Here is a 144,179-nt window from a genome sequence, read left to right on the forward strand (position 1 = left end):
TCCCCATCCAATGTAGAAAAAAAATTGTAATGTTATACTTTTCAATGCACCATATGTCTGATTAGGTCAAAAAAAAAAAAAAACCATATGTCTGATTAGGTAAAAAAAAAATGAATCATGAAACAAAGAAAAAAGAATAATTAAAATCAAAAGAGACGCAAGAGACATAAATATATTGAGAAATATTATCTAGAAACTATCATATTAAAGGATGCTGAAATCTTGTATATCAAGGTAAATATTTGATCCCAAATCTCACCAATAATTGCTTTGATACTTTGATAAGTGGAGACCCCACTAATGGCAATGTGGGCTTCGACTAAGCTAACCGCCACTCATATAGAGTACAAACGATATAAAAGCCAAATTATTTTATGACCTACAGATTGCATAAATCTCAGAACTATGAAGTTTGGTAGGGTTTTCTAAACATTCTTTCTTCTCCCGGTACCCATCTAATAAGAACAAAACTGGTTGCGTGTACCAGAAAGGATTTTAAGTACATCGACATGTGAGCCCGCTTCTTTTTGTTCTCACAACCCTAGAATTTGATGTAATTGTTTAGATTTATTTTGCTGAACGGCTTTCATAAAAGAGTTTAATAACTATTTAGTAGTTCTGCTGTTATGGTGTTCCCTTGATCTTCATGCAGGCACTTCTTTAAAGTTTTAATCTACAATGTTCCCTTGATGGCAAGACTTGAAGGGACTTTGAATAGATAAAAGATTGTATTTCTATTATTTAATGACGTGGCTTTCTTGCAACTTTCATTTCAGCTTTCTCATGAGACTCTCAGTCACTTTGGACACAAGGAATATAGTGACCCACAGCAATATTTGTTTAAAGGATTGTGTTGGTATCCATTTCAGTGGCATGTATGGTCAGAATGTTTGTTTGTGACAATACTTGAAAGCATTGGGATTGGAATAAGCAGATGCTTTTGCCAATTATTATTATTTTTTATTGAGACATTTACGTACGTTGCTTTATTGTTCTTTGAGGTAAAAGGTTGATTTAGCTTTAGAAAAGGTGAAATTGAAGTAGAAAGCATTACACCTGTTGTTGGTTTTGAAAAAGAGAAGAGGAGAAGTAACGACACATAAATGTGATGGCCATGTCATTCAACAATGAAAACACGCCAAAGAAAGTTGGGAATGTCTTTTCTTGAGGAATTAAGCCTGCTTTAATTTGATTAGTTGTGACTTGAATGGCTGGTTAGTTAAACAGCATTGGATTTGCATACATCCGGTAGTTATTCTTTTGATACAAGATTTTAAGAAAGCTATCTTATTGATCAAGATCTTTTAGGCTGTATAGAATATGATCTAAAATATAACTAGCACTTGCTTCCGAAGGAGTAAGGAATACGCGGATAGCTTCTATATATATATTTATCAAATATTTAATATGATATGAAAGGTATATAAACAAAGAAAAATAAATTAAACATTGTTAAATTGACATAGTCTATCTTCCAAGTAAGATGATTCATGATCAAATGCCTCAATTAACTTAGTCTATCTTCCAAGTAAATTGTTAGATGATTCACTCCAAAAATTAACAAAACTCCCATAATCTATCTTCCAAGTAAGATGATTTATGATCAAATGCCTCAATTAACTTAGTTATATTTAAGTAGTTGACCTCTACATGAGTTTCTGCACCAAGATGGTGTACAATTTATTGGACACCACATATAAAAAAAAAAAATATATCAATAATCCAATTGGGTTATTTGAAATTTCAAAAAGTGACTAGGCTTTCTTACCTAGCCTAGCCAAAACACATAAGAAACAAAACCCAATCTAGTTTTGAAACCCAATCGGGTTCCAAGGACAAAATTCTCTTTAGAACCCAATCCACTTATGGAGAAGAGAAACCATAATCTTACTTCTTCAAAACTGAATTGTTTTTTAATGAACTTAAAATAGGCTCTACACTTGGAGCCATAACTTTCACTTTTGTAGTATGATTGGCTTAGTTAAAAGTGTGTTTGAAAGCTTATAATGTGAGGCCTCAACCTGGCCCATCATAGCGTAGCATAGAAGTTTATATACATTTCAGATACTTTCTATTTTGAGACCTTGTTATAAGTTGGATTATTTTGGACTAATATTCAGACTATTTGATGCTATGGGGTACTTTTATTTTTTTTACAATGATTATTTATGATGTTATAACTTATTGATGATGCTTCATGATTATCTATATTCATGTACTTGGTTTGGTATTTTATTGAGGAGTATGAAATTATGTTTGAATGTAAAGGTTAGATGGATTATATATTTGAAAACCATTAAATCTTGTCAATGGTCATATCATACTTAGTTTTATTATGTGAGTATTATATATGCACAATGGTTTAGAAATGGAAAAATGTTATTTGAAATTTGATTGAGATATATTTTATGTTTTGATACAATTATGAATATAAAATTTATTTATGAATTATGTATGGATATGGTTTAATTATCTTGGACTATTGATATGTTGTTTGAGGGTGTAGGAAATAACCATGGTAAAATGGAGAACTGAGACTAGACATTTGTATTAATTAAGAATTCCAAGGTTAGGTCTAATGAAGAGATCTTAAAATTGTTGTTAAGTATTTTTCTTTATGAAAATAATGTGAATGAGTGTGTTAGATTAGATTCATTTTGTGAAAATTGATTTGACACTCATAATGTTAAATGTATATTTTATAGTGTCACTGAGCACTTGTATTATTATGTGTATAAGTGGCAAGTCAGATTTAGATATTGGAAAAAGACATCCAACCTTATTTCTAACCAATTAGAAATGTTTAATTTATATCCCCTTGCATAAAATTGTCATATGAAGGCTTTAATTAGATTAAATTTGGATTTCAAGTTTAGGGTGACTTTAGAGGACTTTATTATAGTCCTAGGGTGTTCTTTTAGTGAAATTAAGTTACCTACATGTTAGTACTGTATGTTAGGACTTTAATTTTAACTTTACTTTAGTTTAATTCACTTTTCTAACCATTTTAAAAACCTATTTTCTAAGTATTGTGAAAATGGAAGAAATCTTACCCAACTTCTCACCTTATCTTCAGTGCATTGGAGTTCCAATAAAATAGGAAAACTTAGGTGGAGTTAAAGTGATTTTTCTATTCCATGATGGGAAAAGAGGGGTTGAGTTTCTTATTCAAGGGGAATTTGAAAATAGACATTTCATTCACCCACTCTAGTTTTAGATATTTTATTGGTTCAAAGATTGTATTTCAAAAGGATAGAGGGCTCTTCCCAAATTGTTCATTTTCCATAGCTTGGAGAAAGGTTGGAGCTTTTGTCATGTTTTAGGAATTATGTATTGTACTATTTTCTTGTGTAAGTATTGTGTAAATTTTGTTAGATGCATATATGTATTGTTTATTTTTCATGTTGTGTTGTTGGGTATGGATGAATTTTTATTGCCTTCTTTTTACCTTGATTTTGAGAGTATGATGTTGTTGGTTGTGGAAGGACATCACTCACCCTTGAAAGAGAAGAAGTGGCCTTCAAGTGAAGTGGTAGTTGGGCCTTTCTACTGAGTGTAGAGTCTCTTCCCTATAAGGAAGAGGGATAAGCATGTAGTATACACTGCATGTATCCATACATTGCTATGCAATTTGGGGGTGTTAAGAGGAGAATTTTTGTGAGAGTTGGTATTTATTTATGCCTTGTGAAAGAAATTTGAGTTTCTATATTTGGCTTGTCCTCAGGGTTTTAGGCACACCTTCACCCATTCTATTGGTTGCTATGGTAACCTATTGTGTAAGCTCAAAAAGGTTGTTAAATGTTGCATCCTGTAATTATTGTTTTATGTATTGTTCTTGATTATTATTCATTTCATCTTGGTTATCCAAGCTCATTGGGTGGTCTCATAGAGGCTTGGGTTGGGAGGTGAACTCTCCATGGTTTTTAGTGTTGATTTCTAAACGTTTCATATGGATTTGTGTTGAAGAAAAGCTTGGAAGATTTCACTTTCTTTTGGAGATTTGAAGATGATTTATTATGAATATTTATAAAAGTTATATATTGTAAAAGACCACATGTAGATCTTTATTTATGTAAGTATTGATTTTTATTAAGACTCATATGTGATTGTAATATTAAAAGAAACATTTGAAAGTTGTGAATACATCTCACTTTAAATACTTCCTTGAATATGATTAGATGTATCTGAAATTTGTAGCTATAATTTGTTAATGATTTGATATGATATCTTAAAGTGTTTCAAAAATTAAAATTCAATTGTGTTTGTGTGTGTGTGTGTACACACCTTGTTAAAATGTGCGTGTGCGTACACACACCTTGTTAAAATGTGTGTGTGTGTGTGTGTGCCTTGCTAAAATATTGGACATGACAATTAAACAGATCTACATATAATAGAATTTAAATTATCCTAAAAAATTAAGACTTTCTTTTCCATCCATTAAAATCAATCATGGTATGAAATAGGTAGCCACTATTTTCCAAACATGGAACAAATAGATTAGTACAAGTTCTATCATAGTTTCCCTCTTTCTCTAACCTCTCTCTCTCTCTCTCTCTCTCTCTAAGAGAGAAGCTAAGGGTTACAAGAGAGAGAGAATGAGATAGGTTATGAGTTAGTAGATATCGACATATGATGGTGAGAGAGACAAGGGAGAGATATTAAGGGGAGGGAGAGAGAGAGAGAGAGAGAGAGAGAGAGAGAGAGAGAGAGAGAGAGAGAGAGAGAGAGTATTACATTTGCACCATCCTAGCACAAACACTAATCTTGATTTTCTTATGCTATAGGTGAACATTAAAAATAGTTTTTGGTTTTGTATACTTTGTTAGTTTATAACTGTTTATCACAAATATTGGTTGTGATACTATAAAGTATATTAGAGTAGTTAACTTAAAATGTATATATATGGTTTGATAATACCAAGAACATTACAATTTCATTAGAGATAGTTTATCTAGGACCATGTGAATCCTAAGATTCTTAAGAATATTAATGTTTAGCATTAGAATAGGCTCTTTCATAGAAAACAATAACCAATATGGTAAGTGTTTGTTCTTATTGATACATATCTCCAACCCTATAATTACAAAAATATATTAATATAACATGAGTTAAATCTTTTAGTGATGAAAAATTTGTCATGCTTTGTTACATAGTTCATATAAAATAGTGCCAACAAAATTACACTATTTCCTATATTACATGAACATGAATGGAGTGATGTATAAAGTGGGGCAAAGGAAAAAAAAGACATTGATAACTTAGTAAGAAAACTCTAGGTCTAGCTAAAAAATCACCAAACAAATTAGTGAAAGATAGCCCAAAGTAGGGCACTTCTAAGGATGGTAAATCTTAAATGTATTTACAAAACGAAAAATAATTTACATATAGAGCCACAATGAAGACCAAAGTATAGATCATTTCCTCAAAGACTCTATAGTAGAAAATCAGAATAGGTTACACACAATAGGTTAGTGTTGGACAGACACTCTAACTTTGATGAACCTTTTACATAATTAGGAATGTAGAGTAGCATGTAACTCCATTTTGGGAAAATTTACATAGAGCCAATATATGAGAATACAACCAGACTAGTCTAAGAAGAATAAATGCTGAAATTTACTACTTTCAAAAAAGTTTTATTCTATCCCTTTTATGGATAGTGATGAGAAATTCTTACTATTATAATTACTCCAACACAAAAGTATATCATTAGGTTACTAGAGTGCAAAGCACATAATTCCATGTTTGGAAGATGAAACAATTTATATTTTACTCACCTCCTCAGAACCAATTTCTTGGTTTTCTTAACTTAATTCATTAAGAGGAAAAATATAATCTTATAAACATTCCTATGAGAAAAGCTAAAATTTGAAGAAAACAGCCATAGCATAAACATGCTCGCTATTATATCTTCTTATAATTTTCTCATCATGAAACTTACATTAAGCATACCATATATTATACAATATGCATAAATCATTTTACTCAATTCTAGAATTAGGTGTACATAAAAGATTTATCATTGCACTATAATATTGGTTGTTATAAATGATAATCAAGAATTTCTATTAATTGATCAAAGATCTACCTCAAGAGTATGTAATGGGAAAACTAAATATGATGGAAGAAAAAAAATTTGATCAAACAATTTTCTTTTCAACATCATTATTTATATTATTATTTTGTGCCTACTTCATTGATAGAGGATACATATGTGAACACTAATATTATATTTTGAAAAGTTATCTTAAATAGATGTATAAAGAAGAACGTTTTAGGCCTCTCAAGCTAAGGCATGTCTTCATCTCCATTACTAACCAACCTTGAAATATGATAAAATTGTAATATTATACTTTGTTACAAACCATGTACCTATTGGTGAGAAAAACCTGTAAAGCATAAAGCAAAGATAAAATAACAATTAGAGATACAAGAGAGATGAGAAATAGATACATTTAGGAATGCTATTCAAGCAGTTGTTATTTAAAAGACAAAGTATAAACTATTTCTTTCAAATATATAAATATATTGTAGCAGATTTATGAGTAGGAGGATTTATAACAGATCTTCAGACCTTGTAGATCAAACTAAAATATAAACAAAAGAGATAAAAAAATATAAAGAAAGAAAAGAACTTAAACTAAGAGTAACCTTAGAAAAATATAAATAAAAATACAATGAAAACACATCAATAAATAAAAGCCCCATTAAATTAACACAAATTCAAATCCAAACTACACCAACAAATAATTGTTTATAAAAGTTATTAATACTTTATTGTTCATTCTTTGCTGGAGCACGTCCAACCTGATCTGTTGATGATGCAAAAAAATATTTTGTTAAATATGTGGTTTAAGAAAATCCAAAAGCGTTGGGAATTCTTTCAAACAAAATCTGCTATTGAATAAGTAAATGACAACAACGAGGCGTGCTTGGTGAAGGGGAGACCCCATGAGTGGCAAAGTTGGCTTCCACTATGTCAACTGGCAATCATATAGAGTACAAACAACATAAAGGCCAAACTATTTTATGATCTAAGAGTGTATAAATATGAGAAGTATGAAGTTTGGTACGGTTATCTAAATATTATTTTTCCGGGTTTCCGGGTTTACACATCGACATGTGAGCCTGCTTCTTTTTGTCATTTGATATCACAACCATAGAATTTGATGTAACTGTTTATATATTCTTCAATGGCTTTGATCAAAGAGTTTAATAACTATCTTGTAGTTTAGTTATTATGGGGTCCCTTAATCTTTGTACAGGCGCTTTTAAAAAAGTTTTGGCAGTCATGTTTTATTCTGCAATGTTCCCTTAATGGCAAGACTTGTGGGGGCTTTGAATAGAAGAGAAACCCAGCAGAAAAGATTGCATTTCCGTTATTGAATAATGTGTCTTTCTTGCAACTTTCATTTCAGTTTTATGACCAGACTCTGGTCACTTTGCACACAAGGAATATGATGACCCACAAAAATGTTTGTTTGTGGGAAGACATGAGGGTCTAGTTATCAAAGCTTTTGGGATTGGAATAAGTAAAAGGTGGTGTCTAATTAATGCTTTTGCCAATTATTTTGATTGCTCGATAGTTCTGTACGTTGCCTTTGCCAATTAACTTTAGAACTCGTGGTGAAATTGAAGTGGAAAGCATTATACTTGTTGCTGGCTTCGGGAGAGAAGATAAAGTTAAAAGTAAGAAAATGGGATGGACTTAGGTATTCAATAATCGAAATAAGTGCCAAGGAAAGCTGTGAACGTCACTTCTTGGAGTGAGCATTTTAGTTTAGGTGTGATATGGGTGGCTATTTGCAATTGGTTGTCGTCCTTTTCATAGAAGATTTTAAGCAGAGTTGGGTAGTTGATTATATAGGCAGGTGGGAAGGAATTAGCTTGCATAGAATATGAGTCTAAAATATAGTTTATTTAGAATTTTAATTATTTTTAAAGAGTCTATTGGGGATCAAGTTTTGTGAAGTGTAAGGCTTTACCATTTCAACGATAATCCCAAAATAGGAATTTGATATAGGAAAGAACATCCCCCCAAAACAACAATTTTTATTTAGCTTATATTCATATGAAGATTTAGAATGAACATTTGCAGGTTTATTGACACTGCTATAGCTTCATATGTTGAGATTCTATTAAGTTGAGGTACAAGTCAACCTTGACCTCTATGTGTCAACCTTGACTCTCAATCTCAACCATAACCCTTCAACTTCACCCATACTTGCAACTCGACCTAGTCAATGAGCCTCATATTTTTGGACTTTTAAGATTCATCTTTTTAATTCCAAATGCATCACTATTCTAGACTCTTATGTCGTTTCAAAATCAAATTGCAGATATAAAATGGTTTCCTCTTCAAATCCAAATGGTGAGTTGAATTTGTTCCTTTGTAGGTTCATTGCACTTACTTTAGTGTATTTTATAATATCTTTGTATGTTCTTGATTGTCATATTCTCTCCTATACTACTTAAATTTCAATTGGTTAGTCAATCCTACTATATGTTACCATTTCCTTTATCAATACAAGGTTGATTCCTCAATCTAGGGCTTGGCCAAGGTAAGCCCTCATCCAACAACAATAAAAACCAAGTTTTACTATATGTAGGAACAATCTTAAATTCATGTTGTAATGAAGTGATGAAGACAGGATAATAAAGCTACAAAAAAGCATAAGAAGAGGTTGGTTATAAGAGATATTGTGTAATAGGAAGACATAAATCAAAGAGGAGAAATGCTACAAGGAAGAAGAATAATCAGAGATGAAGGGATTTTTTTTCATGAGACAAGTAAGAGTGAGATAAAGAAGCAAGAGAAAAGAAAGAATCAAATCAAAGAATTGAACTAATGAGGTAAGTATAATAACAGATACCTGAAAGAATGAATTGTTACCTTTGACACTATTTTCAAAGAGGGAGAGATTAGTAATGAGAGAGATTAGTCAAATGGGGAGTAGTGTAGATCAAGTGTCCAGGAGGAGGATCTTCTACAAGAGATATGAGATCAAAGATATAGTATTGACATAGCAAGAATTGATGCAAAGTTTTGCCATCAAAATGCTTAAGTGCTAAAGTCGGTTGCCATTAATAAGGAAGTTATTATAGTGTTTCCATTAATGCGAAAGGAGGATAATTTTTTCATAATGGATTAATGATAATATTATTGGCACAATTGATGAAGAAATTGTTGGAGTGATGTTACATGATGATTTTATGATGAATTAGTACAAATTTGATAATAGGTAAATCATTTATTTAGTTGTCATTGATGTCAATAATTTGACTAATTGTTTTTTAGCTTTTACCTTATATCAATTGAGTAAATGATGAGCTATTGTATGAATTAAGTGTTTCTATCAAGTACACAAAGATTAATCTATGTGTTATGCTATGTTTATGATAGCACCCATTCATGTGATGAATTATTTAAGTTATGATTGATGAACTCAAACTTGGCAATTGTTAATATAGTTAGTGGAAGATGATTAATTCATTTGAATGTTGCTTTAGAACAGTGAAGTATTAGTTGGATTGATTATATGATATGATTAGTGATGGCGTCGAGATGACATGGCTAGGATAGCACCTTATAAAGTACACAGTTAAGGTTAGTTTGGTGATTTGGAAGTAATGCTGACAAAGAGGTAAATGTGAACAAACAGGGTAAAAAAGAACACATAGGTAAACATAGAAAAAAACGTGAACATGTAAACAAACAAATTTATAAAGAGTAGGTGGTAAAGATCTATGAAGTAGTTATGAGATTCCATTTGTTATTGGGATCGATGATGATTTTCGAATAGTGGGAAGGTAGTTCTGTGATTTGTGGAAAGATTTGATAACACATTGATGAAGATAAATCTATGTCTATGCTTTGTGGTTGATTTTCTTATGGTTTCATGTTTCTTAAAGTTTAATTTACCTTTTGTGTTGACTGGATGTTCAAGAGGTTACTATTTAGATCAATGAACTAAGTGAGATTTTGTTTGATTTGGTGTTCAATGATTCACCCTCCCTCTTAGTAAGCATGCATGTATTAATATAGATCATTTTATTCAATTGTAAAACAATGTATGTACAAAGAAGGAAAATGTTTATATGTATTGAAGAATGGATAGACTATTTTATTCAATTGTAAAACTATGTATGCATAAAGAGTAAAAATGTTTATATGCAAGACATTTCTATAGTTGACTTTTCTAGAGGACACATCATTGTACTATAATATTGGTTATTAGAAATGACAATAAAGATTTCATGTTCCCTACCCAAGATCTACGTGAAGAGTATGTAATTGGAAAACTAACGATCATCAAACTGAACACGTTTAATTAAACAATTTTATTAATTATATTTTTATGCATACTTCATTCATAAGGACTACAGATGTGCAAAAAGAGGGGTAAAAATTTATTAAGACAGAAAGGAATACAACAAGGAGAGCTCAACAAGGAGCTTGATCCTGAGCAACAAGATCATCAAATTCTTGGACCATCTCAAAGGACAGTTGCCTCCTATCCCTAATATTCCAACCCGGATCATGACTAGAAGCCCATTTGGCTAAACAATCAGCAGTTCTATTCCATTCACGAGGAATATACGTGAACCTAATGAACATAAAAGAGGAAGAGAAGAAAAGAATTTTCTTAACAATAGTGGCCAACTGCCAACTAACATCCTCAAGCTCTTGCGAAGAAAGCATGTTCACCACCACCTAGGAATCAGACTCACAAATAATCTTACTCCATCCCCGCAAGAAACACTGTTCCACAGCATATAAAATAGCCTGAGCTTCCATGAGATTGTTAGTATAATCACCCTTATGAACTGAGAAGAAAAATTTAACATCCCCAGAACTACAATGAGCCACTCTGCCAATACTAGCCGGACTAGGATTCCCACGGGAAGAATCATCAGTGTTAATTTTCAGAACTCCACAGGGAGGAGGAGTCTAGTGCCCATCCCAATTAACCCGACCCTTCCTCTGATGGTGAAGCTACCTGGACATAGAAGGAAACCTATGAGATGCAACCCCATCCTGTAGATGAAAATTGAGGTGATTACAGATAGCAAGATCAACCGGATCCATACCCCCATCAAGCTCACACTTCACAAGAATAGTTTCCTGAAGAGAATGTGATATTTTTCACCAAAGATGAAAAACACCAAGCCGAACATCTTGGAATATGCGATGATTCCTCTCCAACCAGATATGCCAAAGCATGAAAGATGGGCAAGCAATCCAAGCAGCATGGAGAGAAGAAGACTTGGAGGGAGCACTACCCAAGCAAGCCCAGAACTCAGGCAAAGAGGAAGCATGCCAACAAGAGCAACCCCAAGTGCTCCACCAAAGGTGCCATATCTTAGTAGAATAGGAGCAATGGAAGAACAGAGGGGAGAAAGACTCCTCTCCATTACCACACAAAACACAATAAGAGGGGCCCTAAAATCCACGTTTATAAAGATTATCCCAGGTAAGACAACGGTTGTGAGCCACTAGCCACATGAAAAAATTGCACTTGGACCAAGAAACTTTATTCCAAACTTGCTTCCACCAAGGGACCTCAGCATCCCCAAATAATTTTCTAGTTATCTCTTGATACCCAGCAGAGACATGATATTTACCAGACAAGGTATCGCCCCAAGCCAAAACATCTTGACCAAGCAAAGAAGAACACTCTCTAGAGGCCAAAATTTGAGAAAGCTCCTGACGATCCATGTCTGTACCTCTAGGAGGCCAATCATAAGAATGCTTCCATCTGCAACCAACAACAGGTCCCAATTGATAAGGAGTCTTGTAATGAGCCACTTTATCCCATCCAGCAACAAGAAAAGAGTCACAAAGAGGCTGAAGATGAGGGTATATGGATAAAATAGAAGGGAATCCATCCCAAGCATCAGACCAAAACAAAGCCTAAGAACCTCCTTTACATATCCAGAATAGACCTCTCTTCACCAACATCGCACCTGTCTTCAAGGTATGCCAAACCATTGAGCCACGACCTTCAAGAGGAAGTGCAGAAATAGAGCAAGGATCAACACCATGAAAATATTTATGAGTGATAATACCAGCCCAAAGTTGATGTTGTCCAGAGCACCATCGCCAATAAAGTTTAGCAGCCAAAGCTTGACTACTCAATAGAGCAGATCGAAGACCAAGACCACCCTCCTTTTTAGGCCTACAAACAGTTGCCCAATTAACCAAGCTCCATTTAGTACTACACAACTTACCACTCCAAAGGAATTGTCGAGAAAGAGCATCAAACTCCTTGAGAAAGTAAATAGGTGCAGCGTGAACCATGCTTGTATAAGTAGGAAGAGCTTGGATAACAGCTTGAAGAAGAGTAACCCGGGCAGCAGTAGAAAGCCATCTATGAGTCCAATGATTTACTTTATCCTAAAGCTTGGTAATCAAATTTTTCTAGAAGAGACATGGCTACCTAGAAACATCAATAGGAATTCCAAGATAAGTCAAAGGAAGTGAACCTATCTAAAACCGTAGGATACCAACAATCCTGTGCTGAATAGAATCAGGAGTGTTAAAAAAGTAAATGAAAGATTTGTGCTCATTAACTTTCTGGCCTGAAGTTGCCAAATAAACATCCAAAGCATGTCGAAAGGCTTCAGCTTCCTTGATCCTAGCAAGACCGGCAAGAGCAGAATCATCAACAAATTGAAGATGGGAAAGAGAAGGTAAGCCATTACCCCACCGCCAGCCTTGAATAGAATTCTGGGACAACTTATGCTTAATGAATCTGCCCAAGCCTTCATCCATGATGATGAATAGATATGGGGAGAGAGGGTCACCCTGGTGGAGGCCTCTAGAAGCACCAAATAGTTGAGAAGGTTGACCATTAATAAGAACAAAAAAAGAGGCAGAAGTAACACAACTCATAATCCAACTCACCCAGTTAGAGCTAAATCCAAAAGAAAGAAGAATACTCCTTAGGAAGCTCCATTTAACTCTATCATAGGCCTTAGCCATATCCAGCTTAACAAACATGGCTCTCTCCCTTGAAGTAGCCATAGAGTGAATAGCCTCAGTAGCAATAACCACCCCATCCAAAATTTGTCTGCCAGCAACAAAACCACCTTGTTCTTCTGAGATAATAATGGGAAGCCACCTTTTCATTCTCTCAGCAATCAACTTAGTAATAACTTTGTAAACCACATTACGTAAGGCAATTGTTCTAAAAAACTCCAATTGATTAGCACCCTCTCTCTTAGGAATAAGAGTCAAGAATGTAGAGTTCAAAGCTCGAAGCATCTGCTTGCTAGCATAGGATTCTTTAACCACCTCCAACAAATCATGATTAATGATGTCCCAAAATTCTTGAAAGAATTCAACTGGAAAGCCATCAGGACCAGGAGCCTTCCCCTTAGGCATGCCAAAGACCACCTCCTCCAGCTCTTCCAAAGAGATAGGACGCATGAGATAATCATTCATTTCCTGAGTGATAAGGGAAGGAATACAGAAAAAAATAATATTTTCTTCATTATCAGCAGGAGGAGAGTCCTCAGAGAAGAAGGTAGAGAAGTATGAAATAGCCTCCTGGAACAAAGCTAGCAAGGAATTCAGTTGGATACCTTGAGAATTAACCAAAGAAGAGATAGTGCTCTGGTTCCGGCGAGATTGCATTGTTTTATGGAAAAAGGCAGTGTTTCGATCACCTTCCTAGAGCCAATCAACTCTAGCCTTTTGCTTCCAAAAAATTTTCTCTCGAAGTTTCCATTCTTCTAGAGCTCTAAAAGCAAGGGATTTAGCCTTGCCAAGATCCTTTGAGAAACCTCGATCTCTAATCTCCCTTGTGATGACATCAAGATCTTCTTGAGCAAGCCTCTTCATAAAGTGAAGGCTCCCAAAGCATTCCCTATTCCATATCTTGAGCTGCCTTTTAACATATTGAAGCCTTTTAGAAAATGAGAACATTGCAGTACCATATGCAGGAGCGCCATCTTTCCACCAACAAAAAAAAAAATCATGAAAAGAGGAGTCATGAAGCCACATCAACTGGAACTTAAAAGGAGGATGCTTCGGAAGATAAGCCCCTATAGCAGAAAATTTGATTGGCCAATGATCTGAACTCCTCCAATCAAGTATTTCTGAAGAGATAGTAAGAGTGCCACTAACCCATAAGCAAGAAACAAGAAATCTATCCAGACGTTCTGAGATGGTAGCAACACCAGTCCTGCGATTATTCCAGGTATAGAGACCATTGTAAGGCTTAACATCAAAGAGATGCAAAAGAGATATGTGTTGCCGAAGAAGAGCAAAAGAAGGCCCCAATCTAGCCAAACCACCATTCTTCTCCTCCAGACTTAAAACTGAATTGAAGTCCCCTGCTAACACCCAAGGATGATAAGGATGACAATTTCTAACATATTGAATATGTTCACAAAGTTCCTCCTTTCCCACAAGATCAACAGGTGCATACACATTAGTAACCATGATTACCTCTCCTGAGTCTAGAGCAGAAGCTACCATAGAGAGAGTTGAGCGAGAAGACATCTAGCCAAGAGGAGAAATTTTTTGAGGATCCCAAAATATAGCTAAACCACTAGCACTGCCCGTTGCCCCAACACACTAGCATTGGCCATGCGACCAAATACTAGAGGCATGTTGGACCATAGACTCCATAGAGAGCTTAGTCTCTTGGATACAAAAAACATTAGGACTATGATCAACCACCAAGTTATGAATAGCCTTTTGTCTAGGGATGCTATTCAACCCCCTTACATTCTATGAGAGAATAATCATCATTGGGTAGAATTGGGAAAATGAGAATCCAAAGGTTTCACTGAACCAGAATCAATCAATATATCTCTTGTGAGTTTAATCTTCTCTTGGTCTGTTTTGTGCCCACTCCTTAGAGGGGGAGTAGAAGAAGCCTGCTTAAAGGGTCAAGGCAGCAACTTCAAGGGGAGAGGAGATCCCTTGCCCTTACCTGATGGTAGCACATCCTTAACCAAGTCAGCCAAAACAACATCATTATCTTCCAACACTACAGGAGTCACCAGAGCCTCTGTCACAGGAGCTATAGGAACCTCACAGTTCTGATAGACTACAACTTGAGATGCCCCACAAGCATCATTAGGAACAGATCTCTCATCTGGGCAAATTGGATCAGAAGAGATAGGAGGAGGAATACCCTCCTCTAGAACCATACTATCCAGCACCTCAAAGCGGTTAAAACCTGAATCAGATAATGTTTCTTTCAAAGGTCTCTTTTGACCACATCCCTTAGCTCGAGGGCGAATAGGGATAAATCCATCCTTATCCCGCATTTGAGCCTTACCCTTACCTGTAGCATCTTGTAGATTCATCCCCTTGGTAGTATTAACCATTTGAGATTGTCCTTTCTCTGTAGTATCTGCCAAACCACCAGCATTGCTAGCTGTAGAACCATCCACTCCTTTGAAACTCGAGTTATGGGGGCACTGACGCTGTAAATGACCATACTCATGACAAATATGGCAACAGAAAAGGAGGGATTCATAATCTAACTGCTGCACCCAAGAAGAATCCCCTAGACAAATTTCTAAAGAATTTGGTAATGGGTTATTCAAATTAATTTCAACACAAATTCTAGCATAAGAAATAACCTTTTTATCGAGGGATTGATGTGCGATCGTAGTCGGCTTCCCCAACAAAACAACAATTTGTCGAAGGATGTCTTCATGCCAAAATTCCAAGGGAAGACGAGGCAAGCGAACCCAAACTGGCACTGTTGAAGGGAGATCCTCAACAGAATTAAAACCTGAATGCCAAGGTTTGACAAATAACCCCACATGGTTGTAGAAATAAGGGCCTCCTTCAAAAACATGATCACGATCAGACATGCAAGAGAATATTACAAAAAAATAACTATTCCTTGCCAACATAATCTCCATATCGCCTTCCACCTGCCAAGAGCGGCGGATCCATGCCTCAAGAGTGGATAGGGAAATCCGGATTCCAAGAAATTTGCATATCAAAGCATGCTTGGTCCAATAATCAATGTCCTCCATTACAGTTGTTGGAGGAATAACCAGAACAGGGCGATCATGGCTACGCGGAAAACAACCATTAACTTTTTTCAGCTTGGAGCTCTCCCCTGAATAAAACGATTCAGATCGCATTGCATGCATTGTTGGAGAAGAACCATCTGTTCTCACCAACGGAGAAGAAATCCCAGGCCCTGCCATGCAAACAATAAAACCCCAATCCAAAATTGACTGTAGAAGATTTCCAAAAACATCAAACTACACATGTGATTGCTAACATAGTATGTTGAAAAAATAGCTTAAACATAAGTATAAATTGAGAACTTTTGGAATTAGAAATTCAAGACTTGCCAATCTTCTTTGTCCCCATCCAATGTAGAAAGAAAATTGTAATGTGATACTTTTCAATGCACCATATGTCTGATTAGGTAAAAGAAATACGAAATGAAACAAAGAAAAAAGAATAATTGAAATTAAAAGAGACACAAGAGACATTAATATATTAAGAAATATTATCTAGCAACTATCATATTAAAGGATGCTGAAATCTTGTATATCAAGGTAAATATTTGATCCCAAACCTCACCAATAATTGCTTTGATACTTTGATACGCGGAGACCCCGCGAATGGCAATGTGGGCTTCGACTAAGCTAATTGCCACTCATATATAGTACAAACGATATAAAAGCCAAATTATTTTATGACCTGCAGATTGCATAAATCTCAGAACTATGAAGTTTGGTAGGGTTTTCTAAACATTCTTTCTTCTCCCGGTACCCATCTAATAAGAACAAAACTGGTTGCGTGTACCAGAAAGGATTTTAAGTACATCGACATGTGAGCCCGCTTCTTTTTGTTCTCACAACCCTAGAATTTGATGTAATTGTTTAGATTTATTTTGCTGAACGGCTTTCATAAAAGAGTTTAATAACTATTTAGTAGTTCTGCTGTTATGGTGTTCCCTTGATCTTCATGCAGGCACTTCTTTAAAGTTTTAATCTACAATGTTCCCTTGATGGCAAGACTTGAAGGGACTTTGAATAGATAAAAGATTGTATTTCTATTATTTAATGACGTGGCTTTCTTGCAACTTTCATTTCAGCTTTCTCATGAGACTCTCAGTCACTTTGGACACAAGGAATATAGTGACCCACAGCAATATTTGTTTAAAGGATTGTGTTGGTATCCATTTCAGTGGCATGTATGGTCAGAATGTTTGTTTGTGAGAATACTTGAAAGCATTGGGATTGGAATAAGCAGATACTTTTGCCAATTATTATTATTTTTTATTGAGACATTTACGTACGTTGCTTTATTGTTATTTGAGGTAAAAGGTTGATTTAGCTTTAGAAAAGGTGAAATTGAAGTAGAAAGCATTACACCTGTTGTTGGTTTTGAAAAAGAGAAGAGGAGAAGTAACGACACATAAATGTGATGGCCATGTCATTCAACAATGAAAACACGCCAAAGAAAGTTGGGAATGTCTTTTCTTGAGGAATTAAGCCTGCTTTAATTTGATTAGTTGTGACTTGAATGGCTGGTTAGTTAAACAGCATTGGATTTACATACATCCGGTAGTTATTCTTTTGATACAAGATTTTAAGAAAGCTATCTTATTGATCAAGATCTTTTAGGCTGTATAGAATATGAACTAAAATATAACTAGCACTTGCTTCTGAAGGAGCAAGGAATACGCGGATAGCCTCTATATATATTTTTATCAAATATTTAATATGATATGAAAGGTATATAAACAAAGAAAAATAAATTAAACATTGTTAAATTGACATAGTCAATATATATATATATATATATATATATATATAAAACAAATAATATATAAAATTAATGTAGAATCACAACTATCTTTTATACATTATCCTACATTTAATTCTCAATTCATGTTTTATAATAATATGAATCTATGCAATCTCATAAAATACTTAGCAATTTCTTCAGAAAAGAAACCTACTTTCTATTTCAAGTGAAGTGAATCTAAATCTCTAGCTTGACAACACTCCAATACAAAATAAGATTTCCCCACTCTTTCACAATGGAAATACAAAGCGGGGAAAAGCAGATCATCCAATATTTGCAGCAAAGTTGTAACTTGTTCTTCACCCATCTCACAATACTATTGTCAATCATCCACATCTTAGAGCACACAAGAAAAACCATTCTTGGATATAGACCACTAATCTCAAAACCAAACATTCACATGATTTTGGGGCATATGATCGATACCTTAATGATATTCATCGTGCAACACAAAGATTTGGGTACTCAAAGGAAGGATGTTCACAATTTCCATACAACATGAGAGGAGAAAAAGCTTAAATGTCATATCTACATAGCAAGGTGTAAGAGACTAAATTTATGAATGCCATAGAAAAATACCAATATGATACAATTTCTAGAAAAGATGCCTTGAGATGGAGTTAAAGGCATTCAACCCTCAAAAGATCAAACACAAAAGACATCAGAAAATCGATGTAGAGAAATGAGTCTTTGAAACATTTTCAAGGTTAAGAATTGATAATAGCAATGCAACATACTCTTGGCTTTGAAGTTCTTTCAATTTTAGAGATTTGTAACCATATTTGATACATCTTCTATTAATGTGTATCATAATAGCTTTGCTTTATGGTGGGTAACTTTTAGTAGTCCCTCATTCTTTCTATACTTCTTTGCATTTACTGTTGTGAAGATTTCTATTATTTATGGTTGATTTGGTTTTCTTTTAATATTTAATCAACAAGAACTAGCTTCTAGTGTTTCTCATTATTGAAATCATATGGTATCTACAATATCCCAAATGATCTCCCTCAAATCTGATATTACTTTCCATCATCTTATTCCTTGGCATATACCATATTAAATTATCTTTTAGCAATGAGATTAGTTGTATATAGTTTCACAATATTTTTTTAGGTGTTTCATTAAATCACACTTCTTTCAAAACAACTCTTTATTTAGATTTACTTGGAAAATTATGTTTACATATCCTGAGAAATTAAGCACTTAATTGGCTTTATTGTTACTTTTATTCCTTTAAAGTAATCAATATTTTTTGGGTTGATAATTCATGATATCATTAGTTTGAAAGAGATACAATGAAACAACACTTGATTATTTCCTTATATATTGTTGGCATCAAAATGCTATTTTACCTAACATGTCTATCATTATATCCTAATAAAAAAACTTACTTAAGTTTACTTAAGATACACATAGGTCATATGAATATTTCTAATCAACATTCCAAAGTAAGACACACTTTATACAATCAATAGTAAATATATACTCTATACACTTCATGACATAATATGCAACATCTCCTCAATATCTTAACAATGGCTTAAACTCCATTATTTCCCAAGCCTCTTCTAAATTTCTGTTCATTCTATAATAAATGTATATTAATTTAAGAATAATTAAATTTAACTATTTCAAGTTAACAATGTTTAATTTTTTTTTGTATCTCTTAAGTTTCCTTTTATATATTTAGATTAAATGTCTAATAAAATAATATATGTGAACAACCATATTATATACACTTGCACCTTACAGATCTAACATTAGACAATAAATATATATATGAAGTGAAAGAAATTTCCCTAAATACGAGAAAGAACGAAAAATCTAAAGATCTAACAATTGTATAAGATCAAATCACAAATTATATTTTTTAGTCATTTTAACAACTAATGATATCATCACACTAGAGCTTGCAAGGTTTTCTGGACTTCAAAAAGCAACAATTGTTAGACAAATCCTTAACATAAGCATTTAATGCACTCTAGAAGATAAGAAGCACATACTCCAAAAAACTCATGTAATCCTTTAAAGAATTTAGAGCCCTTAAACAAATGTTTGTATGAAATTTAAGAAAGAAATATTTTCAACAAGGAATTGAAACACGCCTGCTCGAATAATCATTTAATATCTTTCTTCTAAGAATCGAAAGCCCTGATGCAAATATTTATAGAAACATAGAAACATTCTTGAGAAAGTGAATGCCTGATTGAGACATATACCTCATGCAAATAATAAGTTTCATCAATCACACTAAACACAAACACCACATAAAAGTGAATGCCTAACACACACAAAGAGAGAGAGAGAGAGAGAGAGAGAGAGAGAGAGAGAGAGAGAGAGAACACAAAAAAATATACAAGCATATCAAGACAGAGAAAGATCAAAGAAAGTGAACATTAATCCTCCTCCACACAAACAATCATATCAAATTAAAGTGAATGTCGAAGTTCAAATGCATGCCCTTACAACCAATGAGTAAACAAGTCAAATGCATGTTAAAATGAAGAAACTTAAAATATGAAAATAAAGTTAAAATGACTGGTAGTTGGCATTGATTGGAACTTTTCAAATGAGCTTGTTGAATGTTATATTCAAATGTGATGGTAAAAATATTTGAACTTAGGAAAAAAATATTGAAAGCATTAGTTTAATTCAATTCCAGAAAGCTTTGTTGATTCCAGTTACTTGGAATAGCCTGCTTTTATTTAGATGGATTAAGGGTTTAACTAAGTGAACAAGTTAATTACCCTAATCCTTTTATTCACTTGAAAAGTGAATATATATCTAAAAAGGAATTTTTTTCCTCACTTCTCACTTTCCAAAATAGAAAATTGAAAGCAATTTCCAAATCATCTTCAAGAGGAAATACTATTATGTTCGTTGTAGGATCTATGGGCATGAGATGATTGCAAGGTTGGTCTCGTTGCTAGATCTAGCTTAGGGAGACCTTGGATTGCTATGACTTTTGGCAGTTTCTATGGGGTTTTTATTTTACTACTTGTGTTTCTGTATTTTCCCTTTTGGTTGTTAGGTAGGGCTCTCCTATTTTACTGTTTCAACTCCCTCTTTTGAGTGTTTTTCTCTTTATCCATCTTAAGTTGCACTTAAGGAATGGTGTTAATTTGAACAAAGTGCATTATTTAGCTATTATTTTCTATATAGTTCTCCATTTAAGTCATATCCACACCAAGTCAAATTTATTTAGAAACTATTTACACACTATTTGACATTGGCAGTGTTTCAATCTCCTAAGTTATTTATCTGATATACATACTTAGTTGTAATTCATTTGTAATCACTATTTTTTTGTTTTATATTTGTTTTTAAAATTTTAATCTAATATTATTTTCCATTATCATTTGCATTTTGGGTGCCTTTGTAGCCAAATTTTAAATAATCTTACAAATATATTAAAATCTCAAATGAGTATTTATCGCAACAACATGGATGAACTTCTCTACCTAAAAAGCATATTAATAATTAGATCAAAAGTTGTAATAAGCATAATGATTTATTTTCTAATGAAAATGTAAACTTTTTTAGGTGTTTTCTCTTAAGTATTTGATTTATTATAAATTATGTTATTATTACTTTTCAAACCTGTATTACATAAGGTTGCATTGTTTCAAGTTTAAAAGGATTTTGCGTTATATATCAAGATGAACATACATGTTAATTTTTTTGTACATGCATATTGAGATGAACCAATATGATTTTTGTAAAAATGGTTAGATCTTTTTCTTTGGAGACAATGTCCATTTTGATATGATTACATATGCATGCTTTTCATTTTTGCATACCTTTGCAATGAAAATGCATCTATGACTTTCATCAATTTAACATTTTGTGAAGGGTTGTGAAACTGTTGCGAGGATGGTATCCAGAAGGCTATGTTTCCAATATTAATTGTTTCTTTAGTGATTTTTAGTCTCTATGCTTTTATAGGTTATTATTGGCCACTACAACTCATAGTAACGATTGAGATTAACTATGACACTTAAATGTCCAATTTACATCAACAAACATAGACCAATAGGTGAGGTAGTTTCCTCTTACTTATGTAGAATGTTGTAACATTATGACAATAAACGGAGGTAGATTATACTTTGTAATTTCATTTTCATAGGCAATTGCAAATACTTTAGGTTAGAATGAGATCTTTAACGAGATACTCAAAATCTCCCTTTCTTGTGATCTCATCTTCCTAAAAGCTTAATTATGTTCTTAAAAAAAACTATATAAATACTAGAACCCAATTTAGTAGCTTGATTTGTCTTATCTACTCATGTTATCTTTCAAAATTATTTTTACATGGACCAAGAAGACATTGAATTTGATGGGAATCATTGTTCTTTACAAATTACTTTTTTAATTTATAATAGTTCAAAATTGTTTGTTGTCTTACTCTGATTTTAGTATGCCTTTAATCCTATTAAGCTTAAAGAGAACATAGAGTTCATCAATATTATAGGTTAGATTTGTAGATTACATAATAATCCCAATGTTCTTAAACTTAATTTTCACTACTAAAATATGAATTTATAATTTAAAGAAGAAAAATATATATTAAGTAAAAGTATAAAATATGATATAGAACTGATGTATAAGAAGAATGTACAAATAAAAGTTTTGATGTGAATATCTACTCAATTTTTAAAAAATATATCTATTATTATTTCTATATAAATGATAATGTTTTTGATTAGGTAAAATAGGTTTTACAGGGATCCTGAAACCCAAAGTTTTACAGCAAAAAGAGCGAGATGAAACAGACTAAACAAACAAAAAATTGCCACAAAAGGCCAGAGACAAAAGAAGGCACGAAGCCAAAGTACAAAGGCCAAAGATAGAAAATAAAAGCCAGGAAAATAGGCTAGTGGCCATCCGTGTCCATGGCCTACAGGGTTTCTGCAGCATCATTGTCCTTCTGACTGGCCACACCCTCCTGAATCCTGGTAGGAATGTTCATCTGGTTCCCCTGATTCACCTGGTCACTAGCCTCTTTCTAAAATTCATCTCGGTTGAATCCTTGCTTTGTGTTCTGCTCTGCATCCCTTTCAAGGCCAATTGTAGTCAGATAGTCCCCCAGATTGACAATATTCTCATTCACGGTGTGAAGGGTGTCCACTATCTATTTGGTGATTAACTGGTGAACAGAATCCAGCCTTTGGATCTTCTACTCAAGCTGGGTGAGTCTGTCATCCTGATGGTCTCTGGAGACCTAGCCTCTATCTTTCTCCTGGCTACTCACTTGGTCCTTGCTTCCTTTGGCTTCTTGGTCCTTGTCAGAATCCTAGTTGTTGGGCTGGTTGCTCTTGTCCTTCAGAGCCTCAATTTCCTGAAAAAGCCACTTGATGGAATGAAAGTTGTCAATCAAGCTATTCTTTGCATTGTTTAGGAAGTTGAAGCCAGTTTCTCGCACATTATTAAAGATAACCAAAAGAGCCAGGTCAATGAGCTCGTCATAGTGGGTACTTTTGTCAAGGTCCTCCAGCACCTAGATTTTAGTAGGTTCTCTAACAATACCCAAACTAACCTTGTCCCCATATAAATGATAATGTTGACATCCAATAACTAAAAATATTATTGTTTGAGGTGGAAAAGTATCTATTGAATATAACTTTTGTAACGTTATAATTGTCCAAGTGTGACCTTCATGATGAATCATAGAGTATGACACATTCATAAACTACTCTGCTTATCATTACACATTACAAACATCTAATATAGTCGAATATTATACTTAAATATCCTTTACAATATAAATTCAAAGACTACTTTTCCAATCATTACAAACAACAAAAATCTAATATTGTCTAACATTATACTTTATCTATCCTTTACAATAAAAATATCTCAAAATATATTATAAGCTTCACAACCATAACCATCTCGAACCGTTGGACTATTTACAAAGAGGTGCATCGCTCTAAATGTACAAATTATATTAATAATTGAACCAAACATGCATCTTCTTAAAAAGAGCATAAGCTTTGTTAGGCTATAGCATTAGGAGCCTGCCTATCAAAGAACCATGTTGCCTTTCACCAAACTTTTAGAGAGAATATCATTGGTGAGTAGGAACAAGGAAAGAGAGACAGATTTTAATGACATTTCTCAGATGGGGAGAATCATTCTTGATAATTCTCCATGCTTTCTTCTATACTAGAGTTCCTACTATTAACTTTAGTAGGAAAATTTATTGTTTGATTGATCTTTTCATGCTCCTGGAGCTCTATGTAAGATTATACTCCAACAAGTCTGCCTAGTCCTCCTCTCAAAATCCTCACTCCCATGTATCTACATGAATTGCAGAAAAATATGGATCATATTCAGATATTTTTTACAAGCATCATCAGAATCAAGGGTGATCGTACAAATGTAAGAGAATTCAAATAAAAAGAACACATCATATAAGAGAATTCAAATAAAATAAAACACATCTTCCAAGCATCAACATGGTACCTTAAGGATTAGTTCTAGGGGAGAAGAGAAAAGTGGATCCATCAATGACTCTAATACCATCTGCTCTAGTGAGTTTATAATCCCTATCAACAACACTATCCACCTGACGTCCTCCATGATAATGCCAAATTGTAGTCACTCTATCCTTACAAAACTGCTCTAATGACTCCCAATCCCCTATTTTCTTAGGAATCAAGTTTATAGAATGTTGAAATGTTGAACTCATTATCTAACTCAGGTTTACATTGTGGGGAATAAATTGTTTCAAAGGATGAGACATTATGACCTTTTCAATAGTCCTTATTCCTTTCATGCATCTCTGTAGATCCACTGGATGCTCAAAATAATTGAATCTCACAATTGGGTTTTCTCCAGCATTCATACCGTTCAATCTTACATAACCCGTCGAATGTGAAATGACAACAACACAAGATAGAATCAAAAGTGGGTCTTATGCCCTCTCTCCACATTCCCTTAATTCAGTTCTACAAGATGTTTGCAAGACTATAAGAGAAAGTAGGCAAAGCATCATATTCCATGCCAATGTTCTCTCTCAACACAAAAATAGATCATAGAAATCTAATAGATATGATTGAATGATGCTTTTGTACATACCTCGGCAAACAAGCCATATCCACTAGATGCCTCAGTGAAGGTTCCATATTTGGTGATACCCACAACTTGAATGAGTGAGAGCTCGATAGGAACTATAGAGGGAATGAAAATAGGATTCATGGGGTTATCAACCATATTATTTCCCACTTCAGGCTTGCTCATTATTACTCTTATTAACATGGACATCAATTCCTCTAAAGGCCCAATTATGCTCAGCATAAGCAGCTGTGGGTTTCCCAATGCCCCTACAAAGATTATAACACTTGAAAATAAAAAATTTAGAAGAATATTTTCCATTCATGTATTCACATAAAACTATCTAGATACATATAGTGTGTTCCAAATACATAAAGCTATAGAAAAGGAAACAACTATAGGAAAGCTACAATAAAGGAAAGAATAAAAGAATAATTTAGGAAAGAATAGTTTAGGAAAGAAAGCTCTTTCAATATTAGAAAAAATCTAATATTCAATATTAGAAATAATCTAATATTGCAACACTCCCCCTCAAGTTGGTGCATAGATATCCCACATTCCCAACTTGCCCAAACACTTCAAGAACACTCGACTTGAAACCACTTTGGTAAGAATATCGGCCAGCTGATATTTTGATTGAATCTTAGGCAACTCCACAATCTTCCCATCCAACTTCTCCTTAATAAAGAATTTTTCTACCTCCACATGCTTTGTATGATCGTGTTGAACTAGATTATGAGCAATATCATAGGCTACTTTATTGTCACAATATAGTTGAATTGGCCGCCTAGATGGATAGCTCAAATCTCTCAAGAGAAGTCTTGGCCACAATGCTTCACATACTCCAAGTGCCATACCTCAAAATTCTACCTATGCACTTGATCATGCAACAAAATTTTGTTTTTTGCTTCTCCATGTAACAAGATTACCTCCTACAAAGGTGAAATAGCCTGAAGTAGAATGCCTATCATCTACTGCTCCAGCCTAGTTAGGATCAGTATATGCATGCACACTTTGATAATCCTCATTTATAGTGAATAAAATTCCTTTTCCAAGAGCAGACTTTAGATACCTCAAAATGCACATAACTGCATTCATATGTTGCTCTCCAGGATTATGCATTAACTGGCTAACAATACTTAATGCATAGGCAAGGTCTGGCCTTGTGTGTGCTAATTACATCAATCTTCCTATGAGTCTTTGGTATCTTCCTTTATCAACTAGTACCTAATTAGACTCAATAAATAACTCCAATCCTTCTGCCATGAGTTTTTTAGTGGGTTGACATGCTGATATACCAGTTTCATGTAACAAGTCTAAGGCATACTTTCTTTGAGACAAAAAGATCCCTTTATCAGATCGAGACACTTTGATCCCAAGAAAATATTTCAAGGGACCAAGATCTTTCATTTCAAATTCTCTGAATAGGTAATCCTTGAGAGCCCTCCTTTCTTCAAGATCATTTCCTGTAACTATCATGTCATCCGTATACACAATAAGTGTAGTGATCTTACCCTATTGATTCTTTATGAATAAAGTATGGTTTGAATTGCTTTGATGGTAACCAAAGGTTTTCATTGACTTTGTGAATCTTCTAAACCATGCCCTTGGAGATTGTTTCAACCCATATAGTGACTTCTTTAATCTGCACACCTTCAGACTATGTATTTCTGGTATCATGTAGTTGGGTGGGAGTTTCATGTAGACTTCTTTAGACAACTCTTTATGTAGAAAGGCGTTCTTCACATCAAACTGTTGTAATGGTCAACCCAAGTTCATAGCTAGAGACAACAAGACTCGTACTATATTAATTTTAGCTATAGGTGCAAATGTCTTTGTATAATCAATCCCATAGGTTTGGGTGTACCCTTTTTCTGCCAGTCTTGCCTTAAAGAATTCAATTGTACCATCTACTTTGTACTTGATAGTATAAACCCATTGACATCTAACTGGTTTCTTTCTTGGTGGATGGTCAACAAGTTCCTAGGTATTATTTTCCTGTAATGATTTCATCTCCTCATTCATAGCGGCTTTCTACCTTGGATCTACACATTGTTAGAATAGATACAGTAGATAATTGATTTAAAAATGACTAATTTAATTCTGAAAAACAATGGTTAGACACATAATGACTCATAGGATATTTAACTTTACTAGAAAGTTCAGGTTCATTTGTGGATTTACAAATACCTCTCGTGAGACATTGCAGTAGTAGTTTTCTAGATGGTTTAGGAACATCCTTGGTAAGCGATTGGTGTGGTGTGAGGGACTTGGATGGAAGTGGACCCATAGCTTCAATTTTTGGGTGTTCATCACTACTTTGATCCAAAGTTTCACCTACTTCTTGATTAACAATTTCAGAGAGTTCCCCTTCTTTAGAGATGTCCAAGCTACCCACATCTATAGGAATGTGAACATCCACATCTTCTAAGGTGTTATCCACATCTTCAAAGATGTTCAAGCTACCTATATCTTCATAGATGTGACCATCATAGTCTAAAGTTTGAATTTCCTTTTGGTACTCCCCCTGAAGTTTAGACTTGGAGTAAAAATACATCGATTCTTCATGAAAAACTACATCCAATGTAATAAAAATTCATTGAGTTGGAGGATGATAGCATCAGTACCCCTTTTGAGAAGAAACATATCCTAGAAAGAAACATTGTAGTGCTCGAGGAGATAACTTGTTGTGTTGATGCTTATGGAGGTGTATGAAATATACACTACCAAAGATGTGAGGAGGTAAATTAGGGACAAAAAGAGCAACAACCACCTCAGAGAGAGCCTGGGATGGTGTTTGGAAATCAATAGTGCTGGAGGTTACCTGGTTGATCAAATATGCTACAGAGGTAAGTGCCTCACCCCAATAGGACAATGGAAAATGGGCTTCTATCAGAGAAGCATAGACAACCTCTAGTAAGTGACAATTTTTCCTCTTGGCTAACCCATTCTACTGAGGTGTATTTGAACAAGTAGTTTGATGAATAGTTTCGTGTGCTTCCAGATACTGCTGAAATTCAAAACTCAAATATTCGCCTCCATTGTCACTATGAAGAACTTGAACTTGTGCATTGTACTGAGTACTAATCATGTTATAAATGTTTTGAAATAACAAGTTCACATCACTTTTAGACTTCATTAAGGATACCCAAGTCATCCTAGTACAATCATTAATAAAAGTAACAAACCAACTTCATCTACCCAAGGTATTGACTTTGGATGGACCCCAAACAACAGAATGTATGATCATAAATGGAACTGGACTTTTATTCAAAGTTAATGGAAAAGAAGCATGATGGCTTTTTGCAAGTTCACAAACTTCACACTGGAAGCTAGAAACATCAAATTTTGCAAATAAACTAGGAAATAATTTCTTCAGGTAACCAGAGGAAGCATGTCCCAGACGTTGATACCATAACAAGATTTTAGATTTCTGATTGTCCCCCTCAAAACCATCCATCGCTAGAGCTTGACATAGCTTGTCTGAACTCTTTGACACCAAGTCCAAGTAATACACCTTTCCTTGCCTAACACCACAACCAATTGTTTGCATTGTTTGGATGTCCTTAAACACACATAAATTAGGAAAAAAAATTACAACACAAAGTAAAGTAGTGGTTATTTGGGAAACTGACAACAAATTGTAATCCAAAGACAGAACCACTAAAACAGAATCTAGATTCAAAGTATCAGTGAGAGGTAAGGATCCTTCTCCAATAACTAGGATTAGAGAGCCATTGGTAGTGGAAACAAATTTTTGTGAGGACAGTTTAAGGGATGAGACCTATCTAGAATCAAACATCATATGATCCATAGAACTAGAATCAATTACCAATGCATTATTAGAAACAAGTGTAGACATGTTTAAAGATTGACCACCATTACCTGCCGTTGCTGCTAATGCCGAGATCTTTCCAGAAACATTATCCTCTATCTTTGTTTCAATAAATGCTACCTTAGAGGTCTTCTTGAAATTCTTCTTTCGTGAATTGTGGCTACAATCCCACCATTCTGGATACCCAACAAGTTCAAAGCAGTGACTTTTGGAATGACTAGTTTGATTGCAATGGGTGCATTTGTAGGTGGATTTATCAACACCATTAGTGATCTTTGGTAGATTTTGAGAAGGCACATTTTGATTAGATCAGTTTTGAGTCACCATGGCTAAAGCTTCAGTCTTTCATGGTTCTCCAATCATTTTTGTGTGTCGAACAGATTTAAGGCAGACCAATGCATAACATGCTTCTAACTTGGGAATAGGATCCTTTCTCAAAATTTTGCCACGAACTTGTTTGAAGTCACCATCTAATCCAATAAGAAAAATATGCACCCTTTATCGCTGAACTGATTTTTGGTAAGATTTAACATCGTTCTCACTTTCCATGATTACTTTATCACGATGATCCAACACACCAAAAATCCTAGTTAATTCTTCACAATAGACAGAGGGTGTTCTACCATTTTGTTTGGTAGAGAAAGCCCTTTGATTCAAGACAAACACCTAAAATTCATCTGCTCCATCATAAAAAGCCTTAGAAAGATCTTTCCAAATATCTTGAGCGATGGGTAAGCGAATGTATCGCTTCATAGTTTCTGGGGACATAGATATCAACAGCCATCTTTTGACCTTTTGATTGTCTACATACCACTTCTCATATCCATCATCATTCTTGGTAGGTGGCTATAAGTTACCATGAATAAAAGAGAGTTTCTCCTTCTTAGCAATATGCACCTCCATGATTTGAGACCACAAATCATAGTTTGATTCATCGAGTGTGATCCCTGCCTTGAATGATGAACCTTCAGATTGAATAATAATGGGAGCAAATTTGCTCTCAAATACTTATGAATCTAAATTGACCATAGTTCGATGAAGGGATACAAATTATTCAAGCTTCAAAGCTCTGATACCAACTTGAAAATCAGAAATATAGAAGAAATGTATTCACATAAAACTATCTAGATACATATAGTTGTGTGCCAAATACAAAAAGCTACAGCAAAGGAAACAACTACAGGAAAGCTACAGGAAAGGAAAGAATAAAAGAATAATTTAGGAAGGAATAGTTTAGGAAGGAAAGCTCTTTTAATATTAGAAACAATATAATATTCAATATTAGAAATAATCTAATATTGCAACAATAACCTCACTCTTTCCTTTCTTCAAACAGACTCGATGCTCAACTTCGTCTTTATCTTTGAAAACAACCACATACACTTTTGGTCTTGTTTTTCCTATAAACATACATAGTAAGCTTCAAAATTGGATTGTAAAAAAACTCAAATTTTGGAAGGGAGGTCTAGACACTTCTTATTAGAAGCACTATGCTACAAGAAACTGCATATACAATATAGATTGAGCTTTAAATGACTATAAAATAGTTTCATTTAAAGAAACTCAGATTCTATTGAGATAAAGTATCTAAACCTCCTATTAGAAACATAGGTGGATGCCTCCTATAAATATTTGGATTATAGAAACATCCAAAATGAATTAGTTTTTAGATCTTATAGATCTGTTCAAGATCTTTTGATATATATAAAGATATGCATATCTAAAATCTTGAAATAAATATGCTCGATGAACAAGATTGAAATAGATATGCATAATAAATATGGCTGGCAATCATGATTGAAATAAAATATCCATTGATCCAGTAGTTTTCAATAGAGAAAACTACAAATGGTATCTAGCTTACTTGAACAGATAGGTTTGGATGAAATGTCCACCTATAATAGCCTATCAGTTAATTAATTTATTGTTTAAAAGATTCTAAAAGAATATATTAGGGATTAAGTTTTGTAAGTGTAAAATCGTAATATGATAGGAGATGAGGTTGGATCATGTCTTAAGTGAATTTGATAGAATTAATGTTCCTCTTTTATCTTAGTCAAAGAGGTTCAGCCTAAGACTCTTGCTATCATATCAGATAGAAAAAATGACTTTATGAATTGAAAATCTTCCATAAAAATATGCCATAGCTAATAAAATATTAGAAATAAATTTTAGGGAACAATTTTTTAAAGTTTGAATGTATTATAATAGTTGATAATATATTTTTTGTGATGTGATTTATCAATAGAAAATATACATATGCGCACACATACACATGTATCTATATGTATGTTGTTGTATGTTATTGTTGGTAGATAATTTCTACCATGTGCCAGACTTCTCCACCAACTGACCATGTAGGATTGCCAACAAATTTCTACCTACAATATTTAATATGGAAGTTTCCAGCACCATCAAAATAAACTATTAGCTTCCATATTATTCACATGTTATTTGATTGTAATAGTTCTCTATCTAGATTGTTCTAAGTCAGCATTATGTAAGGATTTGATTGTAATAGTTTTCTATCTAGATTTTTCTAAGTCCTTTATAAATAGAGGCATTATGTAAGGATTTAGGCACCAAATCTTTATCTGATCATTGTCAATCATGAGTGGATAGAATGTTGTGGCATTCTAAGGGTTAATAATAGATTTTAGTTATGTTAATTATCAGGAAGTGTTGTAGCATAGTTTGATGAGTCTTTGTGTTTTGCTTATTAATTTGAATGTTTATCACTACATTCATGTTTTTCTTTTATCCACTCCATCTGCCTCCTACAAGTGGTATAAAAGCAGATTTAAGATCTTGGGTGCTATTGTATAAATTAGAGTTTTGAAGATTAATTGGAGATCCTATCACCATTTGTGATAGATGAAGTTAATCAAGATTTCTAGTGGATCATGTCACCATTTTTGACAGATGAAGCAAGTTTGTTAATGAATCTTGTCACCATTTGTGACAGGTGAAAAAAGATTGTGACTCAAGTCAAGAAAGGGGAGTCATGTCCCCATTTGTGACAAATGAAAGTTGTTCAAGATTGTATTGCTGAAAGAAGACAATTATTTTCAATTGTAGCAAATAAATCTGTGGGAGACATCATTGATTTTGTCAAGGAATGTTGGCATCACAATTGAAGACCCATGATTGTGTTTTGAAGTTGTTGGAGCAAGCATTGATGAATGTTGCTAAGGTTTTTCTAGATAGTAGATTGTAGAAGGCCACAACCTAGAATGCCCACAAAAAATCGCATGTTATAATAGTAAGAATACTAAAAGCTTTGCAAGCATCATATGAAGAAACATGTAGAACTACCAACAAATTTCTAGCTACCATATTTAATATGGAAGTTTCCAGCACCATCCAAATAAATTGTTAGTTGTCATATTATTCACATATTATTTGAATGTAATAGTTTTCTATCTAGATTGTTCTAAATCCTCTATAAATAGAGGTATTATGTAAGGATTTAGGCATTAGATGTTTATCTGATCATTGTAGATCATGAGTGGATAGAATGTTGTGGCATTCTAAGGATTAATAATAGATTTTAGTTATGTTAATGATCATGAAGTGTTGTAGCATAGTTTGATGAGTCTTTGTGTTTTACGTATTAATTTGAACGTTTATCGTTGCATTTGTGCTTGTCTTTTATCCACTCCATCCAACTCCTACAATTGTATCTATATGTATGCATACATATGGACATTTATATAATGTAACTTATAAATATTTAATTAATTATTTTATTTTAAGCTATATTAAATGTGAGTGTAAAATACAATCATTTCATAGTTTGAAAGATTATTAAAGATTTCACTAGAGATCAAGTCTTGTTGAGTGCAAAACTTCAATATAATAAGAGATGAGGTCCAATCATAATCTAAAGAACTTTGATACAATATATATCTTCAATCTTTACTCTTAAACAAAAAGTTTTACTATATCAAATAGTAAAACCTATTTTATGAATGAAAAATTCCCCCCAAAATTATGTGGTGTCTAATATATTAGAAACAAGAGCTCTAACCTAGTTGGAGTCCCTGCCTTGTGAAGGGCGGGAAGTAATGAAAGAAGGTAATATAAAATGTATAAGTATTGTAGGAGTGCACGAGTGCATTGTATTGCCGATCCTGCTTTGACAAGAGTTGATCAGCACTTGTAATATACAGTCGAAAGATACTGAGTTTTATGTTGAACAAACTTTATATGAATAGATCAAACATATTCTTAAATAGATTCTCATTCCGCAAGACGCACTTGTAGATACAAAAAGCTATTGATGCTAATAAATAAAAATAAATCTGCAAATGTAATCATCAATCTCAACCGAATGCTTATGTTATTTAACATGATTTTTGGTTATTAGTAGAAATTACACTGGTTGATTTGCTGAATCATTCTTCTTCCTACCTTAATACATTTTGAGCATAATGGCTGCCCACTATCATACCGTCACTGAATAATTATTATTGCACGGTTTAATGGTTGTTTCCTAACACTAGCCATCTTTTATTTGTTACAATAGTATCCATAGTTTTACCACTTCTTATTCTATTTTATTCACATCATCTTTGTTAATTTACTGTATATTAAAATATCACATATATATTGCAAGTCAAAATCAAACAGAAATTAAAAACATTCTACAATAATAAATTCAATCTCTTTCATACCTTTATTTCTCTTAAAATAAAGTTGTTATTTTCTTTATCATCTGATTTAAAAAAGCTCAATCAAAGTTACTAAATTTCTTTAATTAAATTAAAAAATTAAAAAATTACTTTTTAACTATTAAGTTTGAAATGAATTTTTGGACTTTCAGTTCAAAGATTTTGTTGCCTCTATGTGCTTTTAAAAGGATTCTTGCATTTTGGGTTCCTCAAGCATCCAGAGGTATGCAATCTTCTATTTAGCATCATGTAAAAATAATTTAATTAATTTGTATGAGAGGGAGACCTCTACACACGATCTCAGCTTTATTTTGGAAGGGTTACAAACGGTAATCATATTCTGGATAAATTTGTGTTTCTGAATAACATTGTTTATGCATTATTCTGGATAGCTTTGCCAGAAAACCCTAGGTTGTCTACCCACCACAATAGGGACCCCCAAGTAAGTCAAAGGGAGGGATACAATATGAAATATCGGGATATTAACAATACTCCATTAGATCAGCTCAGGAGTGTTGAAGAAAAAAATAGGGGACTTATGGTCATTAATTTTCTACCTAGAGATAGCCAAATAAGTATCTAAGGTGAGCCAAAAGGCTTTAGCTTCCCAAATCCAAACTCTCCCAGCAAGGGTTGTATCATCAACAAACTGGAGGTGTGAAAGAGTGGGAAAACCATTTCCCCATTGCCATCCTTGAATCAAATTTTGGGAAACATGAAACTTGATAAGTCTACCAAGTCCCTTAGCCATAATGATAAACAAATAAGGAGAGAGGGGATCTCCCTGGCGAAGACCTCTAGGTAGGCCAAAAAGCTCCATCGATTCACCATTAAGAAGAACTAAGAAGGAAGGAGTAGTAACACAGCTAACAACCCATCTAACCCATTCCTGACTGAAGCCAAAAGCTAGAAGAACTTTCTGCAGGAAATCCCATTTAACTTTGTCATAAGCCTTAGCCATATCAAGCTTAATGAACATAGCACATTCCCTAGAAGTACACATAGAGTGAATAGCTTTGAAAGCAATAACCACCCCATCCAAAATTTGTTTTCCTACCACAAAACCCCCTCATTTCTCAGAGATAACCATGGCAAGCCAAACTTTAAGCCTCTCTGCTAGGAGCTTAGCAATGATTTTATAGACCACATTACATAGAGCAATGGGCCTAAAAGGGTCCAGCTAATTAACCTCTTCCTTCTTCTGAATAAGGACTAAGAAAGTAACATTCAAGGCTCGAAGCATTTCTTTATTGGAATAGGACTCCTAAACCACATCCAAAAGGTCATGATTGATAATATCCCAAAATTCCTAAAAGAATTCAATAGGGAAGCTATTAGGCCCCGAAGCTTTGCCCTTTCGCAAGCTGAAGACCACCCCCTCCAAGTCAAACATACTAATTGGCCTCATAGGAGAATCATTCATCTCCTTGGTCACAATTGAGGGATATACGATAGGATAGTATTCTCCTCAATCTCTGTTGGAGGTAAATTATTTGAAAAGAGAGCAGAGTAAAACTGAATAGCTTCCTTGGAAACAACTTGAGAGGAGGTCAGACGCATCTCATCAGAAGTAATAAGAGAAGAAATGTAACTCTTGTTATGTCGAGCCTACACATATTTATGGAAAAATGTAGTGTTCTTGTCCCCTTCTTGAAGCCAGTCAATTTGAGCCTTCCATTTGCAATAAAATTCTTCTCTAAGATCCCACTCAGCTAAATTAGTAGAAGCTAAGGATTTTTCTATGCCAAGAGCTTTAGAAAAACCTAGATCCTAAATCTACCTAGTAATAACTTCAAGATGATCCTAAGCTCTGCCCTTCATAATATGGAGATTACCAAAACAATTCTTGTTCCAATGTTTCAACTTCCTTTTAACATATTGAAGTTTTTTAGAGAAGGAGAACATAGCAGTGCCATAGGCAGGGCCTCCCTATCTCCACCAACGAGCCATTAATTCATGAAGAGAAGAGTCTCAAAGCCACATCAACTAGAACTTAAAGGGAGGCTTCTTGGGGATAGAAACATAACTAGCTGTGAGCTTAATAGGCTAGTGGTCAGAACCTCTCCAATCAAGAATTTTAAAAGAGAGCAAAAGAGAGCCACAATTCCAAAAGTAAGAAACAAGAAACCTATCCAAGCATTCTGAGATGGCATCATTTCCAACCCTTCAATTGTTCCAAGTAAACAACCGTTTGAGATATTTGACATCAAAGAGATGTAAAAGATCAATATTTTATCAAAGAAGCTTAAAATAAGGACACAAGTGAGCCAATCCTCCCCTCTTCGCGTCTAAACTAAGAATAGAGTTGAAGTCTCCAGCCACAATCCAAGACAAGAAAGGATGACAGCTTCTGACATGCCTAATATGATCCCATAGCTTAAGCTTGCCAAGGAGATCAATAGGAGCATACACATTAGTATGAAGAATTAGTTATCCTATTTCTAGAGAGGATGTAACCATTGAGAGAGCTGAGAGGCAAGAGACCTAGTAAAGTGGTGTAACTTTCCTAGGATCCCAACAAATGGCAAGACCACCAGAGCTCCCCAAAGCACCAACACACTGACATTGGCCTAGAAACCAAATGCTAGGAGCACATCTAAATATAGAGTCCACAAAAAGCTTGGTCTCTTGGATATAAAGGATATCCAGAGAATGCTCGAACACTAGCTCATGAATAGCTTTTTTTCTGGGGATGCTATTCAACCCCCTCACATTCCATGAGAGAATAATCATTGAGTGGAGTGGGGAAAATGCTCATCCAAGGTCTTGACAACCCCGAACTCTACCAGTAAATCTCTTATAAGTTTAGTTTTTTCCTAATCTTGATTTCGACCAACTCTTGAGGGAGTAGCAAAAGAGACTTTCTTAAATGGTCTTTGCATCAAGCCCAAAGCAAGAGAAGATCCCTTTCCTTTACCAAAGGCAAACACATCTTTAACCAAATCTACCAAAAGAACATCCTTTTCCTATGGAACCTTCTTCTATAACCATGTTGTCAAGAACCTCAAAACTATTGAACCCTAAGTCCACTTGTTGGTCTAGATGAGATCACCTATGATCCCACCCCTTAGCATAGTTTTGAGTCAGGATAAAACCATCCTTATTAGGACCAGTACTAGATGGCCCTTGCCCCTAACTTGAAGTTTTCATATGAGCTTTCCCTTTACCTATACTATTAGTCTGAATATTTCCTTTTCTAGTACTAACATTTTGACCATTCCCCTTACCATCATTAGCCATCCTTGGGCCAGAAAATCCAACAAGGGTACCATTGGCTTTGGAGGCTTGAGGGCATTGACACTGTAAATGACCATATGCATGAAAAATGCGGCAACAAAAGGGAATAGATTCATAGTCTAGCTATTGGATCCAAGAAGAAGAGCCTAGACAAATTTCTAAAGAATCTAGCAAAGGATTATTTAAACCAATTTCAACACAAATACAGGCATAAGAAATAACCTTTTTGTCCAAAGATTGATGTGCTATAGTAGTTGACTTTTCAAACACAAAACTAATCTATTGCAAGATATCCTCACACCAAAACTCCAAAGGAAGCGATGACAGGAAGACCCAAACAGGAACTCTTGAAGGAAGATCCTCAACGGAATTGAACCTCATATGCTAGGGTTTAACAAAAAGACCCACACTGTCATAAAAATATGGGCCTCCCTCAAAGATCTAGTTCCGATATGACATGCAAGAGAAATTCACCAAAAAGCAGTTGTTACCAGCCAACTTAATATCCATATCACCTTCCACTTGCCATGAATGACGAATCCAGGCTTCTAGAGTCGACAGGGAAATCTGGATACCAAGAAACTTGCATATCAATGCATGTGTGGCCAAATAGTCCACATCCTCCATTACTGCTTCTAGAGGAATAACCAGCACATGTCGATCCTAAGTACACAGAAAGTAACCATTAACTTTATTTAACTTCTAGCGCTCACTAACATAAAATGGCTCCTTCTCCTATGACCTCGCCCCGAAAGAAGATCCATCACAACCAGAGGCTCTAGCAAGAATGAGACTCCTAGAGACCCCATTCGTGGCCATAAGAGTCAGGAAAAGAAACTTAGAAATATAGATGTTGAATAAAAATCTCTAAAAATCTATTTTCCACAGTGCACTCAAACCCTGCTCAACAATAACTTTGATGGGTAGAAGAAAATCTATTACAAATTTCATCTAGAATATCGAGTCTATGGAAGGTCACACCAAATTGCAAAAAAATAGGATGATCTCCCCACATTTGTATAGCCCAATGGCAGCAAGAAAATCTCTTGAAACCCTCAAACATAGCCACTTCCAACTTCTACCTTCCCTTCATCGCAGCGATATTTACGGTCCTAAAATCCATCCGACCCCACATAGTTTGTAGCAAAAAATAATTAAAAAATTGGAAAAAAATCACTAATTTTTGGTGAATCTGAAAAAAATTGACTTTTTTAATTTTGGAGATTTACCTGTCCCTAAAAATAATGACAATTAATTATTCATTTTGAATGCTCAGGACACTAGGATTTTGTGGAGGAACAATAGTAGATTTTTGCACAAAGGCAAAAGTAATAAATGGGTAATAAAAACACACACAAAGGAAGAATAAATTAAACTTGATCAAAGCCCTAATGTGACATCCACTCAAAGTAAATCCTATTGATGTTATTTGGATATGAAACAATAAAACTAATAGGAAAAATGACATACACACCTAGTTTCGAAACTGTTTCACTACAAAAACCTTGTAATCTTTTTGGTGAACTATTATCTCTCGCTTCTCACAATGCCCTAGCCTAACAATTAATTCACTCACAATATCTTTTAACTTTCATCTTCTAAATTTTCGAACATGTTTGCATAGCTTGCGAAAGTTTCAGACACACATTTAAGACAACCTAAGAAACATTCAGTACATTCTTATTGCAAATATATCAAATTTTAGTGAACAATATTTTTAAGTTTGAATATATTACACTAATTGTTAATATAATTATTGCGATATGACTTATTAAGAGAATGTATATATATATAAAATAATAAAATGTTATTTACAAATATTCAAAAGCTAGATCATTGAAGGTCTTTGCCTCAATTTGGAAAGCATAGTATCAGGTCAAACCCCTATTATTAGTAGAATAATAGGTGAGACACGTAAGCGACTATCACAATAGAATTATTAGACTCTATGGACTCATTTTTCTTTAGGGCATGCTTAATTTTTTTCTTATGAAATTCTAATAGACCTACAGGCACCATAGGTTTCAATGTGATTGACAAGTGAACCATGAAAACCTCTATTTTGCTTTTTCTTTTTCTTTTTTAAAGTGACCTAGTGAATTTGGTGCAAGTTTTTTGAGTAAAATCTATGAGAGGAAGACTCATTTTTATCCCTTTTCCTACTGGTTCTAACTGGAGAGGGACTAGCTTGATGGGTAGAGCTGGGGGGTGTATCATGTTGCATAATTGTCATAAGCACATGGACAAACAACATGGTGGAAATTGTACAAACTAAACTTGAGACTCTAGTGTAGAATGACATTTTCCTTGCCCCTACTAATAATCTTAATATTACTCTCAATTGAGAGAAAAAGAAATAATAGAATGGAAATGATTTCTTTATGGTGCAAATGATTGAGGAAAGGGAGATGATAGAAGTAAAAGACAATAAAATTACCTTCTAGAGTGAAATACTTCATGATAATGTTGCAAATCAAGTAGCCAAATACTAGGAAGGTCATCCTTGCTAAAACCTTATTGCCTCTTAATAGGTTCTTCAACACAAAACTTGAAGAATTAGTTGAGGGCATCATAGTATGACATTTCTCTCATTTATTTTCATTTCTTCCCTTTCATGGAGAGACTAGTAGCCTTTTCAATTACCTCCTCATTTATTTCAAAGCTTATTCCATGCATCATAACTCTTCTCTCAAACCAAGTTGAGAGAGATTATTTGGAAACAATTTCATCCTACGCACTAGTCATGCATTTCATGAATGGAAATTCCCATCCTTATTTTCATGCAAACATCATATTCAAACTATTTTTGAAGGTTTCATCGATTTTTTTAGGCTCAATACAAGGCTTGGCTCCACACATGATTGCATAATGAAAATGCACCTAAAATTGTCAGTAGATGGAAGTGACAATTTTTAAGGTAATAAATCCTAAAATGTCTTTTTGATGGTTTCCATAATCACCACTATCACTACAATAATGACCTCTAGGAAGTATCATCTAATTATTTGTCCCATCCAATTGTACAATTGTATGTGTTATATTTCAAAATGTGTGTTGGTTTTTTGTATGAGCCCCAATTTTCTTATAAATATTAGCCTTGGGAATGATGATATAATAAATATTTTTGCAATGCCAACAGTTAGCATACCTTTTAATAATTAAATATTGGTGATATAAAATTGACATAAGATCCTTGTCATAAATAGTCGATGTCATCATTCAATCATCCCTAATGTCACCATAATGAATAATCATCACTACAATGACATGGAAAATATAATCATAGCTATTAGTACCCTTATTTGCACTCCATTCAAAAATTTTATTAGTATTCAGCATGGTTAAAATATTTGGCCTTGTGTTCTTCCTTCCTTAAAAGGATCTTAGTATCTTATGGTAGTTGATTGTCTACTCGCCAACATCTTAAGCCTTCTAGGTGTAACCCAAATGTAGTCATTGAGTCAAAAACAACATTAACCTTCCAATATATGTGTTTGATAGTGTATCTTTGAAAGGGTTTTAAAAAGTTGATATAGTCATTAAGGATTGCATTAACTTTCTAGCCCTCAGTCCCCTCACCTTTGACAATGTTCACAATAATTTTGGAGTCTCCTTCCACCTCAATCATGATAACTCCTATCAATTTGGTAAAGTTCAATCCCCATACAAGTGCCATGCCTTTTTCCTAGTTGATCATATGATACTTTAGAGGTCCAACATAAGAAGCCATGAATTTTCATGATGGTCTCTAAGAAAACATTTTAGAAGTCCTACATATCACTTTTGGTGGCTCCATCAAAGTTGAGTTTGCACCACCCTAGAGGTGGCAGAGACCATCTAATAGAGGCTCTTTCCAATTTTTTGGTGTTTTCAAACTTGTCAAATTCTTGTAGAAAGTTTCATTCTTTAGAAATTCCTTGGTCTAGAATTGAGGGGGTGAATTTGGCCCCAATTACAATTCATAATTTTTTTTGTCAGCATGTAAAGCCCTAGGTGGAGAATGGTTTGTGTGATGGTTTCCTCAATATTTGAATATCCTATTATTTCTTTCCTTCTAGATGGTTTAGAACAGTGGGGGGTATTGGTTTCTTCAAAATTTTGATGAGGGGATATCTAGAGGTGCATTGACAACTAACAAATTGCTTAATGTCTTCATCCATAGCACAAGATAGATTTAGTTTTTTGAGGATCCACTACTAGATGAAAGAAGAAAATTTGTAGTTAACAAAGAGGTGATTAATGTCCTCAGCTACATTTTTATATAGGATACATATGTTGATGAGATTAAAACCACACTTACTTAGGTTATCCCGAGTCTATATTTTCTCATAGAGGAGGGTCCACCAAAAAAAATTGAGAATTAGAGGATGATCCAAAATCTTTACCCAAGATGTTTGTTATTGGTAGATTTCATAGTTAGGTCATAGGCCAACTTAGTAGTGAATAGGCTAGAATTCATGGGGGACCATATGATCCTATCATCTTAGTGAGATCAAAGGATTATAATGTGTTGTAAAATCCAAGAGATTCTACATAAGAATTTTAATACCTAGATTATCACCCACCAATTAGAATAGGTTAGACCACCTCCCTTGGCTTATGTACCTTTCCACCCTCTCTAGCAACACCAAAGTACAAAGGTTCTACAAGTTGAGGAATCTATTGTAATCTAGACCCATGCCACCAGTCTAGTTATCAAGCCAAAATGTGATATCTACCCCATTACCAATTTTCCATTCAATGTCCTTTTGAAGCTTCATTTTGCACTTGTTTTGAGCATGTTCCATATTTTTGACCCTTGAAATAAGTTCCCTACCATGAAATGCTTACTGAAAGAGCCCTAATTGAGGTACTTGGACTACATAATGTGACAGTAAATCTCTTTCCCTTGGATAAATTTCCAAGCCACCTTATAATTTAGTGCTTTGTTAAGATTATTAATTTGTTGTAGTCCAATATCCTAGGTGACTAAGGACATCTTATTTGCCTCTATTCCCACCTAGAGAAAGTTGTGTTGAATATTGTCAATTTTCTCCACCATGACTCTAGTAATTTTGAAAAGAGAGAGGTAGTACATAGGTATTCCTTGAAGTTAGGACTTTAGTAGCTATAGTTTCTTGACATGGATTATAATTTTTCCCTTCCACCTTGTGAGCTTGTTTTGAGTGTGTTCTAGGATTCTAGATTAGAAGCCATCTTTAACCTCTTTGAAAATTAGAGGGAGCCCTAGGTAAAAGGAGGAGAGATTAGTTGACTAACATCCTTAGATACCAATGACCTCAGTTCAAATATCCATACTAGTGTTGAAGAAGAGAACTATTCTCTTTCAAAATTTAATACTATGCCCTAACACTTCAGCACATGTATCCAAAAAGAGTTTCCACTGCCTTGCCTCAACCACAAAGGGTTCACCAAAGAAAAATGTATGATCCATGGACTATTGAATAATAGGGGAGGGGATTTAGGTTAGTTTGATGCCTTTGATGTTTCTTTATTGACCAGATTCTGCATATTCCTACCAAGCACCTTCATGATCAAAACAGAGAGAAATGGGGAGAGGGGATGCCCTTGGTGAAGGTTTTTGTTTTTGGAGAATAGTAGACCAATGGTGTCATTGACAATGAAAACATAACTAACATTAATGACACATTCTTTAATTATAGTAATGAACTTATCATTGGATCCCAAATGTTTAAGAACTTTGTAGAAATGACCAATTAACATTATCATAAGATTTTGAATAATCAAGTTTGAGGTCCATGCCAACATTCTTTTTGTTGTGCATAGAGATGATTATTTTATGTGTGGAGATGGAAACATCTAAAAGTTGTCGGCAAAGAAAAAACCACTTCTAATTTTGGCTAATGTTTTTATCCAACATTGGCTTAATCCCATTCACCATGATTTTAGATATTATTTTATAAAAGATGGAGCATAAACTTATGGGCTTAAAGTAGGTTACAAATTTTGGATTATTGTGTTTGGAAAAAAAAAAAGAATTTTTTTTTATTGTGCCGCCAAAGAATTTTACCCATCCTAAAGAAGTCTCTTGTAACTATAGTGATAATCAATCCAATAATGTCCCATAATTCCTAAAAAAAAGTTAGAGGAAAGCCATATTGACCTAGGGCATTGTAGGAAATCATAGAAAGAACACCATTTTGACCTCCTCATTAGTAACACAATAAAAGAGAGTTTCATTGTCCTCAGCAATGACCACATTGGGGAAGTGACATAAGAGAGGTTCTTAAAGGTTATTATCCCCATGCAATGTAGATAGTATTCATTTATCACTTCCCCCTATCATTTTGTAGAGTGTCAATAATACTCCTTCCTCTATGGTTGGTCATAGATCATTGGAGGAATGATATGTTATGAGCTTGCTCCTTTATTAATTACACCAAAGATCTATTCTTCTAGTAAATTTCCTCCTTAGCTAGTAGTTGTTTCCAAACTTGTCAGTGTTTTCTTCATTGTTTCTTACATCCAAATGTGTATTTTTCATAGCTACTTGGGATTTTAGTTGTTCCAATGTGTTGAAGAGGTATTTTTAATAAAAAAATATGTCCCCAAACTTGTTTTTACTCCACCCCTTAGCTGTATATAGCTTCTTGTGCTAGTCCTTCTAGTTGCCAGAGACAAGCTTTCTAATGATATTAAGCAATATGAATAATGACTAAGGTTGATGTTGTTATCATAGTAGAATTTAGTAATTTTTGATAAGGAAAAATATGTAGCCTTGTCCATAACCAACTTCAATGGGACACCAAATCTTATAAGAATGTTTTCTTTAATAAACTCACAAACAAGTTGAGAGGTGGTTCTTTTGGTTGGCTTAGCTTCCGCACACTTAGTAAAGTAGTATGTAGTAGTAATGATGTATAAGTGTCTTCAAAATTAAGGGGTTTTGATTAGGCCAATAAAATCAATTCCCCATTGTTGAAACAAGCCCTCTATGACTACTAGTCTTACAGGCAAGGTAGCCAACATAGGTCTACCAACAAACAATTTGCATTTTTCACATTGAGCTACCCATCTGTAAGCATCCTTAAACATACCTAGCTCATAATAGCATTGCCTCAATATTTTATGTGTTGTGATTTTAGAAGAATAATTCCCACCACAAGCTTCATCATGGAATGCTTTGAAAAATCTCTCATGTTGAGGCTTATCTACACATATTATGAATGTACCATCAATTTCCCTTTTGCACAATTGATCATCATGGATGACATACTTAGTGGACTTGGTCCTAAGATCTCTTATTTTCTTATAGGTCAGTCTATTGGGGCATTCTCCATAAGTGAGGAGATAAGAAATATTTGAAAACCACATGTCCTGGAGGCTTACCATCATGACTCTTGAGACTTGTTCTTCTTTACTTAACTCCTAATTTTCTACAATTGTTTTGCACAAACCATTGCCACAGACCAAATGAGTGGGTTTTATCTCAATGTCATACTCTTAGAATTTGGCTACCTAGGATCCTCTTGAATTGCATCCTATTTCTTTCTAAGTTAAGATAATTTTGATTGTTGAATCAGGAACATAAGTGATTGAATGTGAGTGAAAAACATAGAATCTAAAAATTTTGAGAGCTTTGACTACAAAATAGGCATGTTTCTCCATTTGGGAATACATCAATTCATGTTCCTTAAGAGGGGTGCTCATAAAAGAGATAGGTTCTTGGATGCCTTCCTTGTTTTCTTACATGTGTATGATAGAAAAGGTATGGCTTGATGCATAGAAATATAAAATAAATTCTTAGTTGTAATCTAGATTAACTAGGATAGGAGCATGAGCTATAGCAATTTTGATTTCAACAAAGGCCTTTCTTCCAAAATCACCCCACTTAAAATTTTGACTGCCCTTTGTCATGTCTATTGCGCATTTTGTAATTTTAGAAAAGTTAGGAACAAAAAACCTTGAGAACTTTACCTGACCAAAGAATGATTTAACTCTAATTTTTCTTGCTCGTAGATTGAGTTGTTGTATAGCTTTGACATGGTCATGGTCAATTCTGATGCCTTCTTGAAACACTATGTGACCCAACATCTTTTACTTTGTCACATAGAAGACTTATTTATTAGAGTTGAGGGAGATTCCATTTTCCCTACATCTTTTCAACACTTTCTCCAAATCTATCAAATGATGTTCTCTTCTTTTAGAGAACATTGTCTAGTCATCTAGGCAAACAAAAATGATTTTGTCCTTCAAGTCTACAAAGGATGAATTCATATCTCTTTGGAAGGTGTCTCTAGCATTGATTAGTCCAAAGGGCATTCTATTGTAAGCAAAATTTCTCCAAGGAGTGGTGAATATTGCTTTGAACTAATCATCTAGGTGTACTTCAATCTTATTGAAGGTTGAGAAACCACCTAGCATAGACATCATTTTATAACTTGCCACTGTTTGTAGCTAGTGATCCATCTTGGGGAGAGTGTAGTTGTCTTTAAGAGATGATTGATTTAGATTTCTAAAATCAACATAGATTCTAATTTGCTTATTTTTCTTCCTGATAGGGACAACATTAGCTATCCATGTTGAATGGTGTATAGGGTAAAGATTCTTAGCTTTTGACATTTTATAAATGTCCTTGAAGATAGCATCTAAAATTACTAGATTGTAGTTGCATTTATTTTGTCTAAAAGGAAATGCATATGGCTTAAGGTGAATTTTATGCTTGAACTTGCCATTCTTAAAAGTTTTCAAATCTTGATAAGCCCATGCAAAAACATCTTGATATTTAGAAAGTAGTGCTTTAGCTTTGGTTCTTTCTTCAATTGAACAACAACTACCAATGTTGACCATTTTTGGTTTGAGATCAGTTCCTACATTTAGTCCCTCATACTCATCTGAGGTTTCACCTTTCCTACCTCTTTCTCTCCTAATATATGCATCGTGTCTATTGAATAGACTTTCAAAAGAGATTAGGTGTCTAGGTATTTTGTTACCTTTTAGTTGTTGAGGGCCTATCTCCAAATCTTTCTTACTGTCCAGATAAAGTTCTTGATAGGGGCTAGCACTCCCTTCAAAGTATAGGTCAGTGAAGGGTTTAGTTCCTTTTAGAAAGCATTGGATTTTTCTATAATCACTAAAAACTTTCCATGATTCAACATTATCAGGCACATTAGGTCTGAAGAGGACTTCAACTTTGTATTCTTTATCTTTGAATTATGGATAAGATAAAAAAAGGGATGAAGAGGCAACTAACATATCAACTCTCACATTTTGTTCTCTTGCAACAAATTGTATAGAAAAGGCATCAAGATCTTCTATCTCATCTTAGACTCTATTCCTATAGTTCCTTAATCTTGATTTTTTCATAGTGTATTGGCTTCAGACCTTCTTCACTATCAATTTTGCATCACCTTGGGCTTTTAGAATTTCACTCCCCTCTTTTTTGCAACAATAATACCTAAGAGAAAATCTTCATATTCTACAGTGTTTTTTGTATTTTTGAATTGTAGCTTGTATACTAGTTGTGTCAATTCTCCCTTAGAGTATATGAGTACCACACCCACTCCTTATCTGACAGTTGCACAACTACCATTAAATTCTAAGATTACATTTCCTTGATCATAAGGAGGATCTAATTCCTCTTGAAGGGTATTGAAACTAGTGAACAACATATAATTTCCATATTCCATTTCTTTATACAAGATTTGAGCCTTGGGATCATCAAATTTTATTACAGTGAATTTGGCTTTTTCCTTAGGCTCAAGCTTAACCTTTTTTATTTCCTATGGAAATGATAGCATGAGACCAATCTAATTTTATTTTTCCTCCCATGTCCCTACAAAATATCCTACTCAGTAGCATGTCATAACTAGCAAGGATGTCAACCATAAGGATATACAATTTCATTATTTTTGCTGGATGTGCGGCTAAGGCTACTTGGGCATCTTTTACTTGACCTATTAGAGGAACATTTTTTTCATCCATGGAATAACAATGCCCAAAGGTCTTGGTTAAGGGTAAGCCCAAGGCATGCTCGAAACAATAGAAGGCATGACTTTTTTCTAATGCACCCAAATCAATTATGTAATTACTTAGCTTGTGACCATTGACATATAGAGACACCTAAAAAGGATCAGGTTTCTAACTAGGTGACGTAGCTAGGACTAAATATTTTTCTTCCTTGAATAGCATAGGTAAGATTAGTTCTTCATTGTAGGGGGGGATACGTACTAGTCCTAGGCTTATTATTAGTGGCAACATTGATATTCAGGTGAGCTTTATTACTTGTCTCACCTGTACAATAGTCAACTAGATTTTGTGATTTATAAGGATTATACATAAAGTATTATTAGGGGAAAAAATGAATACAAGCATATTTACAATACAAAATAATATCAAATGAAGGATCAAGCTTACCACTTGTCTTTGATCTTGATAGTTCATTCTTTGAAGTAGATGGGAAAGAAGTGTTAGCCATGACTGGTGAAGTAGAGGAGGCAATGTTCCGAACACGAACTAAGCTCATTGAAGTTTTTTTCTTTTGGCTTCTTTTGGTCATAGTTATTTGTACCCCATCTAGAGTGGCAAAAGATTCACCTCCTCTATCTGAATCTGATTTGTACTCCAAAAAAAATGTTCTAGAGTCGCTAGGAGTAGAATCATCTTCACTTTTTGGATATTCCACTTTTAACTCATTACTTGCATTCATTTTCTTGTATCTATTCATTTTAGGGCAAGAATCACCATCATGATCTTCTCTTAAGTGGAATATGCACATGCTCTATTTATTAGGAACTACCTCAATAGCAAGCCTATTTTGAATAGGCAATAAATGTAATGCTTTTTCTTCAAGATTCTTTCTAGCTAAATGATGATAAGGTTGTTGAAACAAAGAATTTGTCTTACCCATCTACCCATTCATGACAATCATCTCATTTGAAAACTTCTACAACATTGTTTTCATGTTGTTGGCAGTGCTAGTAGTAGAGCTTGTGGAATCTCCACTCTAAATCTCTCTCTTCCATTTCCTAGCTTCTATCAAATCGTCTTCTAGTTCTATGGCTAGATTATGCACAACCTAGAGATTTTCTAGATGCACTCTTTTGATTTGGAAACTAATATATAGGGGCATGGAACTAATGAAAAACATTTTCTAATTTTTTGAAGTGGGCCTACTTGTAGTAGGAATCTAGTTTTTAAAGAAATTTAATTGAACCTTGCAATGAAACCCCTAATGGGAACATTCAGTTCCTTCTTGACTTGAGTGAGATGAGACATGAAGGCATGCTCATCTTCTATGATTTTATAATCAGCCTCAAATTGATTTCTCATGTCACCCCAGGATGTGATGTATCCCACAAGAAGATGTTGGAACCAATCATCCACATTTTCAACTAGTGTTTCAACAAACAACCTTATGGTTGTCTTTATGTTGAGGTGAGACAACACTATAGGCTACAAAGAAAGAACCAATATGCTTTTCTATAGAAACCTTCCCATCACCATTGAATTTGAGAAAATTCTTCTAGGAGGCTCTTGGTAAATCATTCTTAGCATCTAGGTGTAAAGCACCAATAGCATTACCCCATGGTATAACCATCAAGATGTAGGAAGAATAACTTGTAGTGGTTGGAAGGTAGCCACAGTTAAGGCTACAACTCCATAGGGTGAGAGAATTACACAATGATAGAGTTTGTGTTCAAGAAATAGATGGAGAAGAGGAATGTCTATATCTTTGTGAAATAGGATGGGGTGGCAGAAATAGGGCTACACAAATACCTTGGAATATTGGGTCTCTTGAGCGAGCTCTTCCTCTTCTCAGGAGGTCTTATAATACAAGAAAAATAGATTTCTTGAGCTCTTCAAATACTTGATCAATTTGACCTTGATTAGGAACACTCCTAGTATAATTGGGATCCAGAGTGAACTAACTTGCTTATAGATAGGCACCTTTAGGCTTACCTCAATCTTCTTTTTTGAAACACACCTTTCTAGTTGTCAACATTGGCTTCTTATGTTCAAGTACAAAACTGGCACTTCTATACTCATTATATATTTTTTGCTTCTCCAAGTGAGTGTATTCAACTTGTTAATTATGTTTTCTTGTTCATCATGGAAGCCAAGGTTGGGGTGCTGATTACTAGTATTTGACCTTCATGAGATAGTACCATTTTTCCTCATAGGTCAAAGACACAACTCAACAAATGAGAATAGATAGACAGAATGGTTGAGACCACTTTATAAAATGAGAAACAGGCACCATAGTTTATCTTTCATGTAACTTTATGAATAGGGAAAGATGAAATTTAGAGGTTCCAAATGTTCCCCAGTAGATCTGCCAAAAACTATTGGTTGACAATTTTTCTTCCTTAATTTGGTTTATGCCCTAAATCTTAGTATGTGCAATATGGTGAAAGACAAAGTTGTCAACAACGAAATGGGTCAGTGTAGGTATTCTATCAAGGACCACTAAATTGAAAGGTACAACTCCATTGTATTGAAATATTTTTAATGAATGTTGTTTTTAGAACATCAACAGGATTTAAGTGTATGCTCTTAACCTAAGAGAGGAAGAAGTATGACTAGATTGTCTAAAACTCTCAAACAATCTAGGAGAATATCACATGATGGCTCACAAAGCTCCACATCTATGAATCTATTGAGTCACCTTAAGTTCCTTTAATACCTAAATGCAACTTTTTTAATCTACAAAATGAAATATGTAACAATGAAATACTAACTAATAATGCATATTGCATAAGAAACAAAAGATAATCAACTTAACAATGCCCTAATTGCCTAAGTTACTAGGGTTTCACAATAATAGTTTGCTTCTTACTTAGTAGCCTGCATTAACAAATCTGGACCTTCCCTTATGGCCATGAAGATGCACATAAACCAACTTGTATAGAGCAGAAGGAGTTATATAACACTACAACTAATGTAGATAAAGTTTCCATCCATCGGTAAGGAAGAAACAAAACCCAATTCATTTACAATCCCATAGTTTTAATAATGACACATTTCATTCCAACCACCATACAAGAACTAAAACTAGACTAATACAAATGATACAATTAAAATATGGACATAGAGTCATACAAAATAGTCCCAGCTATAGGAATTTTCCCAAATCCTAATTTTTAAGTTCTTATTTACTTCTCAAAAAGTTAAATATATAGGCCTCTTTAGAACTAGCTAGTTACATTTCATGATTACTCAATAGAACATCATTGAATGATCCTAATAATAGAATTAAATCATTAGTCATTAGTTACACAACTTTATCTATTAGGAGAATGCCAAGTATGGAAACAATATCAAAAAGTGAGGAAGGGAGAAGCAATGACACTTTTTATATTTTGTAGTAAGAATGCAATTTTTTGTCAGAGGATCCTTTTTTTTAAAGTTTTTTTTTTTAGGAGGGTTGGGGGTTGTTATAGCCTTGGCTTTGTATGCTTTCATTGCATGAGTTATACTTTTCATCTCATGGACACCTAGCATGAGAATGATGTCAGCTCAAATAATCTAGTAATCATATGTTTATATCAATTCTTCAACTTTGGAGATCTTTGATTAGAGCTTCTCCACTACACACTTAGAATAGAAACCACTATTGAAAGTTTTGGAATATTTTCAAACTAGAAGTTTGATGGATGAGTAGCCTCATCAACAAATGCCAAAAATTTAGTATTCATTCATTTGATATCTCCTAGTTGACCACTACTAGTGACATATGATTGTGTGTAGGACCTTTAACTATTCAAATATCTTGTCCATTACATTCTTTACTAAATCATATAGTCCTTTAGCTTAGGCTCAGTTTTGACTCAGCTCTCAATTTTGAATTCCAATAATTGCTTCCAATGGAGAAACATTAGTAGCTCAAGTAGCTTAAGTAGATTTCATTTCATCAATCCAAGCACAACCATTTTGACAAAAATGCCTCTCCTATTGTATGTTAAGTAGAAAATTCTTATTCTCCTTTGCACTTGGGTCGAATGTGCTTGTAGAAGTGCTTCCAAGTGAAGCTTTGATGTAGTTCATCAATTTTGTATTTGGGGCTTTGAGTACCTCCTTTTTTTTATCTCAATTCTTCTATTTTGTTCTCAATATTCTCATTAGCTAATTTCTAGATGTTGACCATAGAATCGTGCACTAGAATGCCTATGTCAACCATCCTAAACTAAAAATCATTTGTAGATAGCTCATGAAACTTTTCCTCATTCTGAGGTTCTGCACTTTCCACTAGAATATGACCAGTAGAGGAATCTATGCCCAATGGTGCTATAGTATTTTTCTTATTTTCCTTCTTTGATGATGGTCGAGTTGAAGTTGCTTGCATGATGAGGTCCTTTGATGGATCATTGTCCTCACATATTATCTTTTTCTGATCAATATTCTCTTCAAAAAAGACTCAGTTGGAAGGAAATTGAGTCTCAACTACAAAGCTATAGGAACAAATAGCTTCCTTGCAACTAGAGGGGTTAACTTGCTTTGGCTACCAACATGAAAAGAAGTAGTCTTCATAATAGAGAGGGCTAAAGTATCACCTTGCTCAGATGCCTCTTGTTCTTGACCATCTAAAGGATTATTGTCAGCATCAAGGTTGATAACTAATACAAGGAAAGAGGGTTTAGATACTAATTTATCCTTCCCCTTTTCTTTTTCCTTTTCTTTCTCTTTGTCCCTTACCTTTTCTCATGTATGGCAGAGATCCTTCTCCATAGGTTGGAGTGATTTGGACATTCTTTTTAGGAAGTTGGTCTCCTCCTCCACCAATAGATCATGCTAGTCTAACAGATGTTGATGTAGCAACAATTGTGGACTTAGCACTAGTTGATTGGATTTTTCCAGAAGCTACTCCACTAGTATAACTAAAAGTTCTAGTTCTTTTCTGTCTTTCTCTAATCTACTTTAGCCACTTATCTATCCTTTTAATGATTACATCCATCAAGACTTCCATTGTGTCTATAACAAGACCTTCAGGAAGAGTTAACACTATGGGAGTGTTCTTGATTTACTCATAGGTCAAGGGATGCATGTAGGATCCACAATCTACAAGATCACTGACATAAACAATTTTATCATACAATTTAATTTCATCTATTGTTAACCTAGACTAGTACCTCTCTCTAGTTTGGAATTCATCATTATGCCTAGCACAATAGTTGTCAATATCTAGAACATGCCTTTGAGCATACCCTAGCTTCAGATGATCTTTTTTGAAGTTCATTGTGTCATACTAGGGTCTTATTACCTCATAATCAATAAATTTAATTCTTCTCTCAAAGACTTTGACTAGACTCTAGGCATCAGAGCTAGAGGCACAAGAGTAAGGTCCTACCATTATTGCAAAGGGAATCCTAACTATCTTCTGGACATTGGAACACAAGGTGTTCACCTCTAGTATTTTCCAACATAGCTCAGTGAGAACAACCTTGTATTTAGGATAGCTAGGGAGCCACTTTGGGAAACCATCAAATGCACCAATCCTTAGGTAGAAGAAATATGGAAATTGGATGAAGCATCATCTAAATTGGCCTACTACTGATATAGCCTCTGGTGAAAATCTTTACTCAAGGAATCCTTGTTATTCTCCACATAGTCTCATTATGAAGGCATCATTGAATTTTTCATAGTCATTGAAGCTCTTCTATAGTTGTAGATGAGGGTAGAATTCATACACCTCAGTATTCTCATCATAGTCTTGAATACTAGAAAGGTCAGGCCAGACATGATGTGTAGCTAAAGCATATATCAAATAGGATGACATATAGAACTTTCCCAATGCCTTAGCCAAATTTAGCCAAGAGGGAGTCTCTTTACATATAATCTAAGCCTAGTCAATTTGGAATTCCTTTAACACAAATTGATTGGACTAAGTAGAAGTGGTGCTCAATGAAATATAAGATCTCCTCACTTCCTTTTAATCTTAGCAACAATACCAAGATGTTGATGATTTCTCTCTTTAGGTTGGTTCCAAAAAGTGTCCTTGGCATCTTACTCTTTTGGGAGTGAGGTGTCTAAAACCAATTTCTTTTTATGTCCTATCTCCTCAAAGTCTTTTCTCATTAAACATTGATGCAAGGGAAGAAAATTTGATGTCGCAATACTCTTATGTCACTAGGATGCCAAATGTAGATTGCATGAATTCTTTATTTATAGAAAGCATAATGAACTAATTAGGTAGCAATATCTTATTTGTTTCTAGATTGAATCTTTCAATACATTCCTTTACTAGTTCTAGTGCTTGCACGAACATGGAGAACTACAAATTTTCTTACTAGATTTCAATGTGAGGCTAACTAATGCACAACTTTGATTGCAAGTTTGAACATTGATGATTATGAATTTGATTTATTCTAGATTTTTTATATGTTAGTGTAGAAATAATAAATATAAAAAATATGTTAATTTATTTTGATGCCTTGTTATGTTAGAAAGATTGAATATACATATAACGTAGAGAGGTGTAAGGGTGAATGGGCATGTCTCTAAATGGAGACATGACCATTCACCATTAAACCAATTAAATGTTTGTTTATCATACCCATAGAATTAACACAAGTCTTAAACATGTATAACTGATCATAATGAACTCAATTCATATGTAACCCAATATATAGATCAATAATCATCTTAAATCAAAGGAACAACTTTCAATCATGTCTGAGATGTGATCTCTCTCTCTCTCTCTCTCTCTCTCTCTCTCTCTCTCTCTCTCTCTCTCTCTCTCTATCTATCTATCTATCTATATATATATATATATATATATATATATATATATATATGTTCATCAGTTTCAACTATATCAATAATATAAAAAACTACATAGACTGCCATTATATGTGTGTGTGTAATAGTGTGTACATCATACTAGTGTGTGTGTGTGTGTGTGTGTGTGTGTCTAGATCTAGATCACAGTTAATGTAAAATCAAAGCTACATGATTTAACACTCCCTCTTAGTTAGGGAAGACAAAGTGCATATATATAAGTTTTCCTTCTTTGAAAAGTGATATCATCTAGATAGTGATATAGTTAAGAAAATTAAGTCTCGTGATATTCTTTCTAGTCATGGTGTGTACACACATATCAAGTCTTGTAATATCTACCATAAGAGATCATGGTTTATCCATAAATATTATGTAAAATAATAGTCACCATTATAAAATGGAACATACTGATCTTCTACAAATATCATGTCACATGATATATATCAACATGTTCTTTTAGCTACCGTGACTTGTCCATGAATATCAAGTCATGTGATATTCATCATGATAGTAATATAATATTTATAAAGTTGTCACCTTATAATATTAGAGTCAACATTTTATTATAAAATATTTTCACCTTTTAATAATGTACATAGGGTAGGCCCATAAGTCATAGAGTCACACATATGACAAAAGAGTTTACACTTTAAACATCTTTATTAAAAATAATACAAATTTACAAAGTTGAGACTCAATCTCATAAACTTACATTTCAACCATACCAAGTTTCTTTATGAAATGATCAACCTTCACTTTAGGAAGAACCTTGGTGATAATTTCAGCTCTTTGATCACCTATATTAAAATGTTCCAACTAAATATCTCTTCTCTCCGCCATGTCTCTTAGATAGTGGTAAGAAATTTCTATATGCTTGGATTTATTATGAAATATCAGATTCATGGATAACTTGATACAACTTTGGTTATCACAATGAACAGTGGTAGGTTTCATAAGCTTATAGAATAAGCTAGAAAGAAATTTTTGAAGCCACATTGATTCTCTAGCTCTCATCATTGTTGCAATATACTATGCCTTAGTAGAACTCCAAGCAACTGAATCTTGCTTCTTGTAATTCCATGAGATCATAGTTGATCCTAAGCTAAAACAACATCCTAATGTGCTCTTAAAACCTTTGACACTTCCAATCCAATTAGAATTAGCACATCCATGTAACTACAAGTTGGTATTCTCATATTTAAGTTCATACCCAATAGTGCCTTGAAGGTACCTTAATATATGCTTCAACAAAACAAGATGTATTTCATGAGGTTCACACATGAAATAACTTAATGCATTCACATCATAGTAGATATTAGTTCTAATATTCACAAGATATATCAAAGACCTAATTATATATTTGTATTAAGTGGGATCAACTAGTATGGATTCAACACTTGCTTCCTTTAGCTTGTGTAAGTCGGTTTCCATAGGTGTTGACATAGGTTGACAGTTTGACATTTGAAATCTTTTCAAAATATCAATACTATACTTCTTTTGATGTAGGAAGATATTCCCAAAATTCTAACAAACTTTGAATCCAAGGAAGTAATGAAGAATCCCTAAGTCCTTCATGTAAAATTTAGAAGTCAAATATTTGTTACACATATAATTGAGATGGTCTTCTCCTGTAATCAAAAGCCAACAATATAGAGAATTAGAATCAACATATCACCTTTAGTTACTTTAAAGTAAAGATTTGGATCAACATCATTCTTGGTGAATTCAAGACTTAGAAGATATTTATCAATCCTTTTGTACTTGGCTTGGGGAGCTTGTTTGAGTCCATACAGAGCCCTTTTTTCAATTTACTTACATAGGAGGAAGCATCATGCTTCACAAATCCTTTTGGTTGTTCCAAGTATGCTTCTTCCTTGATTGTTCCATCTATAAAAGCCATTTTAGATTCATTTGATGAATTTTCCAACCTTTAGATGCTACAATGGCTATTATAGTTCTAAATGAGGTATACTTGGCAACTAATGCAAAAGTTTCTTCAAAGTCAATTCCTTCCTTTTTAGAAAATCCTCTAGCCACAAAATGAGCTTTATGTTTTTGCTACTATCTGATCATATTTGAAGAGCCATTTGGATGAAACAACATATTTTCCTTTTGGTCTAGGAACTATATTCCAAACATCATTTTTTAGTATGGAATGATACTCTTCCACCATTGCATATTTCCAAGATTTATGTTTAAGTGATTCTAAAACATTAAAAGGTTCAGAGTTTTGAATCTTACACATGAATGCATTGTGTGTTAATTTTTTAGGTCTTTTTTTTTCTCTGAATGTCCCTAAAGGTGTTGCAAATTCATCTCCTTCCTCTATAATTTACCTTTCCCAAAGCAGCCTTTTAGAATTATTATACGAACTCTCTTCTTGAGCCTCAAGAAGGATCTCATTTTTACTTGAAGTCTCTTCAAGGTACTCCCTCTAAATCTTAGGAGCAAGAGCCTCTTCTACAGACTAGGATAAGTCATATGTATCTAGTTCATCTAACATTTTGGCTCTTTTAAAAGCAATATCTTCTTCAAAAATGAAATCTTTACTAAGTTCTATTTGTTTCTATCCATGTATATAGATTTTTTACCCTTTTATAGTTTCACTAAAACCAATAAGAATCCATTTTCTTCCAATAGGTTCTAAATTTTTCCTTTTCTCCTTAGGTACATGAATATACATAGGACATACAAATATCGTTAAATGGATAATGTCAGGTTTCATTCTTGAAAATGCTTCCTCATTAGTTTTTTTGTCCAAATATGAATGAGGAAATCTATTCTAAATATAGACTATTGTATTAGATGCTTCAACCTAAAATGATGTGCTCAATTTTTTATCATATATCATAGCCCTAGTAGCTTTGACAATGGTTCTATGTTTTCTTTCAGCAGCTCCATTTTATTAAGGATTGTAGGGAATTGTAAACTCTTTCTTAATCCTAGCTTGTTTGCAAAATTGTTTAAATATTTGAGAAGTGTATTATTTCCCATTATCTATTTGAAGAATTTTAATTTTCTTTCCTGAGGTGTTTTCAGTGATAGTTTTGAATTCTTTAAATTTAGAAAGATTCTCTTTAGATTCTTTCCACTTAAAGAAGTATATCCATGTCTTCCTTGAGAAATAATCAAAAAATATCACATAGTACAAGAACCCTCCTATGGATGGTGTGGATATGGGTCCACATAGGTTAGAGTGCATTGGGTCTAATACATCTTTATTTTTGCTCAAACTATGAGGAAATGAACTTTTAGTGTTATTCCCTAAGGAACAACCTTTGCAACATTCATTATGAATATGAATTAATTTGGGCATTCCAATTACTAACTTCTCCATAGATGTTAGAGCATGAAAGTTGCTATGACGTAATCTTCTATGCCATATTTTATTTGAATCTAAAGTCTCTTGAACAAGTGCAAGATTTGTCTTAGTGCAAACCATATATAATAGTCCTTGTCATACTCCTATTGTTACAATCTTTTTTATAGTTGAATTCTTAGCCCATGGTAGTACTTTACCTTCCATAAATATAATTCTATAACCATCATCTTCAAGTGATTACATAGATATTAAATTTCTTTTAGTGGCTAGCACATATAGAACTCCAAAAAGCTGAATAGATTTTCTAGATTTCAATTTGATGGTTTAGGTCACAATTCCTTTTATGGAATGTGTATAATAATCCCCAATTATAATTTCTTCATCTATTTCTATTTTCATGCTTTATAGGTTATACTGATATCTAGTGATGTGTCTTGAAGATCCATTGTCAATTATCTAAGTGTTGAACTTGGTTGATATTTGACTATATAATTCTAAGTAGAAGAAATATTTCTTAGAATCTTGACCTTTGATTGATTTATTAGTTTGACAAATGATGCTTGATGTTTTGATTGATTAGGAAAATTTAGAGCATAATGTCCATATTGATCATATCCGAAACATTAAAGTTTGGATAGGTCTTTCTTCTATTTTTACTATCCTTTTCCATGGAAGTTTTATTTCCTTTTTGTGTTCTTCTTCTTACTCTTCTTATGAGAGTTGTTGTTAATAATGTGAATGTCTTCGTCTAAAGTTTTATGTTTTTCTTTGGTCATTAATCTCGATTCTTCTTGAAGACAACCAAATCTTAATCAATCTAGTTTTGGGATTTTAGATCTTGCACTTATACCTTGTACAAAGGACTCCCAAGAATTTGGTAGTCCTCCTAATGCTATTAGGGATAACTCTTGGTTGTCAATCTCATAACTAAGTGAAGATAATTGTTCTCTCAATTTTGTGATTCTGATGAAGAAGGCATTCATTATTTCTCCTTTATTCATGCTAATATTATTCATTTGTCTTTTAAGAGAAAGTTTTCTACTATTGTTATTTACTATGAATGCATTTTCTCGAGCTTTAAACATGTGATATACTATTGCATGTTTTTCCCCAATAGGCATTGTGTGATCTTGAATGGCATCCACAATTATCTTTATGGCCTTCTCATTATTTTTAATCTATAGATTTTTCTCTAGATCATTTTTAGGTTCTTCCTTTTCATCTCTTACAAAGGATTCTAATTTGTTTTCTTTTAATAGCATCATTATGCAAAAAATTTAGAATTCAAAGTTATGCTCACTTGTAAGGCGGTGTTCTAATCTTAACATGATTTTCATCTTGAAGAGTAATGAGAGACTGCAATTTAATGTGAAATATGATTTTTAAACTTAATGAGATCTCTCCTTAATAAGGCTTTGATACCATGTAAATTTTCTTACTAGATTTCAATGTGAGGCTAATTGATGCACGACTTTGATTACAAGTTTGAACACTAATGTTGCTGAATTTGATTTGTTCTAGAATCTTTATATGTTAGTGTAGAAATAATAGCGATAACAAAAATGTTTTTGATATTGAGATGCTATCAATCCTTTGATATACTTGCATTAATTGATTTTGATGCCTTGTTTTTTCAAGCAGATTGAATATACATACAACACGAAGAGGTGTAAGGGTGAATGGGCATGTCTTTGAATGGAGAGATAACCATTCACCATTAAACTGATTCAATGTTTGTTTATTATACCTAATTTTAATTAGGTTTAACACAAGTGTTAAATATGTATAACTGGTCATAATGAACTTGATTCATATGCAACTTGTTATACAGATTGATGATGATATTAAATCAGAGGAATAAATTTCAATCATGTTTGAGATGTGATCTCAGGAAAAAAATAATATGTTCATCAGTTTCAACTATATCGATCATATGCATAATTACATATAATGCCATTATATATATGTATATTTAACAATATGTACATCATACTAGTGTACATATATATGTATATGGGTATGTGCAAGATCATGGTGTACCAGACTATGGCTTTAAGTGGCAGTGGAAAATCAGCAAATCAAGTTTATGTCAACTTGACACATAATTTTGAAGTGGTTATGGACTTTATATCAAAAAGTTGTAAGAAAATAATTTGTAGAAAAATGAATTTAGTTTCTAAACTACTAGGCCTTATCAGGAGAAAAAAATAATTGATTGGTCAAAAGTTTGAATTTTAATGCAGTACTAAGAAAATTTCAGGGCGAAAATAAAAAATAGGTGTATGTCTGACCACCTTAATCAAAATCAAATCATAATATTTTTTTAATATAATTATAGATATAAAAACTAGACTCATGCCCGGATGTGACACATATTTTTTGATATGTTTATTCCAAATAAATAATTAAATATGAATTTTCTACCAAAACTTTTTCGGATTAAAAAAAGTCCCGTGTCTGACCACCCTAACTAATAGAAAATTTGATCAAATTTTTCTTTTTTTGTTTTTTTCTTATACTAGAAGTATAGAATGTGACGCAACTTTTAGATTTAAAAAATGTTATACTGTTTGAAAGTTATAGCTATTTTTCATTCAGTATGTCAATCAACACTTTACAATAATCTTCATTGATAATTAACTAATAAATACTTATCGAACTCAAAATTTGACAGAAATTATATTGATGGAATCTAGAGAGCGATATTAAAAAATTCATTTCGTTTCATTCAATTTCGATCAAAATAACATTGTCAGACGGCTATCCGAAGTTTGAGTATCACTAAAACTCTCTATAAACACGTATTTGGGGTTGACCGAGCAGGCTTGGTAAATATCAAGCCTGATCGGATATCCGATTCAAAATTGGATATCCGATATGGCTCGGTAGTCAAATTCCAAAAATTTTCAAATTTTGGAGGGAAATTCGATTTAAACGTTCTAATTTTTTATTTTTAAATTATTTCACTTATATTAATATGTAAAGGCATATTTTAATATATTATATATATATAATAACGTAATGTAAACGTACAAGATATAATCTAGTAATATATAATAATATCTTATGTTAATCTTATTACAATCTATAAATATAATATATATTATTATTATGGGTCAAAGGGGGTCATAGGTCCTTTGACTCATTAAATGACGACATATGTCCTTAGGGGTCCTAGGACCCCCAAGGACATAGTCAAATCATTCATATGGGTCAAAGGGGGTCATAGGGTGACCTATGACCCCTTTTGACCCATTAAATGACGACATATGTCCCTAGGGGTCCTAGGACCTCTAGGGACATATTCGAATGGGTAATATGGGTCAAAAGGGTTCATAAGGTGACTTAGGACCCTCTTTGACCCATTAAACGATGACATATGTCCCTAGGGGTCCTAGGACCCCTAGGGACATATTCCAATCGTTCATATGAGTCAAAGGGGGTCATAGGGTGACCTATGACCCTCTTTGACCTATTAAACAATGATATATGTCTCTAGGGGTCCTAGGACCCCTAGGGACATATTCAAATCGGTAATATAGGTCAAACGGGGTCATAGGGTGACCTATGACCCTCTCTGACTCATTAAACGATGACATATTTCTCTAGATGTCCTTGGACCCCTAGGGACATATTCGAATTGTTCATATGGGTCAAAGGGGGTCATAGGGTGACCTATGACCCCCTTTGACCCATTAGACGATGAAATATGTCCCTAGGGGTCCTAGGACCCCTAAGGACATATTCGAATGGGTAATATGGGTCTCTTTGGCCCATTTAACGATGACATATGTCCCTAGGGGTCCTTAGACCCCTAAGAACATATTCGAATCGTTCATATGGGTCAAAGAGGGTCATAGGGTGACCTATGACCCTCTTTGACCCATTAAACGATGACATATGTTCATATGGGTCAAAGGGGGTCATAGGGTGACCTATGACCCTCTTTGACCCATTAAACAACGACATATGTCCCTAGGGGTCCTAGGACCCCTAGGGACATATTCGAATCATACATATGGGTCAAAGGGGGTCATAGGGTGACCTATGACCCCCTTTGACCCATTAAACGATGACATATGTCTCTAGGGGTCCTAGGACCCCTAGGGACATATTCCAATGGCTATTATGGGTCAAAATGGGTCATAGGGTGACCTATGACCCTCTTTGACACATTAAACGATGACATATGTCCCTAGGGGTCCTTGGACCCCAAGAGACATATTCGAATGGGTAATATGGGTCAAAGGGGGTCATAGGGTGACCTATGACCCTCTTTGGCCTATTAAACGATGACATATGTCCTTAGGGGTCTTAGGACCCTAAGGACATATTCGAATTGTTCATATGGGTCAAAGGGGGTCATAGGGTGACCTATGACCCCCTTTGACCCATTAAACGACGACATATGTCCCTAGGGGTCCTAAGACCCCTAGGGACATATTCGAATGGGTAATATGGGTCAAATGGGGTCATAGGGTAACCTATGACCCTCTTTGACCCATTAAACGATGACATCTGTCTCTAGAGGTCCTAGGACCCCTAGGGACATATTCGAATCGTTCATATGGGTCAAAGGGGGTCATAGGGTGACCTATGACCCTCTTGACCCATTAAATGACGATATATGTCTCTAGGGTTCCTAGGACCCCTAGGGACATATTCGAATGGGTAATATGGGTCAAAGGGGGTCATAGGGTGACCTATGACCCTCTTTGACCCATTAAACGACGACATATGTCCCTAGGGGTCCTCGGACCCCAAGGGACATATTTGAATGGGTAATATGGGTCAAAGGGGGTCATAGGTCACTTTGACCCATTAAACGATGACATATGTCCCTAGGGGTCCTAAGACCCTAGAGACATATTTGAATTGTTCATATGGGTGAAAGGGGGTCATAGGGTGACCTATGAGCCCCTTTGACTCATTAAACGACGACATATGTCCCTAGGGGTCCTAGGACCCCTAGGGACATATTTGAATCGTTCATATGAGTCAAAGGGGGTCATAGGGTGACCTATGACCCCCATTGACCCATTAAACGACGACATATGTCCCTAGGGGTCCTAGGACCCCTAGGGACATATTCAAATGGGTAATACGGGTCAAATGGGTTCATAGGGTAACCTATGACACTCTTTGACCCATTAAATGACGACATATGTCTCTAGGGGTCCTAGGACCCCTAGGGACATATTCGAATCGTTCATATGGGTCAAAGGGGGTCATAGGGTGAACTATGACCATCTTGACCCATTAAACGATGATATATGTCTCTAACGGTCCTAAGACCCCTAGGGACATATTCGAATAGGTAATATGGGTCAAAGGGGGTCATAGGGTGACCTATGACCCTCTTTGAATCATTAAACGGCGACATATGTCCCTAGGGGTCATAGGACCCCTAGGGACATATTCGAATGGGTAATATGGGTCAAAGGGGGTCATACGGTGACTTATGACCCTCTTTGACCCATTAAATGAGGACATATGTCCCTAAGCGTCCTAAGACCCGAGGGATATATTCGAATGGTTCATATAGGTCAAAGGGGGTCATAGGGTGACCTATGACCCCCTTTGACCCATTAAACGATGACATATGTCCCTAAGGGCCCTAGGACCCCTAAGGACATATTTGAATCGTTCATATGAGTCAAAGGGGGTCATAGGGTGACCTATGACTCCCTTTGACCCATTAAACGACGACATATGTCCCAAGGGGTCATAGGACCCTAAGGACATATTCGAATGGTTCATATGGGTCAGAGGGGGTCATAGGTCACTTTGACCCTTTAAACGATGATATATGTCCCTAGGGGTCCTAGGGCCCCTAGGGACATATTTGAATCGTTCATATGAGTCAAAGGGGGTCGTAGGGTGACCTATGACCCCCATTGACCCATTAAACGATAACATATGTCCCTAGGGGTCCTAGGACGCCTAGGGACATATTCAAATGGGTAATACGGGTCAAATGAGTTCATAGGGTAACCTATGACACTCTTTGACCCATTAAATGATGACATATGTCTCTAGGGGTCCTAGGACCCCTAGGGACATATTCGAATCGTTCATATGGGTCAAAGGGGGTCATAGGGTGAACTATGACCATCTTGACCCATTAAACGATGATATATGTCTCTAGCAGTTCTAGGACCCCTAGGGACATATTCGAATGGGTAATATGGGTCAAAGGGGGTCATAGGGTGACCTATGACCCTCTTTGAAGCATTAAACGATGACATATGTCTCTAGGGGTCATAGGACCTCTAGGGACATATTCGAATGGGTAATATGGGTCAAAGGGGGTCATACGGTGACCTATGACCGTCTTTGACCCATTAAACGAGGACATATGTCCCTAAGCGTCCTAAGACCCGAGGGATATATTCGAATGGTTCATATAGGTCAAAGGGGGTCATAGGGTGACCTATGACCCCCTTTGACCCATTAAATGACGACATATGTCCCTAAGGGTCTTAGGACCCCTAGGGACATATTTGAATCGTTCATATGAGTCAAAGGGGGTCATAGGGTGACCTATGACTCCCTTTGACCCATTAAACGACGACATATGTCCCAAGGGGTCATAGGACCCTAACGACATATTCGAATGGTTCATATGGGTCAGAGGGGGTCATAGGGTGACCTATGACCCTCTTTGACCCTTTAAACGACGACATATGTCCCTAGGGGTCCTAGGACCCCTAGGGACATATTTGAATCCTTCATATGAGTCAAAGGGGGTCATAGGGTGACCTATGACCCCCTTTGACCCATTAAATTACGACATATGTCCCTAGGGGTCCTAAAACCCCTAGGGACATATTCGAATGGGTAATATGGGTCAAATGGGGTCATAGGGTAATCTATGGCCCTGTTTGACCCATTAAACGATGACATATGTCTCTAAGGGTCCTAGGACTCCTAGGGACATCTTCGAATCGTTCATATGCGTCAAAGGGGCCATTAAACAATGATATATGTCTCTAGGGGTCTTCGGACCCCTAGGGACATATTCGAATGGGTAATATGGGTCGAAGGGGGTCATAGGTCTTTGACCCATTAAACGATGACATATGTCCCTAAGGGTCCTAGGACCCCTATGGACATATTCGAATGGGTAATATGGGTCAAATGGGGTCATAGGGTAACCTATGACCCTCTTTGACCCATTAAATGATGACATATGTCTCTAGGGGTCCTAAGACCCCTAGGGACATATTTGAATCGTTCACATGGGTCAAAGGTGGTCATAGGGTGACTTGTGACCCTCTTGATGCATTAAACGATAATATATGTCTCTAGGGGTCCTAAGACCCCTAGGGACATATTCGAATGGGTAATATGGGTCAAAGGGGGTCATAGGGTGACCTATGACCCTCTTTGACCCATTAAACGATGACATATGTCCCTAGGGGTCCTTGGACCCCAAGGGACATATTCGAATGGGTAGTATGGGTCAAATGGGATCATAGGGTGATCTATGACCCTCTTTGACCCATTAAATGGTGACATATGTCCCTAGGGGTCCTAGGACCTTAGGGACATATTCCAATCGTTCATATGGGTCAAAGGGGGTCATAGGGTGACCTATGACCCCCTTTGACCCATTAAACGACAACATATGTCCCTAGGGGTCCTAGGACCCCTAGGGACATATTTGAATCATTCATATGAGTCAAAGGGTGTCATAGGGTGACCTATGACCCCCTTTGATGCATTAAACGACGACATATGTCCCTAGGGGTCCTAGGACCCCTAGGGACATATTCGAATGGGTAATATGGGTCAAATGGGGTCATAGGGTAACCTATGACCCTCTTTGACCCTTTAAATGATGACATATGTCTCTAGGGGTCTTAGGACCCCTAGGGACATATTTGAATTGTACATATGGGTCAAAGGGGGTCATAGGGTGACCTATGACCCTCTTTGACCCATTAAACGATGATATATGTCTCTAGGGGTCCTAAGACCCATAGGGACATATTCAAATGGGTAATATGGGTCAAAGGGGGTCATAGGTCTGACCCATTAAACGACGAGATATGTCCCTAGGGGTCCTAGGACCCCTAGGGACATATTAGAATGGGTAATATGGGTCAAAGGGGGTCATAGGGTGACCTATGACCCCCTTTCACCCATTAAATGACGACATATGTCTCTAGGGGTCCTAGGACTCCTAGAGGCATATTCGAATGGGTATTATGGGTCAAAGGGGGTCATAGGGTGACCTATGACCCTCTTTAACCCATTAAACGACGACATATGTTCCTAGGGGTCATCGGACGCCAAGGGACATATTCGAATGGGTAATATGGGTCAAATGGGGTCATAGGGTGACCTATGACCCTCTTTGACCCATTAAACAACAACATATGTCCCTAGAGGTCCTAGGACCCCTAGGGACATATTCAAATATGTAATATGGGTCAAAGGGGGTCATAGGGTGACCTATGACCCTCTTTGACTCATTAAAAGACGACATATGTCCCTAGGGGTCCTAGGACCCCTAGGGACATATTTTAATCGTTCATATGGGTCAAAGGTGGTCATAGGGTGACCTATGACCCTCTTTGACCCATTAAATTACGATATATGTCTCTAGGGGTCCTAGGACCCCTAGGGACATATTCGAATGGGTAATATAGGTCAAAGGGGGTCATAGGGTGACCTATGACCCTCTTTGACCCTTTAAATGATGACATATGTCTCTAGGGTTCCTAGGACCCTTAGGGACATATTCGAATCGTACATATGGGTCAAAGGGGGTCATAGGGTGACCTTTGACTCTCTTGACCAATTAAACGACAATATATGTCTCTGGGGGTTCTAGGACCCCTAGGGACATATTCGAATGGGTAATATGGGACAAAGGGGATCATAGGGTGACCTATGACCCTCTTTGACCCATTAAACGACAATATATGTCTCTAGGGGTCCTAGGACCCCTAGGGACATATTTGAATGGGTAATATGGGTTAAAGGGGGTCATAGGTCACCCTATGACCCTCTTTGACCCATTAAACGACGAGATATGTCGCTAGGGGTCCTAGGACCCCTATGGACATATTCGAATAAGCAATATGGGTCAAAGGGGGTCATAGGGTGACCTATGACCCCCTTTGACCCATTAAACGACAACATATGTCTCTAGGGGTCCTAGGACCCCTAAGGACATATTCGAATGGGTATTATGGGTCAAAGGGGGTCATAGGGTGACTTATGACCCTCTTTGACCCATTAAACGACGAGATATGTCCCTAGGGGTCCGTGGACCCCAAGGGACATATTCGAATGGGTAATATGGGTCAAAGGGGGTCATAGGTCACCCTATGACTCTCTTTCACCCATTAAATGATGACATATGTCCCTAGGGGTCCTAGGACCCCTAGGGACATATTTGAATCGTTCATATGAGTCAAAGGGGGTCATAGCGTGACCTATGACCCCCTTTGATCCATTAAACGACGACGTATGTCCCTAGGGGTCCTAGGACCCCTAGGGACATAGTCGAGTCGTTCATATGGGTCAAAGGGGGTCATAGGGTGACCTATGACCCCCTTTGACATATTAAATGACGACCCTCTTTGTATTATATATTATTATATTAATATGTATAATAATATAATATATATATAACAACGTAATATTTTTATTAAATATAATATATATTATAAATATTATTATATTAATATATCTATATAATAACATAATATTTTAGTATATATAACGTAATATTTTAGGATATACTATTTATACTATTTTAGGATAATAATTATAATATAAATAAACACTAAATATTAATATTATTATATGTATAGTAATAATAGTAATACTATTATAGCTATAATAATAATATATATTAATACTATATATTGTAGCTTAATATAAATAAACACTATATATTTACACTATTATATCTATATTAATAATATTAATACTATTATAGGTATAATAATAATATTGATACTATAGGTATATTAATACTATTTTATATTAATATTATTGATATTTTATACTAATACTAATATACTTTTAACTTAGTTATAAATTAAAGTCGTTTGCCTCCAAATATTTTCATAATATTAATATTATTGTGGCAAAGGAGGGAAACCTTAGCAAGTTTTCCCCCCAAAAGTCCTTTTCCTATATCGGATATCCGATCCTGGATCGGATATCCAATCTATTATCGGATATCCAATTATACTGGCATCAATTTCAAATATTTGTCTGTCCCTATAGACCCAACAACATTACTTTTTTACCTCTTTTTTTTACGAGAGTTGTAAAAAGTCATGTTTTGGGGGCCAACCAATCGAAAAGAATTCAAAAATATAACCTTAGGTGTTTGAATTTGTCATCTGAATGGGGAGCAACAGTCGTCAAAAGAATAAATGTAAAAGGAAGATATCCAATGAAGACATTGCAGCATATAGGGAAAAGGACAAAATGAAATATCGAAAAAAAAAGACAAGGTATGCTAAATATCAATCAAGTTGACGATGAATTAATAGAAGGTGAAATCATAGAGTCAAATAATGAAAATGTATAGTTGGGGAATGAAAATGTACCTATTGAAAATAATAATGCAGAAATTGAAAATGTAGAGATTGAAAATTTTGAAGAAGAAATGCCACCAAGTCATAATCCAAATTGCATAATTGACCATGTCGAAGATGACAATGCACAGGAACTTAATGCACAAGAACCTTACATATCTCCTAATTATAATCGACATGAAGGTTCTAAAACACCAAAATGGATAATTGAAATTGATGAAATGATTATGACTAGTTTGGAAGGAAAAAAATCAGAAAGAACCATTCGATTATGGGCTTCAAGACTATATCAGATGTTTTTCGGCAACAAGACAGTGGTAGAGCAATGTCAGCTTTTCATGAACTTATTAAAGATGCAAAAGATGAGACCTATGCTTTCCAAATTGAAAATTCGTGTCAATAAAAATTTGGAAAGAAATGCCATTATTGTGAAGAATCTTTTCAGTGCTCTCAATAGCGTTGGGAAAAATAGCAGAGAGAAGGATAATAGAGCTACTCGAAGGGTTATTACAACCTCTTTGGTAAGTCATCATTTGAGAAAGGGTAGATATATAAGACAAACTTGTATTGATTTGAATCTAAATCGTACTACTTTGAGAAGAGCACTTAGTCGACGAGAGAAAATTGATGATTCTCTTCAAAATGAAATATGGGCATTTGGTGGGAGACTTCCATGTTTTGATAAGAAGCTATCCGACGATGTGAAGGAAGAAATTATACAATTTTGGCACTCTAACTCACGAGTATCACCCAATGCTAAAGATTTCTTAAAGTTGAGAATTGGCATTAGAGACCGCACGCCACATCCTAAACACTATTTGGAGGTAAGTCAAACTATGTTGTTCAAACAATTTAGAGAGAGTCATCCAAGTGTTCATATATCACAAAGGGCTTTTGAATCTTTGAAGCCATTTTATTGTGTGCCACTCAAAATTCGAAATACATGTTGTTGCAAATATCATGTTGATTTTTCTATGCACCATGAACTATTATGCTCCATCCATTCTACTTTGCATAGTAAAGAAATGTTAGAGGATTGTGGGGCTAGTGGGCTTCCAAAATCATCAAGAGACTTGTTAGATCAACTCTTATGTCATAGAGTTGATGGTTGTTCCTTTTATAAAAATGCTTGCTTAAATGAGAAGTGTTCAGAATGTGGTGGCTTATCCAAGTTTGACACATGTTTCCATGAGGGGTGTGAACAAGATCTTGGAAAGACAATAGTAAAAAAAAGGGTCTATGAAATGGTGAAATACACATTGAAGAGTGGGAGTGAGAGCTCTAGATGTGAATTGGTTGGAAAAGATATCAATGTGGCTAATTTTATTTCAGATTTCAAGACAAATCTTTTTTACAAGTATGCAAGACATAGTCACAGGTCTCAGTGGTTGGATCAACAAGTTAGAACGTGTAAGGAGACTTTTCCCATTGGCACTATTATATCAGTTGTTGATTTTACTAAGAACTACACATTGCAACCTCAAAATGAGACACAATCTCAGTATTACAACTCTATTCAGATTGCAATTTTTGTTCACATAACATATAGACATGCCCCTGATAGTGCGGAAGATAATCGAAAGATTATTAGAGAGTATCATTTTTATATGAGTGATGATAGATCTCACTCTCACGAGTTTGTGCAACATTTTTTCAAGAATTTTTTTAATTTCTTACACGAGCATGCAATTGCTATGGATAGACATATCATTTGGTTAGATAACTGTACAGGTCAATTCAAGAATGCTCGCATGTTTTATTGGTTGTGTAGGATGCACGTAGAGAGAGGGGTGCCTCATATTTGGAGTTTTTTTGAGTTCGGCCATGGAAAAGGGGAACATGATGGAGCAGGGGCATGTGTGAAGAGAGCTCTAGTTAAGGAGCAACTGAAGATTTCAACAACAGAGCTTCTTGATGCTCATAGCATTGTTGATTGGTGTAGTTTAGCATTATCACAGGGGGGGACTCTTAATTCAGTGGTACACAGGTTCTTTTGGTTGGTTGAGGAAGGGTCCATAGGTGATAGATCAGATTGTGCTACAGTGAAAGACTCATCAAAAATGCATTCATTTCGGAGCTCTAATTCTAGTACATGGACCATTTGGACACGACAACTAGCTTGTTTTTGTCGTACTTGTTTTCAGTGTGATTGGGATCACTGTGAGTCAAGTGAGTGGGTGGACACATGGGCTCCACATTATCTTACTCCATTGTCTATCATACCCTCTATCAAAAATGATGACATGGAAAGTTCACTTGAGCATAATCATCTATCAGATCTACTTCAGCCAGGACATGTCTTTGCATTGGTTTCACCACAGGGGAATGATGAGAAATCCGATTATTGGTTAGCATGTTCTGTAAGAGGAAAACAAAAACTTGCACAACCGATCACAGATTATGATGGATTCATGTATCCTACTAGTTCAGTGGTTGTTGCTGGAACATGGCTGCAAACATACATGCTTAGAAGGAATGGAATTCCTGCATTCAAAGACTATCAAAAGCACAAAGTAATTCTCATATATTCACATCTTATTATAGCAAAAAATGTAAAGTTATTGAAGCATCAAGGAAGACCAAAAGTAAAAGAACTTTTTACTATTGCTAATGCTGATCATTAAGCCTTGTTGGAGACCCTAAAACAGAAAGAGGACCCTATTGGAATACTTGACTAGGTATATATACTTCTTATGTTATTTTCTTCATAATGATTTAATGAATTGATGATTATCTTGTTTAATACAATAAGTTACTAATTTTTGTATGATATTGGAATGTAGGTACATCATGAAGAGTTGGAGGGGGGTGGTATTGGTGAGAATTTCTAAAATTTATGATGTATTATGATGTAAAATGTGTAGTTTTTTGTATATGGTTTTTGTATTTTGGTAGGTTCTTTGTAAGGAATTATAAGAGGAAGATATTGAACAAGTTCTTCCAAATCATATTTGCATGTGATACAAGGCTATAACAACAATTTTAAGAGCATTTATAACTATATGAAAGATAATTGCATGCGGATATCTTATTACAAATTTGGTGTTTTCCTTATTTGACATAAAGCTGACATTATGATTATTAAAACTATTTTTATCAAACTAATCAAATAAGAAAAATTCATAAAGTACGGATGAACAATTAGAATACTTGATTTCTTCCATTTTACAACCAATCATAGCATTTGAAAGCATAAAGAGTCATAATATTGTATAATGTTTTGAAAGACTTTCATATTGAAAAGTTGTATGAAGCACATTTGGGATAAGCCATAAAATCCATGAAAGAAGATAGCATTTAGGATAAGCAATTAAAGCCAATAAGCAAGATAGCACATGCATACTGACATGATATGAAGTTGGATATGAAGGCTATGAGTGGATGAGTCATTAGAGGTATCAACAATCCCATCATAAATGAGATCTTGGATTTTATGTTTCAACACTATGGAATCTTTAGTTTTATGAAATTTTCTTCCATGGAGATTAATTTAAGAATGCCCCGTGTGTATGTAAAGGTCTTAAGGGAGATTAATTTAAGAATGCAATATTCTCCTCTAACCTTTTCTCAAGTTTAGAATTGATTTCTATCATGTGCTTAGAGAGATGAAGGTAAGAAAGATTATTTGTCTCTTCTAGCTCTTTGTATTGAACTAATAGAAAGAGAGATGACAAGTGAGCAAATTTAAGTGTAGTCAATAGATCAAGGAAACCATTTAGTGAAAGAAATTCTTAGTATGCATATCATAGAACATGAAGTTAGAAAATACCAATAGCTCTAAGACCAAAGAGCCATTTTAAGTATGTTCAAGCACTAGAGACATAGAAAATCAAAGTCAATTTATGAAACTCCCCTTAGCAAAAAATGCAAACAAATATTTGCATTTGACATTTTGACTTGGTTGAAAAAGTTTGACAATAATTGATACTATTGCAAGCTTGATGTTCAAAAGCAAATTTTTTTCCAAGAAAGATAGTGACACATGGAGTAGTCTTCAAACAATCATCCATCATTTGCGGCCACCTCGTACCGAGGAGTCTCCAAGGTGCTCTAAGTGCATTTGGAGGTCGATCTTTCGAGGGTCATAACTCAGAGCTCGTGAGGGCTATTGATGAACTATAAAATGCTACAGGATGATGGTCCTGAGGCCTAAAATAACCTATCTCATTTTCAAGAGATCATATTCTATTTGGATTCAGCACAACGATCTCGCTCGATGCCAAAACTCGCAGTGTGCCTCAGTTCATAGGTGCACCACAGCATAACTTTGAAACCGCTGATCTTGGCATTGAATCGTCAATGCCATTAGCTCCAGATGGGCGGGTGAACCCTAGTCACACCCTTGTTCTGGCCACGAAGACCATCCATCATTTGCGGCCACCCCGTACCGACGAGTCTCCAAGGTGCTCTAAGTGCATTTTGAGGTTGATCTTTCGAGGGTCATAAATTAGAGCTCGTGAGGGCTATCGATAAACTGTCAAATGCTACAAGACGGTGATCCTGAGGCCTAAAATAACCTATCTCATTTTTGAGAGATCACATTCCGTTTGGATTCAGCACAACGATCTCGCTCGATGCCAAAACTCGTAGTGTGCCTCAGTTCATAGGTGCACCATAGCGTAACTTTGAAACCGGTGATCTTGGCATCGAATCGTCAGTGCCATTAGCTCCGGATGGGCGGTTGAACCCTAGTTACACCCTTGTTCTGGCCACGAAGACCATCCATCATTTTCGGTCACCCCGTACCGAGGAGTCTTCAAGGTGCTCTAAGTGCATTTTGAGGTCGATCCTTCGAGGGTCATAACTCAGAGCTCGTGAGGGCTATCGACGAACTGTCAAATGCTACAGGACGATGATCCTGAGGCCTAAAATAACCTATCTCATTTTTGAGAGATCACATTCCGTTTGGATTCAGCACAACGATCTCGCTCGATGTCAAAACTCGCAGTGTGCCTCAGTTCATAGGTGCACCACACCGTAACTTTGAAACCGCTGATCTTGGCATCGAATCGTCAGTCCCATTAGCTCCAAATGAGCTGGTGAACCCTAGTCACACCTTTGTTATGGCCACGAAGACCATCCATCATTTGCGGCCACCCCGTACCGAGGAGTCTTCAAGGTGCTCTAAGTGCATTTTGAAGTCGATCCTTTGAGGGTCATAACTCAAATCTCGTGAGGGCTATTGATGAACCGTTAGAGGAGACAAGTTCCTAAGGATGGAGTGGCTTAGTTTTTTTGCTAAAATAAGTTAGTGGGAAGGCTTTATTAGAGGGTCTTGGCCAAACTAGTGGGGTGTTTGCCAAAATTTCTTGTTTTATTTCTACTTGGTTTTCTTTTCTTGTTTTGTGCTTGAGTATTGTTATGGGATTGGGACTTACACTCACCCTTGTGGGAAGGGAAGAGAAGTCCAGGGTGAAGGGCTTAAGTTGGGTTTGAAAAATGTATTGAGAACCTTGGAGTATGGGCTCCATTGTATGCCATAACATTTCATATCTTGCTAGGGGTGATAAGGAAAGTATGGTGTAGAAAGGAAGTTTGAGGAGTTACAGCTGATGGTAGTGGGTTTGGAGGAGGAAATGTGGAGGCCCCAAGAGGGCATTAAATGGTTCATTTATGATAGCTCCGAGAGGGCATGAAATTTGGTGAATTATGATAGCCCCGAGAGGGCATGAAAATTGTTTATTACAAATATGGTTTGGCATGGCAAGTCTCCATTTTAGAACACACCTTCACCTTATGTTTATGGTTCCATCTGTGAAACCATTGTGAAATAGTCTTGGGGGGAAATTGTTCAAGTTTTGAAATGTAATGTTTATGCATTGAAAGATTGTATGTGTATCCCAGTTTGAGCCTTGTTCCCTAGCGCGGGGGTGGTCTCTTTGAGGCCTATGGTTGGGTGGAAAGCACCCATGGTCCTTGTTATTTTTTTGTGTTGCATATGCAGATTTGTGTCCAAGGGAGCAATGGAAATGGCTTGGAATGATCATCTTGCAGATTGATGTTGGATGAGAAAACTTGACATTGTGCCCTCATTTGTGAAGGAGGATTCACCAGCTTGTTCATGTTCTCAACGATCATGTTGGACAATGTTCATGCTACTCATTGTCCATATCTTTCAATGTCCATGTTCCTTATGATTTTGAAAAGTCTCTTATGTTGCCCCATTGTGATGGAAGGAGATTGTATCATTGTTACCTAATGTACGTGTAGAAGAAAATATTGATAAGGTTGTATATGCATGTTTCATTTGGAGTTTATATTGTTATGAAAGCATTGGTATGAGTCACAGATTTTCTTTGACATCATTTTTATCATTTGAAAATGTGAAAGAAAGTTTTCTCCTTGTGGTATTGTAAATGACTAGTTGATAATAACAATCCATAGATGTTATGTGATACCATTGATTGTATAAATTTAAAACTTAGTAGATTGCTTACAATCTTGTTGTGCACTCAATAATTTGGTGAGGAAGAAATGTTGATAGATAATGAGGATATAGTAATATACTAATTGTCACATTAATATATATTGTAATGATTAATGAATGTGTGTACATTGGTAATGAGGATAATAAGTAATTCTGATCCCCTTCCCTTACATGCTAGAATCACGACCTAGTCCATATGATACAACTGAAAGACCCTAATAGAATATTAGTATTAGAGGCTTGTTAGGATATGAATTACCTCACTAATTTATGAGTGTTGTATCTTGAACTTGCTCGTTTGACTCGTGACGCTAACTTGAACTAGACTGTCATCCAATCTATTTGAAAACCACCTATGACTAAAATGTTAACACCTTCACACTATTCACATGAGTCTTGAACTCCTATTCAATGATAACCTTGTTTTACAATATGTAATTTCTTATGTGACTTCATAAGTTAAAAAAAAAAAAAAAATTGTTGTGTTTTTACTAGTAAAATTTAGGGCATGACACATGATCCACGATAAATTGAACAATACTAGATACTAAATTAATATGTATATCATTGTGCACGTAAATGATAAAAATATATATCAAAATACATGTATCCATAGACAAAATTTTACACAAATATATATCAAAGATCATGTATCCATAGACAAAGTACTCAAATATATATATATCAAAATACATAGATCCATATACAAAATGTGGCTAATCCTGCCATCAGAATGTGTATAATATAAATGTTTCTATATACAATGTGGCATATGCCATCTCAAAATGTCTCATGATGCATCTTACGAAAACTATACTATCCTAGGATGCTGGTGGATGATCAAAATGTAGCCTCTTCGTTGCACTAGGTGGATCGGATGCCTCCTACATAAACAAAAAAGGAAAACCCAAAGTTAGACTACTAAATTTATATGATTCTACGTATCTAGCATTGAATTAATCAAATTCATAATGATATTCTCCGTATTGGAGATTAATACTATCAAATTTTCATAATAAATACCTCTCTCATCGACCTCCTGCGCCGATCAGGAGTCCTCTCGTATGCCCTCGGCAATGCTGGTACCTCTGTGATTGTGGGCTGTATATGTTCAAATACCTTTGTCAGATGAATCTACAATTTAAACTATAACATTATAATTCATAGCATGCTAAATTTATAACATATTTAATCATGAATTCAAACTACAACTTACTATTGTAGGCTCCTCCTCAGGAGTGAGTGGCCGCGTCATCAAATCTACATAACTGTCCCGTCAAACCTCATGTGCACTAGGAGTCTCCTATGAGATACAAAATAGTAGTTGTTAATATCATGAAAATTAGTTTTGAATTTATTTATGAAGATAAGTGATGCAAGAGCATCCCATGCTCATTAGGGGAACATTGAAGATCCAATGCATTACAGAGGCCATGGAACATCTCTTGAAGTCAATTGGGAAATCCTTGCACCAATTATGGCTCATGGAAGCATACAAAGTTATAATGTTGGACTCATATGTGGAAGAAAGTTGTAATTGGGTATGAGATAGGATTTTAGGATTTCATATGGTAGATGTGTCATTTGATAGGTTCATGTAGGTTGTCATGATCATATCTTGTCATTAGACAAGTCAAAACGTTTTAGAATTGAGTTTTGGGGTTTGAACAAGCAGGCCCTGGTTTTTAAGCCATTTTAAGGAGGGTTTTGAAGTTTGGGTGTTTAGGAGTGTGACCAAGACCTATAATCTTGAAAATCCTTAGTGTGTTGGTCCCTTTTTTGAAGCCTTGGTGTGTCTAATTCCTCGTTGTGTGTCCCAAAGTTGAAAGGTACATAAGTGGTGTCCAAAGATTTCTTGGTCAGGAAAGAAAGAGAATCAGTGAGTTGGCCCTTGGGAAGGAAGAAAACTTCTTGTGAAAATGCCTCCTAAAAAGCAAATGGCTAGAGAACTTGAAGAATTGAGAGAAGAGTTGGCAAAAGAGAAAAGAGAGAGGAGAGAACTTGAAGCATCTAGAGTGAGGGAAGAAAGACAGATGAGAAGAGAGAGGCTAAAGCTTATTGCAAGGATAGAATCCTTAGAAAAGGAAAGGCAAGAACCTAGAGGAGAAGAGGTTAGAGGAAGAAATCATGGAGAGAACCATGAAGAAGAAGAGGTTGGTAATGCAAGACAAGAGCATGACACAATAGATGATCCTGAAGAAAGGAGATTTATGAGAATCATTAAGGCAGTACAAGGTAATGGTGGGAAGAACCATATTGATTTTCCAATATACTAGGGTAAAATGGATAGTGAAGAAGTGCTAGGGTGGATAGAGGCCCTTGAGAACTACTTTTATCTTGAAGACATAGAGGCAGATAAGAAGGTAAAAGTAGCAACAACAAGACTGAGAGGAACATCATTCACTTGGTGGACTAGTGTTCAGAATGAGAGAGAGGAAAGGTGGTGTAGGGCACCTAACCTATGTGGCAGGGGGGAACAAGTATCTCTGTTTCTGGACACCTTGCCACTCCATGAAAGCGAGGATTCAAGTAGATTAGGAAGTTGGAATAAAGGTTTGGTCCATATTTTACAAGTTGGTCTATGTTTTGTAATAAAGGCACATGTAAGGCCCACAAGAATTTTGGTGTGGTTATAAACCAAGTGACTCCATGGGACCAAAAGGCCTTAGAATAGGGTGTTTAGAGTCTAAAAAGTATTAGCAAAAAGTGGTTGTTTGTTTGTTTTATGGTTGGGAACGCCTATATGGTTGTTCCAATGGTCATGTAGACCTTTATATATGTCATATGTGATCTCAGTTGAAAGGGGGAGATCATAGTGTACGGTGGTTTGGAGAAAAAATAATAAAAACTTCAATTTTCTAGAAATTTACTTAGTTGCATTTAATAAATCCATATGACCAATTTTGAGTCAATGGAATAGTTTAGAAAGTTAGGGAATGCATAAAAACTATAGTTTGAAATTTGATTTTCAAATTCAAACGGTCATATTAGTTTTGGAGGGAAAGTAGTAATTTGGTATTTGTTTGATTAAATAAACCTTTGTAACCAACTTGGTCGGTTGGACAGGTCTATATAAGCCTATTTAAGTTGTAATGAACATATGCAAGACATGAATCATTATTGGTATGGAAAAAATCATAGAAATTGTATAGAACAACAATCATACTTTCCTCTGGATCAATTAAAATAAAATAAAATAAATGATACTTATACATACAATGGGGCTCTCTGTGCGAATGAAAATCCCTGATGATCTAGGATGCCGAATCTGTATAGGCTCATCGCCAGTAGCCACACCCTATATACAATAAATAATGTAATTAAATGAGATTACCACAAACATTTTACAAGAATGCATCAATATTTAATCAATTAGAAAACATCTAATTACCTTTCCTTTATCAATGCATGCTGGCTCACCCCCCGCACTTTGTCCCCCTGGGGCAGTTGGTATCTGCAAGATAAAAGAAAGATTAGAAACCATATATGCTACAATATCAAATAGAAAAAAGAAATGTGAACACAACATAATGTACCGTAGATGTCTCAAGGCCAAATGAAATGGCCGAGAGTGTAGCATCATCTATCTGTCTGAGCTCCTCCTCGGTCATCAACTAAACATGAATGAAGATCACATACATGTAAAAGTTAGTATGGCTTAAAAATTAAAATTACTCTATTATAAAAATTAACTTTAAATCACATATGTCATAACAAAAAAATGTATACACATACCGACACCGAAGGAGTCCATGCCTCTACATTCCCCTCCTCTCTCGCATCAGGGTCTGTAGCCTCTGCACGTGTGTCTGGTGTATCCTCATCTAATACAAAATGATACTCAGGAAGATCACCTATGGGACCCAGGGAAATATTCTTGCATGTAATGCAAGTGTGAGGCACACAAACATGTGATGAGCTAGCCGATGATGAACTGGCACCAACATCATCAACACGAGGAGGCAAGATTGACCTAGCCTGAGATATCATTAGGCTACTCAGCCTATGAATGGCTCTGATGGTCTGAGAGCTAGCCTCTGCCATAATCTCTAGATGCTACACTCGAGGAGGGGGGGAGATATCAGGGGGGGGGGACAAAAGTGCCAAGTTTCTTCCGCTGGGAAGAGGGTCTATCCTGAGGAGCTCCTAGTCCTAAGCCCATGTTGGGCTTCATGCTCCAATAGTTCACTTTAAGTTTCAACACAAATTCTGCATATAATTTTTTAACGAAATAAAATGGTATGTCTAAATTGCCATGTGGGGGGATATCAAAGACCATCCACCAACGGTCCCTAAAATTTGCACGTATGGCGTCATTTGTGCACCATTTAATCGATAGTTTGGTTTTTTTTGGGTCAACTGGTATACCCGTTTTTGGGTTAGCAAAAAGGCTTGCCAAATCGTCTTTGGTTATGTTGAGGGCCGCGACCTCATCATAATCCAAACCATCATCAAACATCTAGTGCATTTCATCACGCCAACGAAGAGCGGCATTTTGTTGGTTTGTAAGAGTTTCAATGTTATCCACTATGGTGTTTAACGTGGATAACATAGGAGCCAGTGTAGGTACATTATTGTATGTTCTATGCAAACCTCTCAACTCAGTGAGATTTTCATTTATCAAATCCTCGATTCGAGGAGGGTTTTGAGGAGGTAGAGGATCATTTGGTGGACGGTTTTGTGGGGATACTGGATCGTTTGGTGGTGGGTTGCGAGGAATATTATTCCCTGCCTCAGTGTCATCATTTTGATCAGCCATTCCTATTGAATTGCAAAACATAATATATATTAAAAAAGAATCTAAATTTTAACCATTTTTGTCAAAAAAACCTTAGATTCAACTAAAACAAAAAAAATCTTTTTAAAATCTATTAAATTTAGGTTAAAAATGAGTCAGGGGGGGGGGAAACATACCTGATATCTGATATCCGATTTGCTATCTAATATCCGATTTATTATCTGATATCCGATCTGACTGGCCCAAATTCGCGTGAAAATAAGGGCCGCGGGTCTGTGATTTTGTGTTTAATCCATGCATAGGTATTGGATATCCGATATTATAAAATATATAATATAACATATATATTACATTTTATATATTTTTATATTATATTTTATATTTATTATATTAATTTACTATATATTATAATATAAAATATTATTATTATACTATATTATTATAATTTATAATATATTATACTTTTTTATTATATATTATATTATAAGATATTACTTTTTATTATTATATTATATTATATATATATTATATTACATTACTATATATTATAATATATGAAATATTATATTATATTATTATAATATAATATGTTATTATAATATTAATATTATAGTATAATATTATACGATTATAATATAATAATAATAATATTATTATATTATAGTATAATAATTATTATAATAATAATATTATTATAATATAATAGTATGATGTATTATTTAATATTATTATTATTATTTTATATCAATAATAATAATATTAAATAATATATCATACTATTATATGATTTTAATTATTAGTCGGATATTGGATTTAAAATTGGATATCCGATATGATATCGGATATCTGATAAGGCTCGGCTTAACCTTCCAAGTTTGGTTCCTGAATAGGTAAAAAAAAGTCAGAGCGGATTTTGAAGCGCTTTAGGGCGTCTTCAAACTCTTTTTTTTTCACATCGCCACTTTTTGGCACACCATGATCCTACACATAGCCATATATGTAAATATAAATCTAGATCACAATTAATATGAAACCAAAGCTACATACTTTAATAAGAACCTAACAGCCTCAATGAACCCACTATCTTTCAATTTCTAGGTAATTGGATGGAGAGGATGGGTATTGAGTCTTCTGTTCATGTCACCCACATCATAAGATTTGAAGCAAGTGACAAAAAAGTTCTTTAACTCACTCTGCAATGTGTTCAAATGATCATACCTTGCTACTTTGAATTCCATTAGTTTATATTTTCACAAAGAGAAAATTCACTTTGATAAAATATCCATTACAACATGAAGAACTTCATTTGGGGAAAATCTGATCATATACACTAGGAAATCCAAATGTTGGCACCACACGAACAAAATAACTCACAACTAACAGTTGTAATAGTTGGATTTTTATTAAATTAGATAGGTTAACAAAGCTTTAAAAAAAAATTCTTTCACCCACCTTATAATTCATATATCTAATGAACATATCATTCACTAAAATCTCCTATAGTAGTGAGATTAATCACTTACCAGATTAGTTGATTTTGGCTTAATGGAAACTACACTCTTTACTTCAGAATCCAAAACAAGGGTTTGTGCTAAAATTCTTATGTGTAGGGAAGCAAGCATAAACCTAAATTTCCATAAGGTTTTCTTTTTTTTTTTTTTTTTTGATTTGGGATCTAGCATGAGAAATATTCCTTTGGATATCATATCAATTTCTTTTCTGGACAAATTTTTCCTTTGTATTTTAGTTCATTCCTTAGAGAAGCTACAAAATAAAATTTCTGCCTTGAGGGCTTGGACTCATGTCTTATTTTATTGGTTTCACACTTTGTGAACTAATCTATCAGAAACAACATTGTGGCATTTCAAAGGAATGCCTTTGCATATAAATTTAATATTTGAATATTTTATATCTTCTAGAACAGAAGCTACATACTTTCTTTTGAGATGGAAAGTACTAGTGAGGTGTATATTTTATGAAGATAGAAATATTTTATTGATTTGTTTGGCTATTCTTTCTTCTTCCCAGTGTTGCTTCATAAATGAATTTTAAGACTTCACTACAAAAGGGGGAGCAATTAGACTTGTAAAACTTCATTTCTTTGTACAAAAATAGATTAAGACTTTGGATTAGTACTATTAGAGTTCCATTATTGTGGATCCTTTTTCTTCTTCTCCTCTAATCATGAATCAATCTTTAAATGCACCTAGACATGTCAACACACCTTGTCCTTTGGAATGTTCCTTGAGGGAGTTTTCTAGCAATCAGGATTTGACAACATGGGCTACAATCTAAATGGAACATTATGCTATCTGTAAGAGCTAATTTGTATAGTCAAAATAGGCTTCTTTCTCATTAGGAGGATTCTCAGAAAGAAACCCACCCCAAACCTAGATCACCTAAGACATTGATGCAAGGAGAATAAAATAATTCCATATAGAGGTGTTAGGGGAAGTAGAGCATGGAAAACCTAAAAAGACCCAAAAGGCAAGCCCTGGGGATGCTTGATGAGAAGGGAGCCACTAGGAAACTTAGACAAGGAGTCAAACATATATGCAATGAAAGACTAACCAAATTAGAAGATTTAAAAGGGCACAACTAAAATTTGGAAATAGTTTTGTTAATGGCTACATTAACACAAAACCTTGTTAAAAATAGACTACTCTTGGAGAGGGTCACTAGGTCTACAACTATATAGTTACCAAATAAATCCCCAACCCATCGATAGATCTTCTCATCATGAAATTCAAGGAGGATCCCCTATAGGGTTCCATGTGTATTAGGTCATTAACAAGGTCAAATTTAGGTTTATATTTTTCCAATATGCAGTTGTATTTTCCATACAACCAAGAGCTTGAAAGAGATATAGAGTAGTATTTAGCTGCCATAAAGTTGAACTCATGCAGGAGTATCCTAAGTTGCTTTTCAATCCTACTCATCATCTTTCATTATGCTAATTAATGTCAAGCATTTATGTATGTTCCAAGATGTTGATTATTGGTCAAGAATTTATGTATGTGTCGAGCTATCTAGTGTTTCTTGAGCATTCCTTCATGTACTGAGTGAACATGATGTCTTATGATGTTTTGTTCCTTCTTTGAAAAAGTTTGTCTCTAATTGGTTCTTAGTTTAAGTTGACTTGTGTATTTAAGTTGGATAATAAATTTAATGTAAAGATCTTGTCTTGGAATTTGTGTAGACCATTTTAAGGTTAGCCTTCTATTTTACAATGATCTAGAATCTTCTATAAGAAATTTGGGAAAGTATGAATAAGGGTGTTTGGGTTTAAGGTAGATATTACTTAGAGGGTCAAGATGGGAGAGCAGAGTAGAAGAGCCAGAAGTCTAAATTAAGGACCTATAAAAGTTCTATGTCTAGGATGTAGTGCCTCTTGTGTTTGTAGTATGTACCTTTTCTATTTTGATTCGAGAGATACTTGATACTCTTTTTATATGTACTTTGAGATGACTTAAGGGTTGAGTGTTATACTTTGATTTAGTACCATAGATGCTTGACTACTATGTTGTTCAATTTATCATATTTGCATGTTGATGCCATTTTGAGATGATAGTAGATCTATGATGATATCTGATTATTTGGTATTTGGACATACTTTATGATAATGTTATGTGATGGATTTTATGCTATGATGATTTACGTCATTCTTGTATCTTTATGCTTTATGTGAACATGAGTGATGTAAATGGATAAATTAGGTATTTAATGAATTATTACTTCATCTATGATATTATATGCAATTAGACTTGATTGTGTGTTTTAGTGTGCAAGAATTATATCCCTAGTAGTAGCACATGGAGTTAGTGATTTTACCAATGTCATCCCTATATGGTGGATGTATCCTTATTTTAATTATTTAAATTAAAACCTTTTGGTGATTATTAAATCTGAATGCATCTTCATTCTGTGATTAGATTAGTGAGTTTGTTTGTGTATTTAGAGGTTTGCATTGTCACAAAAGTTGTTTAGTGATTTCTTTGATTTTGGGTTTCTGGGCTTTAAATCTTCTTGAATTAAATTTTTGGCAGCTTTGCCTTAGGACAATTCCCATTATGTGGAATAAAAATTCTAATTATGAGGAATAACCTATTTTTTTTTTGGTTGATTTGAAGTCTAGCAAGTTTAACTGGCTATTTTCCTTAATCGACTATTCACTCAAAAAGTGAATAAGTATTGAAAAAGGGGTTTTATTATTCACTTGTCACTTTTTGAAAATACAAAATTGAGATCTTTTCTAAAATCCTCTTCTTGAAGGATTGGATTTTTGTTCATTCTAAGAGCTATGAGAGTAGGTTTTTGTAAGATCAATCTCATTGGATCTAGCTTAGGGAGACCTTGCTTTTCCATCACTTTCAATAGTATCAGTAGGTTATTTACTTTATCAGGCTAATTTCAATTTTTGCCCCTTTTGCTATTAGGTAGGGCCTTTCTATTTTATTGTTTCTGCTTCATTTCAACTTTTATTTTTGGTAGTAGTTTGTTAGGAGGTAAAGGACTAGTGTTCTCCTCCATTTCTATTTGTTGGTTCTGCCCGGTTGGTTGGATATGAATATTTTCCCTATTTTTGGGATGGGGATTTGGGGTTTTGCACCATTATGCTAGTTGTTTTTGCATACGATGTCTAAACCCAAATATTATTTGATTTTTAGGATTTTTGTACCCAAAGGTAAAATGGGCTTTAATTTTGATGTTTTTCAAATTTTGGGGTTTTCACCTCATTTTGAATGCTGCCCTATTTTCTTGAGTTTTCTTGGCATGAGTTGGGTCATGGACCTAGATTATCCATTTGGATGTTGGTCAGACCTTTATTGCACTTTTGTATTGCATTGGAATGTATGCCACATCTATCACCCAATTCTATTTTTGGTTGACTGACTTTCTACTTTGTGTTCTCATCCAATCCTTGTATTATGATCTTTTTCATGGTGGTGCACCACACACGAGTATGTGTGTGTACATCTACCAAGTGACTTGCAAGGCACGATCTTCTGTGGTAGTTTTAGAAGTTATGATCATTAGGGTTGGGTTGGGAATTTGCATGCCTATGGACACTCATCATTGGATGAGCATGGGTAGGGTAGGGGAGCATATGGAGGGGGCTTCTATCTCACAACATGATGATCATGGCACCATGGGTTGGAAAAGGGAGCTTTATATAAGTGATAACTAAATAAAACACTAGGTGATAATAAAACTTAATATAATGAAAAAATTTATGTGCTTGAGCCTTCCATTGGGGGAGTTGAATCCATGCAATCCAAGCTTGGGATTATTGATGCTTTGCAACTCTCCATGATGTCAACCCCTACTTAGTAGCCCATTGAGTGTTTGACTAGAACCTATAGTTATTGTTTATGTCTTGGTTTTAGTCATCATACTACCTGGCATGTGTGTTAGCCATGGATGTTTTCTTGTGTGTTTTTTTGGTTGGATCATTATCTCCATCAATACAATGGGAGTGGGCCTATGGGTTCCACATGTTTGGGAGGTAAAGCTACCTATACCAATGCTAGAGACTAGTGTATAGAGATGGTCTACTATTCTAGCATGACTATTGGTAGATGTTTTCACTTGGTACTTCGAGTTTTGGAGTATGCTTTCTTGTGATTTGTGCTTTCATTAAGATTATTGTATATCATGTTTAGATGATGTTAGTAATTTCCATATTTCCTTATTATGATGATTAGCATATGAAATATTTTTTTTTTTGTATTTGTAGGATTATCTTATGCTTTACTCCTAGCATGTTAGATTTCCTTATGCTTATGTTGTAGCATGTTTTAGTAGTGACGTCTATATATGATAACACTAATGATACGATTGATAGCTTGGGATGTTATGCATAGGGGATGGCTAGGGCCCATGATGGGTTTTATGATGCTATTATGGTTGGGTAGCCAAAACACTTCCCTAAGAGCACCTAAGAGGGTAGCCAAAACACTTCCCTAATTGTGTCACATACCTCTTAGAGAGATGTCGTGCAATACTTTCTAGTATCACACCCCAATTGAAGAAGTGTCATACAATACTTGTAAAGTATTACATAGCCATAGGAGAAGTGATGCTCAAACCCTAAAAGTGCTGCACCGCTTCTTGAGAAATTTTGCATGATATTGGATAGTATAACCCAGTGTTGATTTAAAGTATTACCCAGTGCTGATTTAAAGTATCATTGGTATTTGCAAAAATCTATTTGGGAAAATAGTGGACACTTTTTGATAAGACCTAAACTTTTTGGGTATTTTTTTGGCTACCGTCTTAGGTGCTCTTCAATCCTTTGGTGTCACATTTTGGATTTGGAATGTTTTGATTCAGATTTAGTTTTGCATCTTCTATTGACAATCATTTTGGTCAGTAGTGGCTTTTGGAGATTCATTGGCATCAAGATCTTTGGTTAGTCTTTTGTTTTGGTTTCTTTGATGCTCGTATGTTGTTTTCCATGTGCATTCATACTTTTATTAAAAAAATTATATTGGCTTATATTTATCCTTGTTTCCAAGGGTCTCTAGACAAGGCATTACATCTGGCATCAAAGCCCATGTTGAAACATTGGGATCTCTTTGTTATGCTCCCACTATGGTTTTTTTGATTATTTGATATCTCATTGGTTCATGGTTTTTTGACTCTTATGCTCATGAGCCAGTTGTTCTAACATTATCTTGTTATTCCCATAGTGATGCCTCCTACATATAGACCTAGTGGTTGAGGTGGTACCCATAGCAGTAACTATGAAGAAGAACACCAAGAAGAGGGATGTCAGGAAGGATAGGAAGAATAGGGTAATAACACTAATCCAAATGGAATGGGGGCATTGATTGCAATGCTTTAGAAGATTCTTTTTCGATTGGGCCCTCATGTAGAGGAATGCTAAATGGACAAGATGAGGGGTCCCATCATGGGGATTCCAATCACTCAGAGCATGGAGAGGAGGAATGTCAACATGAGCATTCTCTTACTTTATTAGGTGGTAGAGGGCATCCTTAGGGTGGTAGGGACTATAATAGTGAAGATTCCATCAGGTTGGATATCATAAAGTCTCTTCATTAATCCAAATCACCATTGTATGATGGTAAGGGTGGTGGCCTCAAGGCAAAAACTTATTTATTGGACAAGGATTGCTACTTCACCATGTACCCATATGGAACTAACTTGAAGGCATGTTATGCTATTATGCATATGAGGGACCACACATCCATATGGTGGAATATTGAGTGTCAAAAACTCCAAATCAGCATAGCAAATCTCACTTGGGAGATCTTTGATGAGAGGTTCCAAGAGAGATTCTTATCTTGTCAGTTCAGAGAAGCCCATGCTAATGAGTTCCATGCGATCCGAAAAGGGAACATGATAGTGAATTAGTACAAAATCTGATTCTTTGAGCTTATGTAGTATTCTTGTTACAACAATGATGACTTAGTCATGGCTCATTATTTAATTTGAGGCCTTAAGGATGCCCTTATTAGAGAATTTTGTATGCATTAGCCTAGGACTCTTTTTCTCACTATTGAGAAGGAACATATTGTATAGGAGAATCAAGCTAGATGTTTTAGTAGTAGATCTATTTCTTAGAACCAAGGTGTAAGGAATTTAGGACAAGACACATAGTTCACTCAGTCTTCTAGAAAGGATCAAGCCCAATTAGAACCCTCTCGGGATGGTTATCACAGTAAGGGCAAGAAGAGGTTTTGGGAAAGAGTGGACATGCTTTTGGTACCTCTGGAAAGAAAGGAGACAACTAGAACTAAGGATAGAAATCTCAATAGGATTGTCCTCCTCAAAGTTTTCAATAGAATTCTAGTAGGGGTAGTGCACCCAATCCTAGTGCTACCTAGGGTGGTCGTAGAATAAGTTACAACTTTCTAGGAAATAGTTATTATTATTGTCAACCTGGCCATACATCATTTGAGTGCTCCATCAATCCATCTTCAAGACCTGGTAAGGGTGTAATGAGATCTAAGCCTACTATAGGAGATGTTGGTAGGAATCACTAAGCCTTTGTAGTGGTTGATAACCATTAAGCTAGGTGTCAAGGTACAATAGTCGAGGCTATAGGTACATTGCTTAGTATTTTAGCTTCTATTTTATTTGACTCTAGTGTTTTAGATTCTTTCATTTCACCATCTCTTGTTCAATGATGTGGGCTAGTGGTAGTGTGTCAGGTTGATAGGTGGTAGATTGAGTTAGCCATAGGTTCCAAATGGTTGTAAATTCTTTGGTTGGCTATTGTAGTGTGAATTTGGGAACCTTCACCAGCATAGTGGATCTATATATTCTACCTCTGGGATCATATAACATTGTGTTGGGCATGGATTTTTTAGCCACCCATCAAGTGAATATCAATTGTAGTCATAAGACAATATAGTGTGTTGATGACACTAGTGGGTGGGTGGAACTTTTGGGAGTCCCAAGACTAGTCTTACTTTCATTGATCTCAGCTAATTAGCTAAAGCAGAGTGGGTAGAAGGGTTGTTAGTTATTTCTTATTTTTGTTAGTGATCTCAAGGAAGCCAAGAGCCATACAGTGACACTTGATGATCACCAAATAATTCATGAGTATGAAGATGTATTTTGTCATGAGATTCTAGGTATGCCACCATAGCATGACATTGATTTTTGAATTGATCTTATACCAGAAGTGGAGCTGATTTCCCAAGCTCCTTACTACATGACTACTTAGGAGTTGAGTGAGCTCAGATTGTAGTTGGAGGAATTGTTGGCCAAGGGCCACATTTGTCCTAGTGTATCCCCATGGGGTGCACTAGTCATCTTCATGAAGAAGTGAAAATGGTTCTTTGTGTTTGTGCATTGACTACCAATAGTTGAATAAGGTGATAGTGAAGAACTGTTATCCTTTATCGAGGATAGACGACTTGTTTGATCAGATGAAGGGAGCACAAGTTTTCTCAAAGATTGATCATAAGTTGGGAGACCATCAACTTTGTATCTAGGAGGCTGATATTTATTGTACAACTTTTCATACAAGGTATGGGCATTATGAGTTCATGGTTGTACCCTTTGGGTTAACCAAAGCACCATTAGTTTTTATAAGTTTGATGAATGGTGTAATCCACATTTACCTTGATTAGTGTGTCATATATTCTTGGATGACATAGTGATCTATTTGGAGACTATTGAGAAGCATGATGTCCATTTAAGTTAGGTATTGCAGTGCTTAAGAGACCAACAGTTGTATGGAAACTTGAGTAAATATGGGTTTTTCTAGTCCAAGGGGAAGTATTTGGGACACATCATCACTGGTGATAGAATTTTAGCGGATTTGAAGAAAATTTGTGCTATCATGGATTGGTTGGTACCCACTAATGTCTCAGAAGTTCATAGTTTCATGGGATTGGTGGGTTACTACTATCGCTTCGTGAAGGATTTCTCATGAGTAGCTTATCCCATTACTTCTCTTCTATGGAAAGCGAAGAATTTTTGTTTGGTCAAACTAGTGTGAGGTAGCATTTAATGCTCTTAAGGAGTGTTTGACTAGTGCACTAGTCCTTGCAGTGCCTAATCCTGTAGGTGATTTCATGGTTTGCATAGATGCTTGATTGGAAGGTGTGGGTGCGATGTTGATGCAAGATTGTCAAGTGATTGCATATGAGTCCAAGAAACTCAAGGAACATGAGCTTAACTACCCCACTCATGATTTGGAACTCGTAGCCATGGTGCATGTCATTGTCCATTGGAAGCATTTTCTTTTGGGACATAGGGTTGAGTTTCATAGCGATCATAGGAGCTTTTTGTATATCTTTACTCAGCCAAAACTAAATGTGTGACAACATTGTTGGATAGATTTCTTGTGCAAGTATGACTTTGATGTTCATTACATTAAAGGGAAGGAGAATGTTGTTGCAGATTCCTTGAGTAGGAGGTGATATGAGGTATCAATGATGTCATTGGGAGTGGATTTGTGGGGTCATATCTTGGAAGCCTTATCTAGCAACACTCAATATCAGGAGGTGAAGGCAGAGATCAAATCTAGGTGTACCCTTGAGGGGAGATTTTCAAGTTATATGCTTGAGTCTGATGAACTATTGTAACACTTGGGGCATATTTATATACCTGTGTTGGGTGATCTTCATACCCTAGTTTTGTCAGAAGAACATCATGCACCATATTCTATACATCCCAATGTCAAGAAGATGCATGTTGATCTCAAACAAATATACTTTTGGGTAGGGATGAGGCACGATGTTGCTAATTTTTTTGCTAGATTTTTTGAGTGCTAGAGAGTGAAGGTAGAGCAGTAGCATCCAACAAGTATTTTCCAGCCACATACCATTCCAAAGTGGAAGTGAGATACAATATCCATAGATTTTATCATAAGGTTGCCTATGTCATCACAAAGACATGAGTGTATCATAGTGATGGTGGACAAGTTGTCCAAGGTAACACATTTTTCACCCATGAGAGTGTCCTACATAGCTTCTTCTATAGTGCATGTTTTCTTGGAGGATATTGTTCATTTGCATGGGATCCCTTGTTGGATCATTTTAGATAGAGATCTAGTGTTCACTTCTACACTGTGGACATCTCTATAGCATGCTTTGGGTGTGAAACTCAATTTCAATTAGGCCTATCACCCAAAGACCAATGGTTAGATTGAGAGAGTGAAATAGGTTTTGGAGGACATGCTTCACATGTATGTTATGGATAGACAGGTGAAGTGGGAGGACTATTTTTACCTTGTTGAGTTTTCATACAACAACATGTATCATACTTCTTTTGACATGTCATCTTTTCATGCCTTATATAGTAGACCATGTCATACCCCTTTGAGTTGGGATCATTTAGAGGACTAAGTTCTTTTGGGTCCAGAGATGCTTTAAGATATGGAGCAGCAGGTTGTTCACATTAGGGTGCATTTGGTTACTGCTCAAGATAGACAAAAGAAGTATGTAGCTGCCCATAGATTGGATTGTCAATTTTCTATTGGTGACAGGGTGTTTTTGCGAGTGTGTCTAAGGAAGAACACCATCCACTATGGGAAAGGCTCTAAGTTGGTGCCACATTTTTTTAGACCATTTGAGATCCTTGAGAGGATTGGTCCTATCACTTATTGACTAGCATTTCCACCTAGCCCATCACACATCCACAATGTTTTTCATGTTTCTATTTTGAGGAAGTATATTCTAGATGTGATTGATGTTCTTGATTGGGATGCTTTGTAGGTAGTAGACGGGCAACCTACTTTGGAGCCCATTCATATCCTACAACACTGGAGGCTAACCTTGTGAGGTTGGGACATCGAGCAAGCAAGGGTCCAATGGGACCTAAGTGATGAGACCTCTACAACTTAGAGGATGCTACATGACTGAGGGGATTGTACCCCAATTTTTTTCTAGCTTCTAGGAATAAGCCTATGCTAGTGGGGAGGATGTAGTGCCTCTCATGTTTGCAGTTTGTACCTTGTTAATTTTGATTCAAGAGATACTTGATACTCTTTCTATATGTACTTTGAGATGACCTTAGGGTTGAATATTATACTTTGATTTAGTACTATAGATGATTGACTACTATGTTGTTCTGTTTATCATATTTGCATGTTGATGCCATTTTGAGATGATAGTAGATCTATGATGATATCCGATTATTTGGTATCTGGACATACTTTCTGATTATGTTATGTGATAGATTTTATGTTATGGTGATTTATGTCATTCTTGTCTCTTTATGCTTTATGCAAACATGTGTGATGTAAATGGATTAATTAGCTATTTAATGCATTATTTCTTTGGCTACAATATTATATGAAAATGTACTTGATTGTGTGTTTTAGTGTGCAGGAATTATATCCCTAGTAGTGGCACATGGAATTAATGATTCACTTATTCATATTTTATCAATTTCATCCCTATATGGTCAATGTATGCTTATTTTAATTATTTGAATTAAAACCTTTCAGTGATTATTAAATCCAAACTCATCTGCATTCTGTGATTATGCTAGTGAGCATGTTTATGCATTCAGAGGTTCACATTATCCCAAAAGTTGTTTAGTGATTTCTATGATTTTGGGTTTTCAGGCTTTAAATCTTCTTGAATTAAATTTTTGGCAGCTTTGGCTTTGGTGAATTCCCATTATGAGGAATAACCTATGTTTGTTTGGGTTGATTTGGAGTCTAGCTAGTCTAACTTCCTATTTCACCTATTTGACTATTTGCTTGAAAAGTGAATAAGTATTGATAAGTAAGTTTTATTATTCACTTCTCACTTTTTGAAAATAAAAAATTGAGAGCCTTTCTAAAATCTTCTTATTGAAGGATTGAATTTTTATTTATTCTAAGAGATGTGAGCATGGGTTTTTCATGAGATCAATCTCGTTGGATCTGGCTCGGGGAGACCTTGCTTTGTCATCACTTTTGACAATATCAATAGTTATTTATTTTATCAGGCTGATTTTAGTTTCTACCCTTTTTGCTATTGGGTAGGGCCTTTCTATTTTATTGTTTCTATTTCATTTCAATGTTCTTTTCTAGTAGCAATTTGTTAGGAGGCTGAGAACCAGTGTTCTCCTCCATTTCTATTTGTTGGTCCAACCCAGTTGGTCAGGTATGAACATTTTCCCTATTTTTTGGATGAGGGTTTGGGGTTTCACACTATTATGCTGGTCATTTTTGCATATGGTGTCTTGGATTTTTGGAGTTTTTGTACCTAAAGGAAAAATGGGTTTTAATTTCAAAGTTTTCCAAATTTTGGGGATTTTACCTCATTTTGCATTCCACCCTATCTTCTCAAGTTTTCTTGGCATGAGTTAGATCGTGGACCTAGATTACCCATTTGGATGTTAGTTAGACCTTTACTACATTTTTATATTGCATTGGGATGTGTGCCACATCTGTCACTCAATTCTATTTTTAGTTGAATGAATTTCTTCTTTGTGTTCTCATTTAGTCCTTATGTTATGATCTCCACAATGGTGGTGTCCCACACACGAGTACGTGCACATACATCTTTCAGCTAACTTGCGAGGCATGATCTTTTATGGTACTCCCAGAAGCGATCATCATTGGGGTTGGATTGGAAATTTTTATGCCTATAGGCACTCATAATTAGATGAATATGGGTAGAGCAGGGTAGCATATGGAAGGGGCTTCTATCTCAGAATCTAGCAATCATGGAGCCATGGGTTGGTAGAGGAAGCTTTATATAAGTGATAACTAAATAAAACATTGGGTGGTAATAAAACTTAAGATAATGAAAAATGTTTTGTGCTTTAGCCTTCCATTGAGGAGTTGAATCTAGACAATCCAAGCTTGGGCTTACAGATGCCAAGTGACTCTTCATGATTTCAACCCCTACTTAGTAGACCATTGAGTGTCTGATCAGGACCTAAAGTTTATGCATTGTTTATGTCTTGGTTTCAGTCATCATACTATCTAGCATGTGTGTTAGTCATGGATGTTTGCTTGTATGTGTTTTTGGTTGGATCATTATCTCCATCAGTATAGTAGGAGTGGGCCTATAGGTTCCATGTGGTTGGGAAGCATAGCTACCTATACCACTACTAGGAACCGATGAACAAAGATGGCCTATTTTTCTAGTGTGACCATTGTTGGATGCTTTCACTTGGTACTTCAAGTTTTAGAGTATGCTTTCTTGTGATTTATGTTTTCATTAGGATGATTTTATATCATGTTTAGATGATGTTAGTAATTTCCTTATTATGATTATTAGCATATGATAGATGATGTTATTCATATTTGTAGGATTATCTTATGCTTTACTTGTAGCATGTTAGATTTTCTTATGCTTATGTTGTAACATGTTTTAGTAGTGATGTCTATATATGATAGTACTGATGATCCGATTGATAGCTTGGGATATTACGCGCAAGGGATGGCTAGAGGCCATGATGGTCTTATGATGCTATTATGGTTGGGAGGAACCACATACTTAGTTTGGTCGTCCTATTCATTGTGATGTTATTTCTATTATTATGATGTTGCTTTAGTACATTGCAATGTTTCCTTCCATGCTTTCCCTTCACTACTTGTTTAGATAGTTAGATGTAGTTTACATCTTTTAGTAGTGTGTTCAAGTGTTCACACCTTGAATTGTGGATCTGGTACTCCCCAATGTAGACGTACTAAACTTTATTTGTCTCTTTATTTGTCCTTAGGATTTTCCTTACATTTCCTGGATGACCATGTGTTAACATGGGGTGATACAATATTATGTTGCATGTCCATTAGAATTTTTTCGTGCATTCCTTGATTGTGTCACATGCTTTTTAGAGAGATGTCATGTGATACTTCTAGTATTGCACCCTGATTGAAGAAGTGTCATACGATACTTGTAAAGTATCAAACGTCCTTAGAAGAAGTGTCACCCAAACCTTGTAAGTGTCACACCCCTTCTTGAGAAATGTCACACGATACTGGAAAGTATCACCCAATGTTGATTTAAAGTATTGCCTAGTATTTGCAAAAACCTATCAGGGAAAATGATGGGCACTTTTTGGTAAGACCTAAACTTTTTGCAAAGTGTTTTGGCTACCCTCTTAGGTGCACTTCAATCCTTTGGTGTCACCTTTTGGATTTGGAATGTTTTGATTTGGATTTAGTTTTGTATCTTTTGTTGTCAATCATTTTGGTTAGTAGTTGCATTTGGAGATCCATTAGTGTTAGGATGTTTGGTTAGTCTTCCATTGTGATCTTTTTGATCCTTGTATGTTGTTTTTCATGTGCATTCATACTTGTTATTAAAATTTTTTTATCTTGGCCTATATTTATCCTTATCTCTAAGGATCTTCAAGTAGGGCATTACATGCTATTTCATAAACTCTTGTTGGTCATAACCTTGAAGGCCTCACAACCATGCATGTATATTGATATTTTGTTAAAAAAATAAGATTTTGTGTTCTTTCTCTCCTTGGTATTGTTATCTTTAATGTTTTCTTCCATTGTGTTTACTTAGCGAGGTGGTTGAATAGTTAGGTGAGCCTCTGGCCCTAGCTATCCATTTTTCTCCTTGCATTAGGTGGTATCAGACCTTTAGGTTCATCCTTGTGGATATTGGATCATGTAAAATCATAGGTTGAATTTGTTTGTGAGATGGAAAATATACATATTTTATTTATCACTTGTAGAGGGTTACAATCTACCACGAACTTGTTTGTAAAGATGGTTCAGAACAGAGGAACTAGTGATACTTTTATTATGCACATGTTGAGACAAATTGAAGCCATATTTGATATTGTGGAGACATCCTAGAAGAAAGAAGCACATATTTATGATGTGAGTGATGATGATGCAATGAAATCAAACCCTAATCCAAAAGCTAAGGAAGATTAGGATGAGGAAATATTGTTGAGAGTGTTGTCTACAACACATTCAAAGCCTATTGTTGAAATTATTTTTTATGATGAAAAATTGGACACCAATGTTGTTTTGGATTGGATATCTAGTATGTATAAATTCTTTCAATTCGAAAATACTCCTAATAATAGGAAGGTAAAGATTATAGTCACTAGGTTGAAAGGTCATGCCTCACTATGGTGGGAGCATTTACAAACTGATAGACAAAAAAGAGAAAAAGAGAAGACTAGAACTTGGATAAAAATGGTGAAAAAAGTAGAGAAGAAGTTTCTTCCTACTAATTATCAAGTTATCTTGTTGATAAAGATGCAAAAAGGAAATCTATAGATTGGCCATCAGATCTAGACATGTGGATGATGAGGTTGGGAAAGTTGCAAGGTATGTAAATGGACTAATGTCTAGAATTCAAGATGAGATAAGCTTTATGAAATTGGAAAGTGTGGAAGAAGCATATAAATATACCTTGAAGGATGAGGTGATCCCGACAAAGAAACCTGAACAAAAGTAGAGAGCTAGACATGGTAGATTCTAGAGAGATAGAGGTAGATCTTATGGAGAATATAGAAGCTCTAAGAATTTTGTGCAAGATAAGGGAAAATATGAATGGAAAAGTGATGAAAAAGGAAAGAACACATGGAAAGGTGGTAATTCTTACTGAGGAGGTACTATTTCTTACTATGGAAGAGGTAATTCTTATCCTAGAGATGGTTTTCATGGTAATTGTTTTAGATGTAGAAAAGAAGGGCATATATCCTTTGAATGTTGACACTCTAGTGAAAATGAAAGTGGTAGTAGGAACGTTGTGAAACAAGGTGAATTTGTGCACCCTTAGAGTGATCCCAAGGTTGGAGAAAATTTGATGGTGAGAGTAAATCTATGCAATAAGGAAACTGAGGATAAATAACCTATTCATAGGGGAAGTCTTTTCAAGATTGAATGTAAGATAGCTAGGAAATGTTCTAAAGTGATCATTGATAGTGGAAGCTTGATAAATTTTGCATTAGAGGAGATAGTTACAAAGTTGTGGTTATAGAGGATGAAGCATCCTAAACCCTATCATGTTTCATGGATCAGAGACGAGCATAAGATATTGGTATATGGACAATGTGTTGTAAAATTAAAGATTGGATATTACTCTAATGAAGTTCTATGTGATATTATGCCTATGTATTGTTGTTATATTTTGTTGGGTTTAGATATTGGAAATCTGATAAGCATGTTGTGTATGATGGAAGATTGAATCAATATACTATTTGGATGAATGGAGTTATGGATACATTAATGCCTTTGGTTGAGTCTCCCAATGATATTGATTTTACTACAATAAGACTTTTCATGGCCAATGGAAATAAATTTAAGGAAATAAAAAAAAATCAATTTTTTTTTCTATAATTCCTAGAGGGATGGCTTATGGTAGTAATGGAGGAGAAAAAAAATATAGTAATGAACAAGAAACAGATAGGGGCTAAGTAGCAGAAGACAGTAGAGGTCAAGTGACAACAAAAACTAATACTGTAAGTGAAGAGCCAACATAAACTGAAAACTTGTTGAATGTATAAAAGGAGATTGTTGTTGAAGATATTCTTGATGGTTTACCTCAAGTAAGAAGTATAAGTCATTGTATGGACCTAATTTATGGAGATACTTTTTTGAATAAAGCACCATGAAGATTGACACCTATAGATAATGAAGAACTTAATAGACAAGTGCAAGAACTATTGCAAAAAGGTTTAACTAGAGAAAGCTTAAGTCCATGTGCTATACCTTCTATATTGGTACTTAAGAAGAATGGAGAATGGAAAATGTCTACTAATTCTAGAGCTATTAACAAGATCATAGTGAAATATAGATTTCCTATGTCAAGGATGGATGACATAATGGATTGTTTGAGTAAAGAAAAGTATTTTACCAAGATTGATTTGAAGAGTGGTTATCATCAGATTAGAATCAGAGAAGGTGATGAATGAAAGACTACATTCAAGACAAAATATGGTTGGTTATGCCTTTTGATTTGACTAATGCACCTAGTACTTTCATAAGGTTGATGAATGAAGTTATCAAGAGATTCTTAGGTAATTTTGCGATTGTTTACTTGGATGATATTACAATATTCAATAAGGATAAGGAAGAACATCTTGAGCATGTTAGACAAGTATTGGAGATATTGAAAGAGGAGAAGTTGCTAATTAATTTGACAAAGTGCTCCTTTATGCAAGAAGAGATTGTGTATATGGGATTTGTGATTCCAATTGAAGGTTTGAGAATGAATTCTAAGAAGGTTAAATCAATTTTGGAATGGCCTACACATGAGAATATGTGTGAGGTAAGACCATTTCATGGTTTGGCTAATTTTTACAAAAAAATTATAAAGAACTTTAGTTTTGTTTGTAATGCTATGAATATGACAATGAGAGGAGATAAAAATGATTTCAAATGGACCCATCAAGCATATAAGAATTTTGAGACTTTGAAACAAAAGGTTGTTAAGTTAGCTATATTGGCTTTGCCTGATTTTAATAAGGTATTTCAAGTTGAATGTGTTGCAAGTGGTAGTGCTATAGGAGTTGTGTTGAGTCAAGAAGGTAAACATGTTGCTTATTTTAGTGAGTTCAAGTTGAATGATTCTAAAAGAAAGTATTATATGCATGATCAAGAGTTTTATGCTATTGTTGAAGGCTTGAACAAATGGAGACATTATTTGATTCTTAAGGAGTTTGTGTTGTAAACTGATCATAAATCTTTATAGTATTTGGGAAGTTGACATAAGTTAAATCAAAGACATATGAAGTGGGTTAAATGCTTGTAGAGTTTCAAACATAAGAGTGGGGTTACTAATCAAGTTGTTGATGCATTAAGAAGAAGATGTTCTTTTTTGACTGAGATGAAGGTTGAAGTTGTTGGTTTTGATGAGATGAAGGAGTTGTATGATACTAACCCTGATTTCTTTGAGGTGTGGAGAGAGTGTAGAGGAATAAATCTATTAGATCAAATGAGTAAGTATGATGAGTATTTCATTCAAGAAGATATGTTTTTTCAAAGAATTTAGTTGTGTATACCAAGAAGTTCTATAAGAGTTAATTTGATTAAGTAAAATAATTTTGGTTGATTGGATGGACATTTTAGAATTGATAAGACACTAAGTTTTCTTAAGGATAAGTATAATTGGCCAAAAATATAAAAGGATGTTCATAAGTTTGTAAGGAGTTGTGGAATTCAAGTTGTAAAAGGAGTAAGTTAGAATTCTGAACTGTATACACCTTTTTTTGTTCTTGAGAAACCTTGAGGTGACATCGGTATGGATTTTGTTCTTAGATTACCCAAGCCAACAATAGGGTATGATTCCACATTTTTAATTGTGGATAAATTTTCTAAAATGGTACATTTCATTCCATTTAAGAAGAAATCAGATGTTGTGCATGTTGTGAGATTTTATTCAAAGAGATTGTTAGGTTGAATGGATTACCAAGAATTATTATTCCTAACAGAGATAGTAAGTTTGCTAGTTATTTTTGGAGGACTTTGTAGAAGATGATGGATACTAAATTGAAGTTTACTTCTATATTCCATCCAAAGATAAATGAGTAGATAGAGGTTATGAATAGAAGCTTGGGTAATTTGTTGAGATATTTAATTGGAGATAAGCTGAGTAATTGTGATATGGTATAGGCACAAGATGAGTTTTCATATAATAATTCTGTGAATAGGAGTACACCAAAATCAGTGCCTTTTGAGATTGTTTCTAGAAGTCAACCTAGAGGAATATCATATTTGAGGGATGTTGTTGGTGAAGAGAAGAGAACTGTTGTAGGGGAAGAATTTAGTGGTTTTATGAAGTCTTTGCATGAGGAAGTGAAGTTGAAGTTGCAAAAACATAATCAAAATATAAGGAGAATGCTGATAATATACAAGAAATCATGTTTTTGAAGTTGGTGATAAGGTGATGATTTCCTATTGGAACATATAGTAAGCTGAAAATGAAGAAGTTTGGATCTTGTAAAATCTTGAGGAAGTTTGGTAGTGGTATTACTTATGAAATTGAGTTACTTGATGACATAGATATATCTCTTATATTCAATTTTTCTGATTTGCATAAGTGTCATGAGTTACATGATGAAGTTTTTGTACCCAAAAAATTATCCTAAGAAGAAAATTGAAGAGGTTGAATAGATATTAGATCAAAGAGTTCTAAAAACACAAGACAAAAAGATTACTATGAATATTTGGTGATATGAAAGAACAAGCCAATTGAAGATGCTATATGGATTTCTCAATCTAAATTGGATTCACCTCAGGTTGTGACATCTCAATGATTTAGGATAATCATTTCTTTCAACCGCAGTTGTCTGATGTAGGAGCATCTTGTGTTTATTTTCTATGTTTCCCATCTTTGTTCATTCTATCATTTAATGTCAAGTTCTTATATTTGAAAAGTTGTCTAGTGTTAGTTGAGCATTTCTATATGTGCCAAGCTTTCCAATATTAGCTAAGCATTCCTTCATGTTCCAAGTGAAATTGATGTCTGTTAGTGTTTGATTCCTTATTTGACCAATTTTGTTTATGATTGGCTCTTAGTTTGATCTAGCTTATGAAGTTAATTTAAACATCTTTTCTTGAGATGTGTGCAAACCATTTTAAGGTTGACCAAGTTATATTTTGTAATGATCTAGAATATTTTGTAAGTCATTTTGGAAAGTATAAATAGGGATTTTTAGGTTTAAGGTAGATATCACTTAGAGAGTCTGGATGGGAGAGAAAAGAAGAAGAGTTGGAAGTTCAAATTAAGGACCTGTAAAAAAATTTAAGTCTAGGATTTCCTAAAATCTTGCTAGTCGTAACCCAAAAGGCCTCACAACTAGGCATGTATAATGACAATTTGATGAAAACATAAATATTTTTCCATTCCTTCTCTCCTTGGTGTTGTTATTTGTGTTTTCTACCTCCATTGTGTTCACCTAATGAGGTGGTTGAATAGTTAGGTGAGCCTTTGGCCCTAGCTATTCATTTTCCTCCTTGCATCAAGAATAGGAAGAGCCCACCTAGCATTGCCACTATAGAGAGACCACCCTTCAACTTCCATTGGCTAGAGGCCCATTTTCTCACCATATCCATAGAGGGTCTAAAGTTCAAAAATCTTCCAACAAGGGCAAGATTGAGGTCTTCCATAATTCTATCAACTATGGAGTCTAGGAGGCCAATATTAATTCCTTCTTCCATTGTGGTAATGTCTACCGGGAAGGATACAAGAATAGTCTTAGAGGCCCCCACAATTAGTGATTTATAGCCATTAATTTCACTATCCTTTGATAGATTCCAATCCTCCCTTTAAGACAAATAATTCCTTTTTGGTTTATCCTTTTCCACATAATTAATAATTTCCATTTCTCCCTCTTTGTAGATTTGAATATTCTCTTACGATTATTTCTTCCTGTATCTTAAGGCCTTCCTCTATTACCAAAATCAAGGCATCACCTAATAAGGATTCTTGATTTTCCTTCATACTTTCACTAGGAGTTTTAAGAACATCAATTTTGATTTCTCCTACATTGGATACCAAATTATTGAGCACCATCACTATACCTTCCCAAATATTTAGTAAAGAACACAATAACAAGATAGCTTTGAAATCGTCATCCAAATTTATGCTTACCAAAATCAATTGACTAGCTAAGGTATTGAATCCATTAAAGTGATTTGAGATGACTTTTCCTCCCTTTATCTTTAGATTGTGTGAATCCTTGATGACAAATACTTTTTTTTAAGTCAAAATCATCTCATGCATAGTAGGGAGTTCATCCCATAATTCTTTCGAAGTCTTCTCTACTAAAATATTGATAAGATTATTGTTGGATAAAGAAAGAATGTTATTGCTCTCACTTTCATATACAATATATCTTACTCCTTACCAACCATTGTAGTTCAATTATAGGCTTTTCCTACTAGCACAAGTTAGAGATCTCCTTTGATCAAGTGATTCCATTTGCATCTTCAACAAGTTGAAATGATATCTTGAGAATTTCTCGTATATCCATTTATCTACTTTTAATTTTTGTAAACTTTATCACATTTTTTCAATCATTGAGTTCTGGTAACATTTTTATTTTATATTATACTAGTTTTCAACTATATACATCATCATCAAGCTTTCTTCATAGTACTAGCATCTAAAAGCTATACTTTAGACAACTCTACATATTACAACTACATACTCATATCTATCAATATACAAAAAATGTGCCCATTAAATGATATACATGGAAAGTTTTATACAAATATTCAAAAAAGATGGAAATTATGGTAGATTATTTCTTCATTAATCCCATTGTCCAATGAAGTTGTTGTATTTTCCTTTATAACATTCAAAGGCACCAACAAGAGGATTCACTAGTATAGGGGGGTTGTTTGCAACATCATCATCAGTCCATAATTTCTCCACTTTTCCTTAATTTGAGATTTTCCTTTGTTTATGTTAATATTTCTACATTTTGTGAATTATTCTAGGTTATCCAGTTCCTCATGATTCAAAATATCAAAAGTAGTATCAAAATAGTATGCTGACTAAATAGCTTCTTTGTATAGGATCGTGATGCTTTCACATAGAAGTGCCATGAATCTGTCTTTAAGGGCCTCCAAAACAACACAAACCTAAAACATGATGTAGAAATGAGTGAGTTTGTAGTTAAACTCAATGAGATCTCTCTTCTTATTTTGAGAAACCTCATCATTCTAAATTGTGATAACAATTGTTAAATAATTAAAAGCAAATAACAAAAAATCAAAATTAAAATTCAAGATTTGTAAAAAACCAAGACACCAAATACCAAATTTGTAGTAGTTCACCTATGAATGCCAAGATCTACTTTGGTAAAAATATCTTTTTATTAATCACTATTTTCTATGCTTGCATTCAACACTAAATTGCTCTCCAGTTTATATAAATAAACACAGGAACCTTATCCATACAAGGATTGTCTTTGGATTAAGTTTCCAAAGGAATCTACATTGTTTATTAGGATTCATGTCCAATGAAAAAGGGATGTCTGATTAAGAAAGTAAGTGCTTCTTGGCTAGACAATTGGCACATCTTTGCCGAATGCAATTGACACATTTTTTTGAGTAGGAATAGAAATGAATATCATTATGAATACAAATGATTTAAAATCATATGAAATAATCCAATATTTCATGAAGAGCTGTACTGAAAGATGACATTTATATCCTACTTTTTGTGGAAGAAATTGTTCTTGGCTCCCCGCAGTACCTTTAATAGGTAGAAGAGGCCTTTCCACGTTCATCGAACTGCTTCTTAGGGACCATAACATTCTCACAACTGTTACGCTACTGCCAACTTATATACAGTGATGTTTTCATTTTAAGTATGTCCTTTGAGAATCACATGTTCCCCTACGCAAGAATCCACACAACTGGTTTGTGAATGCTCTTCGATGGGCCACACACGTCTGTCCCAAGTGCAATTGTTTCATAATTGTCTGATAACCCATGTCGACTACCTATGTTTTACCTTCATTCTATGCTTTTTTTCTATCAAACAAGGTAGATTTTAGTAATATATTCTAATTTTGTTTACTCGGTTTATCTAAAATCACATCAATTGTTTTTTAGTATGATTCTTCTATTGCTCAGATTTTGATTTTATACATTCATCTGATCAAGTTAAAGTGTACAGTGGGTTGTTTATTCCAATCAATTAGTACTACTAATTCTTATAATCAATTACTTTTGGTTTATTAAAGATAGTCTATTAATTATTTCAATCTTTGATATTGTTGTTGATGTTGTGTTGTGTGTTATAGCTTTTACTTTGAACATATTTTTACGTTTTTTATATGTTTTAATATTTTAATGTGTACATTTATTTATATGAAGTTGACAACAACATCAAATAAATATATATGATTTTTTGAAATTATTTTCTTACGATTTAAGTATTTTTGTAGCCATTTAAGAGTACTTATTTGAAAAGGAACTAAATTATATAACTTGACTAAGGAAGATCAAAGTTGACATGAAATTTATGTACATGTTGAGTTTTAGTTTCTATCTTTTCATTTTTGTACCATGTAGAGGGTGGTGTAAATGAACTTAGTTGATAAGGTATGGTTGATCCATACTTGTTTGGTAGCTCATAACCTTCTTTTTGTTAATATGCAATTCTTATGGCATAATATAGGCCTAGAAAAATAAGGAGATGGAAGGCTTTTTGAGTTGTGAAGACTTCATGCAAGTAAGTTTTAAAAGTGAATATTTTTTTTTACATCTCAAGATTTGACATTTGGGATATTATTATAGTGTTCTTTAAGTGTTGGATTTATCATTCTCTAGTGTAAGGTCATTTTCTCACCATCCTTAATAAACACTTTCTTTGACAACTTGAATAAGAAACCAAATTCACTTTCTTAACTTATTTTGCTCTCTCTAATTATGTGTTAGAAGGGATAATGGTTGCTTGATCAAGCTTTCATGCTTGAGTGGTTATAAGATATTCACTATTCACATAGCTTCTTTAGTTAAGAGAATTTAGATTGTTTGTTATTTAGTCTATGTGATGTATCAAATATTGTTTGCTATGGGAAAATAGGTTTTAGAGTAACATGAAACCACTTACATCATCATACATTAAGGCAAAGAATTATTTCTAAAATATATAAAAATGTAGGAGCAAACAAATAACCAACACCATCCACAAGGGGAATAGGCCAACAACATAGTAGCACACATTAAAGCCTAAAAAGAGACACCAGAAATAATAGAAAGATCAACTCCTTGATTGTCATAGCCACCATCTCCCTAAGCATGGTCACCCTTTGCACCACTTGTTGGAGGTCCTTGAATTCATTCATTGTGCCTATAACAACCATCTTTCTCTTGTTGGCTCTAGTTCTCTTAGCTAGTCCCAATAACTGTTCCCAATTTTTTTATCAACATCAATGATGACTTTCTTCTTTTCATCATTTCCCTCCATAGATTGCTAAATAAGGTATTCATATTCTCCATAAAGGATCCTATAATTTTGAGGCTATGGTCAAGAATATTTTTTAGAGTAGCCTCCATCTTTTCAAATCTAGAAACAAGATCATCCATCTTCTTCTCTAGCATTCTATAAGACATGACATCTAGACTAAAACCAAATATAACATGTAGCTATACACATAAAGTAGAAATTGCTATGGATAAATAAGTCTATTCTCTATCAGTCCATTTTCATAAGTTTTGAATCTATAGATGAATAGTTATTATGAAATTCATTAAAGTATAATCCAAGAAATGGTAAGTTCATGAAAGGAAGTGTTGAGATTTCATGTGTTTTATTCTTTTTGAGAGAAAGATATTTTTATATGGTTTAGTGGAACTAAGTAATTGGTTTTGAATTCACTACTAAGAATTCAAAATATATTAGGAACTAATTTGTTGAGCTTGATAGAAGAAATAATGAAATTCAAATTCTCTCAACCTATAGTTTTTGAAGTGTAGAGAGTATAAAAAATTTTGGATTCAAAATGAGGGGAAAAAAAATATTTTTGAATGAGCACTATTATAACAATTTTTTTATTCTTTTTTATTATTAAATTATAAAAAAATTCAGCGAAACATTATATGTATATTAAAAATAACTAGTTCAAAAAAGGCTCTCAGATAAAAGAACAAGAAAAGAAAAACTCTTGTCATTGCTTGATACAAAGAGGATGCAAAAGAAGAAAGATTGCATCTAGAGAGAGTATCTATCAATACTAATTAATCATGTCCTTGTAAATCTCAAATCTAGAACATTGTGATTACAAAGAGTCCAAAACTCATATTACTACAATTCATTATTTGGTGTTGGAGACAACTCCAAGATCCAAGCCACAAAACTCTCATAAAAAATTCCATCATTGATCTTCACCCAAAACTCCAATTGAGACCATGATATTAGAAAAAAATCATCTAGTGAAAGTCCAATCCACAACTCTGAACTACATACAATATCTCAAAAGAACAAGTGCAATCCAAAAAGTAAAACATGAGAAACTACAAACAAGCCCTAATTTACAATCAAATAATAATTGAGAAGGGCTCAACATTATTCTAAACATGTTATTTTTTCATAATATTAACCAAATTGGAAAAATAAAGGAGATTAAGTGGGGAAAGTAAAGAGTTAATATAAACCCCATCAGTACCCAAATTAGCTAGACAATCAGCTTATATATGGCCTTCTCTATAAGTATGCATGATGTAACAATCAAAGATTGAATCAAGAAGAGATCATACTTGATGCAACATATAATGTATGGATCAATTATATACATGGAATTTAATACACATATTAATAATAATGGTTGAATCCCCTTCAACGTGTAACTTAGATATAGATAGTGATTTTGCAAGTTCCAAACCAAAAGGAAAGGCCAAGGCCTTAGCTTCATTATTAGTACTTAGAGGGAGAGGGGATGGTTTTGCTACAATCACATGATCTTTAGAGTCTCTAATGACAATGCCATAGCAAGATTACTAGGATTTCCCCTAGAGGTCCCATAAAAATTGAGTTTGTAATAACCCTAACTTGGGGAATCCATGTGGTTTGTGCTTGGATAATAGGAATCTTAGATGGACACAATGAAGTAGGAAGGTAATAAAAAAGTAAAACCTTCCATTGATGAATAACATAGCCATCCCAAGGAGACAAAACATGTTTACTCTTATATTTACTTACTATAGTATTAACAAGATCAACAATAGTTCTCTCCAAACCTTCAAGAAATTGAGGGATTGAAGATGATGTCTATCTAAAAATTCTTTTTTTTCTCTCCCAAAATTTTTTCCATACTACAAATGAAGGTATGCACTTCCAAAGACAAGAAAACATTGATTCAGAATATAAGATTGGCCATGCTTGGAATAAATCCCACAGAGATTTAGATAATGACATATAGAACTTAAGCTTATTAAGAAAAGAATGCCAACAATCTTGGGCAAAAGGGAAGTTTCAAAGGAGGTGATCTATTGTTTTTATAGTTTGTAGATAGAGAACACACTTGAAGGGATCATAAATGTTCAATCTATGGAGATGATCACTAGTTAAAATTTGGTTCTTTAATGAAAGTCATGTGAAACATCCTACTTTTAGCAGAACTTAATTGTTCCAATAGAATTTAAAAGTACAATATATCATCTAATTAAATTGATTGTTATGGAGAGCTATGTATCCTTTTTTAATGGATTATTTACCATCTTTAGCAAGAACCCTTAGTAATATATATATTTTTTGATAATATGGAATAAAAGAGTTAATATGAAATAAAATATTACATAACATTCAAAATATTCCACTACTCAGATTACTTATTCTTCTATTAAAGACCTACTAAAATTTTGTATCAACCCCCTATGTATTCATATTACTACCCCTAAGAACATGCTTAAGTCATGCTACCATTCAAGAAAAATAGGTTGTACCTATATTTAAGAACATGCATTCTGTAAAACTCAAATTAGCCCTTACTAATACCAAAAATGGGCTTATTACAATTATGCTTTACAAGTTTAATAACAAGATTTAAAAAAAAAAAAATATTACCAAACTAATCTATACACTTTAGCATGGCATCCTTTCTCTCAACTAGGATAAACATGTTTTACTCACATCAAAAGGTTTCTTCATCTCTTTCTTTCCTTAGTAGCTTGTCTTTCCCTTCCTTTATCTTCCTACATCTCTTCTTTTCCTTTAGTTTCTCCTTTCCTTTAAGAGTATTCTCTGCCTCCATCAACCTTAACAAGACTAATAATTTCACCCACCCTCCACATGTTGAGTAAGAAGAAATGAAAAAAAGAAAAATATAAATCAAAATATGCACGATAAAAGGCTTAGAGAAGAAAGTCAATATTTATATAGTGGCCCATCTAGAAAATTGGACTATATCACCTCTTTAGGCAAGAAAATTCTTTATTAGTCACATAAATTTTTGAGTTTACAATACTGAAAAACATCTCTAATGATTCAAAATAATTTATTCCTACATCTTATTTTCACACTACACCAAATAAGAAGATGAAGTGACAAATTCTTCCTAACCAACCATTACAAGAATCTTCATGATTGGGCTTCAATCAAAACCATTTCAATCTCCTAGTTGAAATACAATCAATACTATGAGAATAGTTGATTAGAGATATTCCCCACTTGGTCTTTATGGCTATGTTATTGCAAGGCCAAGAGAAGCTCTACAAAATTCAAACTTCTCCCGAGATATAACCTTAGTTAATACTTATGTCAGATTGACTTTAGTATCAATTTTCTCTATTTGTAACTTGCCTTCTTCAAGAGCATGACAGATACAATTTTGGTTCACTGTATTCTTTGTGTGACTAAGAAAACTTTAATTTTCTTCCAAATGAATTGCACTCATACTATCAAAAAATAGAGTGAAAGTGGATTAAGTGTAATCACCTAAAACTTGTCTTCTAAAATAGTTGTCCCTAATCCTATTTCTCGATAAAAATTTATTCAAGTGTAACAAAAAGGTACATCTCTTTATATCATTTACTATGATCAGAGTATCAAATTGCATAACATCTTTAACTTTTAATAATCATAAGAATTTTGAGTTGATTTATAAATACCAACATTAACTTGGAAATTAAAGCATCCTAAATCAATTAATTCAATTCAATATCCTAGCACATTAAATTGAAATCATTTCCAATTGCACATGAACATGGAATTAAAATGATTAAAGTAAATTAAAACTATAAAAATATTAGTTATTGAAATAAATATTTATAAATTGAGAAAATTCTGTTAAAGGTGATAAATATTCAATTATCTTCAGTTGTATTCTCCAAAATTCTAAAATTGATCAAAAAATAATTCAAAAATAGAGTTTGAAGGAAAAGTTGAGTTCAAATCTAAATATGAAATCAAAAAGTAAATAAAATATTTGACCACGCATAATTTTTTAAAAAGAAGTTAAGTGAACCTTTACATTGTTTCTACAAAAAGAGAACTAGTTAGCTAAGCTATATAAGTCATGTGGACTAGTTAACTCTCCTATCACTCTAAATCAAGAAAGTGAACAATTCTTTCATCTCCTAACATATTTGATCAGCAAGAAGTGCATGAATAAAAATAAACTTGAACTCATCCTTGAGACCTATTAAAGAAGGCCTCTTACTTCTTATTTCTTATATATAATTGAGGAGATGATAATTTTTCTCTAGCAATGTTTTGCACCACATTTGAGATCAATTGAGTTTTGTTTATTGTTTATTACATCTTGTTTATATTATTTTTCATATTAGATCATGATTAATCTATATTAATTTATCATCTTATTTGCATAGAAAATCCAAAGAAAATAATTTGCATTCATTTAAAATCCTTCATTCTAGTGCCATCTATAGTCATTGTAAAAAAATCTAAGAGAATTCATTCTCACATTAGATAGGAGGCAATCTCTAGTAGGTCGATAAGGCGACCAAGCTTTCTGTCGGTCTTTTTTGGTTAGTTTTTCACCACATACATTTCACGTCAAAATTTTGACTACACAAAGATCGACTTACCGACATGAATTTTGTCACTTTCCTTGGTCCAAGTTGAAGTGATATTACCTCATTTACCAGCGGTGCTCGTCGAAATTTCGATGTAAACCTTCATATTGGTGTGTCAAAATTGTGACGAATCCAATTCACATTTCTCCTCCAGTGGCATACACGCGATGCCAAAGTGGACCATTTTTGCGTTGAAATTTTGACCAAAATATTGCATTTTCATCAAAATTGCGACGAAAGCACTTTACATTTTTCCGTCGGTGCCATACTCATGATGCCAAAGCGAACTAGTTTTACATCAAAAATTTGACCGAAATATTGCATTTGTGTCAAAATTGAGACAAATACATGTAGAAATTTTGACTTGCTATCCCATTTATTGTAAAAGCTTTTCTCTCATAGGAGCCTTCTAAACTGCATAAAACTTGATTCTAAAGCATAATTGATCAGTGGATGAGAGTCAGGGTATCATGCACATTTCTACCTCCACACCATTGTTTCATTTGTCACATGATTTATTTCATGCAAAGCAATGAGAAGGAGGAAGAAATGTGCACGATATCCTGAGTCTCCACCGACCAGTTATGCTTTACAACTCAAATTTTGTGCAGTTTAAAAGGCTCCTATGAGAGAAAAGCCTTTGCAATAATTGACACAACACCTCTAAATTTTGGTTCCTGGAGGGAAGAATAAAATTAGGAAAGAATTATTTATTAGGAATGAAAGCCAATAATTTCATCTATTTTTCAAACAAATAAATGTGACAAAAAAAATGTACAGTCCCAATCACATCATCATAAGAGCGCATATATAACTATAATTATGTCTAAAACCAACATAATTTACAAATATCCACAATTCAAATATTATCATTTGATTTTTTATTTAATGCAAAGTTTTAAGTCAACTATGTTATCGCCTTGGATGAAATACCAAACTATCATTAGGCTAAAGACCACAACAAGATTTATGATTTACAAATGCAAGGAGAACTACCCAACCAAAGTAGAAAATGACATGAAAATTTAACAATCTATCAACTAACAATCTAGATGAAATATTTCTAGCAATTGAACTGTACATTATAGAAACAAAAAATTGCCTTAAAATGGACACCTCACCAGTTGTTCATTTGCATCCATAATGGCTTCACAAAAGTTGAAATCTTACGATTTGTCAACAACACAAAAGGCACTCATAGTTCAACTGCATCAATAAAACTAAAGTAATTCAATTGCACGGTGAGGGCAAGAGATTGTCAATATCGATTGTGGAGTTGTAGATAGGTAAGCGATAAACATAAAAAGGTAGTACAAGATTTTAATAGCAATTGTGTTTATTTTATTGTTTTACTGGATGAAAAATTTAGTGCTAATGTGTGTCATTTGTCTTGTTAGGTGTGTTGATATTTGATTCAGTTTAATTTGGATCACTTTTCAATTCATTATTCTTGCATATAGTTATTGCATTTTTTTGTAACTAGAAAGAAAGATTTAGTAAACTAACTGAACCTTTCATAAAATGATGAATTACATGGATCCTTTAGAAACTCAATAATTGCAATTAAATAGCTGAAACTTGGACATCATGTATCATTCAGGGATTTCAAATGGATTTAGAAATTATTCTAAAATATAATTGTGTTTGTAGAAAAACACAAGAAAAGATGTGCAGTCAATAACTTAATAAAACTGATTTAAGTGCAAGTACTATGCAACCATTGAGAAATCCAAGTATGCTTAAGGGTTGAGGGTAGTAGGGAGGAATTATGTACGTAGTTAATAGTAGTGCAACATAGACTTGTTATGAGGGGCACTATGTTATACAAAGTTCTACGTTACAGGCACTTTGTGAAATAAGCAACGACAAAGAATTAGGGCATCATTTAAGTATTCTAGGTGGTACTGTAAAATTGCTAAAATTGTTACCACATGGTTTGGAGAGAGAAAGAAGTTCCACATCCTTCAATCTAACCTTAGTTCTCTTTTGAAACTCTGAGTGGATTTGTGTGTTAAAGCTTTGCTAGTATTGATTGTAATAGCAAGAATGGATATTCAAAGACTATTGCAATGAAGGAAGTATGCTAGTAGAGATACAAATGGTTTTGGGGAATATCAATGAAGATGGAATACAAGCCTTACAATCCTCTCAAGGTGATGGGATTGGGCCTTAAACTCATCTTATACAATGCTTTAGCATATCCTAGTCTAGCTCCAACAAACCAACCAATTGATCCATACTGCATCTGAAACTCATACCTACAAAATCAACATTAGAATGAATCATTCAACATTGACACAAGCCTTAAGAAAAATAATGTCACAAATTACTGATTCTTCAAACTAAACCTGATAACCAATTCCAAATAGGGGCATGAATAATTGAAATAAATTGTAGGAACTATTTCAGCGCAAATTTGTGACTTACAGGTAACAAGCTAGTCAGTTAGACAAATCATGTACTATAATTTTATGAACTTTGTTGTTCAAAATTTTGTTGTTCAATAGTTTCTTGGTTAGATCAACATTTTAAATCATACACTATGGTCCATCATCAAAATAAATGAGTTAGAAATTTAATTATATAAAATTTTGCAAGAGATTTTGCATTACCTGCATTTCTCTGGGAGTTTAAGCTTCTGGAAGTTGAACCAAGAGTCACTAGTTTCTGCAATGAAAACTATCTCATTTGATAGCATGGCCTACAAATAAGAAGTGTTTACTCATTAATCTATAGGAACAACAACAAAACCAAGGATTGAAATACCAACTGAACCATAAGTCATTTTATGATATGTAGTGATTCTCAATAATTTTACCTAGATGTGCTTGAAAAACAATTTGACTCTAAGAGCCTCATTTGAAGCACCTTTCAAGGGAACACTGTGAGGCACAAATATATACTAATAATTATTGAAGGCCATTGTATTGTGCTTCAACTTCTTTGTGATGGCTTCTAAGAAGTCTTTCATTAATATACACCCAAAAGTAGGTCCATTTGTGATAGTTACCAGATTAGGCTACACAATTATAGTCTCCTTCTTCAAGAGTAATGAATATCCCATTGAGCTATATTCATTAAAAATGGGCCCTACAAATAAGTAAGCATCTACAGACTCAACTATTTCAACATAGAATGCAATATCAACTACACCCCAGTATGTTCTTATGAAATGTGGAAGAGTCTCTGAAACTTTACCCTTAGTCGATGGCATTGTTGCCACAACATAACCTAAAGCATTTTTCAATTTCATAAATGCATCTTTTGCCTTAACAACCCTCAGCTTTGGACCCCTAACCAACACTTGCTTAACTGTTGCATTTAGGAACTCTATAGTTCTTTCCATAGCTACTTCCAAACTTCTTGGATTGCTTAGCCTATAGTTCATGCTAGCTAAAAAAACTATTAAAAAACAAGTTACAAGTGGCTTCAAATGCAATGAGCAATGCAAGAGTTTCATGACATATAAACCTTGCTTTTAATTTAATTAATTGATTTTGTGACCCACCAAGACCTTTCAAACATTGGAAAACTATAAGAACATGTCATGGTGAAACAAAACAAAAAGCACACTTCTAAATTCATTTTGCAAAGGGTACACACACATTAAGAAACAATGAAAAGGGAATAAAGTTTACACATCGACCTAATGTCTTGAATTTAAACCTTGCTACTGTCAAACAAAGTATTGGAAATAGTGTGTGTGGTGAACCTTGCATGCTAAAGATATACACTAGATCAACTAAGGAAGAGTTGAATATAGTATAATGAGAAAACTAATTTGACAACATTTAAAATAATATGAATGAAAAAACCCTCAAATGTGTTTCATTGATTCTACAAATGAAAATTCTGATCAACCAAACCAAAGTAAACCTACAGACATTAACATCTTGAAAATACAAAAAAGACAGGAGGCCAAAGACTAAAAAATCTTGATCACGCCTCAAAAGAAAATTTTCAGTCAAAAACAAGAGGCCGAGATCCACCATATGAACAACTTGCACATTTAATACTTAGACATGTAGGACATTGTACAAGTACAAAAATTAAAACTAATTCCAAACTAATCAAATTTCCACAGTCTATTTGAATATTATGTATGGCTTTATGATTTTGATTGTGTATGTATTTTGTATTTTTTAATATCAATGGTTTAGATCATACTATGATCCATTGTCTGAGCATACAAAATATGTAATATGAGAAAAAACTTGCAATCTGCAACTACAAAAATACATTTTACATATTACATTTTGATGATGGATCAAAGAGTGAGATTCTAAATAATGATGCTAAAAAAAGTAGAATCAAAACAAAAAGTCCATGTAGAAGAAACTAATTTACCTAAAAGGAAGAAAAAAGCCCACTTGGGAGTGAGCCATAATGGAATAGGCTCATCACAAAACGTATGGTGTGGAATGCCAGGGAGATTATAGCTAATGCTGATATAAACTGGCTTACTCGGAATAAGCACTACAGAAATGGCATGATCATTACCTTCACAATTTTTCTCAGTAGTTTTGGGTCATTAAGTTGGATAGAAAATTTATAGTAAAATGTGAAAGAGAACACACATAATGTCACATCAAAATAAGTTTGCATCCTACATATGAGTATGCATCAAAACTGAATTTGTACCTCCTTAATCTATCTGTATCAATAAAGAAATAGGACGTTTTCGTAATACAAAATTCTTGAACCCTATTCGACTGTAATCTTTCAAACTTGAAAAATAAAACAAAAGCCATAAGAACTAAAATAAAAGGATTTATTTCTAACAAACAATCACATATGCTTTGTATATACCTTAGGACATGATACAAGCTGTTTCACAAGAAACACTAAAAATTCCAATTTTTTTCTTGTTTACTAGAGTGATGATAAACTATATGCAAAGTAGAAATAGTGTAGCATAATAGATGATTAGTATCTAGAATTTTTAATACTAAAAATTATAAAGAATGTAATACTCACAAGTGTTGCCGCCTAAGAGAATGCAACCCAAGTTTATCATGATCTTTGCAGCATTCATTGCATTGGGAATATCCTACTTATTTGATACTCCATTCCAATATCTTTCATGATGGAAAATAATTCTCGGTATGAGTGAGGTAGAATGTTTGATGGTGGTAACAAACACTCACCTATCAACCTACGACCAAAAATATAATTTCTTAATTTAAAGAATATTAATTGCTACACGAACCCAATGTTAATTGTAAGGGAACTACGAGTAAAATAATGAAAGAAGATGGTATACCTTAACATACGTGTCATTTCTACATTGGATAAACCATTCATAACCTTCAAGTTCACCAATAGCAATACAGCGGCAAGAAGAGTTGTTTTGGAGCCTTCATATAGGGACTGGTGTGCCTTCTCAAGTAAAAGTACATCAAACTCTGCATCATCATCACCATCATCATCATCATCATTATCATCTTGATCATTGTGATCATTTTGATCATCGTGATCTTCATCATCCTAATCTTCTTCCATGGTATCATTACCTTCTACTTCAATATTCACACCTCCATGTTCCCTTGTTTGGAAATCCGTATTCTCTGAATTTTCATGGTCCATAACATAAAACTCAGGGATGTTGACCTATATGAAAATGATGACCTTATATTAACCATGACCATGATGTCATCATCAAATCATGTCTTATGTAATTTATAAACTATTAAAATACATACCAATGGGCGATACTCGTTTCCCTCTTCAATGTGACCATGTTGCCTACAATGTTGCTCAGCTGTTGTGATTAATTATCTTTGAGTCTTTAAGCCCTTACACATTTTGCAAGGACAATAATATTTTCCATCACCTTTTCTTTTTAAGTTAGACCATAGTCTAGCAATTGTCTCACTATTTTTTTGTGTATTGATATCGTCAGACATGGTCTTTATTGAATGGGATGACTTGTTGGTGGAAGAAGGATGATTTGTTTGCAACCTACAGATGGAGTAGTAAGAGGAAGACACATATAAAAAGGAGTTAGGTCTCTAAACCAAGTAGGAGCTAGGACATGCTAGAGTGGGGTCAGCCCAAGATATTTTGGAATCTTGAAGAACCTGGTAAAGGGTATCTGGAAAGGTGAAAATAAACAAGTATTTTTATAGCTACAAAGGAGGAATCAAGAGCATTATAAATAATGAAGAAGAAACTTAAATCCATACAACTTCACCTCTATTTACAATTTGACCTTTCTACAAGTGAAATATGACAATATATAAAATTTCCAATCACATTTTCACTTAAAAAAGAACACCAAATATACCTTTGCTACAATATCTTCCTCAAATTCTTTGCTATCAGATTCTTCAGAACTACAAGCTCCTGTGCAGAAAAAAAGATGAGATGTACTAAGTAATTTTTGATGGGCAATATTTAAAAAAATCAACTATCAAAAAAAAAAATTATGAAATTTAGTTTCTTTATTATGTATTGAAGACTTGGCAAGATGTTCCCAAGTCTATCTATAGAATGCCTATTTGCATGGTTGTTTGCAAATAGTCTAGTATGGTGCCGCTTTTGAACAACAAAAAATGTCACTGGGGCTGGTAATTTGGCTCAAGAGATGCACAAGCCTATTGACACCACAAAAATTTTAGTTCATCATATAGCATTCAGCTGTCTTCTTTAACAAAATCCAAATAGAAAACAAACAAACTAATGAGCCATGTCTATCTCAATTGAATAGCAAGTACTATAGTGAGTATTAGGAAACTGACCTTGCAAATAGCATCCAGTTCATAAAGTATTAGGAAAGTGACCTTGCTAATTAGTTTAACATAGATTGGTGAACAAAAAATTCATAATAAAAATCTGATTTTTTTCCACACTTGTTCAAACCGTATAATGAAATGACAGAAAATGAATTGTATACAAAGACCATATTGTAGGCTATCCAAGTTGAAAGTGAATAGATGACATTTATGGGGTGTTATACCAAGTAGAGCAAGTATGTGAGAGCTTGAAGATGGGGTTAAATGAAATTGGGAGATATTAAGAGTTCTCTCTCAAATTTTGAAAAGGTTTTAGAGGTTCACCCTGAGAACTGTGAGAGCTTGAAAGCTATAGGCCATATATATGCTCAAAAAGGGCAGCGAGAGAAGGCTTTGGAAATTCTAAGAAAGGCAACTCGCATAGATCCACGTGATGCTCATTCCTTTATTAAGATGGGTGAGTTATTGATATCATCAGACCCCAGTGCAACATTAGATTCTCTTAACACAGCAAAGTCTCTTCTGAAGAAGAGTAGAGAAGATGTACCCATTGAACTATTAAACAACATTAGGGTTCTTCATTTTGAGCATGATGAACTAGAGTTGGCTTAGCAAACTTTCATGGAGGCATTAGGAAATGGCGTTTGGGTTGAATTCATCAATAAAAGCCCCAGTATCAATTCTGAAGTTTTTCCTGTGTGTTTAAAGGATATGGAATTCTTCCATCGACTAGAAGAAGAAGGTGTTTCACTTGAGTTTCTGTGGGATAAAGTAACAACACTATTTAAATTGAGTTTCTTTTTAAATACTATTTAAATATAATTTAAAATATGAATTTGTCCATGAGAAATCCAATGAATAGGTGCTCTTGCATCATAGACGAAGATGTTGATGCAAGGTATGATGTTGCTGACTTCCCTCTTAGTGCCCTAGTCCACCAACTCATACATGAAACCATGGGACAAAAAAGAAAAAATGTTGGATTTTAAAGCTTTTCAGGTCGGTTATTAGGAGTATGAACGAGGTCTACATGTTATATTCGAATGAAGCCCTAAGATTCATTCGAAGCCCCCACACCAATATCGGCATGGAGGCTTCAAGTGAAGCCCCTTGGGACCTTCATTCAAAGATTTTGCTTCATTTGAAGCCCCTAAAATTTAGCTTCCCCACTTTCCATCTGATTTCTTCATTATGGAAAGTGGGAACCATTATTGTGGACCTACCCAGGAACAAAATTTTATCACCTAATTTTCCTTTTGTTGACTTCATGATCTTTCTATGAAGCAAATAAAATAATAACTAACATTTTCTATGTTTCAAACTTCTATGTTGACTAAAAAAAATCTGCTGAAATAATTTTATTTGACAAATTCCATTAAAAAATTATAACCTTTTTCAACCTAGACTTATATTAGACATTTTATAAGTTACACTAGATTAACATGTTTAAAAGTAACTACACATATCTAAATGTGTGCACTACATAAGTGTGCGATAAAAATATATATGTATATTTCAATCTATCTTGACATATGTTCATAATCACTCATATGAAAAGGAATGTATTCAAATATTTCAAGCTCATCTTTGTCATTTGCCTCCCCAAAAATGTGCATACAAGTAACAAAATATTATAGAAAGTCAAGTATTCAAACTATTTGCTAAATGTTACAAGAGAATGATAGATCGTTCATTGTTGAATATATAAAATATTTCATATACCATAGAATAACTATTTTATAAATGAAAAATTTCATACATGGGATGAAGCATTCTGGTTGTTTGAAAGTCTATTGGACATTGTGAGCTTGCATAAAAAATATCACAATAGTCTTTGAATGCTTGAATGTTCTTTTTTCACCTATAAGTAGTGGTGAATATAGAAATAATGAGACATTTTATTTAATCTACTATATGGATTTGAAGCAAACAAAATTATTATAGCAACTCAATGCAAAGGAAAATCAATATATTTAATTTAAAATAGTCTAAATGTTTTCATACAAAAACTATAAATGATTATCCCTATTTAATTGATCTTTATATATTCCTAGTTTTTCAGCTAATGACCAGCCAAATGAAGCCCATAAAGATAACAAGACACAATTTATACCCAAATTAGCATTTTATAATATTATGAGTGAACCATTTTTCTTTCTTTGTAGCCTATTTTATCTTGGAAATAAGATACCAAATCATGTTGTTATCCTTGATTTATAATCTTATCCTAGTTGATATTTTTTGACAAAAAATTCAATAATCTATTTAGATAACTTGTCTTTTATAGTGTTAACCATTCTCCAAAAATACTTTTTTTTTTCTAAAAATATCTTCAAACTCAATGGAAAGCTCATGATTCAACTACCTCTTGTCTCCTATTGAGGTATTTTGGGGATGATATAATAAATAATTCATTCCATCCTACATTGGTAATACTTCTTATTTGGTGAATACATCATTTCATCAAAAAGACTCTTTGTGTGGTGAACCTTTAGTATTTTACCTATACATTAGATAGATCAGAAGCAACAACATATTTAAATAAACTAAATATCTCTAGAAACATATATGTATATATGTAATAATGTAAATCAAATCAGTCTGGAATATTTTCAAGATATAAGTTAAATTCTCATGGATCATTTAGAAGTCATATGTCACAAAAATCTTCAAGTGGGTTACAATTTCTTATTTTTGAAAAAAAATCAAATATTGAATAAATTTGAACCTAAGATTTATTTAAAATAATTTTAATATATATATTCAATAAAAATAAAATAAAATAAAAAGATAATAGAACTATATCATTGAACATAAGAGGAACAAAATTTCATCACTTGATTTTCCTTTTGTTGACTTCAAAATCTTTTTGTGAAACAAATAAAAAACAAATAACATTTTCTATGTTTCAAACTTCTATATTGACTATGAAACATCTTCTCAAATAACTTTATTTGGTGAATTCAATTTCAAAGATTAGAACCATTTTCAACATAAACTTATACTAAAATTTCAACAATTTTCAAACTTCTATTTTGACTACAAAAGATCTCTTGGAATATAGATCATACATCATTGAATATGTAAAATATTTCATATACCGTACTATTTAATCTTGCCAGGCTATTTAAACAACTACATGACACTGAAAAAGAAAATCTTTTGTACAGGCTAATATTGTTCAAGTTTCTTGATTATGTGGATGCATATCTATGACTTGCAGCCATGGTCCAGGCTTGAAATGAGATCCAACTAAGCCTAGAATTGATTGGGGAGGCACTTAAGGTGGATAAAACCTTAGTAAATGTGATTACCATGCTTGGCAACCTGGAACTAAAAATAGATGACTGGCTTAAAGCAAAAGAAACAATTAAAACTCCACAAAATGTATCAGATGGTAAGGATGCTTATGCTGACATTTCTCTTGGAAACTGGAATTATTTTGTAGCTTCATGCAATGAGAAGAAGGATCTAGATGTGGAGGGAATACATCTTGATAAGGCTAGGGAACTATATTGTAAAGTGTTGGCTCAGAGACCTGGAAATGTCTATGCTGCAAATGGGGTAGGCATTGTGCTAGCCAAAAGGGGTCATTTTGATATTGCAAAGGAAATTTTCACATGGGGTCAAGAAGCTGTAGCAAGAAACATCTTTGCTTAGATTCCTAATGTGTGGGTAAATCTAGCACATGTTTACTTTGCACAAGGACAGTTTGGACTTGCAGTGAAAATGTATCAAAATTGTTTGAGGAAATTCTATTTTGGCACTGACACCCAAATTTTATTATATTTAGCTCGATCACATTATGAAGCAGAATAGTGGCAAGATTGTGAAAGAATAAAATCATCAATATCAAAATGCACCTCATCCTATTATGTAAAATGATGTGGGTGGCTCTCCTAGAATTTCATATTTTGCATGTGATCTATTGGGTAGTTGACTGTACCAATTTCTTCTTTATAAAATATATAAATATCCTTATTAGGAAATCATATTTCCAATATTAAATAAAAATGACATAATACTTCTACTATTAAATCAAAATGACATACAAATAGCTACAAATAATAACTATTATTTTTCCCATTATCCTTGAGCAGTAATAAAAAATTACTTCAAATTATATGAGAACTCTATAAGGGTGGAATGTACGATCTCTACAGCAGCTAAGAACTTTGGACAGTTTGGTCTACACTAAGTCATATTCATAGTGGAACAAGAATGTCTATGACATATGAAAGAAATCCAATTTTGGAAAGTATACTTTATGTGGCTCCATATGGGATGCATTGCGTGCAATTACTCAAGGATGTCATAGAAAACAAGAAAGGAACATAATGTTCGAAGATAACTCGAGAATTATATCATTTGAGTTAAAATGATAGTGAATCATCTGATTATAAGGGAAGAGCAATTAATATTACAAAGGCACTGAATTAATTAACAAACATTTGCAATTTTATCTTATTAAAGAGTCAGCATTTGGTAGTATGAATAAGGCAAAAGACGAATAGGGAAAATGGGGTATATATATATATATATGGGGTAATGTACTCACTATCATGGTCAAATGTTAGTTATGCCACAATATGGTAAATCATCAGATCTAATATGGTCACCTTAATAAAAATCTTAGAAACATAATATTTGTGCAAGGTAAACTCTGAATTGATGGTTATTATATCCAATACTAAAGAACATGCATGATTATGCATGATTATTACATCAAATAGTTCTATCTACGAATAATGATAGGGATATTTTAAATGCCATTACATGAACACTTGAATATTCCTGTTAAACCTAAATCAATATTAAATGACAACAATTTTATCTTTGTCGAATCTATATAAGACTTTGATGATAGAAATATAATCTCTATCAGCAAGGTATATAATATTCCCATTGTTGGAGAATTTTCTAGAAAAAATAGTAGGATGTTTACTACATGGAGGGACTACAAAATCCTTGAATTGGCTTTGATGAACCAAATATTATAAGGGTCTTTCCCCTTAGATGAAATAGATAAATTGACCAGTAAGAGGCAAGCATAAAGACAAGTTCAAAGTTATTGAAGATTCCATAATCCCCATTTGGTGCTACAAATTTAGGACCCATCTAAAAAAATAGATTGATAATTAAAGGTGTTGTAGAGACTCGTACAATAATCAAGCATTTTAAAGCTAAGTGCAAATATCTCTCAAGTGGAAGAGAGAAATCACATCCTCTATGTCGAGGAATGAACTAGACCCCATCAATTTTATAATAGGGGTTGAAAAAAAGTACTTTCTTAGCATCTTGAGTGTAACCACAAAAATAACAATCCATGAGTGTTTCTTTTCCCACATGATTTTGATTAACTCACAATGTCATCTACATCCCATCTCATAAGACTGTGCAAAGAGGGTCGCTTGAAAGATACATTATACATTTTGTTTACTCTAAATAACACTTGTGTAGACTCTTCTTCATATATTCATCTATTATAGGCTTGCATTGACAAGAAAGCCCTTGTAGAGGGTAAGAAAATCCATTCTCATATCAATGACAAGGGACCTTTATTTTCTAGAAACACATTTTTACAAAATTTGATTATCAACATGTATGAAAAGTGTGGAAGTTTAGTGAATGCTTGAAACATTTTTGAATTCATGGGTGAACCTGATGTCTTCTCTTAGAATGTTATAATTTCAACTTATAGAAAACATGAGTTTCCTAAAGAGGCATTCACCCCGTTTTACCAAATCCAGAGAACAATTGTCCAGCATGATCACTTCACCTTCTCACAACTCTCCCTGTACGTTCCTGTATGGGTTCTCTAAAACATGGTTTGTAGATCCACAATAGATTACTTAGATGTGGATTTCAATCTAATGTTGTTGCGATGATTACCCTAATGGACATGTATGTGAAATGTGGAAGCATGCACAATGCATGCGAAGTGTTTGTAGAAATGCCTCAAAGAGATGTGGCGTAGAATGCAATTATTGCTTGCTGAAAATGAGGGTTTTAGTAAATTGTTGAATCAAACGCACCCACCAATCTGTAGCAGATGTGCCCTTGTATCAAGTCTTGAGCATTTATCATGATTTTGTGTTTTTGAATTCCATTTGTTGCATTCTAATTTTGTGGTTCCAATTTTAAAAAAATTTGCTAACACAATTGATGGATAGGTATCCAATAACACCATCCTAATTTAGTACCAAGGGTTGCATAACCCCTTAGAATAATAGGAGTCTACTATTTCACCTGCAATGGTCGACCCGGAACTAGCAGAGGTAAAGGCACCACCAGAAGCATTTGAACTGGTCATAGCTTATGGTCAATATTCTAAAACATGGGGTCAAAAGGGAGATGCCCTTCTGGATCATAGAAAAAAGGTTGCTTCCAATATCTTTAATAGTAAGATGTCTTGGCCAAATAAAATTCATTTTGGGGCCAAGCCCAATAAGATTCAAAGCTTTTGAGTAAATCTTGTTTGAGGTTTCAAGCAAATGGGGATTAAACAAACACATGATTAATGGATTCTTTAGGATTTTCACATTAAATGCACATGTTATCAAGAGAAAATCTTCTCTAATTTAGATTGTTAACTGTAACAATTTTACCTTGGCAAGTGGTTAACCCTTGAAAATTCGATGGAGATTGGACTTGCAGCCCCTCGCGCCAATGTTGCTGGAAGTGAAGGAAGTGGTGGGATGGAGACTGGACTCACAGCCCCTCGCGCCAATGTTGCAATGTTTCGATGGAGACCGGACTCGCAGCTTCCCTCACGCCAAATGAAATGTTACATTTTTTCCCTTTTTTTTTGTTTTATGCTACGGTGTGTGTCGCAATTTTGAAAAAATAATTTGTTGCAATTGTGACCAACATGGGCATGTTATTAAAAAAAAACAAAAATTTGCTTTATAACGCGACCAACCAACCCATTAAAAAAACTTGGTCGCAATTTTTGGTCATGATTTAGGGTAAAATGCACTAAATCGATTTCTTTGTTGAACTTTTCATTACTTTTCATCTAATTACCTTATTTCATGAACCTAATATCTATTGATTTATTGAAGTGTTTTGTTGCAACTACAAGAACTAATTTTCACACACACACACACACACACATCTCTAGCACCCATCATATGACCAAATATTGATTTTTGGCCTCAAATTCTCAATTTTTAGATTACCAAATATTTATTTGTTGATTACATTTTTGCATGTAGTTTTTAAAGAAAAATATTTATTTATATCTTTTGAAAGACATGGAAATTTTGAATAAATTTTTTATTTCAAATCAAGGTTGATATCAAGGGCCTACAATAAAAAACTTAGATTTTTTATTATTATTTTGATGATTTATTTAAAACATTATGATTTTTGAAAAAAAATATCATTCGAGGAGCAAATAATGAAATATTTTTTGCAAGTTTATACTAATATCCATAGCCTATAGTAAAATATTCATATTTTTTAAATCATTTTTTGGTAATTTAAGATTTTTATTGATTTTTCATTAAAAAAATTATTTTTTGATAAAATTAAAGAATTTGTTGATCAAATTATTTTTGCATCTTGACATTTAGGTGCACAACCTATAGTAAAAGACATCATTTTTTAAGAAAATAAACGAATTTGATGATGAATATTTTCTTTACATTAATGTTGACGTGCGCAAGTAAAAATGTTAGTGTTTTTGAATTATTTTGAGGTCATTTATAATTTTTTAATAATTTTTCGCTAAAAAGACCATTTTGGGAGAAAATAAAAGAATTGTCTAATGATTTTTTTGTAAGTTGGTGATGCCATTAGAAGGCTTAAATATAAAATTTTGATTTTTATGTTGCATTTTCACTTGTTTTAATTTTTTAATTATTTCAATTTGAAATCTAGCCTAAGTAGAAGAGTTAATTGGAAATTTAGACTTCATATTTGGCCCATGCTCTTCACTTAAATAGTGAATCAAAATTCCAAACATGCTATGTTTGCTATGAAAATAAGCTAAGGAATGAACAAAAACATAGCTTAAGTAGAAGCTACATTTTTTCATTAGATTAAATGATTTGAAATTAAAAAATAATGTCTATTTTGTTTTGAAGTTAAAAGTAGTAAGGATATTCTCCCATCCTTCTTAGAGTGATTAGAATCCTAGACCTACTTTTGAATTCATTCTCTTGCTTTCAAATAGGTAGATTAATATGATCCATAGGGGCATACCTCCAAAGATTTTCCTTAGTAGAATCGATGAGAGGGAAAACCCAAAGACCTCCATCCTTAATGGGGTGAAAGATAAAGAGCATGTAATAGCATTCCTTTAGTAGTCCTAATAGATTGTATAAAAAATTTATGTCATTGGTGTTAAGCTCTTGAAAGAGAGGTAAAAGAAATCTCTTTGAACAAAATCCTAACAAAATCCTGGTTAAATACAGGCCACCCTTTTTAGCCATGTGTAGCCCAAATTAACCTTAGGTAGATTTGTGCATGAAATGTCTTCATTTGTGCTATAAAGTGGAAATATTTTGAACATACATATGGTGTTATTTTGTTATTGAAAATTTAGACATCCCCATACTTGTATTCCATAAAGTTACTTTTGTTGGAAACAATTGTCTAATTGTGTGTTGTCTTTGATGTTACACAAATGTCATATCGGTTGGTAGCCAGTATCTACCGAGCTCAGTTGGTTAGCAAAGAAATTTTTTGTGTCTACCAAGCATTCTTGGAAATTACTTTGTGGAAACAGTGTCTATCGAGCTCACTCAAGTGTCAAAGGAAAATGTGGCAAGAAGTAGTGTTAATCGAGCTCTCATGGTTAATGGAGGAAAGTTAGTGTTTACCAAGTTCATTCGATCTCGAAAGGATTTTTTAGGTTTTGCATTGTTAATCGAGCTTCTATTGGTTAACATAGGAAATCTTTTTAGGAACAGTGTTTATCAAGTAGGGTCAACTAATGAAGGATTTTGTTAATTTGTGAAATAAAGTTTAATTTTTTCAAGTATTGATTCTAGCTAACTAAGGTAATGATTATTGGTAATTGTAACTTGCAATTAGGCTGACTTGATAATCTGAATGGTATATATGAAAGTTCAAGTTGAGAATTCTAATGTGTAATGAGTGAGTATGCAAGTGTATTGATTGTTTGAAGAAGGAAATTGTGAGTGAACTTTGAAGGATGGTCAAATATCCTTGAGGAGTAGCAAAGTTGTATTTGATCAGGAAGGATCTAGTGAAGCAAAACAAAGATCTGTATCAGCAATCGAGTTGCATCTCATTTAGGTCATTTCATTGTTACTTTCTCACCATAGTACTAGTGATTCCTAAATCTCTTAATAGAGTTGGTCTAACAGCCATTTGTAAATCCTCTAACAAGGTGACAATTCTATTGAATTGTTTTAAAAGACCTCTTACAAGGCCACTCCTTATAGGGTGATTAGATCCTCTAACAAGGTTACACCTAACAGTGTGTTTTGTAACCTTTAACTAGGTTGGCTCCTAACAGGGCTCACTTCAAAAGAGTGAAAATCGGTAGCTAGTTACTTCTTGGTTTTTCCCATATTAGGTTTCCACATTAAATCTGGTGTCTCATGTGTTCATGTTATTTCTTTTATGCATGCATGTCAATCACTGTAAATGTCTAAGATCTATTAAAGTTAACATACACTACATTTATCAAGTTATAGTAATTTTTGTATGTATACTAAGTGACAATAGTAAGTAGTTTTATTAGACATCTAAGGGATCTGTGGATTTATTTTTGTGGTAACTAATTCACCCACCCTCTTAGTTACTCCATCTATATTTCTAATAATTGGTATCAGAGCTTTTGGTGCTTGCAAGAAAGGTTTCAAGGACCTAAGCTCAAGATTAGGATGTCTTACAAGAGAGAAATTCCAAGGCTTAACATGGACAACTTTTTAGCATGGCAAGGTCTCATGAGGCTTCATCTGGCTTCCATTGGAGATATAGGATTGAAATACCTTGATGAAGAATGTACAACTACTTCTGGTACACTATTTGTTAATGGCACTACTAAGAAGAAGACTCATAACACCATGATGATAGACATTGCATCTACTCTAAGCTATGAAGAATTTGATGATATTAAGGACTATAGAACTACCTTTGAAATGTGGAACAAGCCAAAAAAATATCTATAGAGGTGATGACAATGTGAGGAGAGCCAAATCAGAAAGTCTCAGAGGATAATTTGATCAAATGAGAATGACAGAGGATGAAATCATTTCCAAATATGTTCAAATGATCAAAGCAAATGTTAGTGTAATCAAAACTTCTGGAGGAGATATCAAGGAAGAAATATTTGTAAGTAAAGTTCTTAGAACATTGCTTCCCATTTATGCAATTAGAGTATCTACAATTCAAGAAAGGAGATGTGAAGCAAATCATAAGATAACTTTGGATGCCATACTAGGAAGATTAACGGTCTTTGAGCTAGATAACTATGATAATTATGTTCCAACTTCTAAGAATATTAAATCTGCATTCGAGGCCAAGCTTTCACTTAAGAAAAAAGGGAAGAAAATAAAGGACTCTCAGTCAGAAAGTGAAGAAGAATTAGAGAGAATTTCTGATAGTGATCTTGAAGCTGTTGAAGCTCTACTTGTAAGGAAATATTATAGAGGCAAAGAAAAATACAAAAGTAAAGTTCCCCTAATCTATTTTTCATGTGAATAAATTGGTCATATTATAGCTAGGTGCCCAAACAGGCAAAGCAAGGATGAGAAGAAAGGTCATAAGTGCTATGGCAAGAAAGATTTCAAATCATTCAAGGAAAAAGGTAAGAAAACATGTTTTATGGCTAAGGACTCTAAAGATTATGATAATAGTGAGGATGAAATTGGTTACATTGTTGTGAAGGATGAATTTTATAATGATGAAGAAGATAAGATGGAACTTATCTCTCATGTGAGCAAAAATGATACATGGATCATAGATAGTGGATGTTCAAATCATATGACTAGTAACAAAACAAAGTTTGAAAACTTTGAAGACTATGATGGTGGTAGTGTAATGTTTGGAAACAATGAACCTTGTTGCATAAAAAGAAGAGGATGAATCTCATTAACCAAAGAACTTGTATGTGATAATGCCTATTGAATTGAAGGACTAAAACATAATCTATTGAGTGTGGCATAGCTAATCAACATTGGATTCAAGGTGGAATTCATGCATGGAAAGGCAAGACTATTGGATGATAAAGGAAAGCTGATTGGATTAGGAAAACAAACAAAAGGTAACTTGTTTTATCTTGATCTTGGTGAGTGCTCATGTTTTATTGCTCAAGTTGAAGAAAGTTGGTTATGGCACAGAAGTTTATGTCATGTGAATTTTGATAACATGGTAAAGATAAGAAAATTTAGGAAAGTAAGAGGCATTCCTAGTATAAAGAAACTTAATGTTGGTCTATGCAAGAATTTTCATATTAGTAAGATGGGTAAGACTAGCTTTAAAAGAAAAAACTATCAATCTAAAGATATTTTGGAAATTGTGCATTTTGATTTGTGTGGACCTATTGGAATTGAGAGTTATACTAGAGAAAAGTTCTTCATTCTTTTTTCTGATGACTACTCTAGATTGATGATTGTTATGTATCTAAGATAGAAGTCAAAAGAATTTGATAAGTTCAAATGGAATTTGGCCAAAGTAGAGAAGGAAACAGGAAAAAGATTGAAATTCTTGAGAGTAGATAAAGGTGGTGAATTCATCTCCAATGCATTCAATAACTTTTGCATTGAAAGAGGAATTGAAAGATTGGTATTAGCTTCTAGAACTCCTGAGTAGAATGGAATAGCTAAAAGAAGGAATAGATCTATCATAATTGTGCAAGGATTCTAATGATTGAAAACAACATTTCTATCAAATATTAGAAAGAAGCTATTAGCATTGTAGTTCATACCTTGAATTGACAACAGCTAAAGAAGGACTCATTCAAAACCCCATATGAGTTATGGTATGGCTATAAACCCAATGTAAGTTACTTGAAAGTATTTGGAAGTAAATTTTACATCTTGAAAGAATCTAAAAAGGAAAATTTGATGTGAAAGGTGATGAAGGTATATTTTTGGGATATTCTTGCAAGAGTAAGACATATAGATGTTTGAATTTGTCTACTCACAAAATCATAGAAAGTGCACATGTGAAAGTTGATGAGTTTCCAGAAAGGACTGAAGAAGTAAGCAAAAAGGAATCAGAAGATTATAGGAGATTTTTTTTCATTGAACCTGATATAGTGCCAGACACATCTATCAATTAGGAGACTTCTCTGAGTCTTCCTCAGTCGTCGAGTTGCAAGAAGTTCAAATTGAGTCACAAGGACCTGAGTCACAGTTTGAAGCTATTGAGACAATGCCTATCGAATTTGAATAGCCAAAACCTGAAGTTGAAGTTCAAGAGGATGACAATGCAATTCATTCAAGAGGAAAGGAACCTATATTGGCCAAGTATGTCAAAAGGCATCATGCACTAGATCAAATTATTGGAGACAAATTAGAAAGTACTATGACAAGAAGTAAGCCAAAAGGTACTTGTTTACTTATTGATTTTGAACCTAGAAATGTCAAAGACGCATTGGAAAATGAAAGTTTAATTGAGGCTATAAATGAAGAGATAGAACAAATAGAATAGAACAAAACTTGAATTCTTGGACCTAGGCTTAAATATAAAAATTTGATTGGAACAAAATGGCTATTTAGGAATAAATTGGACGAAGATGGTAAGGTATCAAGAAACATAGCTAGATTGGCGTGTAAAGGCTACTCTCAAGAAGAAGGAATTAATTATAGTGAGACTTTCTCTCTTGTTGCAAGATTGGAAGTTGTTGGGACCTTACTAGCATATGCATCACATAAAGGATTTAAGGTATATTAGATGAATGTTAAATCTACATTTATCAATGGTATTCTTAATGAAGAAGGCTACATTGAGCAACCTGAAGGTTTTTTTGATATATATAAAAAGGACATGGTCTGAAAATTACACAAAGCATTGTATAGTCTAAAACAAGCCCCTAGAGCATGGTATGAAAGATTGCATAACTACCTTATTTAGATTGGTTTCCAAAGAACTAATGATAATAGTAGCTTGTACATCAAGGAAGGACTAGACAAAAAGATTGTTTTGATAGAAATATTTGTGGATGATACTTTTTTTATAGGGAATGATGATCTATGCAAAGAATTTTTAGAACAAATGAATAAAGAATTTTAAATGTCTATGTTTCATGAGATTAAGTTCTTTGTTGGTCTTTAGATTCAATAGAGAAAGAATGGTATCTACATCACTCAATCTAAGTATATCAAGGAGATACTCAAAAATTTTGGTATGGAAGATTCAAAACTAGTTGGAACTCCCATGTGTACTGGACTAAAGCTTACCAAAGATGATGATTCAAAAGAGGTAGATTAGAGCTTGGAAATTGTAGTATGCAATTCATACAAGGCCTAATATTGCTCTCGCAATTGGTATAGTGGCAAGATTTTCAGCAAAACCTAGAGAAAATCATATGATGACAATCAAAAGGATCTTGAGATATTTGAAAGGCACTAAAAATTATGGATTGTAGTATCAAATTAGAGGAAATCTAGACCTAAAAGTGTTTACTGATGTTGATTGGGTAGGAAACATTGATTATAGAAAGAGTACAAGTGGTGGAGCATTCTTTCTTGGAAAAAGGTTTGTATCTTGGACAAGCAAAAGGAAAAATTGCATATCCCAATCTACAGCAGAAGCAGATTATGTTGCAATAGTAGTGAATTGTTCTAATATTGTTTGGTTTAAACAATTGTTGGAAGGCATGAAGGTTGACATCAAAGAACCAGTTGTTATTTTTTGTGATAATACAAATGCAATTAACATATCAAAGAATCTAGTGATGCATTCCAAAACCAAGCACATTGCTATAAATTACCACTTTGTCAGAGAATTGGTGCAAGATAAGGAAATTAGATTGGAATATGTATATACAAAAGAATAGATTGTAGACATATTCACCAAGCCATTACCTCATGATGCATTCTTGTATATAAGAGGTAAGTTAGGGATCATTCCTCTATCTCAAGTTCACTAAAATAAATTTTTAGTGATGCATCAACAGGAGCCAAGTTGAAGATCTATCAGTTGATGCAGCATAGCCAAGGGAATATTGCATATGAATCAATACTCAAGGTACACTGATACTCATTTGGTATTTTTTGTCTTTGGCATGTGTTGTCAAAGAGGGAAAGTTTACTATCATAACTTTTTGAAATTTGTTTGAGGAAGAGTTTACTATTTGAAGAAAAATCTATGTAATTCTTTTACAGAGGGTGATTACTACATTAGAGAAGTTTGTGCAATAAAATCTAAGAGGAAAAAAATATTCTATCAGAAAAAGACTTGTTTTCAAATTTCATTGTGCTATGAGATGTTGTGTTTCCATCAATGCCAAAGAGGGAGATTGTAGGAAATAATTGTCTATTTGTGTGTTTTCTTTGATGTTACACTGTAGGACCAGAAAAATGGGTTAAATGCATAACATACTATGAGAAAATCACAAAACTCAATAATCATATATTATCACCCAATAGTCTACCATGAAAGCCAAACTAATAGAGAAAGCAATAGAAACCCCCTTTTTTGTTTGTAGCTCTTGTGTTATTCTTTCTTCTCCAACTTATTGTATCTCCAATTCACCTATAGTGCACACAAGGTTGAAGCCAAAGCCTATGATGTGGATCATGCCATTTAGAATACTTGAAGTGTGATTTTATGAGAGAGAGAGAGAATGCAACATGCAAAGCAGTAGAGACTCAAAGACTCAAAGATTTGGATTTTCAAAGACCCAAAATGAGAGACAGAGTATTCATTTTATAATCAACACTCAAAGTGAGGGCATTGGATTTTTCACCCATAGATGTGTGATGTGGCAAGATATTCCTATGATGCATATGATAGAATATGCCAATTGTGAGATTCTATGACACATGCAAATCAAACTTGGCTAAATGTGGAAGAGAATATATGACGCATCATAAGACACCTCAACCCACTTAAAGCCAAGAATCTATGACAAAGAAGACAAATAGAGACATGCATAAGAGGTAATAATATTTGATTATGACAAATCTCAGCCAAGTGTCAAAGGAGAATCCATGAGGTGTCATATCCAAGTGTCATGATGATGCAATATTTTATGGAATATTTGAATTAAAAATCCTCTTATTCCACAAAACAAGAATTAGAAGAAAATGGATTTAATGATGAAAAATGGAACTTAGGAAATTAAGAATTTCCATGGTTTGTAGATAGTAAACCAATTAATTAATAAAATTAATTAATTGAGGATGATAATTAGGAAGAATAATTAGAAAGAATAGAATTAAATTATGGGTTATTTAGTCCTATAGAGAAAATTAGTAGATAATTGGCCAAATTGATTAAATGAATGCGACCGTATCCTTTGATGAAAGTGTGATGATGATGGATATCAAATAAGATGATGAAAAGGTAGACCAAAGCCATGGTCAAATTGATTTATTGAAGTTGATAACATGCCAAGGACACATGACATGAATTGGTTGATATGTAACATTTAACCGACATTGTAAATGCAACAGTATTAAAATTGATTGATAAGGTTTGATCATAATAACATCGACGAACATTGTCAATGTTATTAAAATGGTTGATGATGCCATGATCTGACATTGAAAGCCTCAACAATGTCAAAGATTGATAAGATTGATAGGTTGATAGGTTTCCAAGGCACTGAAAACCACAACAATGCCTAGGAGTAGACAAATGATGATTGATTTGGGATGTTTGATATGTTTCAGGTTGATTAGGACTGATTTTGAGTGATTTTGGGTTGATTTGGGGTGATTTCTAATTGATTTGATATGATTCCGAGTTGATTTTATATGATTCCAAGTTGATTTGAAATTGATGTGAAAGGGGATACAAATGACGAAATATGGTCAATCTGGCCAAAAGATCAAAGTTAGTAGAATGAGAAAATGGGACAAATTAGTATGAAGAAGTGATGAAATCGTAGATGCGAACCATTTTTGAGCATCTACATTTTGCCCCTCTTTGATACAATGTGATTTAGAGCGTTGTATCAAAGAATAACTGATGAGAAAGCCACAACATGCCCTAGTACGAATGATATATATGGGTGTTCCCTCAATAAATTGGCTAAGATAAGCATATGATAAGTCAATTTATTGACAACAAGAAGACAAGACCATAGCAACTGACAGAATGAAAATCAGAGCTAAAATGTGAAAGTTATGAGGCCTAGAGTGCATAACAAGGTCAATCCAGAGCCCGAGAATAATTGCATGGGTTACCACTCAAGAAAGAAAAAAAATGATGAAAATAATAGTTCACATTTTCTTTAATGAAGATATGAATCCAACGCAACTGACAGATTGCAATTTCGAGTTAAAATGCAAAAGTTATGGGCTCCAGAGTGCAACATAGGGGCTCCGAGAGCAGTTCTGGGTATCCTAGGTCCCCAACTGCGCCCAAAACTCAACCAATTGCGTCATTGATGCACTTGGTAAGCCCAAGTGTGCCATGATAGTACCAAGTGCATCAATGATGCACTTGGGAAGCCCAAGTGGTCTCAGAAAGTGAAAAATGTGCCCGAGAAGGCCTTGGGGGCCAAAATCAACATGACAGGGGCCAACTAGGAGCCCAAGAGTAATTGCAAGGATTAACAATCCATATAGTTACTAAATAATGAAAATGATAGCTTATTTTTTTCACAAGAAAGATATGAGTCCAACGCAACTGATAGTTTGTAAATCAAAGTTGAAATGCAAAAGTTATGGCCTCCAGAGTGCAACCTAGGGGTTCCAGGAGTAGTTCTGGATAACCTAGGTCCCCAAGTGCGCCCAAATTCTACCAAGTGTGTCAATGACATAGTTGGCATGACCAAGTGCATCAATGAAATAGCTGGGAACCCCAACTATGCCCTAATAGGGTAGATTGCACCCTAAAAGGCTTCGAGGCCCAAAATCATCCCGATTGGACTCAAAATGACCCGAAACTGTGCGTGCATGCCCAAAATGATGGAAATATGGCCAACCATGAGGGGAATCATCAAAAATGGTCATATTTGATCAAATATGATGAGAAAAATGTCAGACTAAGGTTGAACCAGGTGGAAAGCCAAGTTGATTGACAGTGTAGGATGATGCAAGAATGCATGAATGCGAGATGAAGATGATTTGGTGAATCAAAAGATGTGATTATGGTGATAGAAGATGAGATGAAGAAGAAATATGAGATGAGGAGATGTTAGTATGATGGAAAGACTTTTGCTTCTAGAAAGTGCACTATATGTCAAATGGAGCTTTATTTTGATATGGGAAAGGGAATGCAATGCATCATGGCATAAAGGGCCAGAACGCAAATGCAAGCCTTTTGCGTAAACAAGCATGATGCAGACAGAGAATGACCTTGTCCTTTCTAAGGAATATGTACATGCCCCAAACTCTCAAAGGTACATTTTAATAGAGAGAAATAGAAAAATATGACCATGAACCATCCTGACCACTCTCATAGATCAATTTATATCATCGAGTAGCATAGGAAAATGATCAAAGAAAAATAAACAAAGCAAAAAATAAATCACTCACTAAATAGCGTGAGCCAACAACTATCCTTATCGATTATTACTTGCTTTTTAGTGTGTTAGGTGTTTAGATGGTGTTCAATAGGTTGATAATGTGATAGCACTATTTGTGGATTCGGTTGATAAGTTCATAGTGATCTATTGGATTGATTGTTGGTTCACATTGCTCAGATATTGTGATTGGCATTGAAGGTGTAGTGCTTTGAGTTTCAATCTACAAAGTGCAAGTGTTTACGCAAAAGGGGTGGTTATCCACAGTGAATATGTACAAGGTTTATTGCAAATTTTTGACAAGTTTTATGATTTTTAGGGTTTTTTTGGGGTATTTGACTTTTTTGTGTAACTGATTTCTTCAGGTCATTTTACGATTTTTAGGGTTTTTTTAGGGCATTTGATGATTTTTAGTGCTTTTTTTAGGACATGTTATTATTTTTAGAGATTTTTTCAGGATCGTATTTGAATGTTTAGGATTTTTTTCAGGACATTATGTGATTTTTAGTGATTTTCTTAGGACATTTTATGATTTTTAGGGATTTTTTCAGGATCGTATAAGCATATATAAGTGTTAGCTCCAATCCATTATGTGATAGATCCAATGGATAAAAAGAACTTAGGGGTATGCCCCTAGTTCAAATTCAAACTTACGCACCATTTAGGTAATATGCCCCTAGACAAGATTATGTAAGAAAGGCTAATGACAGAGTGTGTGTATAGACTGGTGATGTTTAAGAAAGGTAACAAAGGACATTAACCAGTTCGTGAGCCATGATAAGGAACCAAAGATGTCTTGCAATATGAAGGATATGATCAAGGAATGACAGAGGGGGAAAAAACTAGATGGAATCTTGATAGATGGAGGAGCAATAACTGATTACACATGGCACCTATTTGCTAGGTTTTCACCATGGTACTTGCCCAAAGCGCCTGTTTGCCAGGTTTCCACTTTTGGAAGAAATTTTTCTCTTGACTCAAATTTTTGTGCCAAGATGCCTATTTGCCAGGTTTTCATCAAGGCATCAATTTTTTCATGACTTTTTTCACTTTTTTCTTTTCCTTTTTCATGACTTTTTACTATTTTTTTGATATTTTTTTAGGACTTTTAGATGAAATCAAGAATGTCACTGACAAATGCTAAGAAGATATCTATTGTTGGTGTTGCTAGTTGATGAGCTCTAGATCCATGATTGACCATAACTACATAGGATTTGTTCCAAGTTTGTAGCTAAAATCAAACCACTAGAAAGGCCTCAAGAGATACCATTGCGTACCGTATGTAAGACAATGTTTATCTCTTGCGAATCAAGGCATATAAGGATAATTGGGTCAATAGAAATGTCACATATGGGATGCCACTAATGATGATATATGCAAAGGCTTGTTGGATAAAGGATTGATTTTGGTTATTGGACAAAGTAGGTAGTTGGATTTGGGGATAAACAAAGGGATATAAGGGAGGGTTGAGACCAATGACCTTCCGCATGAACGCTGATTGAGAGAGCTCCAAAAGACTTTGTGGCATGTTGAACACTAGAACACTGATATTCATGGCATCATATTTTTCATTTTGTATCATTGGGAGTTGCTTAGCTTTTGATTTTTTATGGTCTAATGGTGCTTTTCAATTTTCACCAAGAGATGTATGCTTGCTATCTTTTTCTTTTTTTTCTTTGTAACTAGAAAGTGGAGTTGGGTCCCCAAAATATGCCAATGTGTTCTCTTTAGGAGAAACTACTTCTTTATGATCTTCAGTCATAATGCCTTCAAATTCTATTATAAGAGTGTCATCATTGTCAAATCGATCAAAAATTGGTGGTCCACATTGGTCCCAATCCAAAGGTTTAGGATAACTTGAGGTAATGTCATCATCAGTGTTGAATGGGCTTTGGTTGAAGGTAGATATATGGGTAACTGATTCAACTAGGTCATTAGGGTTATGCTCAGAGGCTAGGGGATTGTTGGTTTCAAGTGGGATATCCTCAGATGCCTTTTCATCATTCAAAACATCCATAGTCTTACACATAGGTACCGTAGTACTAGGAGGACCTATTTGTAATGGTTTAAATCCAAGCCCCAAACTAGGAGGTTGTCCTTTTGTAGTGATGGGTTCAATGATTCCTTGTTTCTAAGATCCAAGACCACTATAACCATCATAGCCTTGTTTTTGCATGATAGTAAACCCAAGTCCATACTTTCTAGGAGATATCAAAGTGGGTTCTCATTTTGCTTTTGCTTTCTCAATACATACGGACGTATGCTCATTGATAGAAGTATCATTCTTTGTACTAATCTCTAAATGTTGTGCTTGAAGTGGTTGTGATTTACCATGAGATTGGGGAGAAAATAGTGACTCCCTAATGTGAGAGACTTGAGACATAAAGTACTCTCCACACCCATTGTCTTCAATCTTCATCTTTTCCTTGGCTTTACTAAGAAGTATATCAACATTCACATACTTAGAGGAATTTGTGGGTTGTGCTTCAATTTTTGTTAGGATTTGGTATGCAGTAGCATCTCTTATATTAGCACAAAACTAGAAAGGATTTGGATCACTAGGGATGGTAACCTCTACATTGTGATAGGAAAACTTCAAACATTGATGATATGTAGAAGGGACTACTTTCATAGCATGAAGCCAAGGGCATCCTAGTATCATGTTGCAATTCATTTCTATATCTAGGGCATGGAACAATGTATCTTCAATAGCTGGACCAACTTTGATAGGTAATGTGATGATGCCCCTAGAGAAGCATTCACCATCATCATAAGCTTTTATTGTGATTCTTTGAGAGGGATCCACATCATCTTCAGAATAACCTAAATTGTTGATGACCTTAAGAGTATAGATGTTCAATCCTGCTCCTCCATCTATTAAGACATGTTTGACTTTGGCATTATGGATGAAGACTTTGAGATAAAGGGGATCATTATGGTTAGGGTTGTCCTTAGCAATATCTCGGGGTGAAAAAGTGATATGTTGTGACGCGGAGAGGTTCCCAACCATGGCTTGGAACTAGGCAACATCCATGTTATCTAGGACTATTGAATCTTTAAGGTCTTGCTCCAAGATCTTTTGGTGTTGGGGGGATGCATGTAGGAGGTCCAAAATGGATATTTTTGTAGGGGTTTTTCTGAGTTGTTCAACAAGGCTATAATCAGCTGAAGTAGGAGCAATAGGTCTATATGGGGGTACAAGTCTAGTAGAAGCAGTAGGTTTAGGTTGGGCTCCAAGTAGGGTAATATTGCTATGGCATGTAGTGATAGCAAAACGAGGGTCTTCAGCCTTCAATGTGAATGTGTATATGCAAAAGTCAGACTCATTAAAGAAATTGATGGTGTAGTCATAGCCGGTATGTGTGTAATTCACATTACCTTGCGAGTTTGAGTTTGAGCTTGAGGGTTTCTCTTTGTCATGCTTACCCAAAGGATCTTTGAAAATAGTATGATCAGAGTTGGATGCTAACAGTGATGGATCAACTGTGATTACACCATCATTAATAAGGTCTTGTATTGCATGTTTCAATTGGAAGCATGATGAAGTCTTGTGTCCTTTGGTGCGATGGTAATCACAATACTTTTTTTCATCCCACCAATTTGCTTTAGTTACTGGTTCATCTTTGATTGGGGGTAGTTGCAGGAAGTTATTACTTAGTAACTGTTGTAATGCAATCTCAAGTGGTATTCCCAATGGTGTGAATTTCCTATCTTTGGTTCTAGGATGTCTTTTGTCTTGTGTGGAAGTCTCAGTTTTCTATTGTTGGGGTGTTGTTTGATTAGGAGTTTGTGAATTTGTGGGGTTTCTGCCTTTCAAAGTCAATTGAGGTTGTGTTGTGCTAATTGTTCAAGCATCCACAATGCCATCATTAGTCATGTTCTTGTTTTTGGAGAAAATTTTTGGCTTGTCATTAGATGACTTGGTATTGGTATTGTCCTTGTTTATCTTGAGGATTCCCTTATAGATAAGAGCATCTTTAATACTAGCGCCTTTTTTCATCAATTTAGAAATGGTGCTTGGACTCTTGATTTTGAGTTCATACATTAAGTCTAGGACTAAGTTTTCAATGCATAGATTTACTTGTTGTTCTTCAGGAATGTCTAGTGAGCATTGACTAACTAGGCTTCTCCAACATAGTAAGAATGTGATGAATGATTCTCCCATCTTCTGTTTATTTGAGCACAAATCAGTAAGTGTCACCTCATTTGTAATGTTAAAGGAAAAGTGGGAGATAAAATTGTCTACTAGCTTTGAGCAAGATTTGATATTGCCAGGAAGTTTGGAGTACCACTCAAGTGTAGGCCCACCTAAAGAACGAGGGAACAATCTCATAAGGTAAGTGGGTTCATCACTGAGTTCAGTACATGAAGCACAAAATTCTTGGATGTGATCAATAGGGTTGACTTTTCCTTGGTATTTTTCAAACCTTGGAGCTTAAAAGTGTTTTGGGAATGGAGGCATATACAGACTTGTATCAAATGGGTTAGGATGTAGGTCCCTTTTCTTATATAGAGCCTATTTCTTTTGGACTCCCAATGCCTCGACTTGTTTGGAAAGTTGTTTGAATTGTTGTAATAGTTCTTCATTAGGGTTTTGCATGATGTTCTTTCCTTCAAGTCTTTTGTGTCTATGAGTAGACTATTTTTTGTGGTAAGAACTATGTCTACTTGGTTCTAACATTTTTGTGTTTGATGAGTCTGATGAAGTGTCACTAGGTGGTGGAGATAAGTTGGCACCTCAAAGATAGAAAGCTCCCTATTGTTGGGGAACTTGTTGTGGTATTTGATGTGGCACTTGTTGTGGGATTGACTGTGATTGTTGTACCATGTGTTGTTGTTGTGTCATGTGTTGTGGTTTTTGTTGGGATACCTCTGTTGGTTATATGTGAGACAATGTGCGTGCTTTTTGTTCTAGAGGTATCTATTGAGGTTGTTGTGGCACATGTTGTTGTAGCAAATGTTGTTTGTATGCTATTTGTTGCTCAAGGCATCTTTGGTATTCCAAATGTTGCCTAATTTGCTCTTGTTGTTTAGAAAACATTGCTTTTTGTTGTTGGGATTGCTGCTGAAATTGTTGTTGATAAATTTTGTGTAGTTCAAGTGGGTTCACATGGGATTGCGTGTTAGGAATGTTGGATGTTTGCCCCACTTGTGGTTGTTGTCATTGTGTTTGATGTTGTTGTTGATATGTGGGATGTGTGTCAAGTGGATGTAGACTTGATTGTGCCTTGGAAGTGTTGAGTCCTTGTACCATTGTAGGTTGTTGTTGTCGTGGGGGTTGACTAAGTCCTTAAGAATTGAACGTCATGTTTGTATTGTTGTTTCGGTACCTTTGTGTTTTAGATGTTCTTGCTTACGACATCATATTGACTTGACTATGAGATGTGTCCCTATTAGGAATGGGCGTAATGTCAATAAGACTTTTCCTTTGTGCATCTATAGGGATGGTTGCACTTGATGTTTCACATGTTGTATTTATGAGAGGCTCCATAGTGTTTGATGTCGTAGCATGGGGTAATGTTAGAAGCAAAGGTGTACTTTGTTTATTTGCCTCCAAAGAAGTTATGTTTGGCATTCCTAGAGCACAAGTCCCTTTAGGTGCATCTTTTTGTTGCATCATGTGACTAAAATCAAGTCTTAATGTCCTTTTGGGGTGTTTAGGGATTGGTGGTATTTCATCAAATAAGGGATTAACATTGATGTGTTCAAATGTACTTTGGAGGATTTCGATAGTTGACTCTTGATGGGACCTTATAGGTGCCATTATTGTGTTTGAAAACTCCAAAGGTTGTTTTCCCTTGTCTAAGTCCAAATTTATCATGTGTTGGATGTTTTTAATAGTTGTATTGTTTGATTTTTGGATTTAGGACCTTCCAAGTTTGGGTTAAATTTGACAATTTCTTGGGCTACCAAATGTTAGAAATTCTTGCAAAATTTTGCCTTGACATGCCCTAGCCATTTCTTCATCAATGATGCCATAATCAGTTTTAGAGTCATCACTTAGGTGTATAGTACCTTGTTGTACGTTTGATGTGTTAGGTTGGCTAAATTCAAAGGAATGTGATTGTTCATCTTCAAGTGAGGTTGGTACACTTCCTCCTCTTGGTGGCATTGGCACGAATATAGGTTCAAAGTCAGGACTCCATTGAACCATCCCATATGTGGGGGAAGTGTTTAGAGTAAATCTCATGGTAGGTGCATTGTTCAAGGTTTGTTGTGTCATAGCTTGATTATGAGGATCTTGCGGATACATGTTCAAGGGGTCTACTAGTAATGGTTGTGATGCCTCAATTTGGTCTTTGTGAAAGGTTTGTTGGATTTTCTTGCTCTTTCTTTGGCTTGGACAAGGTTTTGGTTGTGCTTGTGCCTTAGAAAAAAAAGTTTGATAGAGTTCTTTGGGTCTCTGAGCTGATTGTGTCCTAGTAAGTGCTGGCATGATACCTAAGAGTGCAAATGCAATGGAATTTTTGAGTGTTTTGGGTGATTTAGAGTGGTGGCTATGCAAGATGTGAGTGTTTTTTTTTTTTTTGATGGATTTTTAAGTGTTTAGGAATGTTATGAAATGTGAGGAAATTCTAAATGAATGATGCTTTTGATGTGAAAAGTGCAAATTTCCTAGAGATGTTATGCAAACGCAAAATGCAAGGTGATGTTTTGAAGTTTGACTAGAGGGGATGAAAATGACTCTAAGGTATGAAAAATGACAATTAGGGTTATGTTTTGGACTTGTTAAGGATGCTAAAGGTTGATTTATGTAAGGTATATCATGAAAAAGGATGATGTTCTAGGGTTCATAATGACATTTGGGACATGCAAAATGAGGGTAAATGCTCAAGAAGGAAATATGGTTGATGGACAATTTGATAGGGTTTGGTAGTGAAAATGATGCTAAGGATTTTGATCAATGCAATATGATGGGGATATACCACTAGGGTAGGTCAAAATAATGTTTTGGAATTCTAGGGATATGATTATGTTATGACAAGGGTATATGGAAAGTTTTGAACTTAGATAAAACCTTTTGAAAGTATTTTGCCTAAGAGTTTAACCTTATGATAAAGGACTTTGGATCTTGACCAAAAACTGATAAAAAAAAAAAAGACCAAATTGATAAAAGATGAAAAGGTCAAATATATCAAGACATAGATAGATTTTGAACAAAGAAAATGATAAGCAAAGAGGTAAAAAGACTAGTCAAGATCCATTATCCGTCAACACTAGGAGATACTCTAAGACTTATACTTTGTCTAGATTTTTGACTAAATTCAAAGGTTTTGAGGGTTCAAAATGATGTTTTGAGGACTCAAAATGATGGTGATGCTGAGTGAATATGTGATACAGACAATGCCTATGATGAAAAAGGGGATTTTGGGTGTAGGATATGATTTTGGGTCAAGTGCAGAATGGATAGGTCTAGAGGCTCCTAGATGCAATTTTGGGATCCTAAAGTGCAGTTCGGAGGCCAAAAATGGTCACGCAGGTATGAAAGTGCACCCTAATAGTGCCAAGTGTGAACTAATAGTACCAACTATGTCATTGATGCACTTGGAGCCAGTTTGGGTGTAGTTGGTAGTTTCTAGGCGCAGTTGGTAAGTCAGAATGAAGGTTTGCTGATTCTGAGAGGTATGGATGTCAAACTGATATGTCAAGAAGATAAGATGTTGGGGTTGATGTTAGGATGGGTTGGGAGATGTAGAACAGAGGTTATGACCTACATAATGATGTCTTAAGTGAAGGTGATGAAGACTAGGTGATGTAGAATGCAAATCTGGGCAAGCTAGTGCAAGGGGAGCTAACCAGGTACCTAAGGACACTGTTGAAGTCCCAAAATGTTATCTAGAACCCAAAATTGGATCCTAGGATCACCAATTGCACCCAGATAGTGAAAAATATGCCAATGATGTAGTTGGGGCCCAGTTGGGTGCAGTTGGTAGTTTCTAGGCACAATTGGTAAACTAGGTTGAAACTGAGGCAATTCTGGAAGCTATGGTTTTAGGATTGATGTCACAGAGAGGTAAATAGTAGTGGACAATGTTAGGGCTAGTATGAATGATCAAAATGATTGTTAGGACACTCAGAATGATGGATAAAGTGGTCAAGATGATGAATAAGTATGCAAAGATGCAAGGTGGTGAATGCAAAGTGCTGATTTTGAGATGGGAATGCAAAAACTAAGGAAAGTAAACTGAACCTACACAAATGCAATATGAAAAGTAATAGATACTAAATGAGGACTAAAAGGTGCAATATGAAGTCTATATGATGCATGAATATGGCCTATACTAGGGTGAGTGAAAGTGAAGTCTATGCAAGTGTGAGATCTACATTTTGCCAAGCACATTTAAGAGCACAAGTTGCCATGTTTTTCAAGGTTTGAGTGTGTTGAACCAAAGTTTGCAAAGTTTGATAGAGGTTGAAATTTTTTGGCCATGTGTGATGTTTTGAAAAGTTCAAATGATATCCAAGGTGTAAATTTAAAAGCTTGGCTTTTATCTTGATTATGTTTTACACACACGCAACACACATTAAGACAAGAATAGTTGTTGTAAAAAGTTAACAAACACACCACAACCTAGGCTTTTAGAACTATATCCACTGATTTCCTACTTGAACCAAAGTTCAGCTATGCTTATCCAGAGTGGACAACCTAGGATCTTGGCACCACATGCTCCCCCTTATAGCGCACTCACTTCTCAGGGCTACCAAGATCCGCTTCCCAAGGGGCATGACTTCCCAAGGGACTATTGCCTCTATTAAGGACCACGCGAATGTAGGATGTCTTCATGGGCATGGGTGATCCCTTGAGCCAATGTATAGAAAGTATTTTGGCCACTAAAACATGGTTTTTAGTAAGGGCATTCCATTCGGAAAGTGAATGATAAACTTTCGCAGGTCTCCCAGCCCCGATAATCAAGGTTTGACATACCACAAGGGTACTAGAGGAGAGCTATCACACAACAATACCATCAACATGGCTTTCATCATAATCAAATTTTATATAGTGGCTAGAATGTTGACCTAGCTTTGGCCCATTACTGCTCTGAGGTTATCGCCTGGCATACCCAATATCGAGTATCTTTGTCCAAGGTAGACCTCCTATAGAAATTACACGGATTTCTCTTACACCCAGGATCCATGAATGGTGAGGGGAGAGGATATGTCCAATGCAACTCTTAGGGATTTAACACTATAGACATGCCAGGTAGAAAAGAAAAAGGTTCTTTTTAAGCACCAAACAAAATGTTATCTAATCTAGGAAATCCACACACATAGTTTTGAAAGATACACAAAGTCTTCGACAACATCCTGCAAAGCACACACATCAGTAGTTTTTTGTGATTATATCTTCATCCAAAAATCACCACATGCTGCAAATAGATCATCAGTAATACAAAATCACCTAATCTATGTCCTAGAGAGTGATAGGAGCTTGAAATGCAGATTTTGATTGGTGCATATTGCTTATTGTGAACCTAGGTGTGCTCCGACAATGCAAATTGTTCCCCAGAAGGCCAAAATGGCTCTAAACATCCCCAAGTGCACCCAAATAGTGAAAATTGCATCAATGACATAGTTGGGGCCCAATTGGGCATAGTTGGTAGTTTTAGGGTGCAATTGGGAAGTCAAGTACAGGGTGTGGGAAAATGGGTGCCTAGGCAAGACCCAAAAATTGAAATTTTCAAAGCTACACTCCCAAGTGTGCCCAACTAGTGCAAACTACATCAATGATGTAGTTGGGGGCTAGATGGGTGTAGCTGGTAAGTTGGAAACAATAGAAAGAGGTTTTGGTGGTTTCTGGGGTCCCAAGTGCGCCCTGACAGAGCAGAGTGCGCCCTAGGACAGCAAGCTAACAAAATGCATGAAACAACAGCATATGAGAATTTTACCAGACCCCCTAATTAATCTAGGTGTAAAAAGGAAGAGTAGATAGTTGTTATACCCTTCCAAGTGAGCTCCTTCCTTGCACCTACAAGCACAAAACAAGAAAACACAAGTTAGATATGCATGTTCACATCGGGTTCACCAAATGTAGGACCCAAAAAATGGATTAAATGCATAAAATACTATGAGAAAATCACAAAACTCAATAATCATATATTAGCACCCACTAGTCTACCATGAAAGCCAAACTAATAGAGAAAGCAATAGAAACCCCCTTTTTCATTTGTAGCTCCCATGTTCTTCTTTCTTCTCCAAATGATTGTAGCTCCAATTCACCTATAGTGCCCACAAGGTTGAAGCCAAAGCCTATGATGTGGATCATGCCATGAGAATACTTGAAGTGCGATATTATGAGAGAGAGAGAATGCAACATGCAAAGAAGTAGAGACTCAAAGACTCAAATATTTGGATTTTCAAAACTTTAGCATTCAAATTTTCAAAGACACAAAATGAGAGAAAGAGTGTTCATTTTATAATCAACACTCAAAGTGAGGGCATTGGTTTTTTCACCCATAGATGTGTGATGTGGCAAGAGATTCCTATGACACATATGACAGAATATGCCAATTGTGAGATTCTATGACACATGCAAGTCAAACTTGGCTAAATGTGGAAGAAAATCTATGACGCATCATAAGACACCTCAACCCACTTAAAGCCAAGAATCTATGACAAAGAAGCCCAATAGAGACATTTGTAAGAGGTAATGATATTTGATTATGACAAATATCAGCCAAGTGTCGAAGGAGAATCCACGAGGTGTCATATCCAAGTGTCATGATGATGCAATATTTTATGGAATATTTGAATTAAAAATCCTCTTATTCCAAAAAATAAGAATTAGAAGAAAATGGATTTAATGATGAAAAATGGTTAAAAATCCTCATATTCCACAAAATAAGAATTAGAAGAAAATGGATTTACTGATGAAAAATGGAACTTAGGAAATTAAGAATTTCCATGGTTTGTAGATGATAAACCAATTAATTAATAAAATTAATTAATTGAGGATGATAATTAGGAAGAATAATTAGAAAGAATAGGATTAAATTATGGGTTATTTAATCCTATAAAAAAAATTAGTAGATAATTGGCCAAATTGATTAAATGAATGCGACTATATCCTTTGATGAAAGTGTGACGATGATGGATATCAAATAAGATGATGAAAAGGTAGACCAAAGCCATGGTCAAATTGATTGATTGAAGTTGATAACATGCCAAGGACACATGACATGAATTGGTTGATATGTAACATTTAACTGACATTGTAAATGCTACAGGATTGAAATTGATTGATAAGGTTTGATCACAATAACATCGAAGAACATTGTTAATGTTATTAAAATGGTTGATGATGTTGTGATCTGACATTGAAAGCCTCAAAAATGTCAAAGATTGGATGACATGAATGATAGTTTGACCTAGCACTCAGAGCCACGACAGTACTAAGGTCAAATTGATAAGATTGATAGGTTGATAGTTTTCCAAGGTATTGAAAGCCACAAAAATGCCTAGGAGTGGACAAATGATGATTGATTTGGGATGTTTGATATGTTTCAAGTTGATTAGGACTGATTTTGAGTGATTTTGGGTTGATTTGGGGTGATTCTGAGTTGATTTGATATGGTTTCGAGTTGATTTTATATGATTTCGAGTTGATTTGAAATTGATGTGAAAGGGGATACAAATGACGAAATATGGTCAATCTGGCCAAAAGATCAAATGGGACAAATTAGTATGAAGAAGTGATGAAATCGTAGATGTGAACCATTTTTGAGATGCAGTCTCAAGTGGTATTCCCAATGGTGTGAATTTCCTATCTTTGGTTCTAGAATGTCTTTTTTCATGTGTGGAAGTCTTAGTTTTATATTGTTGAGGTGTTGTTTGATTAGGAGTTTGTGAATTTGTAGGGTTTTCACCTTTCAAAGTCAATTTAGGTTGTGTTGTGCTAATTGTGCAAGTATCCACAATACCATCATTAGTCACATTCTTTTTTTTGGAGAAAAATTTTGCCTTGTCATTAGATGAGTTGTTGTTTGTGTTTTCTTTGTTTATCTTGAGGACTCCCTTATGGATAAGATCATCTTCAATACTAGCCCCTTTTTTCATTAGTTTAGAAATGGTACTTGGACTCTTGATTTTGAGTTCATACATTAAGTCCGAGACTAAGTTTTCAATGCACAAGTGTACTTGTTGTTCTTTAGGGATGTCTAATGAGCATTGACTAACTAAGCTTCTCCAACCCAGTAAGAATGTGATGAATGATTCTCCTATCTTTTTTTTAGTTAAGCACAAATCAGAAAGTGTCACCTCATTTGTGATGAATAATTGTCTATTTGTGTGTTTTCTTTGATGTTGCACAAATGTCATATCAATTGGTAGTCAGTTTCTACCAAGCTCATTTGGTCAACAAATAAATTTTTTGTGTCTATCGAGCATTCCTAGAAATTACTCTGTGGAAATAGTACCTACCGAGTTCACTCGAGAGTCAAAGGAAAATGTAGCAAGAAGCAGTGTTAACCAAGCTCTCATGGTTAATGAAGGAAAGTTAGTGTTTACTAAGTTCACTCAGTCTCCAAAGGATTTTGCAGGGTTT

General features: G+C 34.4%; 1 pseudogene; it reads right to left on the reverse strand.

The window, feature by feature from the left end:
* Window positions 1–24,048: 24,048 nt before the first annotated feature.
* Window positions 24,049–110,630, reverse strand: LOC149538484 (protein HOTHEAD-like; annotated as a pseudogene).
* Window positions 110,631–144,179: the final 33,549 nt, after the last annotated feature.

Source organism: Cupressus sempervirens, chromosome 9 (assembly GCF_028749045.1).
Source record: "Cupressus sempervirens isolate cs-2001-9-10 chromosome 9, ASM2874904v1, whole genome shotgun sequence".
NCBI lineage: Eukaryota > Viridiplantae > Streptophyta > Pinopsida > Cupressales > Cupressaceae > Cupressus > Cupressus sempervirens.